Raw genomic sequence first — 144,179 nt, 5'->3', positions numbered from 1 at the left:
CTATTTCTCTGCGCTTCTGGTGAAACTATTTAACAACAAGGGGTGGTGATGGACAGAGTTTCTGAATTAAGCAGAATACTCTCACCCAGTCAAGAGATCAGGGCTAGATCCAGCACCGTTTTTTAGCTCACTGCACCATCCCAGTTCAGAACCTGGCTATATGCAAATTAGTCTGTTCCTGTCCCAGTGCAAGATGGGAACAGGGCAAACCAAACTACCAAGCCAATTCTTACACTGGGAAGGAAACAAGCTTCCGGGGACCGGTTTCTGGCATTTCAGCCGTCGTCGGCCCGGCTTGCTTGAATCCTGATGGTGCAATGAGCAAGGGACTCACATTTGAGTATACCCTTCCACGCTTAGGGTGGACAAAATATTTAACAACAAGGGGTGGTGATGGACAGAGTTTCTGAATTAAGCAGAATACTCTCACCCAGTCAAGAGATCAGGGCTAGATCCAACACCGTTTTTTAGCTCACTGCACCATCCCAGTTCAGAACCTGGCTGTATGCAAATTAGTCTGTTCCTGTCCCAGTGCATGATGGGAACAGGGCAAACCAAACTACCAAGCCAATTCTTACACTGGGAAGGAAACAAGCTTCCGGGGACCGGTTTCTGGCATTTCAGCCGTCGTCGGCCCGGCTTGCTTGAATCCTGATGGTGCAATGAGCAAGGGACTCACATCTGAGTATACCCTTCCACGCTTAGGGTGGACAAAATATTTAACAACAAGGGGTGGTGATGGACAGAGTTTCTGAATTAAGCAGAATACTCTCACCCAGTCAAGAGATCAGGGCTAGATCCAACACCGTTTTTTAGCTCACTGCACCATCCCAGTTCAGAACCTGGCTATATGCAAATTAGTCTGTTCCTGTCCCAGTGCATGATGGGAACAGGGCAAACCAAACTACCAAGCCAATTCTTACACTGGGAAGGAAACAAGCTTCCGGGGACCGGTTTCTGGCATTTCAGCTGTCGTCGGCCCGGCTTGCTTGAATCCTGATGGTGCAATGAGCAAGGGACTCACATCTGAGTATACCCTTCCACGCTTAGGGTGGACAAAATATTTAACAACAAGGGGTGGTGATGGACAGAGTTTCTGAATTAAGCAGAATACTCTCACCCAGTCAAGAGATCAGGGCTAGATCCAACACCGTTTTTTAGCTCACTGCACCATCCCAGTTCAGAACCTGGCCAGGGACAGACTAATTTGCATATAGCCAGGTTCTGAGCTGGGATGGGGCAGTGAGCTAAATAACGGTGATGGATCAAGCCCTGATCTTTGGACTGGGTAAGAGTGGTCTGCTTAATTCAGACACTCTGTTCATCACCACCCCCTTTTCTGAATCGTTTTTGGCCACTATAGGTGTGGCAGGGTATACTCAGACATGAGCCCCTTGCTCACTGCTCCATCAGGATTCAAGCAAGCCGGGCCGACGACGCCTGAAATGGCAGAAACCGGTCCCCGGAAGCTTGTCTCCTTTCTGGTGAAGAATTGGCTTGGTAGTTTGGTCTGCCCTGTTCCCATGATGCATTGGGCCAGGGACAGACTAATTTGCATATAGCCAGGTTCTGAGCTGGGATGGGGCAGTGAGCTAAATAACGGTGATGGATCAAGCCCTGATCTTTGGACTGGGTAAGAGTGGTCTGCTTAATTCAGACACTCTGTTCATCACCACCCCCTTTTCTGGTGAAACTAAGCATGCACGATTGACTGAGTAAAATAGTTATCTATTGTTTCCGCGACTCTGGAGGTATACTCCTTATTCTGGAGGGAGCAAAGTTGTCATGTTTATGCGGTTGTCAGAAACGAATCCCTTCTTGTGTACTCGAGAAAGTTTCTAGTGACCTCTGAGCTAGCTGGCATTCATAATTAAGTCTAACATATTCAATAGAGACCTAGTCGACCTAAGTCCTACGTCTAAACTATCGTTTATGTTATTCCAATGCGCAGAGCCTATTGGGAATATAGGAACTATACTACATGGCCATGCCAACTACCGCCACTGTCCCTAATGACCTACCAAAAAACCTGCTGAAACAAGATATTGTCTTTGGGTTGATCTTTTATTGTCTCTTTTTAAATTCTTAGGTGAGACTGTTGCAGTACAGGATTCCTTGTGAGGAGCAATTCTTTGCCCAGTACATAAACACACATTGGTAAAGCCAATAGGTCTTGTCTTTCAATGGTGTTACCAGATTTGACTGTTGCATATTGGCTAATTGAAAAAGATTTCTTGTTTGCCCAGCATGGCCAAAAACAAAATGACTGTGCAGGGAGATGACATTTATGCAAGCATGCTTCTCAACACATGCTCATGTATGCATCATGATCCGGGATGCCCATTTCTTTCTTTAGTTTATCATGTGAAGATGATGTTGCCAAACAATGAGAGGTAAGTCCAAAAAAGAAAGGAGCAGCCTGGTAGCAAATTGCAGTTGCTGGACCCTACAACCAAAGTAACATTTTTAAAAGAAAAAGAATGTGACAGGGAGAAGTGAAAGAGCAATGGAGGATTATGTGGTGAATGAGAGAGTAAGAGAAAAAACAAAAAAGAAAGATGGGCTGGGAGAAGCAATGGATGGGCTGGGGAAAGGCGGGAGCAGAACATGGATGCATTTAAGTGGGTTTTAGCACATGCGAGACAGCATGGAAGTACACACACTACCATGGAGTGTGGAAAGAAAAATTTAAAAAATAGTTCCCTGAATGTAACAGTGCAATAACTGAAGCATCCAGTCAAAAAGATGGCAAAAAACGTAAGCTCCTGGGGAGGATGTTGTACATTGATTCTTCTTGTAATATGGCTGACAGTAGTCATTAGCCCTTCCTTAGTGTTTTCACCTTCTCAGCCTTCCTGAATACCTGTGAGTGTTCTAACTTGTACCAGTGTGTTCTATCAGTGTCAGTTGATGGTCTGGTCAGCTGGCGAGGATGTGTACTCGGCTGTGTCTTACAATAAATCTACATGTAATCAACTAGAAGTATCCTGTCATCAACTAGAAGTATCCTGTCAAGTTCAAGTTCAAGTTCAAAAGACCTTTATTCGAATTTCATAAAATTCATAAAAGTACTTTGATTAAAAAACAACAATTCATTTGTATTATACATTAGTTCAAAAGATTTCATAGTAATAATAAAAATGATAAAAGTACAATACAATTATACTATTTTGAGGCTAAATTCAGGGATTTTCCATCGTTTTGCGCACTCTTGTTATCAGTCTCAGAAAAGTACTAGTACGGAAAATTAGTTCATCTGAATCCAGCGAAACCAGCATTCTATAGGACTCCTTAAGTGTCAGTGGTCTATATTTCTTAAAATACGGAGTTAAAAACCATTTAATATATCTCACATAAAATTTGCAAAAGAATAGGAAATGCAAATCATCCTGTAAGCTGACACCATCGCACGGGCAAGGTTTATAGTCAGAACTATGACAATAACCCAAGGGAAAAGACAACAAAAATGTTACTGAACCCGCCCTTAAACGAAACAATAGTGATCTCTCCCAGCTGGTCATAGGTAGGGAGAGATAAGGCGGGAGTGGATGCCTACACAATTCATTTCCCAAGTATTTTGCGACAGTTGATTTTGATGATTCTCTTTCCATCCTTTCGGAATTATAAAGTGCATACAGTGCATTTCTGACCTCAACTTTATCCTTGGACTCGATCCTGTTTGGGTCTGAGAATAAATTGCCTCTGTCCACGGCACACAATGTTTTAAAAACTCCCGAGAGCCAAGGAATCGCCATACCATGATCACAATTTAAACAGTGTTTTATAATATTTTGTGTGAGGATGGCTGAATCATTACTCCAGACTCTTATCCAAAACAGTGCTGGTCTTGCTCTAATAAAATCACTAACATACGGGAGATTTAATTCATTGTGGCAGATATAATCAGAGGATGAGATTGGAGCGCCCAGTATTCTCCTGCAAAAACGGCTTTCTTCCCGTTGAATGCATGAGGTACCTCAAAATCCCCGGACCTCCGCTCCGTAAGAGGCAACGGGTAGACACTGTAGTTTAAATTTTTTTTAAATAGCTCTAGTGGCACCTATTTTCTTCGGGCGGGGCAAGCTCAATATGGAATTGGTGGCTTTCGAGAACTTGCTCGTGGCATGGGCCAAATGCCCACTCCACGAGCCGATCGCAGCGAAAACCACTCCTAAATAGGGAAATGTGGGCACAGATTCAAGTTTATCTGTACCTATCTGTATAGTGTTGAGCTTCCTTTTCCCTGGGCCACAAGACATTATGAAAGATTTTTTAAAATGTACCCGCAGATTCAATTCCTCCATAAAATGAACAAAACTCTGGACAAGAAGGCGGAGGGCATTAGGTGTGCGGGCCATAAGCACCGCATCATCTGCGTATAAAAGTGCTGGTAGCGGTTTCCCTAAAATTGTTGGGACATCGCTGGTGACTTTCCTTAGGCTGGTAGATAGACCATTAATATAAATGATAAACAGCAGGGGTGCTACAAAGCACCCGTCTCACCCCCCTACCAATGTCGATTGCTCCAGAGACTTCACCGCCCAACCCAATTCTGACTCGAGCTTTCGAGTCAGTATGGAGATAGGCCAGGAAGCCAACAAGGGCCTCATCTAGCCCATAGTTCAGTAGGATTGTCCAGAGTTTGGATCTATTCACCAGATCGAAAGCGGATGAAAGATCCATAAAAGCAAGGTAGGTGGGGGACGATCGGGCAATACTATACTTATCGATTATTAATTTGAGATTTAAGCATTGCTCCAATGTCCCCACCCCGCTCCGGAATCCCATCTGGCATGGGTCCAGTAAATGTATATCTTCAGTCCATTCAAGTACTCTGTTATAAATTACTCGTCCCAGAATTTTTAAAGTGTTGTCCATGAGGGAGATCGGACGATAGTTAGCCGATTCCGACCTATCTCCCTTTTTAAAGATTGGGACGATAGTACTAGTTGCCCACGTGACGGGCATGGCTGCTGTTGGTAAACTATTAAAGACATTTAGGAGGATTGGAACCCATAAATCTAAATTATATTTAATAATGTCAATAGGCAGATCATCAGGGCCGGACGCCTTGTTTCCAAGGCTCTCGTTTATAGCTATTTTTACTTCGTGGGCCTCAATCTGTAGACCGCGCAATTGCAATTGTCCAGCGATTGGGGTCGACATTTCCTCAGGCGGTACAGCATAAATGTTTGAGAAATGGGTCTCCCAAGCACTGCTGGTTATATTACAGCTAGTCATTGTAAGCTTCTTGCCCATTTCCCTTGTTTTCCTGACCGCGGACCAGAAGGGTCCCCTGCCCCCCAAATTTGCGCTGGTCACTAGTGATTCCCATTGTTCAGATAATAGGGTAGCCTTTCTGTCCGCTATTTTGGTTTTATACTGTTTCCTGGCTATTTGGATGGTCATTTTACATCTAGGTTTAGTGTTGAGTGCCCTTCTTAATTCTTTATTCGCAAGTGAACAGGTTGAATCAAACCACCTAGGTTCTTTGTCTTCCCTAGGTAGTGGGACTGACAGAAGAGTTTTTATAGTTGAGCACAGTTTTTCAAAATCAGCAATTATCCTACGATGATTGCCGTCCATGGATAGGCAGGATTTAATTAGGTATGGGTGTTTAGTTTGCACACTATCCAGAATTGCCCCGCTATCGACCCCCCTCCATTTTAATCTCAGTCCATCGATTGAAGGTGTAATATCCCTTGCACCAATTAGATTCGTATAAACCGGGCTGGGGGCAAGATTCAGAGTTACCACAATTGTATTGTGGTCGCTAAATGATGTCACCACCACAGTTGACTTTACTATACAATCTATTAAGTGGGGCGACATAAAGATATAGTCAATGGTAGAGCTACTGTCCCTTCCTATGAACGTTGGGGCGTTGGGTGCACTGAGACTATAATTTGTTGACATAGCATCGCCAAGAGCAAATTCAGTCAGTATGCTAGATAATTCAATGCCCCTCCGTTCAGCCTGATCTAAGTAAGTCTTATCCTTACTTCCATTAGTCTTTAAAATCTTTGCGTTAAAATCGCCCCCGATTAGGATCCCTGATCCTATATCAATTAGAGGGCTAAATTCCAGATTATGGAGGACCTTTGATAAAGCCTCAAAATTCTTATTCGGTACACAGTAAAAATCATTATTATAAAAATTAATTAAATAAATCCTGGTCCTTGACTTTAGCTTATATTCAAGGATTTGAATATTCGGATTCCCGGTGGACAGGTCTCTAATTGAACCACCAGCCAAAATCCTAATCCCAATGAACAGACCACCCACTGCTCGACCAAAACTAGGTTTGGATGATGTTATACTAAAACAGTGGTAGCCCTCTATGTTCAAGTTCCCAACAGCCCACGTTTCCTGAAACATGACAATATCTATACCCTCAATTATCGTAGCCCATAAGGGGTCTGAGAGTCTAGATTCCAATCCTGCCACATTCCAGCTAAGAATTGATAACCCGGAATTGCTCCGATGTATAGTGGGTTTATTCCCAGCACTCCTCTTTGTATTTACGCCGTATTCAAGTAGCATGGGCGTTTTGTGTTCATATTTGGGCAAAGAGATGGCAGTATGATCATCATGAGCCAGTAAATCCTGAGTATCATTATTAGCTGACATTATTGGTGATTGTTCCTCAATGATGTTATTAGTTACTAGTGGGCCGCTATTATCAAGCACATCATCAGCTAAACTATTCAGAGTTACTCTCTCTGCGGCTGATGGTGTGTGTCCCTTGTTACCATTATCTGTAGCTTCTGTTATTATTACCATCCATTGTAACCAGTCAGTCCTGCTCATCTAAGTTAGAAAAATAATCGAACCGATTATAAGTTGGGATATTGAATAGAGGCCTGATTTCATTTGGTTGCATATATTGATTTGGGGTAAATGCTGAATATGACCTTTCCCTATGGTCATATTGGGGCATTATTGGGAGCTGAGGGTATTGCAAAGGGTATGCTGTCGTTGTGGCCTGGTTTCGCCACGTATCCTGTCATCTATCACCATCCTATTTACAACAGAGGACCAAACAAACAAACAAAGAAGAGGAAGTAAAGACACTGAATAAGAAGTAAGCAAAGGAGAATGATAAGAATCTCAATCAATGGTAAGCAATAGGCAGATACAAGGCCCACTGTAGGTATTTGTGTAATGCAAAATATGGCTTCAAGAAAACAGATAAAAGCTGTTCTGCAGGCAGACCTAACAAAGGGAAATATTACACTTTTCTTTACCTATAGGTGTATTGTATTTTCCAATGTAGAAGCTGTAAAATAGAAATAAAGTTATTTGGGAGGAAGAGGAGATTTGGACTGACAGTTAGGAGGGTAAAACTTTAGAAAGTTCAATGGAAACAATTCAACACAAATGTATACCAACCAAAGTCAAGGTAAGCACCATAAAGCAGTGCTCTGGCTAATCATACAGTCAAAGCAACCAAGGTGTAATGTGCAAGAACACATTGTGTGACTTTGCAACATGTTACTGTATTGAAACTGACATACATTCTGTGTTGATCTTCAAATTCATCATTAAGACATTTGTACTGAAGGGTCGCCTTGATTACAAAAGTGATGAAACTATAGTTTGATATCAACTATTCTGCCTGTGCGCAGTCACGTAATGCTAAATCACTTTCAGCATCAGTTCAACATAGCGTAATTTGCGTATAAATTATAGATGATTTCATCGCTCTGTGGCTCTTTGTAAATACAGCCATATGCTGTTTTTGATTGACCACGCAATGCAACACTGCTAATTTTCAAGCAACTGTACAATTTTTTGTAAATTAACCCTCAAATGTCACAATAGACCTAACAAAGAGGAGTGATTGTAAAATAATAAGACATGAGAAAAGTGGATCTGTCAACAAGAATTATTATGATTTAACGACAGCGGAAAGGCAAACTGTAAGAATATGAAGATTGGTCTGGCATAAGCACTGTGAGTAAACGTGCAATTTTTTTTAGCTCAAGTTTAATATCCACTGACTCCATCCTTATCCTAAAATGAGTTACTGCATACTTTGTTCGCTCATCTGTATTTCATCCTGACTGGCCCTAGGTACTTACTAACTCTATTTAAGCAAAATATGTTCTCTTTTGTTTGGCTTTATTTTCAGTACACATAACTGTAGTTTTTAAATGATTACGTTTATTTATCAACGTGTAATGTTTGTTATAGTTTTCATTAACTAATTCAAATAACCATTGACTACTTTGGTTCTATCAGGTTTTCACTCTCTTAGTCTGCTTTGAAGTACAAACAAGCATTGGCTTTGCCAATAGGTCTGGGTTTAAACAAGTATTGTATGATAATGTGAATCATTACCTGTAAATAGCATGGGACTGGACATGTTTTTCTGTTCAAAATATTTTATTGAGTTTATCATAAAGCAATAGACCAAAAAAGGGCACTGAAGAAGTACATTAAACTTGTAATATTACATTTGATAAAATTACATCTTTACATTGAGGATTGCAGTGTAATAGAAACTAACATTTAAAAATAAAAAGGGGGGGCAATAACTACTGGTACTATAGCCGTATAGCCTGCCATAGGGGGCTATACCGGCTATCAAAGGCCTGCTCCAGCATTAAAGGCCTGAGCCGAAAGTGAGGGCCTTTAACAAGGGAGCGGGACTTTAATAGCCGGTATAGCCCAGCTACGAAGGGCTAGAAAGCTATTGAAACATGCTGCCACTAGAGGGCAGAATGTTCTAACAAATTAAACAAAGGCCTCTCGGAGCCCGAGGGAATTGAAATCCCCCCGCGCTGGGAGAGGCCTTTCTTTAAACAACATTGGAATGTTGCTCTGCTGGCCTTACCAGCCTGTAGACGCATGGCGCACTCCATTGTCTGCAATGGAGTGCTCCACATTCCAATGTTCAAATATGTATTACGGAACGGAGTCATATATTAAAATCTAACAAACTTTATATAATATAAAACAATTAATAGTATAATTCTATATAATTATCAATTGGTTTCCAAAATGAATGGTAAGTGTGTGTATTATGAACAACTCCTAACATAGTCAAATCAGCTCCCTTTCTGGTAAAAATTATTCATGACCACCATGCATGTACTGATAATAAAGAAGTGTCTTTCCAATTGGTAGTAATTGATTTGAGAGCAGCATATATGAAGAAGTTAAAGAGCTTATGATCTAAATCAAACAACTTTGTTGAGAGTAATACCGATTTACAAATCAACAAGTTATATGAAGGTTTATCTAATAAATGAATTTTTTTTTATAATATCCCAAACCTCATTCCAAAAAGTAAAGACAATATTGCATTCAAAAAGCATATGTTTAAGTGAACCTGGAGCCAAATTACAGTGCCAACAAATGGAGAATTTAGCAGTTTTTCCTTAAATTTTTTACAGAGTCCATAAACAATTAAATAATAAGAAAGAATTAGTTTGATTTATGGACACTGGTGACCATCCGGAGATACTTTTCATCGAAATTTTCTTCCATAAGTCTTGAGAAAAAGAAAGATTGTGTTCATTATTCCAAAAAGAAGAGATAAAATGAATGTTAGTCTTATCAAAATTATTCACAGCATGAGATGAAGAAGCAATTGATTGAATATATGTTTCTAAATCAGATACACTTTCCGCTGACCTCTCACTCGCCACCGTCCCGCGCATACGAAGAACAACCACCGGTGGGAAAACCTTCTCCCACCTCGCCGCCAAGACATGGAACACCCTCCCACTGAGCATACGACAGACCCAAGACCTGCTGACCTTCAGGAGGATACTCAAGACCTGGCTGTTCGATCAGTTACGGGCCCCCCACAACGCCTTGAGACCCTCACGGGTATGTAGTGCACTTTACAAATGATTGTTGCAGTTGTTCAAAAGATGAGAAAGAGTTATTATGATAAATATATTTAAAGCAAAAGATACCCGCATTTATCCAAGACTGCCAACATGTTATGTTTCGATTAAGCTTTATAATAGGACTATGCCATAAGGATATATTTAAGGTGTGAGAAATAGGTGTTTGAAATAGATATTAATTTTGTAGATTTCAATATTGCAGATCTTCATAATAAAGAATTAGATGCAGACATTGAAAATAAAGTAAGTAAGTAACAGAAAAGGTTGCATCAAATTTGTTTCAATGTGAAACCATGAGGGAGCATTATTAAAATCTGTGTTGGTGAACCAAAGGACACTTTGTTTTAAAATAAATGCTTTATGATAATCTAAAAAATCTAGCAAACAATAACGACCATTACATTTACCAATTTTCAATTTTTTGTAATTTATACGAGGTGATTTATTATTCCAAATTAATTTGGAGATTAGCGTGTCTAAAGATTTATCAAACTTAAGTGGAGATTGGGTAGGTATCATGGATAATAGATAAAATATTTTTTGGAGCAATAACCATTTTAACAGAATCAACTTTTCCCTACCAAGATGAATGTAAAATAGACCACTTATGATTTTTGTCTTTTATAGTACAATAGAATCACAGTTCAAAGTAACCAATTATTTAATGGTATGCGAGAAAAGGATCCCAAGATATTTAAGTTTTTCTTTTTGCCATATTGTCAGTGGTACAGTGCATATTTAAGGGGAAAAGGTCTGTCTTATTTATGTTTGACATGTAACCTGAAATTTGAGAATACAGCTGAACCACCTTTAATAGGGGTGGAATAGAGGAATCAGGATTACTAATATATAAAGTCTAGCAGATGGGCCAGAATAAAGGGCTAAAATCATACGAATAAAGGAATTGCCAAAATTAAAAGCAGATAATGTACTAAATAGACACTGCACTGCCAATGTACTTTGTCAAACGCTTTTTCAGCATCTAATGCCAGGACACCAGCAGGACGGGGTAAAGATGACACAGCTTCAATTGCATAAGATAATAGCCTAGTATTGTTCACTGAATGTCTATTTGTCATGAAACCACTTTGATAAATGTGAACAATAATGTTAAACACAGCAGTCAATCTGGTAGCAAGAATTCGCATACAGTTTACACTTGTGATTAATTAAGGAAATAGGGCGATATTTTGCTAAAAAAGTGGGATCTTTATTAGGTTTTGGAAGAACCATAATCAAAGCTTCAGTAAAGGATCCTGAAGTAGATCCTGATAAACTAAAGTGAGTAAATCATTTAAGTAAATGAGGCATGAGATAAGGAGACATTTCTTTATAAAATTCAGAAGGTAAATCATCTGGCCCTGGTGATTTACCAGGTTTAAGTGATTTAATAGCAGAATTAAGTTCTTCTAATGAAATCGGTTTGTCCAATTTTTTCCTCACTGATTGGGTAATTTTAGGTAGGTCACAGGATTGCAAAAATTATTAATACTACATGTATCTACAGCTGAGGGATTACTGTATAGATTTGAATAGTAGACTAAAAATTCATTAAGAATTTCTTTGTGCGATAATGCTAGTTTTCCATTTAAGCCATGAATTGCATTAATTTGGATTTTATCATTTTTAATACATAAATAATTTGCCAAAAGTTGCCGAGATCTACTGGCTTTGAAATTAAATTTAGCCTTATTATTCAAAATGTGTATTCCAGCTCTTCTGCTTAACAAAGAGTTTAACTCATATCTGAGTTCCTGTAATTGCTTTTTTTATTTATTATCATTAGATGAAATAAAGAGCGTTCATATTTTGCTATTTGGTTATCAAGTTCTTTAAGTTTAATGTTGAAAGCTTTGTTATTGTGTGCCATAATTGATATTGTTACTCCTCTGATATAAGCCTTAAATACATCCCATCTATTAACAAGTGAAGTAGGTCCTCCTGGATTGAAAGAGAAATAGTCATGTAATGCTGACAAGGGTTTAGATTTATTTTTGTCATTAAGAGCAAGATTCGTATTCATACGCCATTGAGAGTGGGATTGTTGAGTTGTGTTAATTTGTAGAACACCTGAAATAAGTGCGTGGTCAGAAATGTCAATATTTTGAATTGTAGGATCAGAAAATGAATGAAATAATGAACGGGAAATTAAAAAGTAATCAATACGAGAATAAGAATTGTGAGGGTTATAGGTAAAGGTAAACTGCTTCTGTTGTGCGTGATGTAGACGCCTAATGTCCACCAATTTGGTTGATTTAATACTTTAAAAAAAATAAGTCTTGGGGGTAGGGGGCAATATTTGGTTTGAGAATATCTATCCAACAATGGGTCACAGATTAAGTTAAAGTCGCCACCAACAATAAGTGGAGCAGCACCTAATTTAATCAATTTAGAGGTAAAAGAGACCAAAATTTGAGATCATCATTTGTTGGACCATAAACATTAATTATATGAAAAAATATTAGTATCAATTTTAACTTTCAATATAGTATAACAACCTTCTGCATCTGAAAATTTGGATAGTATTTGAATATTTATCTTTTTTGCAAAAAGGATAGCAACACCATTCTTTTTACTAACTGCAGGAGAGGAAATAATAATACAAACCCAACGTTTATTCATATATGATAAAACTGTATCATATATGTGAGTTTCTTGAAGTCAACAAATGTCTGCTTTATATCTGGCTAAATAATCTAAAACTTTAGTTTCCTTAACAGGATGCCTTAAACCTTTGACATTGAACGAAACAACTTTAATTGTATTAATATTATCCATAATTAGTACATAAAGAGTAGGAACAAAGAAAGAAACTAAATGTAGCTTAAAGGAGTAGAGCGTGGCTCCAGATGAAAGAGATAGGAGAAAAAGGAAAGACAAGGACAAACATAAAAAAGGCAACATAGAAACATAAATAATGTTTCAGAATCGCAGATGCACATGTGCAAGATTGACCTGCCTAGACAATACCCCCACAAAAGATATCGACAAATATGCTACAATCAAAGAGCATTTGAATATGTCATTTGTTTCTAGGGAGAGCAGAGAATGTTGATGTAAAAACGTACGAAGATCCTCAGGACGATGAAAAGATATTGAGATACCATACTTCCAAAATCTCATTACAGGAGGATCAAAAAGGCCATGTTTAAAACCACAGCTTCTTAGTTGAGATTTAAGTTTGGGGAATTCTACGCAAATTTGAACTGTCTCCTTGGCGAAGTCTTGATGTATAAAAATGTTATTTTCATTAACCATTAAAGTTGGAATCTCTCATGCTGCTTTCTGGATCATTACCAAATGATGGTGACGCAAGACTTTAAAAATCACCTGACGCGGCTTAACATTACTTGGATTATGATAAGCAGGAATTCTATATGCCTCATCAATTTCAAATTTTTCTGAAAATTTTAACTGTAAAAGACCTGATATCAAGGATTCCAAGTTATGCCTACAGTCATTGCCTTCAACCCCTTCCAACAAATTAAAGATGCGCAAATTATACTGCCTATGACAGTTTTCTAACTCGAGTAATAAGGCATTCATCTGCACAATTATCACGATGAGGGGCTAAACACTGTCAATTTTAACCTTGTTAGCCTGGATTTTTATTGCATTATCAGTGACTTTCATTGAAAGGCCAGCCATATCTTTGTGAATATTTTTAATTTCTAAAACAATGCTATCAGTATTAGAACATACTGTTTGCAACTCTTCCCATAAAGTTGTTAATGAAGGCTCATTAGAATCCACAATTTTGTATTTTAATTATGGAGGAGAAATTGTTTGCTTGCGTTTGTTAGATGTTGCATTTAAATTCTTACACCATCCATATTCAAATTTACAAGACAATAAATAAAAACCGCGTCAAAAGCCCTTTTAAAAGCAAAGAAAATGAAAATAAATAAAATATCACCAGAGTAGGCAACTGTGCAGTAGCTATAACCAGCTGCCGGTGTGGTTAGGCATCAGCCACGTCCTTTCCTGAATAAGTCTTCTCCCCTCCTGACAGGAAGTTGCAGCAGCACCTCACAGGTCAGTTCGATGCAGAGAGACAGCTCGATAGAAAAGCCCATTAAAGATGGAGCCAGAGCCTCAAAAACCACTTTCCCAAATTTGCTGGCTACAAACAGGAAGAAGGGACACTCCAGCACTATGCAGGTAAGCCTAAAAGCGGCAAAAAGCTTGTAGATAATGTGGGCGTTGCAGGAAGACAAACAAGTGGTGGCTATCTTGAAAAGCGCGCTCACACGAGTCTGGAACGGACAAGTTTTTCTATGGAAGCAAACAACTGTAAAATAATTTTGGTGTAGGTTAAAAGGTAAAGTGCCAATTTCACTGTTAAACCAGACCTAACCATCCCTCTAGGTTAATGACTGCCCTCCTCCCATCGGTACTGCTGCCAAAGAAAAACACCATACATTATCTAGTTATCTAAGATACTTAAATAACATTGGAATGCCATGTGTGTGCCCTCGAAAGTTCAAGCTCAGGCAGCTGGAAGAATGAGAAAATGACCACAGTTGTGGGAAGGACAAGCACTTTTTTGTGAAAGCACATAACTTCTGCCCACTCAAAATATGTACTCCTTGCTCCCAAGATGTGAGCGGAGTCAAAGCCCCCCTCTGGTGATGTTCACATAATTATCTGGTGAAAGCTGTGCTGACAAGCCAGACTGTAAAAGAAACGGTAGATGCTCGGAAAGACTCTTTAAAGCTAAATATGATGAACAACACTTCACTGGACTTGCCATTTATAGGATAACTATGACTAGAGACACTTGCCTGGTCAGGTCATTTAAATAAAGTATATTCAACAACTTGTCTGTGGCAGGCCATTCAAAGAAAAATATAATAAGTAGTTCATTTCAGGGCAGAACAGATCAATTTTGCAGTACGTGCCTCCCAAACCTCATTCTTATAGGTTTTAATTGTCACACTTGTAGGATGATGGTTAGTAGTCGTGCTGTTACTATCCTTTGCAGCATGGCTGGGGCAATGCCTGATGCAAGGATGCAGTGGCCTCCGCACGAGAGACCTGCAGCCTTATTCATCAACGGGCCGTTTTGCGAGCCCCTAATAGCGATTCATAGCGAATCGCTATTAAGGACTCGCAAAACGGTATTCATGTAGGAATTGCTAAATAAATAGCGATTCCTACACATTCCTTATTTGCGAGTAGCAAATTGCTAATCGCAAATAAGGAATAACTCCCCATTCATTCCTATGGGCCAAAAGGCCCATAGGAATGAATGGGGAGTATTCCTTATTTGCGATTAGCAATTTGCTACTCGCAAATAAGATAGCGATTTAAAGGGTGCCAGGGGTGTCCAAAGGACACCCTGTAGCACCCCTTAAATGTAAATTGAAACTGGTGTTGCGCACACACATGTCCAAAGGACATGTGTGTGTGCAACATGCAACTTAGAAAAATGCTTTTAAAAGCATTTTTCTAAGTTTTTGCTATTTACCGAGAGGTCTGACCTCTCGGTAAATAGCGGCCCGAAATTGCGAATTAGCAATTTAAAAATGGTTGATGAATTGCATTTAAGGAATGTCAAATAGAGATTCCTTAAATGTAATTCCTCGCAATTTAGCGAATTAGCAATTACCGAATTTTGCATTTGGGATGATGAATCCCAAATGCAATAATTGCGCTCGCAATGGGCCAGATTCTCAGAATCTGGCCCTTTGCGAGCGCAATTCGGCTTGATGAATCAGGCTGCTGGTCACCTGGCACTTACGTTTTTTTTGTACAAAATAAGTACTAATCAAACTCAAATAGAGTGTCTGTAGTGTCTCGTTAAAGAAAAAAGATTTCGTTTACGAGGAACCGTGTGCATCCATCTCCCCAGTAATCTTTCCCAGCGTCGAGACATTAGCACGTGACATCACCAGGTACGGAGAGATTAACCGATATTGCAAAATATTCTTCTGAAGACAGTTTGCACGATTCCTCGCATTTGTTTTGACAACTATACAAAGTGAGAGCGGTAGCAGCAGTTCATAGTATGACCAGAAGATGGCAGCACAGAGTAGAACAGAAAACTGACTTGTGATGGGATTTGGTGCTCTGAATGGAGGAGCCCTTGCGTTTAACAGCGTCAAATGTTTTGAGAATGGTATATTTTTTCTTTCTCCTGAAATATCTAGTGAGAGGCTTTCCCTATGGGCGTCAAATCGCCATCTTCAGTTTCCACACATTTGGGCTTGTGTTATTTGAGGAAAGCCTAGAATTTTGTGTAAAATGGCACACTTCTGAAGTGTACTGGAGAACAATGCCAATGAAGTTTGCATAACGTCACTCCTCCGGGAACATTATCAAGCATTTAACTTGTGCGCCTACTCCCAAGAGGATGGGTGCAGAATAAAGACCGCACTCTCCTCTTGGATGAGGAAGCCTCTGCACATTCCGTCAGTGCAGTTCTGGGCCTCGGCATCCATGGAATGATAAGGCCCAAAACTGGTAAAATACTGACCCCGGTAAATTGGTGGTATTTCTTGACAAACTGAATGCATCCATACAGCTTGATGGTGTACTGGCCATCATATAAATGTAGCCTTGCATAATGGAATCCACCCTTTCCTGGTGTCTCTTTATGTGCAAAATCCACCAAAAAACAAACAAAGTCCCCTCGTATTTACCCTTCGTAGATTTAAAATCTGCATTTGAGCTAGTCAATAGATGGAAACCACGGACTGGATTCAGCTGCAGGGGAATGGACTAGGCATTGTTGCTGGTGATGAAAGGCCTGCACACTCGCTTGTGTTACTTATTATGCACTTGGAGAGTGTAGCAATAGTGGCCCCCTCCCATCAGATGTAAATCAGGAGTGCCTTCTAACCCCAGCTTATGTTTAGTCGTTTCCTCAAAGGCCTTGAAAATTATCTTGACAAAAACAACCCTGATGTACCTAAAATGCGCAATAAAAAGATTTCTATACTCCTTTTCGGAGCTGGAACCCTTATCCTCTCTGGCACAAAATGCTTTGCATAAACTGATGCAAGAATTCGAGAGAGTGAGAGATATGATCACCAACGCTGCTAAAACTAAACTAATTGAAATTAAACCAGTTCTCAGTTTTAGGAGGCTTCACATAGTAAGTGAGCCCCCACTGGAGTAAACAATTTTGACTATCGTTGTCTATGCTTTAATCACGAATTCGTATGGCATAAGCACTAGAAAAGGCAGTAATTACTGTTAAACGATCAACTAATGCAGTACTTCGACTAAAACTAGATTAGGAGCCAATCTCTTAGTCTAATCTTGCAGGTATGCAAAACGCAGTGTCTATATCATGCTGAGATGCTGATCTTTGGGGTTACATCAGAACCAGGAATCTGTAAATAATAAAGAAGGATTTCCCAAGAACTTTACTTAACCTGGAACCTGGCACCCCTTTAATCTCCTAGTTTACGGAGACTGGCACCCAAAGTATTTCCAGTTTCATTGCATTATGTATGCCACTGCAATATTGTGTTACTTCTAAACAGAAATCGCTGGGGGCAATTTACCTAAAACTCGAATCCACCTTTTTTGTTCTCCAGGGTCAGGCTCCCACTCTTCTTTGGGTTGAATACGTTAAAGGCACTATCACAGATTTATGATCTGGTCATCTTTGGAACAACCCTACATTGATTTGCTAAGATTCAACAAAATAAACTCAATTTTACCGTACTGGTTACAAAAGCTAAAACACATGATGGTCGCCGCCAACTTTGCTCCAAAAACTTCTATCTTTCAATAAAACAGTTACCTGGGTTAGAACATTACCTCAACTGCATTGAGCAGGTAGCCCATCAAATAATTTAATACAACTATGTCAGACACCACAAGAGCAAGGCAGAAATTTCTTATTGTGCACCAAATGCATATGCATTTCAAGTGTCCTTCAAAATTTATTATAGAAAGTTGAAATTCTGGACGAACATTAACCCCTCCCATGCTGATGACGAGCTGAGCTCGTCATGAGCCATGGTGCTCATGTGCTGATGATGAGCTGAGCTCGTCATGGCCGTTAGAACGCTCACACGCGGGGAATAATTCCCCTGCTGTGCTGAGCGTTTTAAGGAAACGGGTGTGGCCATGACGAGCTCAGCTCGTCATGAGCACACGAGCACCGTGGTTCATGACGAGCTGAGCTCATCATTAGCACTGGGGTGCTGTGCGCCCCCCCGCCCCCGCCCTCAGCACAGCGGGGAAATAAACCCCGCAGCCAAAGGGTTAAAAATAATTGTGCGCCGAGAGGAAAGGGATATGTAATCTTTTAATGAATCGTTCTCCGAAGGATTAATCATCAATCATGCATCCAGCGCCTGAGAACCGACAGGAGACCAGTACCTGCCTGCTTGCTGATCCGCCAAGGTGCATCAAAAGTCAGCCTGAGTTTTTCCACAGCAGCAAATCCTATTCGGTTGGAACTCTCAAGAAGGGTATCTGAAACTCACGGGGCCCTCATCAGCTACAGTCAGCAGCTTCATTCTACTGCAAGATTTTTGACTACCAAAAAAGTGACAACATTGGAACGTAGTCGTTTTCCCTACAACTTCATTCAGCGGCTCACCAACGACAATGACACTGTCAGCTGCCTTGTCACGCTGAACTTAACTTTCTTGAACACTTTTGCTTGAAATTTCTTCTAAGTTCGAAGGTAAGCCTAATCAATCTCAGATATCCAAACTGCACTCCATCTTAGTCGGCCATAACATTTGCGGTGCCCCTGTCTTGCACGACTAGAAGCCTGTGGTTGGTTCTTTGATCTTTTAGGCATTAGATTTCACAAAAAAGTCATAAGTCTGGTTGTATTTATTTATTTGTTTGAAAGGTTTTATATAGCGCTGGCTAGACCCGGAGGTATCAGAGCGCTTTACATGAGTATCAGACCATGGTTGCAGGTTACATCTATACAATGGTTACACAGTTATTAGAGCATACCTACATAGTTACATGTTCGGTCGAGACAAACAATAAGGGCATATGTGTAAGGAAAAAAGCAGGCAAGGGGAGCGATCCTGTGGAGAGGGGGTAGGAGCAGGGGAAGTAGACAGCGAATGAAGGAGGGAAAGAGGAGGGTGAGAGACACAGCAAGAAAGAAGAAGGGGGGGGTGACGGGGGCACAAACCGGTAGACGAGTAAAAGCTGCGTCCAAAGTCCAATATGCTGTGATCTCAGGGGAAGTGGTATCATTCCCCCAACTCAGATGTGAGAGGCTCCCTTTACACAGCGGATTCTCTCAGAGGGGTCTCTGAGACTCCAAGGCCTACCTACTGGATCCTTCCCCAAAAAGGTTCTACTCATCGGATTTAGTTTGTTCTTGCATTAATTCTTTTTTCACATTGCTCACTATTTTTCGAAATTGGTTTATGATTTTTCTTGTGTTGTGTTGTCACTTTAGTACTGTTTTTCTGCAGCATACATACTTAACACAGTGCTCTAAGTTAAGCCTGACTGCTTTTCTGCCAAGCCACTAGAGCGGTAAGCACAGGTTAATTTAGTGACTTTTGTAGTTCGTCCTGACAAGGATTGTAATAGTTACTTGAGAAGGGTTAACATCTCCATCAACCTAAAACCCAGTGTCTTACGCCCAGGAACCTAATTTACTAGAAAAAGGGCCTCCACTGCCACAGTTAAATGCCAGAAGACAACTGCACAGCCCTCTTCTTTGTTTCCTCAGTCAGCCAGGTTACAATTCTAGTGAGGTGGGAGTTGGCCACAAAACTGACTTGAAGTGACCACAGAGGAGGGATTGCTCATGCCCCTGGCCACATCTCTAGGGTGACCAAGTTCCTAACAGAGGAAGAATGGTTTCACCATCTTAGATTTATACAGAGAGAGGCGCTGTGTTTGTTTTGCAGTTTGGCACTCTGGAAATGCTGAAAAAGTGGCTATGGTAAATCTCTGGAGACCTTTATCCTATTGGCTATGGAAGTTCCTGGGGGCACCTACACCCACCTGAAGGTGCCAGGCATAAATGTGGTACTACAGTACCCTATTCAGAGCAGTAGTGTGGAAGCTCATAATGTGAGTGAACCTGCTGACTGAGACTTGAGACGATTACGAAAGATTGGACATACTTTCTCTTGAACCCAGAACAAAGACGTACATTCCACGGGGCATATTCTCAAGGACTCATCGCAATTTAGCAGCACTTTTCCGCCACAGAAGTGGCGATTGATTTATCGCCCTATTCACAAGCCTGCGCTAACAGACGACATCGTCAGTGTACCTGTGATAGCTGCAGTTAAAAAGGCTGACAGCGACAACTAACGCTAATCATATGCAGAGTAGGTGTTTCCGTGCAAAAACTCACGATAACACCACTTCACGATATTCTCAACGACCAACCAGATCAGCAATGCGGTCCAAAAACAGGGGATAAGGCACATTAGCAGCAGGGACTTAAAACCTGCTTTTGTCTGGTCCTAAGTAGGACAAATACCTGCAGTATAAAGGGAGCCCAGCCCAGAGCCACATCTGAAGACCAACAGATGCCACGGAGCTACTAATCATGCAGCTTGGAGACTCAAGAGGGCCATAACACCCACCGCCACCACCCCAGGACCACCCCCCGGACTGCCACGAGGCAGTGCAGAGCAATGCAGCGGACCTTATGAAAATGCACCAGCCTCAGAGACGTAACTCCAGAGGATGTCATTGCCCTCTACAGGCTCAAAAGGATAACTATCCTCCGCATCCTGACCCACATTGCCCACAGGCTGACAGTACCAACACAGCATACAACCAACATCCTTCCACAGACAAAGCTGCTGGCTGTGCTGCACTTGTTAGCCTCTGATACCTTCCAACCAACAACTGCCAGAGTCAGAGGAGTCTCACAGCCAGCCCTATCAAAGTTTCTCACACCTGTCTTGGATGCCATCATCAGCTTGATACCCCAGCACCTTCACTTCCCCCACACTGCGCAGGAACAGTTGGAGACCAAGCAAGGCTTCTATGCCATAGCTGGCTTCCCGCACGTGTTGGGGGCAATTGACTGCACACATGTCCTACTTGTGCCCCCTGCTGACACTGCACACAATTACCGCAACAGAAAGCACACCCATTCCATCAATGTGCAGGCAATAGTGGACCACCGGGGACTGTTCACCAATGTCGTCGCCAACTTCCCAGGCAGTGTGCCTGATTCCTACATCTTCTGACAGTCCATCATCAATCAGCGCTTTCAGGATAGCACCTAAGGAAATGCACTGCTCGTTGGTAAGTACCAACGGAACACACTACACACCTCAACTCCACATTCATACAACTCACAATTGTGGGAATGCATACGTAACAAAATCACATACAACATGCCAACCAACATGCCCTCCTACCAGACACGGCAACACAAGTAACTGTGGTAACAGGGGCCAGACATGTAGATAAACCATCTACAAAGGCATAGCCCCTCTGCCACACAATTGCAGAATGTGGGGAGAGGTGGGAACCAAGAATGTGCGAAGGATTCAATGGACCCATGAATGAGAATGTACACAATGCCATGTGTGGCGGTGATGTGCTGGACAGTCTTGAGTATGCAGAGCACAGACATGTCCATGTGGACATGTACTGCTTGTGTTTTTAGTGTTGTGGACAGTGGACGCAACCATGATACCTCAGGCAGTGGGCAAGACCTTGGGCATGTAGCTATGTCATCCCCCCCTGTAAGTGTAAGCCTAGTGAGCTGGGCGGGCGTAAGCCAGTCCAGCGTAGGAGTGTGAATAAATAGCCCGGGGTTCTAGGCGTGGTTCACTTCCGGGTCGGCCACCAAAGTAACTACTGCATGTGTCTCTGTTAATGTTAATGGGATTCATAAAAGCGCACGAATACCTAATGGTGTCTTGGCGCTGAGGACAACAATAACCTGCTGTACGCCTAGCCCTGGAACAACCAGGTTTTCAAATTTCTCCTAAAGCCAGTTAGAGACCTGGCGTTCCTAAGCTCAAGTGGAAGAGAATTCCAGAGTTTAGATGTTCCGTAGTGAAAACCACGACCACCCCAATGTGAAGTCCGAATTCTAGGCACTGACAGAAGTCTTGCGCCCATCGACCAAAGAAGTCTAGTTGGTTGGTGCCACACAAAAAGATTCTGAAGAAAAGCCGGACCTGACTGATTTAAGGCCTTGTAGGCAAGACACTGCGCCTTGAATTTAATGCGCTGAGGTACCGGCAGCCAATGCAGATTACGGATTTCATTGGATACAGTTTTATGCCTGGGAAGATTAAGCAATAGACGTGCTGGAGAGTTTTGCACCATCTGGAGCTTCTTTAGACACTGCTTCTGGGCATTCAAATACAGCCCATTGCAGTAGTCCAATTTGGATTGAATAACAGATGTGATTACTGTTTTCCTAGTATCTGCCCGGATGTAAGGAAGTATCTTCCTTATTTTCTTTATAAGAAAATATTTAGCTGATACAATGGCATTCGTCTGTTGACAGAGTGTTAATCTATTTTCAGTCAGTACCCCCAGATTTTTTACTTTGGCCACAGGTTTAGGAGAAGCACCCATCTCTACCGACCACCACAGATTGCTCCAGGTAGGCTGCATGTTGCCAAAAATCAAGACTTCAGTTTTGTCAGAGTTAAGTTTGAGGCAATACGTGCTCATCCATTTGTTGATTGCACTCATGCAGTTTTGGAACTGCTGAAAAGGAGAGATTTGATGTTTATAAGCAGCTACCACAATCTGGGTGTCATCGGCATATGATGTCAAACTAAATCCGAATTCCCGAATCAATGGGGCCAGTTCGGAGACGTAAATGTTGAACAAAGAGGGGCTCAACAAACTGCCCTGAGGAACTCCACATGGTAGAATGTAGGGGGTTGAATTGAAACCATCGAGTGACACCGTTGATCTCCGATCCATTAGGAAGGAAGACAGCAGAGAAAGCGCCATTCCATCCACTCCCAACTTTTTCAGCCGATGTTGTAAGAGAGCATGATCAACCATATCAAAAGCGGCTAATAGATCGAGGAGCACAAGAGCAGCTGTGCCTCCTCCATCCATCACGCTCTGATCTCTTTGGTCGCTTTAATGAGCGCCGTTTCCATGCTATGTTCTTTATGGAAACCAAACTGGGAGTGATCCAGCAAACTGTGCTCCCTGATAAATTGTGACAATTGAGTGTTCATAATTTTGTCTACTATCTTAGCTGGTGTGGGTAATCGGGCAATGGGTTGATAGTTCAATGGATTTGTGGCATCTAATGTCGGCTTTTTTAATAAAGGAAGGATAGACGTCTCCTTCCAGCTGATGGGAAAGATGCCTGAATCAAACATCAGGTTGAAAATCTCCGCAAGCCCGGGACTCACCAGATATACTAATTCTTTAAGAAGAGCTGGTGGACATGGGTCCAGAGGAGATTACGACCTGGATTCAAATATATACTTTCCCACTACTTACGAAGACACGGGGGAAAAATTCAACAAAGTATTTTTGTCAGGGTCTGGATCATGCCCTTGGGGCGAAACGCAAGGCCCTGATCCATCCTTAAATGCTTTGAAAATATCCAGAACTTTTGATTTGAAAGTTGCCGCAATATTGTTACAAAATTTTTGATCACCCTTCTTTCCAGTATTATTGGACAGTGTGAGTTTGTTGATGACCGAAAACAGTTCCTTAGAGGAATTGTTAGCTGACTCAATCTGTTGAGTAAAATAATTTCTCTTTTCTACTGTAAGAAGTTTGTTCTAATTCATTAAGGCTGTCTTGTACGCTTGCTTATCCGAATCATAGTAATTTGTTCACCAACGACGTTCCGTATGGCGACAATTCTGTTTTTCTTCTGTGTCTGCCATATCCTGACCATAGGCCTACACACTCGTGGCCGACCACCTTCAATGGCCAAATTTACACCGGCGACGAGGTGGCTACATCACATGCCACCCGGCGCACATCTCGTCATCGCCTGCAGGGGCGTGTCTGCCAGGGCGGCACCCCATCACCCTGCCACAAGGCCGCCGTCGTGTCTGGTGGTGCCTGCGCAATCCTGTGCACCTGCTGCACCTAAACCCGCTGGTCCCCAGACCCGTCCGGTGCCCAGCGGTGATTGCCCTCCCCTGCGCACCCAGGCCTCAATTGTCACCTGCTGCCACCGGCGTGTCTTCAAGAGGGCCCACCATGTGCCAGTGCAATCTTCAAGCCTGAGGCCCGCGAGCTTGGCAGCCTCCACAGCCGATCGCTGGTTTTCATGCAACAGGCCCCCAGTGCACCCTGCGGCACAGCACCACAGAGTTCTGTGTGTGCTGACTGCTCCCTCTGGCCTACACTGCAGTCCAGCAGGTCTCAGACAAATCCATTCCAGCCCGGCCCTCCAGGCCTATTGCATCATCAGCTCTTCAGGTGCCAGACACAGTGCCTCAGGTGCCACTACCTCTGTGCACCACAAGTCACCGTCCCGTGGGGCTGCCCAACAAGTCCGCCTCCAGAAGCCAACAGCATGTCCTCGGTAACGCCACTGGAGCAATTCACTGTCACGGGACCACCCTCTTCCCAGACAGGCCACTGGAAAGCCTGGGTGGAACGTCTGGAGACGTACTCCAAAGCGCACAACATCCCAGTGCCGCCGCCGCGGCCCATGCGTTGGCGTGTGAGTAGTGTGAAGAAATGGCCCAGGGTTCTGGTCATGGTTCAGTTCTGGGCTCTGGGCGCGGTTCTGTTCTGGGCTCTGGGCGTGGTTCTGTTCTGGGCTCTGGGCGTGGTACAGTTCCGGGCTGGCCACAAAAGTAACTATGGTGTGTGTCTCTTGTAGTGTTGGCGCCACCCGGCCCTTAATTGACAATGTTGCAATGTAGCATGCACCTGGAGGGCGGGCTCGCCTGAATGGATAAATAAAGGAGTGCAAGACCGCTCGGGGTATTGGCTCATACATGCCAAACTGTTGTGTGTGCATCTTCATTGACGCAGCATGAGCCAAAGGTTTAGCCTCAATCCCAGCGCAAGTTCAGCCAGTCCTGAACTCTACATCTATGTCTGCACTATCCTTACCGTAGGCCTACACACACGTGGCCGCCCACCTTCAATGGCCAACATAACAGTGTTGTTGTCAGGCTTGAGGACATGCACACATTCTGTGTGTGCTGCAGTATGCCAAGGAGATCAGGGACATGATCCAGAGTCATTTTGGGTATGCATTGTGCTATACTTAACTGTGCATGTGTGCCATTGTGCCCATCTCCCCCGTACCCCCAGTCCCTGCTCGTTACTGACCCTGTTGCTGTTGGGTCAGGTCATATTGAGCAGTGTCTGGTCCCCCAACTCCTGCCACCGTCTCCCCACTGATGACTATGGACACCATTTCCTCCATCTCATTCAGCTCCAGCTGTGGCGCTGGACTCCCACCTCCAGTCTGCATTGCTACTTTGTTGGTTGTTAGAGAGTTTCAGCTTGGTTTTGCGCTTCACATCATTTCAGCGCTTCTTGGCACTTCACTCCGAATGCATTCACCTTCGCCAAGATGGACTGCCATATTGCATTTTTAGTTGCCAATGAAACAGTTGAGGTGATGACCAGTTGTTGGTGGTGTTATATCACATCCGTACTCAGGATCTTGTTTTCCTGTGGACTGAATCTCAGGTTCCTCTTCTTCTGCTCCTTGCCCTTCTCCTTCCCCGAGGTCCCTGGCCCTGGCTGGTCCTCCGGGGGGTTGGCTTCTATAGTTGCCCCAGCTTCCTCCATGGTGCTTCTCAGTTGTTTGGGTTTTGTGTTTTTGTAAAAAGAAATAATTTTAAATTTTTTTGCAGCTCTTATGGTGATTTTTCCCACCTGAAGTAGGAATAGCAAGCCTGGCGCTGCTTATCGCTGATTTTTTTATCACTGTTGGGCCCATCGCCACTTTTCACATTTGGGTTTCCTTTTTTATCGGCATCCCGGTAATTTTAACGTGGACATTTGACACGTTATCAGGAAACTATTGCCTGTTGCCGGCGTGTTAAGAATACGCCGGTAACATGGCGTTAGTTTCCTGCGATAGACAGCTTTAAGAAAAATTGCGTTAACCTAGGTTTGCGACAAATATCGCCCGTTCATGAGAATATCCCCCAAGTGTCATAAGGCTGACATCCTGTTTAACCTACAGGGACATAGCAAGCTACAAGAGGCCTTTCCTGAAAGTTCCCAGTTAACCATTTCCAACTGGACCTGTCCTAGGCCCTGCTGATGGCCTCTGTTGCTGTGAGTTTTGATCACCAAGTGCTGTTCCTGAGGTCCTGGAACCATTGGCTTGGTCTAGTAAGACTTTTCCTAATACCCGTGAAAACCTGGGAATTAGAAACAATTTGGGTCAAAGCTTTCTGGAGGACTGGAACAAATATCCCAAGTCCATCGACAAAGGTGTATTGCTGCTGAGCTGAAGATTTAGGTTTTTCCCACTGGGAAATTGTCAGCAGCAGTAAATTGTATTCTGCTAGACATCGCAGAGACGGTATCTAGCCTTGTTGAGCCCACTTCAGCGGAAGCCTGCAAACTTGCTGCATCCGAGTAATCCATGATCCAATAAAGAGGCTAGGTGGAATGAAGAAGTCTTAATGGGCAGAGGTGCCAAAAGTATCCAACCAGTGAGGGACATTTCTTGGGTGCGAAAATCAATTTTTTTCCACTCTGAGTTTTCCGAGAGTTAGTCTGATGACTTTCTGACCTTGTGGAGCCTTCAATTGTCACAGCCTGCTGCTTTGCCACCCTGAAGGTGTTGGACTTCCATTTTTGAGAGTAAGTCCCAAGGTAAGATTTCCAACTGGGTCAAATTTGGTCCCTTTATCCGACATGTGCTCTATTGTGGTTGGCCTCAAATTATACTTAGGTCCCTATCTACCTCAACCAGTTGACTTTGGCTAGCTTTTAATGATTATTGCCACTAATTTTATTAAATGTTTTTAAAATTCAGCTCTTCGTTTCTCCTTTATTGGATTTTTGTCATTTTTATGCCATTTTAATTATTTACATTTACTCTTTTTTAAGCTGTTTTTGGATTTTATGTTTGTTGTGTTTTTACTTGATGACTGTTTTAGCACTGTCTAAAAACTTTACACATTGTCTCTAAGTTTAGCTTGCCTGCTCCATGCCATAGCTTCCAGGGTGATGAGCTCAGGTTAATTTATTAATTTTAGTGGTTCACCCTGACAAGCATTGCGTTTGTTGCTTAGGTCGGGAAATCACCCCCTTTAATCACTAACCCAATTTCTTACACCAATTATAAGAAGCACACGAATGAATGTTAGGCTCAGTTGCCACTCTGGTTAATTTAATGAAACATTGTTAATTGAACATCAAAATTGTGTAATGGGTGCATATTTCGAGGTTGTAGCACATGCTTGTAAATGTGTTACTAAGAAAAGGCATTAAAAATGAAGAAATATGACTGTGGGCAAATACCTCTACAAACGTGATGGGTGGACATCATAAAAATGAAAAAACATAAACCAAGACACAGAAATCTGAAGCATGAGGGAATACCATGAAAAGAAAATAATGGAACGATTCTCACAAATTGGCAGAGTCAATACATAACATTTAACACTTTATGAGCATTATATTGTGTGCATCAGCACAGTCAAAACATTCTATTTTGTGAAGTTTCTAAAAAAAGGTCTACATCTTACTCTTTTATAGAAAAAAGTCACTGATGGTTTTAAATCTTTTTATTGTGATAAAATATGAGCAACTCTGTGACAAACATCTTAATGTTATGCTTTTCCAAATATGTGCCAACTGCTGAATATAGTAACATTGGCAGTTGACCTTTTACTAGTAATGTGGATGTGCTTTAATGCAATGAAACTTATAAACATTCTTTAGAAGAAGCTAACTTTCATTTAGCCAAAAATACATTTTGGTCCTTATTCTACACTATGTTTACATAATGCCATAGAATTATTGAAGGCTTAGTTACTGGATTTCTATCATTCACGGGGGAGACATGACCAGTAGCCAAAATAAATTTGTGAAAAACAGAGGTGTGTGCAGTGCTTAATTTACACAATTAGATAAGTGCAAGGGCCTCCGTTAGGAGGCCACCACAGCTTGCACCACCCATTGCCCCTGCCAGCGCCACCAATTACAGATCCAACCACAACTGCTAACTATCTCACCCTAAAGTATGGCAATTCAGGCTATTCCAGGTCCACAAAGCTGTAAGAATTGCTTGAGCTGCAGGTATTAGTAATTTCCAAAGGATATTGAAATAATATACAACTGTTGTGTGTTCATCTCTAATCTAGACAAACATCACCACCATGTGGCATACCGTCACACGTGCCGGTGTTTACAATTACGTGCTGGTGCCAAGCACAGGAAATCTCTGGATCAAATTAAGCATTGGGTATAAGTAATGCCTCCAATCTCAAAATATAAAAATCAGATGTAAATCACAGTTAATAAAAATCCGGACAAAGTTCACAACACTCCAATACGTATTGGAAGGAAATTGTTAAAGTTGTGATCGGGATTCAAGAGAGGGAGTAAAAAAAATACAAAGCTCAAATGCTGAAAGCTGGCTATAATTTTAGGAAGAGTGGGAAATATACCAACTGAAATGATCGGTATATTGAATAGAAATATCTAATATTACAAAGCAAAAGTTATTTATATTCCTTTTTTTTTATAGAATTCTGGCTGTCTTATCTAACCCACACAGAGCTATGGAGTGTTTACCTTAAAATAAGAAGCAGCAAACAAATATTACAAAGCATCTACGGAAATCTTCTGAATCCCCAGCTCAAGATCTTCATTGGTGGAAGGTAGGCCCTATTGGCAAAAGAGAGAATCGGGGCAAAGTTTTGTGAAAGAAATCAAAATTTGACAATGATATATAGTTGTCAATTATATAAACATAGCCTTTAAGAACAAAACAACAACATTTTAATCCTGATTGAAAAAACACAAGGTGGATGTAAAACTAGTACTCCATGTCGAGTGGGCACATTGCTATCTATTTGCCAAGTTTTTGTATTTAAGTGGCTGGGACATTACTGCAGAACAAATGAAGTCATGCTACAGTTGTGTTAAAGTCCTACAATGTTTCAGGAAAAGAATGTGAATACTGTCAACCCAAGGAAAAATGGTGTGCTAACTATTCATTTTTAAAGTTCAAATAATGCGAAAAGACAGTTCTCCATTTCAAGAAAACATTGTGTTAATACCATAAATAACACCTGGAGTAATGCTGTTTTCAATTTGTTGCATTATAACAAATGTTCATGAAATTCTAAATTTAGCACAAGTGTATACAGTACAAGTTTTAAACTGCCCTAAGACATTTTGCCCATCATGAGGAGCACATGAATTAATGTTAGGCTCAGTTGCCTCTCTGGTGAAGTTTTAATTCAACTAAGTTAATGGAACATCACAAACACCAGGAAAGCATATTTCCAGCTTGTAGCACATGCTTGTAAGAGCTTATAAGTGTGTCACTAAGAAAAGCAATGGAAAAGAAAAGAAGTATGACTAGGACAATTATGTGTACAAATGTGATGAGTGGGCAGGAATAAAGAGCGGGATTGATACAAATAAAAAATAGTGACCCAAAACAGACTTATCTGAAGGATGAATGAAAAGAAAAGGACGGAATGGTCCTCACAAATGAGTATACCTCATGCATAATATTTACCGTGTTGTGTGCATCAGGAAAGCCAAGGAAGTCTAGATGGTAAAGAAACGGATCAACGGGCTGCATCTTACCTTTTATAGAACATGGAAAATGGATATATGTAGTCATTTTATTTTATGATTAAAAAAATGAGTGGCTCTCTGAAGAGGATAATCGGAAACTTTTTCAAAGTTTTGCAAACTGCTCAAGATACTAACATTGTCAGGTGATGTTCTATTAGGAATGTGGCCCAACTGTGGAGCAGTGACACATTTAGACATTCCTTAGAATAAATCAATATCATGCTAAAACTTATGACAAGTCAACAAACCGTTTTGTTCCTCATTCTACACTAAGGGCCTGGCTCACAAACTACACTTCGTAATGCATTCTGCAGTATTAGAAAACATACTGGAGGGGGCGTGGCTTGGCTGCCGCGCAAGATGGCCGGCTAGTTGCGGAGCTCCGCCGCACTGGAACGCTTCCCTGCAGTTCTCCTGATGTGACGGGGACTGTTTTCACCACGACGTAGCGGTTTCTACAACCGGAACTATCGGTGAGCACCCGGGTCCTCTCTGTTACCTGGACAGTGCCATTTTTCAACCGCAATTCGCGATGTTTATATCGCGCACTTCACGGCCGCCATTTCGCAGCCTCTGCCTCACTGGCGTACTTCACGCTCTTCTCGCCTGACAAGACTCGGTCTTAGCGAGTTGCTGCATTTTGGCTGCAACGTCTTTGGTGAGCACCACGCTGTTGTTGCTTCTACTCCTGCTATTTTCCTTATCATTTCCACCTCATGAACTGCTGGTTACTCAGGGAGCCCCCATTTTGGATGCGCAGCAGCGAACCTTCGTGCTCTCCCTCACAAATATGATGGAACACACAAGTTTGCACTTACAATGTCTGTTTCTTGTGTAGGGGGCTAGATGTTTACCTACCTGCTGCACGTTATCGACTAAACAATTGTCATTGTGCGCCTCTTCCTGAGTACTGCATGAAGTTCTTCACGGAGTGACTTTCGCAGATCCTGTGATGTGTCTCTACGCCATGCTATGTACTGTCCTGCCACTTTGAGGATATTCCTGTCACTTCTATTAGTGGAACCTGTCGCCCCTGCATTTTCTTCGGTTTCAGAGTGAAAAGCGGCACTCGTCCTCTCTTGACCTTCTGGTTCTCTACAGCAACGTGCTGCTTTCCCAGCTAGACTGTGGTGTGCTTCTTTCAGGCTCCAGTGATACCACTCCCAACGGCTCATTGGTTATAGCTGGACCCTTGGACTTGTACTTACTTCATCCTACCTCTTCTTCACCACAGGGGTCTTACTTGTATACCTTTGCCAGTTCTCTTTTCATCATTTTCATCTCCTATGGTGAACCTGCGCAAACCTAAGTTTGTGTTCCGTCCTTCTAAGACTCCTACTGCACCTTCGTCCTTGGGTGTCTCCTCACCACTTGTCAAAATGGCGACATCCTCCTCTCAACGCTCTTCTTCTGCTCATTCATCATCGTCCAGAACACCACCTTCTGAATCATCCAGTAAAAGACTGAAACAGAATTCTCCTCCACCAGATTCATCTCCTTCACCTTCCATGGCATTAATTCTAGAGGAGATTCGTGCGTTGCGCCCATTCATTGAAGAAACGAGCAGAGACATGCAACATCTGAAGGACAAGTGGGAGGTTATGGACACTCGTATCTCTTCCATAGAGCAACAAATTCCGGAGGTCCACTCCAATTCACGGCGCATAGACTCTCTGGAAAAGACTGTTTTATCTTTACAACGCCACACAGAGGATTTGGAAAACCGAAATAGGAGGAACAACCTTCGTCTTTATGGTCTACAGGAAACTCTTGAGGGTGATGATCCAGTTACTTTCTTCACCTCTTTCCTTCCGAAATTAGTGGATTTACCGCCTTCCACGTCCATCAGTATTCAGAGGGCACATAGACTGGGTCCCCGTTCTTCCACGTCTACGAAACCTCGTGGAGTTATCATCCTCTTTTTGAAGTACACTGACTTGTTATCCATTCTCTCTGCAGCCAGAACCAAACGTCAATTATCCTGGCAGGGTCAACGTATCTTCATCTCTCAAGATGTTTCTAATGTCACTGCTTCTAGGCGTAAAGAATTCCTCGCTCTTCGGCCTTCATTGCGATCTCTTGGTGCCCGATATGGCTTGTTCCATCCTTGTACCTTCAAAGTGACCCATCAAAACAAATCCTGGTCTTTCCAGGATCCTGGAGAACTCCGTAATTTCCTTCTTCTGCATAACAACGATGGAATGGATTCCTCACCCTCAGCTAGTGGCTGATTACAGTGCTTTTAGTTTTTGATCACCTGTGATTGTTCTGCAGTTGTAATGTCTTTCACAGCTCTTTCTCCTCTCATTGTAGTTTCTCGTTCTTGATTCTACTTCCTTTTTGTCTTCTGTGCTCCCTTTCTGTTGTCGACCATGTTTTCAATTGCTCCTCTGTTGTTTAACCCATGTAACTTCCTTGTTCTCCTTGTTTCCTTTTTACAGATGTGTCTCGGATATCCCCTTCACCGTGATCTCCACCTTTGTTCTGTTGTGACGTTCCGGTGCGGTCATGCCTCTGTTCCTGGTCTCCCTGTCTTGTTACGCAGCACCACTTCCCCACCTCCCTTTCTGTATCTTCCCCTTCAGGTATGCTCTCCGCAGACATCCTTTTGGATTTGTTCTGTCTTCTATGCATTCTCTATTTTCTCTCTTCATCTCTTTGCTATACCTCTTCTTCCTATCTTCTGTTATTCCCCCCCTTTTCCCTTTCTCTCATCCTCCCACCTATTTTTCATTCTACTCCTTTAATAGTTGAAATAGTTCTTACCTTTTCTACTTTGCCTTATTACCTGTACAGTATATCTTTGCACCTGTTGTTTTTGAACAGTTTTATGAGTTTTCATATTTAAAGTTGTTTCATGGAATGTGAAAGGATTTAATCATCCTATTAAGCGGCAGAGAGTACTTTCCCACCTCTCCTCTTATAATCCTGATATTGTCCTTATCCAAGAAACCCACCTTTCTGAAGCTGAATCTGTGAAACTTAAACGACTTTGGGTGGGAAATGTTTTCTTTTCACCTGCTTCTCATAAAAAGAATGGTGTTGCTATCCTAGTTCACAAACGTCTCAAATGTAAGGTACTCCTTGAGGAGAGAGATGAAGAGGGTCGTTGGGTTTTGGTTAAATTACTTATCAATGCTATCCCGATCACTTTATTGAATGTTTATGGTCCTACATGCTTTGACTCTTCCTTTTGGCCCTCGATCACAGCAAAATGTATCCAATACAAAGATGATTCCTTTTTATTAGGTGGAGACTGTAACCAGATTGTTGCCCCCTTTTTAGACCGTAAATCCTCTGTTCGTTTCACACCTCATACACCCCACAAGCAGTTCCTTGATACCATCTCTCAAGTTCATCTCATAGACTCCTGGAGACTCACACATCCTGACACCATGGATTTTTCCTTTTTCTCTCCTCCACATGCTTCATTCTCCCGCCTAGATTATATCTTCCTCTCTTCCTCCTTATCTCAAAACCTTCTTTCCTCTTCTATTGAACCTATTGTTATTTCTGATCATGCCCCTATTATTACTGTCTTTGATCTTCTTCCTTCTGCTCCTAAATCCTCTCGCTGGCGCTTTAACTCCGCTCTTCTCACTGACCCTCTTTTTTCTTCCTCCTTTCGTTCTTTCGCCTCAGAATTTTTCCAGATCAACTCTACCCCTGACACCCCTCTGCATCTCCTTTGGGAATCTTTTAAAGCCACGGCCCGCGATTTAATTATCGACTTTGTCTCCAAAAAAAAGAAAGCATTCCTTCAAAAACGCAAGGTCGCCCTAACACACATAAAGTCACTGGAACACCAATTTTATACCTCCTCTTCACATCAGATGTCTCCTGAACTTCTTCGTTCTAAAATTGCCTTTAACAAACTCACTACAGATTCAGCCTCTTCCTATCTTCTCCGAAGTAGTGCTCGTTACTATGGTGGACGTAACAAATCAGGTAAACTCCTTGCTAACTATCTTAAATCACGAAAAGAACGTACTCTTATTGACTCTATTTATTCGCCTTCTAACACTCTTCTACATACTGATAAAGACATTTTGGAGCAATTTCACTCTTTCTACGAATCTTTATATACGCCTGAGCATCCTCCTACTCCGGATCTTCTTCAGTCCTATTTTGATCGTCTGCCTACACCTGATACCTCCCAGCTTGACTTTTCTGCTCTAGATTCTGACCTTAGCCTCTCTGAATTATCCACTGCGTTGCTGTCCCTCACCAAAGGTAAGACCCCCGGCCCCGATGGTTTCCCGGTTGAATTTTATCTGCATTTTTCCGACATTCTTTTACCTCATCTTCTCCTTCTTTTTCAATCCTTTTGTTCCGCCGGCCTGGCTCAAGGTTCCTTCCAAGACGCTACTATATGCCTCATCCCTAAGGATGGTCGGGATCCCAAATTTTGCAAAAACTACCGACCAATCTCTTTAGTCAATGTAGACTATAAATTGTTTGCTAAACTTCTCGCTCTCCGCCTTGATCCCCTTCTGCCACACCTCATAGGGAAAGAGCAATGTGGCTTTGTTAAAGGTCGTCTCACTTCGGACAACTCCAGACTTTTCCTCAATGTCCTTAGTAAAGCTTCCTCCCTATCTATTCCTCTAGCGGCCATTTCAGTTGATGCTGAAAAGGCTTTCGACCGAGTTGATTGGTCCTTTTTGATTGCTTCGTTGAAGTGGCATGGTTTTGGCCCGAAATTCATTTCCTATGTTTCCTTAATCTATTCTATGCCCAAAGCATCTGTTCTAGTCAATGGTCAACTTACTTCCCCCTTTATACTTCAACGCGGTGTCCGCCAGGGTTGTCCTCTTTCCCCTCTTTTGTTCATCCTAGCTCTTGAACCCTTTTTGTCCTCCATTCGTAATAATCCTTCCATTTCTGGATTTCCGTATGGACCTCACCAACTTAAATTATCTGCATATGCTGATGACATACTTTTATTTATTTCTGACCCTACTACCTCCGTCCCTTCCTTACTAGCCGAATTTGAGACCTTCTCTTTGGTCTCTGGATATAAAATAAATTCGGATAAGACGGAGATTCTTCCCTTGAATAAATTCTGCCTCCCACATTTCTTTTCTTCCACTGGTTTCGCTTGGAATAGTAAGCACATAAAATATCTTGGTGTTCTTTTTTCCAATTCCATTTCATCTTCGGTTCGGCTTAATATGAATGCAGTTATATCTAGGATAGACGCCCTACTTTCCTCTTGGAATCCCCTTTTCCTCTCTTGGTGGGGGCGTCTTGACTCCATTAAAATGATGATTGCCCCTATTCTAATGTATTTACTTTCCATGCTCCCGATCCGTATTCCGGCTCTTTATTTTCGCCGTATTGACTCCATCTTGTCCAAGTTCCTCTGGAAACAGAAAAAAGCACGATTATCACTCTCCTCCCTTCGTAAACCCAAACTTAATGGTGGCATTAATTTTCCGGATTTCCGTCTCTACCATAAATCCTTTTCTCTTCGTCAAGCTTCTCGCTGGTTGTCACAAGACATTTCCCTTTTTTCACCTCTTTGGCTCCCTGTTGAACGTGACCTCTTACTCCCATATTCGTTTCAGGAAGCTCTCCACTTTACCGCTAAAGCTCCGTGTCTTATCCCCCCTTTATTTAGACACACTTCCTCCCTTTTACGACCCTTGACTTCAACTGCCCCTATTTCTCGTGAATCCTTTTTGTTATTGCCCATATGGTATAATTCCCTCATTCTTATACGCAACAGACCTATTGCCTGGCCTACTTGGAGATCGAGGGGTATTATCTGGGTCCATCATCTTTTCGATGGTTTATCTCCTCGCTCCTTTCCTCAATTTCAATCCTTCTTCCGTTGCCCTGCCTCCTTTGCAAAGAAATACTTCATTCTAATGGAAACGGTTCTTGACCGATACTATTCTCTGGATTCGGGCGTCCCACCCTAGTCATCCTCCTCTCTACTTACACTTCTATCCAATGTTCCTAAGGCTTCTCTTATCTATAGATATTTCTCTGCTCCTGACCCTGCTCGCCCCAAATCCAAACTGGAACTCTCTTGGGAAAAAGATCTAAATTCCACATGGCCGATTTGTCTTTGGGATAAAGTCTGGGCTAAGTCTCTGAAGACTTCCCGCAATGGCTCTCTTACTCAATCGCTCTTTTTCTTCTATCATAGACTCTACTTTTCTCCACTCTCCCTGTCTCGCTTTCTCTCCTCTTCTACTGCTAATTGCTGGACCTGCAATGCTACCAATGCGGATTCCTTTCATCTTTTCTTTCTCTGTCCTTCCGTTCGTCTTTTCTGGTTACAGGTGTGGACTCGTATTTCTCATGTCTTTCATTTCTCTATCCCTTTCTCGGCCTCTTTAGTATTTCTAGGGAGTCTGTCTGAATCCCTTGACCTCCCTTCACACTCACGAGGTCTCCTAGATCTCATGCTTGCCCTTGCCCTCCAACACATTTCTTCTAATTGGAAGTCTCTGAACAAACTTTCCATAATATGTTGGTGGAACTCGCTTTGTCACTCACATAGGCTCGACGTTGCCTTTGCAACCTCATGCAAACCCTCTCGTAACGTTGATTTATACTGGTTACCTCTCACTCTCCATTTGGATCAAGCTGCCAAGAAGAAACCCTCTACGTTCTCATCTGCCAATTTTAAACCCCCTTGAATATTTGTACTCCTGCTTACAAATCCATTCCTCAATATTTCACTTATGCTGTTTTATTAGCTTTGTGCTTAATTTATTTACTGCCTTTAGACCGTGTATTTGCCGTTCTTGGTGCTTTTACTGTACTGTATTGTGCTTGCTGTTTATCATTATTGCAATTTTGCATTTTTGCCTTATACATTGGTTTTTCTTATTCCCCCCCCTTCCCCTCCCCCCCCCCCTTCCCCCCCTCAACAAAAACTTAAAATGCTTTGTTCCTTACTTGTGGCATTAGCTTTCTTATGATTATCTCCTCATATCTCCTCCTCTTCCTTTATTATGCTGATGTCACCTTGTTATATTGATTATTTATTTTAAATAAAGCTTTCAAACATAAAAAAAAAAAGAAAACATACTGGAACCCGAAATCAAAAGTGTTAGTTTTGCCTACACTTATATGTGCAAAGTTCTCCGCCCTGACTCAGGAGTGCCTGCACATGTAAGTATAAATTTTAGTAGTAAATGTGGGAAGGATATGGGGGAGTGGATGGGAAAAGGGCATACCCACTACTAAAAGGGATTGGGTTAGGCAAGAGTAAGAGGGGTTTAGGGAAGGTCAAGGAGGGAATTTGGGAGGAAAATCACCCACTCTCACAAGAGTAAGTCAACTGCATTAATCTGGAAGTGGAAACATGTAACTTACACTTTTGTAGTGAATTTACACTCATTGAGCCTGATTCACAAAGCTAAACTTGCACTTTTGTGTAAGTTTACTATTTGTTTGCTGTTTACAAACTCTGATTTATTAGTAAGTTTAAGGCTGCAGAGACTCCGCAGTTGGGAAGGAAAATTTCTCACATAAAAAATAGACATGTCCCATGTTTTTGTGTGGAGATTTCTCTACCATGACTGCAGAGTGTCCGCAGCATAAATGTACTATTACATTGAAGTTTGTGAATGCCATAAAATAAGAAACGTAAACAATAGTGTAAGTTTAATTTTGCGAATGTAGCCCAGAGTGTGTGAAAAACAAATGCAGTATGCTTACTACAAAGATTAAACTTACTCAAAAGTGAGAGTTACCTTTGTGTTTCAGGCCACCCATTTACACAATTCCATAGACTTATTTTTGGCTTAATTGCTCGAATTCTAAAGATATCAACCTCTCTGTCATTAGTGGTGGAGGAATAGTCACTAGTCGAAAGAGATTTGTGGAAACCAGAGAAGTGCAAGTAAATATTCTTATGAAATAACTGTTTTGGTTCGTATGAAAAGGGCAACTGAAAGGACACTCAGGCAAAAAATCTCATAAAATAAAAACAGATGGTAATCACATTTCACGAAACACAGGTCCACGTATACAACACTAGAATATGTGTTGGAAGAAAATGGTTACAGTTGTATTGCGGTGTCAGAGAGGGAGTAAAGAGAATACCAAGCTCGAATGCTGAGAGTGATCCATGATTTTAGGAAGAGACAGATTATTCCAACAACAATGATCAGTATTTTCAATAGAAATATCTAACATTGCAGAAAAAAACTTGATTATATTTTTCTTTTATATAACCCAGGCCACCGGATCTAACCTCCTCAGGGTTTTGCCTTACAATAAGCAGTAAAGCAATTTGCAAAGTCACTGCTTACAGTCTCCTGACTCTCCACCTGAAGTTCTTCACTTGTGGAAGGTAGGTTTGTTTTGTAAAAGAGGTAGTTAGAAACAATTGTTTTGTGAATGTACAATTGTCAAACATGTACAGTTAGCCAGTTACACAATTCCATAGAATTATAGTAGGAGTAATTAATGTATTTCTAAATATATTCAGCAAGTGTAAAGACACATATGTGTATCCATTCATGGCTTAGAAGTGTACTCCATAAGAATTTCTGAAGTAATTAAGCATATGGACTGTCTGTCTATCTATCTATCTATCTATCTATCTATCTATCTATCTATCTATCTATCTATCTATCTATCTATCTATCTATCTATCTATCTATCTATCTATCTGTCTGTCTGTCTGTCTGTCTGTCTGTCTGTCTGTCTGTCTGTCTGTCTGTCTGTCTGTCTATCTATCTATCTATCTATCTGTCTGTCTGTCTGTCTGTCTGTCTGTCTATCTGTCTGTCTGTCTGTCTGTCTGTCTGTCTATCTACATACCAAATATATGCAGATGTCAGTGTAATATGTATTGGCTGTCGTTATCAAGTTTGGAAGAACCCATGACTCATGAGAGATGAACAATGATGGGCTACGCAACAGTGATCTCTCTGGTACAGAACCTGGAATGAGAAGAGGGCTTGTTGTCCCGAAATGCTCTCAACCATCTTCATGAAATTGGTCCACATGGCTTCTAGCATTATCATTTCCTATTTTGGCACCATAAAATCATGTATTTTGATGAGGAAGTCTTTAGGGTGACATGTGTGAGAAATACATCAGTAAGCAGGAATGGCATTGTGCAGCTCTATGCATCCACTTTTACTTGACGTAGCCTTAATTGAGGATTTGGTAAGAGTGGCTTGAATGTTGTCCACATCAGTATGCTTGTCGTCTTAAGATGTGTGCCCTGCACTTCATGGGTGATCTCCACATCTCTGGAAATGATTAATTAAACTACATGCCAAGCAGGTGTTCCCTTTTGGTGGGCAGGTTTATCTTTGCGGGAGGCTGCTTCTGCAGTAGTTACATGGTCCCTTCTTTCGTTGGCAAAGATTTTCTAGTAAAGTGAGAGAAAAACCAGCTCACTGATGCTCTGGTTTGGTTTTGTAAGAAATGCCAGCAAAACAATCCTCGATGTGTGGCACACATTCCTCTTGAGATCATCATTTAAAACAGTATCACGCAAGGTTCTACTTTCATCAGTCATGTCAATTTTGCTATCTATCTACTATGAACAATGAGGTGCATAGCTCTACCTCTGACCTTGCTTAGCTAATCATAAAATGAACCTCACATACAAGGCCCTTGCGCCTCATTTACGCTGCCGTTGCATCACTTTTGTGACGCAGCAGCGGCGCAAATCCTGCGCCATGGTGCGGGGTACTTACAACGTGACGCATCTGGGAGATGCGTCACGTTATAAAGCCTTGCGCCATATGTAGGCGTTCCTGCGCAGGGGGGGTGGGGCGTTCCGGCACAGGAACGCCCCCTAAAAGTGGCTGAGTGAAATCTAAAAGCTGTCACTCAGTCACTTTTAGGCCCATGCTGCGTCAAAGGGACTTCATCAGACCCAATTGTATGCTGTGAGCAGCTAACACAGACCTATAGTTATCAGGTTGGCCAGTAACTCGAATTCGGAGGCAAACACTGTGGATCTGGCGAGGTGAAGGCATAATGACTCTTTAGTAATATTAACTGCCTCCTTTCCAGCTCAAACATAGTTCTATACATTCCCCACTCTAAGTTTCCCCCTAAATGTGGAAAAAAGATAGAGAACATAGCACGGCAAAGGGAAGCAGGGCAATACTTTATCTAATAGCATCGTGCTGGGTTTAACCTACTGTTTCTTCGATTGAGAGGAGCAAAAAAATACACTATTTCGTTTTGTCCACGTGGTCCTCCATGTAGACATCAGCAGAAAAGTAGGCCCACCACTTTCTGTTTCTAAGCATGACGAAGACAGAGCATCTTTCTCCTCTTAATACATGTGACTTGAATGCTATGTATGCTGTGTACTCAATAATAAACAAGTGTGCTTAATTTTTTCAAGTTTATAATGTATCTGGGGTGAATAACTCCACCCCACCCCCAATTCCTATCAAAATCCTTGGAGAGAATCATGCTTGCTCGATAATTCATGGAAGTATTGGAGTATTCCTTAGTGCACTTCACAACCTTTAGCTGTGTAGCAAGTAGTGTGTAGCAATTATGTGAAAATTGGGGTGTAAAATATGCTATTGTACCTAATTTTTCCAAAACTGTCAGAGCCCCCTCACCCAGACTCTCCAATTAAATCCTAATATGACATTACCCAATAAATCTACCTACTCTTCTACTAGCAGTGAGATGAGAAAGGAAGGCAATTTATCCTACACTTTTTGGAGATTGGGATTCTGTCCAGACTTCTACCAGAGTCTCTGCTGGAATATGACTGTGCTGCCGGGCTTGGAAAAAAATCCTCCTCATCTGACCTCCGTACTCACTGGAGACTCTGGTATAAGCCACAATCAGATCATCTAGAAGTGCCTTGTAGCTTAATGGTCCGGGAGACAGAGTAGTTTGAAATTACATAGGACATTTTCAGCTTGCTTGATATTGTGTAAGTTGGGAATGTTTTTGCACAAGTTTCACAATCTGTCTGTAACATGGAGTGTGCTTGCTAGAAACAGCCCAGAAGAGTCCCACCGCCACAACATGCGAACACATTGGGAAACCTGTAAGATCAAGGAAAAGGAGAGAGAGGTCTGGAAATAGAGGACTCGGCTTCCTATCGTTGCTGTAATCAACTAAAAAGAGTCCTTCTGTGCTGTTATTGACTATCTTTCCAATCTATGTAAGGAAAACAAAAAGTTTTCTTAAAATATCCCTAACTCAAATATCCACTGGCTCGCTCCCTCACCTGACTATACCCCAGTATGGCTAGAAATTGAGGAGGAAATTCTAGACGGTATCTCCCCTAGCGCGGCCCTCTCATCTAACCTGAACAAGCTGACCCACTCTAAATCAATATTTCATAACACAAAATCTGCTCTCCTGAAGTTTGATAGAATCCTAGAAAACAACATCCGGGGCTCACGATGGGAATCCCTTTGGGACAACCGTAACATTATGTACAAGGGTAAACCCATGCACAACGAGACATGGATCAAAAAAGGCATACTGTTCCCACACCAGCTGTACGCGGGGGCATACCCTATTCCCTTCAGTGACCTACAAATCAAATACGATCTTGCACCAATTGAATTCTATACCTTCCTAAACGTAAAAACGGCTTTGTCCAAAACCAAACTTTCCCCGACACCACCCTCACTCCCACCATACCTTGCCAGACTAAACAGACTAGGACACCAGGTTTCCCTTCTCTATAGACTCAGCCGTCCCCAACAATCTGGCCTTACTGCCCCAATTACACAATTCTGGAACAACCTTTCTTCCAGGCCAATCACAGACTCAGATTGGACCAACGCATGGATATCTTGCACGAGACACAAAATCAGCCCTACACTCTCACAGACAAAATACTGGCTCTTACATAAGGCCTTCTGGACCCCAGCGCGATTATTTGCACACAACCTCACCCCAGATGCCTTTTGCTGGAATTGCAAACGCGCTGAGGGTGACTTGTCACACATCATCCTAGAATGCGACTGCGTGGCGCAATTCTGGGGGAAGATATTCGACTTGATCTCAAAGCTATTCCACATATCACCGGTAAAAGAGCTCCCTTACCTAGTTTTCGGGTTCACCCAGGACCCATCCCTTGATGCAGATGATAGAGCATTACTTGACCTCCTCCTCTCGGCGGCGGTTAAGACAGTCCTCAGCAACTGGAAGGATACCAGCAAGGCCAATTACGCAGGGTGGCTGAATTGGATAATCAGCTTACGTGGAGCAGACAATATTACATTCCTTCAGACACCGTGGCGCCCTCCCACGAGAAAACTATGGTCGACTCTTGATAACTACTTCACGTCACATAAACCACCTTAGATTGTCCCACACACCGTCCACGACCCACCAACATATGCTCCCCGACTGCCTTCATTGCACTATTGACTACCGAAGAAAATTGTCCTTAATGAATGAGTGAAATGCTGTTGAAATACAATGTCTGTTGCTAGATTGTTATTGGGTATGTGATACGTGCTCTACTGTTCTAGGCTAGAAGCCAGCCATGTACTTTTGTACTGACATTTACTGTGATATATTGTAGCGTACAGTAATTCTGATTCGTAAATTTATGACTCATATTATGCTAATGGATTTGCTTTTTATTTGTCTATGCTGAAACAACCAATAAAAAACTTTTGAAATTAAAAAATATCCCTAACTCATTAAGAGTCCCCTTGGTGGCATGCTTCATCATTGGGTTCTTCCCGTCCCGCTGCGGAACGGGGCGTGCTGCGACCAACGGAGATGTGGGAGCACTTGTAGTAAATACTATGAAGAGTTTGATGTTATAAGAGTGGAAGGGTCTAGGTTAAAGTTAAAGATACCTAGCTAGGTAGGAACAAAAGGAAAATGTTATTCGGACCGCCTGTTGGTATGGTTACAAAGGTGGTGTTTTTTAGAGGCAGTTGTTAATTGTCTGTATCTCAAGTTGTACATGTTTCAACCCTCTACCCCAGGGCTTTTCGTCACAACTACAAGAATGATCCCTGTAACCACTACTAGTGTTGGGCAACATAAAAAAGAATGTTTTAGTCTTTGTGATAGATACCAAAGTAAATATGTAATACGATACCCAATTGGTAATCTTATTTTCTTTAGATCTGGAAAGACATGATAGAGTGATTATACTGTATAGAAATAACATGTGTAATATCTAAAACACATCACTAATGGTGGAAAAAACGTGATATATTTTTCTACTATGTTACTTTAAAAGGGCTGTGCCTGTGATACCCATTGTTCTATCCATAGAGAGAAGACTGACAGGACAATACAACATAAAAAATAAAGTTCACTCAGTAGTCCAAATACCCAATGCCAGTAAGAAAATGCGGAACTGGAAAGAAGTAGGGGCAGATTTACAATAACTGGCGCATCCCTGCATATCAGCAGGGATGCGCCAGTTATTGTGCGCCACGGCTCCGCCAGCATGTATGCGCCGCATTTACAATGCGGCAAAAACGTCACAGATGCGTGCGTGAGAAAAAGTATAACATACATGTTATAGCAACAATTCTGTCCCCATGAGCTCTACGGCGGAAGGAACGCTTGTAGTCAAACCCTGGAACAGGTGAAATTGGTGTAATACATTGAGAGACAGTACAGGTCAGTGAAAACATTCCATCCCAACCCACACAGGGTCTCGGCTTTGGCGTACTTGCATTGTCAAAGGTACTCCCTTGCCTATTACAAATGACCTGCCCGCGGCTCCAATGATGTCGATCGGCTGCGGGAAGCCTTTCTATATTTGACCATGAGAGATGTGTCGTGGACGTCCTCTAGTATGGTAAAAATGAGAGCGTATGGGGTTAAAATGGCCACCCTTAATGGAACAACTTCCTGCTTGTTCGTATCGGCTTGTCATGAGGTGCTGTAAAGCCCGAATAAAGGGCCTTGTGATTTATTTGATGAAGCAATAATGTTGTGTATAAATAAATGATTGAAAAAATTATGCAAAATAAAAAATAGAAAATTAAATATTCTGAAAAAAGCTTTTTTTACTAGGGTCTTGAAGTTTCAATAGGGATTCAACGGGGGTTTCAAATGGTAACCCTTGAAATCCATAAAAGTTGTTCGAGATAAAAACAGAGATCTGGGATTAAAAAAGATATTATTCAAAAATGATACTAAAGACATTAACTCTACAAAGTTGTGTTAGTGCTGAAGGTTACTTTTCAACACTCGTTTGTAGAGTGAAGTTCAAAAAAGTTCTCTCAAAAATCTTTAGTAAAAAATAAACACAGACAAGCACACGTATGCATCTAAGTAGTCAGAGAAAGGTTCATAGGTGCTATCTGAAGTTCCTGAATTATCTTAATAATAAAGTAACCAAACAAAATTGAAACCAGGGTATATTTTCATTCAACCCATTGGTGTTGGTCCGTAACCTGAAAACCCAATGCTGTTCTTTTTCATGCAGCAGTACTTCAGTACGGATTTGTTCCAGAATTCTCCAATGATGATCCTGTACTGTGTGTTTCATCTCCATGTAATGTACAGACATTTTTGTGGTGGCATGGTCACATCTCAGATTGCTGCGATGTTCGCATATCCAAGTCTTGATTGTTCGTTTTGTCATATCTACAAAATGGAGGTGACAGAGGCAGGTGATCATGTATATGACACATTTTGAATTGCAATTGGTCAATTGTCTTTGTTCCCAAGTTGTATTGTTATTGAGAGTCAGTTTTCTTGTCGAGGTGGTCAAATGGAATACACTGCAAGATCCATAGGGGTGGTGGCCTAAGAGGGGGAAACAAACCTCTGGGATGTTCCCGGATTTTCTTTACTGTGTGGTCTGGTGTGAACTATCATGTTTCTCAGGCTTTTTCCCGTTTGTGTGAGAACATTGGCTTAGAAAAATTCAGAGTTCCACTGTTCAAGGTGCGCCAGTGTTTGTTAATTATCTTGCTAACTTTGTTGGATGCTATATTGTAGGTAGTGATACCAATAGGTCTTTCTTCACGATGTTTGGGTGGTTTAGGTTCAAGGAGACCTTTTCTGTTGTTATTTGTGGCCCTTTTCATTGCTCATGAGATAATATTAGAAGGGTAGTTTTGTTTCTGTAGTTTTGTGAATAAACCCTTCGCTTGACTCCTGTAGTCCTTTGAGTTCTGAGCAGCAATTCCGTCGTAGTCTGAGGAATTGACCCTAGGGGAGGTTCTCCCTCAGATGTCTCGGATTGAAGCTGCCAAAAACCAGTAGGCAGTTCTTTGCTATCGGTTTTATGTGTGTGGTTGTATTCAGCTTGCCATTGTATGCAATAATATTCAGATCTAGAAACACTAGTTCTTGGTTGGAGAAAGTGTGGGTAAAGTTTAGGAACAGGTTTTGTCTGTTTAGACAGGTCATAAAAAGCTGTGCTGTTTCTGTATCACCTTCCCAGATAATGAGAATATCATCAAAGTACCATTTCCACATGTGTATGTAGGTCATGTATGGATTGGATGGTGTCAAGATCTTATGTTTCTCCAAATGATGGGCATAAAGACCTGCTACACTTGGGGAAAAAGTTCTTCCCATACTTGCCCCATGCTTCTGGAGAAAGAGGGTGTCCTGAAACAGGAAGAAATTCACAGTTAATGCCCATTTGCAGCATTCAATTACGACGTTCCGGGGATTTCGGTATTCCCAGTCCACCTCGAAAAGCACATCTTCAATGATATTTAATGTATCACCGTGGGGAAGACTGGTGTATAGGCTCTCAAAATCCAAACTCATGAGAAGTTCTGTATCTGGGTTGAATGATTTATCTTGTAACAGTCTTAGAACATCTTTTGTGTCTTTTAGATAGGTGTTTGTGTTTTGGAGAATTGGTCTCAAAAAAGCATCTTCGAATTTGGACAGTGGTTCCAAAATGGAGCCAATTCCTGACAGAATGGGTCTTCGAGGTGGGTGAGTTATGTTTTTGTGTATTTTTTGGATGGTGTAGAAGTATGGTATTCTAGAAGATTTATTGACGAGGAAATCCGCCTCTTTTCTGGAAATCCAATTATGGGTGAGTGCTTCTTCAGTCATACTGGTAATGTGAACTCTCACAGCAAGGAAATTCAGGAGGGAGCTGGAGGTGAGACTTCAGCAGGAGGCAAGCATAGTTCAAGCCCATGGAGAATATTCTGTAGATGAAAGTCCTTACAAAGTTCCTTCTCCTTTCCCTTGGCAATGAAGCAACCACTGCTGGCCAACCCAGCAAACAGCACACGGGCAGAGGGGCAGTCCAAACTCCTGCAGCTTCCTTGGTTCTTCTCCTTGGCAGAAAGGTTTCTTTTCCAGAAGTGATCTAATTTCTTGGGATCAGGGTCCCAATATTTATACCCCAAAATCCTTTGTTCTCTGAAGGCAGAGAGGCCTCTGCTTAGTCCAAACCCGTTCATGAGCACTTTGTTTACATGACTCTCTTCTTTCTTTCACTGTGCAGGGCAGAGACATCAGCCGCCCCACAGGAGGTGGAGCCAGCACAGGGGAGGGAAGATACAGCTCTGGAGCACTCTGTTGACATGATTCCTCCTCTCCTTTCACAGTGCAGGGCAGAGACATCAGACAAGCCACAGGAGGTGGAACCAGTATCGTAGAGGGAAGGCCAAGCCCTATTCAGGTCCCAGGTGCTACTCCTCCCTCCCATCTAGATGCAGATCTCTCTATTCACCACCGGGCTGCCCCAGCCTGTCTCCTGGAATCCCCCAGCCCTGTCACTCACAAACCCAAACAAGGAATACACAACACAGCAGAGGCAGGCCTGGATAGTTAGGCAGGAAAAATGCCTTCTTTCTAAAAGTGGCATTTTCGAACACAGAATATTAAAACCAACTTTACTAAAATATGTATTTTAGTATTCATAGTTCAGGTACACTAAATTCGAATTGCTACCATGTTCCCTGAGTCAGTTAGAATTATAAGAATGTAATAATCTAACTGCTCATTCTGGCCTATGAGAACATGTAGCCTTTAATAGTGAAAAACGAAAATGGCTGTAATTCACTATTAGAACATTCTACACACATCAGAGCATGTCCTACCTTATACTTACAATGCACCCTGCCATTGGGCCTACCATAGGGGTGTTTAATCTGAAGCAAAGGGAATGTTTAGGGACTGGCAAGTGGGTACACTTGGCCAAGTCGACATGGCAGTGCTAGACTGCACACAGGCCTTGCAATGGCAGGCCTGAGACACACTTTACAAGCTGCTTCTGGGGGTGTCATAACTAGTGCTGCAAGCCCACCAGCAGCATTTGATTTACAAGCCCTGGGCACACATGGTGCACTGTACTAGGGGCTTACAGATACATCAAATAACCCAATCATGGAATAACCAATTAGTTCATCAATTTAACATAGGGAGCACTTGCACTGTGGCACTGATTAGAAGTGGCACAGTGTCCAAAGCATAAAACCAGCAAAAACATATCAAAACAGAGGAGGCAATCCGTCAAAATGGAAGGAAGACTCACGCCAATGATGCCAGGTCTAACAGGACGAATCCTAGTCCCTTTTCAATGATCTCTACCTGTGAAGGAGAGAGTGTGTGTTCAGTGAATTCCCTAGAGCACTTGTGTTCACCACAGCCATACTATTTCTGTCAACTTTTATGGTCACTCAAACCTTTCAGCGAATATTTCTGATGTGTTGCTTCCCTTTAGTGTTCTCTTGGGACAAAAGACTAAGGGCCAGATCTACCAATTTCTCACGCAGTGCAGTGCAGCAGCTGCAAATGCTGCGCTGCACTGCAGTGCATGGGAAGGAGAGAGCAGAAGAGCACCAAATATACTGAAATATGGCACTCTCCTCCCCTCTCCCTGGAGCTGTAATTAGCTGCTGTACACCACGAAGACACCTTTGCACCATAGTGCAAGGGTGTCGCCGTGAGTCAAGCATAGGTTTTGTACTGGACAGATACCCTTCCAGTACAAAATACTATGCTTCGACTCATTTTAAAAATGTTCCCACTTTGCATGTGTGGTGCATAGTGCAGCCAACATGCGAAGTCTGAAAATAAAGAAGAAACAAAGCATTTCACCTTCATGGCACCTGGTTGAAGAGTGCGCTATTTCCTATCACCATACCCTGTCTACTTTATTTAGTAAATTGGGTTTAGTGTCAAAAACCATGGGTGGTTGCATTGGAAAGCCTCCTTTGCGTTACTTTAAAGTTATTTTCAGCATTAAAGAAGTTTAAACCTGTAAAGAAAATCAGACAAAAAGATTTTGCACCAATATGCATCTCTTATATGAGGCAAACACGGCATAAAATCTTACTGAATTTGCCCCTAGGTGCTAATGCTTTCTTCCAACCCTTTCAACTGATTGAAAACAGTTGAGGAATTATAACTACAAAGGTTCTCCTTATTTTGCTGCCATTGGGCATGTTTATGTTGTATATGTATCAATTTGTAGCCGAATGGCATAACTAGATTAAGAGAATATAATTCTCCAAAGGCTATCATTATCCGTTTTCCTTTATTCTAAATTGTGAAATGGCTGCTAGCTATTTGCAATCAAACTGGTTTGGACCTTTAACTCATGTGTCTGTGTTGTTGTGCAAAGTATTTTAACACTGACTCTCTCTTGAACAATTTGGGTAATTCTGATTGTGGAAAGAGATAGCCCATGCCAGTTCAAGAATCAACCTAGGCTCTTAATGCTAGGGTTTTGAAAGTTGAACATACTTACATCTTGCAACTTCACATAATTTTTTTCAAATGTCACGCCAACTTCACATAGTGAAAACCTGGTGTTTTGGAAAAAAAAATTTGAAGAGACAAAACGGGTGGCCCTGCATGATAGCACTGTAATTCCCCACTGATGGAGGAAAGTTTGATCCTCTCACAATGGGACTTATGGTGCAGCTCCTGATTGATCGCGAAATACCTGCCGCCTTTGAGTCTCAGGGGAGATGCAGCTGGCTAACTTTCCATGAGCAACAGTCAACATCACCTCAGTGGGTGGCTCTGGTGACGCACTGAATAAATTCATGCCAGGCCTCGCTGCAAAGAAAAGTCTGGCGTATTCCTCTAACAGCGCACAAAGTAAATCTGAAGCAGACTGGTAGATGTACATTTTTCCTGTATTGAAGTCTCCCAAACTCTGGAAACTTCATCTGTCTTGGTGAATGCCTTGGTGATGTGGATCATGTGAGGCAGGCAATGTCAGTATGGTCTCTGTGCTGGGTTTGTAACATACAGGACCTCAAACATCAGAGTCCAGACCTTTTATAAACTTCCTCCATATCATCCCGGCCTGAACCATTCTCCCGTTCCTCGTTTAAGTAACCTGGACCCCACCCCTCTCATTGGTATGTCCTAGTGGGAGTCATACTCAAACACTACAAACACTAAGGGTTCCTCTCCCTCTCCTAGTGTGCAGTAAATATTTGCTATTTCATGAAAATTAGGGGGCTGAAGCATCCCCTGTAAACACTAGTTCCAACACCAATGCGTTTACTAGGTCTGCGAGTAGTTGTTAGACTGAAATACCTTGTGTCAACACATGCAGGGCAGTGGCTGAGGGGCAGCACACCCTGAGGTCTGCAGGGACATCTGTAGGTTGTCCAGTATACGGTGAATGCTTGTTAACCTGATGAGGTGATAAGTGCTGGACTAGCAAAAGCCAAAAAAGAATGTTTACTTATGATAGATGCATTTTGATGGTAACAACTCTGCTTCTTCTACTTCTTGGCGAGAAAGACAGGTGGGTGTCTTCTCATCATGGGATTAAGTATTGCAGAACACTCTGAACCAGAGGGGCTCCTGTGCACTGAGTGAAAAGTAGGTTTTTTTTTGTCAATTATCAATTATCAAAGTCATTGAGAGTCATTTCTTTGGAACTGTGGCCCCTACTCCGAGCCATGTCTAGACCAGAGCCCCCTTCAGAGCATATAGCTTAGTCTATGGTCCCCCCAGGATCCAGCTCTGTATGAAGGCAATCCATGATTCAAGCTAAGAATGTGAAACAGACTAGAAGAAAAACATTACTGCAGGTGACCTGGGTGCCCTCCTCACAACAACTGCACCTTGGGGAGAATGCTACAATAAATGTAAGCAGTAGAGTTCCAAGTGGTACTATATTGGGCCAAATGGATTTGATTAAAATTATGCTCACCCCCTGATATTATATGTTATATATTATTTACATGATTTCGGTTCACATTCCTGGGTGTTATTTTAAGAAAATTGATTCTCTCTTAAAAAAAATTCTTTGGAAAGAGAAACCCCCTCATATAGCTTTGTCTTTTTTAAAAAAGGTCTTAGGTTTTCGATTTCAAAACTTAGCATTTGCTTTTCCTTAAAACAGGCTGCCCGTTGGCTCTCTTTGGAGCTCCCCGTATATCCTCCATTGTGGATAAAAATAGAAACATTCCTTATTTCCCCCTTTGATTTTCAATACATTCTTGCTTTTACCACTACTATCTCATTATTACGTTCTCCTATCATCTCTCACACACTTTTGGCTCCTCTCTTACTTTCATTGTGTCCCTCAATTAATTCTTATCAACAGGAACCCGTTTGGCATAATAAATCGCTATGAATTAAGAATCGTTCAATATATTGGAAAAATTGGCGTTCGGAGGGCTTGTGTTGGATATCTCAACTTCTAATTGACGATCAACCCCTATCATTTACTGATCTTCAGATAATATTCTCTTTACCAGCTATCTTTAGGTCGCAATATGATCTTTTGCGTCCCTCCCTCAATAAATATCTTCTTGCATTACCAAGCACTTCCAATCCTCTAGCAAAATGCACTATTCTCTCTCCATTATTAGATACTTCCCCTTCTGCATCCACTATATACAAATTCTTTCAATTGCCCCTGAACAGACTCAGATCAAAAACTGAATTGGCCTGGGAAAAAGATTTGTTACAATGTTGGCCAACTAGTGTATGGAACAAAATATGGTTTAAGCTTCACAAAACCTCACGAGCTGCTAACACCACACAAACCCTCTATTTTCTCTTTCAACAGGTGTTATTTTCTCCAGATACTATAGCATCTTTCTCGACAAGTATGTCTTCTACATGTTGGGCCTATCCCTGCTCTACTGCCGATTTAAAACGCATGTTATTTGACTGCCCCCCTATCCACCAGTTTTGGCAATTTTCTTGGAGTCAAAGTCCCCTTTTCTTCAATCAATATATTCTTAGGCTCTCTGTCACCCCAATGGCTTCCGAAACCATTGAGGTTTAAGTTGATAGATTTATTGTTAGCTGTTGCTTTTCATTTAATAGCCTCAAACTGGGAACAAGCAGATAAAGTTACTTTTAGATCCTGGTGAAACGCTGTATGTTTTCATCATAGATTAGACACCAATTATGTTTCTCTTATATCTTTAGTGATTAAAAGGGTACTCTTGGGCATGGCCTGAGGTGTCAAAATGACGGTCGCACTCTTAGAGTGCTCCGGGACAACTCCGTCATCCGCGTCACATCCTGGGTTCTCTGGCACCCATCCGTCCTCCTCACCTGCCTGCCGTAGCTCCTGGTGTGTGGGGCATCTCCCGGAGCCGTCTGTGAGCCGGGTCGGCCTCCGAGGTGGCCTGCCGGCTGCCACATCTCCAAGGCCACTTGGCTGCAAGATAGCGGCCCTCATCGCATCTCGCTGACTGACCCGATGCTCCAGCCCTGAGGGTGCCGCTTGAGGTCGCGGCTCTTCCCTGGTCCTGCAGCGGAGTCCTGGGCCCCCGGACTTTGCCCGGCCCCCCATTGCCCACCAACCGCGGGGACCTCTCCGTGCTCTATGGATGTCGGGTGGGGGCAACCGGTGTCCTGGGCCTGCGGGATCGGCATCCTTCCCAGCTGTGCTGGCCTGCTGTACGAAGGAGCAGCCATCTGCGGTGGCGCTCCTGAGTGCCCCGCGCCGCCGTGGGAGACTGGGCAGCCAACGACGACATTGCCTTGCCTCAGCTTGGGGACCCACCCGTAACCGGTGAGGAGGGAGATGCCGGCGAGGAGGGGACAGCTGAACAGTGGCTACCAAGCCGGGTAGCAGTGTGTGGGATTGGTGCTCGGCCCTCCCTGGCCCCTCCCCTTCATCCTTCAGGCCCCGTGGGTGTTGGGGCGCTCTCCACTGATTGTGGCAAGGGGGCCCATTGGTTGCACACATCAGGCAGTGGGAGCCTCTTCCACCCATGCGCCTCTCCCTCCGAAGTGGTATCCTGCTAGCATCTGCCACTGTCTGGGCCTTCCTCGCTTCTCAGGCTGGGCGGTCCCTTGCTGCCTGGCAACATGTGAAATCTTCGGGGCGATTCACTCGACTTCACCGGTGAGTAGGGAGTGGACCGGGGGTTTGGCTGCATTATCGAGCAGTGGGCGGGGAGGTTGGTGCTGGGCCTTCCCGAGGAGACCCCCCCCCCTGTCCTCCGGGGCGAACCTGCGTCCCGAGAGACTGCATCTGGACCTACCCGGTGTGGCCCTGGGGAGTTCTGCTTGTGCTGCACCTTGGATGGGTGGGCCCCTTCCTCCTCAGGGACCTGACCCCCAACGGGCCCTCCACCTCACTCTGACCCGGCTCCTGACGTCCTGCCGAGAGGGTGTGCGGGGCCAGACTCTGTGCTGCCGACTGGGACCGGGGCACACCCCAGGCTTCGTCGCCATTGCCTGGGCCTGTGAGGCCTACTCCTGAAGCACCCGGCCTGTCTCCTGGGGCGGAGGTCCCTTCTCCCTCTGTCAGCCGCCTTTTCGGGTGGCGGATTGCTGCTGGGCGGCTCCCCCCCTCTGGTTCGCCGCTGAGGGTGCCTGTGGCCTTCGCGTTCGCTCTTCACCTCACTAGCCTTATCACCAGACTGCTCCGACATGTGTCATCTGAGTGGCCCCAATGCACCCCTTGTCGCTCTCCTGAACTGTGGTGCTCACCCTGATCTAGTGGCTGAACTGTGAAGATTCTCCTACCCACGGTCGGGCCCTTGTTTGGGGTCGGCTTCACCCCTTTCCATCTCCTGTGGTTCCTGTGGCCCTATCTGGCCGACGACGAAGGGGAAGGACAGGACTCCCAAATCTGCGGCCGCCCCTATACAAAGCAAAATTGACCGATTCACCACCCCTGGGCACGAGCCGCCTGGATAGGCCGATAGCGCTCCCTCCATCCCAGGCACAGACCTGGCAACCATCCTGCAGGCCATCAGTACCTCACAGGCATCAGTGGAGGGGAAGATAGGAGAGGTCAAGGTGGATGTGTCTCTCCTCCAGCAAGACCTCCGTACTGCTACGGCCCGAATAACTGAAGCTGAATCTCGAATCTCGACGGTAGAAGATGATATCGGCCAGCTTAAAGATCAAGTGGACAACTTAAGTTCACACACCAAGGAACTCCACCTGCGCGCAGAAGTCGGCGAAAACCGTGCACGCCACAACAACGACCGACTGGTGGGGTTCCCGGAGGGGGCCGAGACGAATCAGGCGCCCGCCTTTGTGGAGACTTGGTTCCCCTCCTGGATGCCGAAAGACTCCCTCTCTGCTTGGTTCATGATAGAGAGGGCACACCGGTACCTTGGTCGAAAACCACCAGTCGGGGCTGCACCTCGTCCTATCATCCTGAGGATTCTCAACTTCAAGGACCGGGATGGTATCCTGAGCGAAGCGTGCTCTCTGGGTCCTCTCCTTTGACTCTCCTCAAGCAGCTTGGACTTGGTTAATGGAGAAGCAACCCCTCAGGCTGCAGCGCAGACCGTCCCCCAGACCGCCGGGCACCCAGCCCTCGCAGCCCCGGTCACTGGGGCGCCAGCGCCAGCGACACACACATTCCCGCAGGAAACGCCGGTCTTAGGTGGAGTCCCAGAGATCCTCAAGCCTAACAGCTCATAGACTCTGAGACTCTTCAAGCCCCTCGGCCTCCCCTCCCCGCCCCAAACTCCGATCTTCCGGCGGCCCGCTCCTGGAACCTCCACTGCCGACTCGGCTCAAGTCCCCAGAGTTAAACACTGATCTCTCTCGTATGCGACCTTCTGATGGGCTGATGGATGGAGGGTGAGGCTGCTTGCACCTGGAAGCATGCTCCGTCCTTCTGGGGGCCTGGAGCTCTGGCAGACTGTTTGCTCTGATTCCTAGTCTTTCTGCCGAGACACTACACATCCGTTCATATGGAGGGGTCCTTCCACGCATCTCAACCCGAGCGTTTTAGTTTGGTTTTCTAGTTTCATTAAGGGGGTCGACAGATGCTTCTGTTCTCGAAGTATAGGATGGGGGGGCGGGCAGGTGAGGGGGTTGGGATTGTTCTTTTCCACAGTTTGTTTTTGTTTTTTGTTGTTTCAGCACTCACACAACATTCTGCCTCAATTCCCTGTGGGTTACATCTGGCCTCTTCCTGGCACCTGGTCTAGCTTGCTAGCGATCAATTCACGACCATGACTCCTGGTAAGGCTTCCTTCTGCCATTGCGACCATCTACAGCCATGACTGATACGCCCGTACCAATGGCCTGCCTTCACATATTGCCCTGGAACGTCAATGGCCTCCTGAACCGCTTCAAACGTTTGGTTGTATTGCGATATACTCAACGCCTTGGGGTAGAGGCTCTCTTCTTCAGGACACGCACTTGCTCGGTAGTCACTGTCCCTTTCTGGCACGCTATGGGTATGATTGGGTATGGCATTCTGGGTTCACCAGGGCTCCAGCGGGGTGGCAATCCTGCTGAAGTGTTCCCTCCCCTTCGTGACTTCAAAGGTCATACACGACCGGAAGGGCACGTCAGTGGCTCTTGGCGGCTCGGTGAATGGCAGCCCTCTGAACTTAGTATCCATATACTCTCCCCCTTCGATAATTGCAGCGACCTTGACTAAATCCGCTGAATTCGGATCCTCACTGCCCTTGGGCTCCACACTAATTGGAGGGGACTATAATGCGGTTTCCTCCCCGTACCTGGATACCTCAGACTCCACGTCCCACAGTAGAACAGCGCAGGCGAAACAATTAACAAACTGGTCCGAGTCACTGGGGCTCGGCGACGCATGGCGTATCTGGCATCCACAGACCAAACAGTTCCCCCACACCTCTGCAGCCCATCACACGCACGTATGCATCGATGCAGTATTTGTCCCCTATACAGACTGTGCCGCGATCCAGGATATCCGTATTCTCTCTAGGGGTATATCTGATCACTCTCCGGTCCTACTTAGCACAGGGCCTCCCTCAATGCGTCAGACGTGGAGACTGAACGCGTGGTTCCTCCAAGATAAGGAGTTCCAAAAGATAGTGGAACAGGAACTCAAGCATTATTTTTGGGTGAACAACGGGTCTGTGTCCTCTCCAGGTGCCTTTTAGGAGGCTAGCAAGGCCACAATTTGAGGTGTCACTAAGGGTCAGCTTAAGCGTCAGCGGCAGGAGCAACTGCAACAGATTTCCTCCAGAGAGGCGCAGGTTCTGCGCCTCGAACAGACCTTGTCCGAGGCTGCGGACACATCTGGGGAGAGACTTCTTGCTTGCCTCCGTGCGGAGATTTGCAAACTTTCCATGGAGGCGGCTAAACTTCTCTGGCGATCATCAGTTGCCAGGGTAGACGGATGGGACGACAAGAACGACTCCCTCCTTCACAGATTGGCCACCTATCCCAAGGTGAACCACATTTTTCCTGAAATAGTAGATCCGGATGGTTCGGTGTACCGCTCCCCCTCGGAGATGCCGCGCGCCTTCGCCTCCTACTACCGCTAACTATACACAGCCAGATCCCTGACACTTTTCCTTACGGGCTTGCTAGAGACTGGGGCACTCGCCTTCCGTGCCTAGACCCTACCGTCCAGGCGGACCTTGACCGCCCTATCACTCGTGAGATCGGTGAGGCAATAACCCTTACCTCCTCCAGCAAAACGCCAGGTCCAGACAGCCTCCCGCAAGAATACTACGCTCTGTATCGCAAGACCCTCATTCCATACCTTGCTGGGTTGTTTGTGGAGGTGGTTGACAAGGGTTCCTTCCTGTCTGAGACAGACATGGCCACCATTATGGTTTTTCCCAAATCCCAGCCACCCTCTCCACAGTGTGCGGACTACCGCCCTATCTCCCTTATTAACACGGAACTAAAACTTTTTGCCACAATCCTTGCCCAACGGCTCCAACCACATATGTCCGTATTGGTTCACCTGGACACCCGGCATTGTCTCAGACGGCTGCACCTGGCCCTGGCCCACCGTCACTTGCTCACCCCATATTTGGCAGTCCTCCTGGTGGACTTCGAGAAAGCCTTTGACTCGGTGGACTGGGGGTTTCTGGACGCCGTTCTTACCACAATGGGCTTCGGTCCACATTTTCCGGGCCTGGCCCGTGTCCTATATGCCCACCCAAGAGCTCCTGTCCTAGTCAATGGGGTCTTGTTGGAGACCTTGCCTGTCTTCCAGGGAACGAGACAGGGGTTCCCTCTCGCCCCATTACTCTTCGCCTTGGTGATGGAGCCCTTGGTGGCGCTGATAAGGTCCGAGAGGCATGTGCAGGATTGGGACTGGCCCAATGCATAGGCCGACAAGATCGCCCTCAATGAGGACGATGTTCTTATTTACCTGGCAGATCTCGCCCGGTCCTTCCTGGTCCCTCTCCACTTATCCAGAGAATGTTATGACTGGCAGTCCAACATACCACTCCGGCGCCAATCTTTTAAATACTTGGGGATATGGGTGACTCTGCTCCCCGACTTGGGCTGGGCCCTCAATGTTACTCCTTTAGTTAAGAAAGCCAAATCAGATCTCCAGAATGACAGACGCTACCTCTGAACCCCATGGGGAGAGGTCGCCCTGTTTAAAATGATGATTCTTCCCAGGTTCCTCTACGTTCTCCAAAACACCCCCCTCTGCTTCGAGGGGGCCTGGTTCCGGGAACTGGACAGTATGGCCTCTAAATTCCTATGGGGGAAGGGTATGGCTCACCTGGCCCTAAACATCTGTAGGATACCATCATTTGACGGGGGTCTGGGGATGACTCACTTATTTCTTTACTACCTGGCCACGCGCTTACTCTAAATACACGATTGGTTTAACGGAGGTTGGTCCGACCCAGCCTACAGGTTTGAACTGACCCCATTGGAGCTGACTGACATCCAATCCATGCTATATGGGACCCCATTCCATCCCGACTACCAGACGTGACGCGCTCTGTATTGCTTGACAGGCAGGCCGCACTGCGGCACAAGCAGTGGTCAAGCAAGTTGACCCAGTGCACCCCCCTCTGTCACTGCACCTGGCTTAAGGAGGTGAGTGGCCTACAGGGCTTTTGCTCCTGGGATCTTTTAGGAATTTCACAGCTGGGTGATGCATGGGTTAGCGGTCATATGCGCTCCTTTGCGGACTTAGGTACTCCCTGCACCACGCCCTCCGTTCACACCTCCTTGAAGGCACGCGGATTCCTGAACACAGCCCGCCTGAGGCTCAGATCATGCTAGGGGACCTGTCGAAGGAGGGAATCTCCCGCATCTACCGCACACTGATCAATAACACCCCGACCACGGTAGACCGACTCCGACATCAATGGGAGCAATGGGTGGGTACTCTGGATGAGGAGGACTGGCGCGATGCCCTTATGGCCCCCAGGACTGTCACTGCTTCTGCCAGACTCCGCTTGGTCCAACTATATTACTTGCATGCAGCCTACCTGACCCCGGCGCGCCTTCATTGGGCTGGATTTTGCCCGACCCCCACATGCACCCGGTGCGCACATGAACCAGCTGACTTCTTCTACATGGTTTGGGCTTGGGCCAAGTTGACGCGGTACTGGGGTGACATTGAAGAGGAACTCATGGAGGTTTTGGGTTGGGAGGTCCCCCATGATCCTCAACACACACTTCTGGGTATTACGGATGGGCTGGATGGGTCCAGGAATGAAAAACTGTTTTTCACTACTGCAATGACCGAAGCTAAAAGGGACATAGCCGATTCTTGGAAATGCCCGGACCCCCCAAGCGTTGGACGCTGGCTGAGCGGGGTTGACTGGTGCGCCATGCAAGAGAAAACACTGTACGAGGCACGTGGTTGTCCCAAGAAATATCGTAGGGTTTGGGGAAGTGGTTGGGGGGATTGGTTTAGATTTACAGGGAATGCCTACTTATACAATTTTGTACCTGACCAGATCCGCATTTTAGGAAAGTCTAGCCTTTGAATGTATTCATGCCTTTTCAATGTATTGCGATGAGTGGCTAAAATTGTATGTGAAAACAATAACATTTGTGTATGAAAAAAAAGGTTCTCCTATGTCTCCCATTAACTACGTATTTATCTTTATCTGCCTCCTCTGCTGTCAAAGTCATTACTGTATCAGAATATGTACGGAAGCCACCTTAATTTCCACCTTAGTCTCTTTTTTTTAGATTTTTAGATTATTAGAAGATATTTGCACCTTTATATTTATATCATGTTATTTAGTGTTTGCTGCGCTCTGTTTGCTGAAGAGTTGGAAGAGGGACTGCAAGTCCCAGGAGGCAAGAGCACCACCCGCACCTGTGCTTGTTTGGAGGAGGACGCCCACGAGCCAAATGCTACTTCTTGGCGCTCCCGCTTCGCGGGAGTCGCAGCGCTCTGTTTGCTGAGGAGTTGGAAGAGGGACTGCAAGTCCCAGGGGGCAAGAGCACCACCCGCACCTGTGCTTGTTTGGAGGAGAACGCGCGCGGGCACGCGCCGGGCCAAGCCCGGGCCAAGGGCAGGCACGTTTAAGCCCGTTGTAGCTCGGAGGAGACCGGACCGGGCCATCCCTCTAACGCCTTGTAGCCAGTACATTGAAGGTTTCCACATACCCTGTAAGTACTTGCTGTATCATTCTATTTTGCCCTGGGAGAATGGCTGGGCGTGATTGTCGGAGTAAGAAACTGATGACGGGGGGCTATGTAGCTGGGACATTAGATACATTTATTAGCAGGGCCATGTCAGTCTTGGAACATGAAATTATTTTGACTGAGCGTCGGCTCTCCCAAGACTTAGCTTTGGCAAAAAGATCGTCGTTGGGGGAACTGGCGAACGCCCGCACACCGGAGCACACACTTCGAAGGACTGCCATCGAAGGGCCTGAGAATAGATCTAGTAACCAGACTCTACAGGAAATGGGAAAACTACCTTCAATTGGTGAGGTACCGCAACTGCCAGTATTAGCGGGTAACTCACCGATAACCCCTGAAATTAACCAAGTTGTATGTGGTTCTGAAGGCCCCAATATTCAGAAGCTACGCGGGCGACATGAAGGGGCGATACCCAAAAGGAAGCGAGGTGGCGTAGCACCGCGTGGTAGAAAACCTAAGCTTCAAAAGCTTAACAATAATAATGACTCTGTTACCCCGGTCCTGGCCCCTAATGCTACAGATAGTGGGCAGTTGATTCCACCAACAATAACCATTTCTGCAGGGGCAAATTATCCCCCTATATGAGCCACAGCAGAGAATTCATTCTTGATGAAATTGGGTGCTCTCTTACAGTCATCACTGCAGCCCCTTGAGGGGAGACTATCACTTATAGAGCAGAGGTTGATAAAAATTGAAGAAACATCAACGGCGAGTATGGTCGACTTAAAGACTATTAAGGCAACTCCCGGACAAGTCTGAGCAAAAAATGGCCAAGGGGGACTTCTGCCAATAATTCCTACATTGCCAACTAACTGTCCCCCTGTACTTGTGACTAGCCCAACTCATATACCTCTCGTCGATCCCTCTGATAATCTCCTGACAACGGTTAGCAATGAGAAAACCATAGTTGTACAACAGTTGGGAGGTGAAGAGAGGAGCACAACAAGTGGACTGTCAACTGTGAAACCCACTGCTGTTGACTTTAAGTCGAACTTGCCACACATTGACTTACCCCCGGAAAGTGCACCATATGTAGTTGTCTTGACTGGGGTTCCTAAATTGGATCCCAATGGATTTGAATCCTATATTGAACTAAAAAATAAATCTATCCATTGGCTGAACAATAATAGACCCAACGTCCAAAGTGCAGACGGTCTTAATTACAGGAGGGCCCAAAGGGAGGAATACCCAAGACCCTGTAACAATTAAGGTAACAGGGTTTAGTGAAACCAGAAGTATACCTATAGTCGATCCCGAGGATGGGAATCAGGTGTTAATCAATGAATTGTTAATCCTTCCTGGTGAAGTTATATTATCCCCTAAAGCTGTACTCCCTTCTAGTTCCTCTATGGTTGACCCAGCTTTGCTGGACTTAGATATATTGGAGAAAGTAGTGCCAGAGGTTAAAGCCGGGAGTGGTTTAGAGGGCTCAAGCGGAGACCTAACAATGCTCTCTTGGAACATTGCCGGCCTCAAGGCTAAAATGGCTTTCCCTACCTGGGGAGACTTAATTGACTCCCACAGGATTTGCCTCTTCCAAGAGACTTGGGCCTTAAGACCCATCCATCGGGTGGGTTTTGTGACATATTTTGAGTCAGCTGTGAAGGGCCTTAGAGGTAGACCCTCGGGGGGTCTGTGTACATGGGTGGGGACTCACTTTGGATGTGTGATAAAAAGAGTTAACACTCATTCCCTAGACATAACCTGTATGCTTTTGACCTTTAAAAATGTAAAAGAACTGGCACTTATTAATATTTACTCGCTGCCAGTTCAGTATGGAGGTACTTCCCCGGCTTTGGATTACTTGGCAAACCTCTTGGATTCACTTAAGGGTGAAGTGGCTTTTCTGATTGGAGGGGATTTTAATTGCCACTACGAACCCCTTAATGGACTCATGAAACCCATAACTACGGATGAAGATGCAATCTGGTCAATTCCACACCCCAACACTTATGAGGTAAAAAGGTGGACCCCATTAGTGCTCCAACTTATGTCCCTCACATTAACCTCTTCCATAAGGGCCTGTAATGGGCGATTCCCGAATGATAATCCTCGGCTCCCAAACTTTGAAAGACCGGTACAGGAATCAGTAATCGATTATTTTTTAATAAGTGTAGAAATATTGTATAAGTGGTAGATTTTAAGGTCGTGCAGCGCATTGAAAGCGACCATAACCCACTGACCATTAAGTTAGACTTTCAAATAAATGACGCAGACCAAGGCTTTTTAATCCCCCCCCTCTAGTGAACTTAGAATAATAAATGGTGGGAGGCGTAATCGCTGGGCTACAATTACACAATCCCCAGATATAATGGCAAGAATGTGCAATAGTATTATTCCCATAATAGAAAAGGCAGCTATTGCCGCTGAAAACATCTCTGATAGTACCTTTGGGGAAGATATGGGAAAAGTCCACCAGCAAATGGTAACATTACTGGGGGATTTTTTCTATTGCACCCGGCCAACTAAATGCAAAACCTGTGAGGCTAAAAACCCGTGGTTTAGCAGGGGTTGCAGGGAAGCTAAGCGAACTCTCATAGCATCCCTTAAGGACGGTGATTCATTATGTATTAACTCTAATAAAAGAGAGGGACCCAAACACCAAAGGGAGTGGGTACCAAAAGACAAATATCAAGAAATAGATGTCCTCTTGGGCACATGAATCTGAGTAAAAATACTCACAACAAATTACAGAACACACTGCACTAGGTATATATGTAGCAATCAAAGAGGGCAATGCAAAAAAGTAAATTACAGTCAATGCGTATCGCAATTTTATTACAAAAGGCAGACATTAAAAATGACCAATATGGTCCATACCAAGAAAACATATATCATAATAAATAAAATAACATACAGTACAATCATAAAAAACACATTAAAGCGGGATGGAGATATAAGGAAGATTTAGGTTCCTATTAGTAAAAAAAGGAGACACAAGAAAACGATGAGCACAGTTCAGCTTTACATCAGAAACTGATATCTCTCAAAATATCATGTGTTTTTCCTTAAGCATCGATGCGTTTCGGTGAGCCACACAGATAACGTCACCTTCTTCAGGAAAATATATTATCATCCCATTAAAATCTTCAATGCGGTATCGTGTTCAAATTCAGGCGTTTCATAGATAGATGTCTCAATACTATCTTGTAGTTACTTTAAAAACATCTCTGTCTGCAAACAGGAGCAAATTTCTTTAAATATACTCTACTCGTAATTAGTCCTTCAGCTACTGCTTATCATTACGGGGAACTCATCTCCCGATGTTGCAATATAAAATCCGCCTGACCACGAAGGGCACTATACACGAACCCTATCTTGTTCAGTCAGATTATTAAAACGTTATGGAGCCGTGTTTGTTGTCGCAGTGGGCCAAAATGAATGCCTCAGCGTGCTGACATATTTAGGTCGAATAATGTATGTTATTTTATTTATTATGATATATGTTTTCTTGGTATGGACCATATTGGTCATTTTTAATGTCTGCCTTTTGTAATAAAATTGCGATACGCATTGACTGTAATTTACTTTTTTGCATTGCCCTCTTTGATTGCTACATATATACCTAGTGAAGTGTGTTCTGTAATTTGTTGTGAGTATTTTTACTCAGATTCATGTGCCCAAGGGGACTTCTATTTCTTGACATTTGTCATTATGTATTAAGGCAGCAAGGGCCGATTTAAAAAAAAATCTTTATATTGCAAAATCGGAATGGGAAACTGACAGATGGCAGGACATTAAGTCTGCCCTCGATGAAAAAAACGAAAGGGCTTTCTGGAATGTGGTTCATACAGGAAAGATAGAGGGTAAGACCACTATAGAACCAAATATCTGTGAGGAAACTTGGCGTAAATATTTTAAAGATCTTTATTCAATATCACCAAACGAACAAAGTGAGTTGCCGGTATGTCTTTTAACAGCTGACCCCACATGGTGTATACCACCGTGTACTGAGGCTGAGGTACAGTTAGCTTTAACCCCTTTGCTGCGGCCGCGATTTTTCCGCTGTGCAGTAAACAAAAGAACAGGACGGGGCCGTGACGAACCCCAGCCGTCATCCGCACACGCCCACCGCGGGGCGTGATGGCTGGGGTTCATCACCAGCATGGGAGGTGTTAAATAATCTCCAACTGAATAAAGCCCCAGGATTAGATAGGATCCCCGGTGACCTGTACAGAAGTGAACAGGCAGTGTGGGTTCCCTACTTGCAATTGGTATTCAACGCAATCCTTCTGGGACTTCAAACCCCCTGTACCTGGGCAGGGGCCGAGATAATCCCTGTTTTTAAAAAAGGCTCTCCATGGATCCGGCTAATTACAGGCCAATCAGCCTCATCGATGTATCCCAAAAAATATATGCAAGGGTACTATTGGAACGATTGCAGGAATGGATTAGCGACCATGATACCTTGACCCCGTTACAAGCAGGCTTTAGGGCCAAAATCTCCACAATAGACCAGTTATTTAGACTCCAGTTAATCCACTGGAAGCATGTTGTTCTGGAAGGAGGGAGTCTATACCTAACCTTCATTGACTTGAAATCAGCATTCAATATGGTGGACCGTAACCAGCTGTGGAGTATTTTGCTGGCCATGGGGGCACCACCATACTTATGCTTTCAGCTTAAACAACTTCACGAAGGTACCTTTGCCAGAGTTAGGTATGGCAGGAACGGACAATTAACGGCCCGGGTTTGTTGTTGGGAAGGGGGTTAGGCAGAGTTGTGTGCTGGCACCGACCCTCTTTTCCCTCTTCCTAAACGGGTTGAATCTACTTGCCACTAAGGATATAGACTCCCCGAAATTGGCCCATACTAGGTTTCCCGCATTGATGTTCGCGGATGATACCCTGTTGCTTTCAAAGTCAGCTATGGGTATGCAGCGTGTTTTAAATAAATTTGCCATGTTTTGTAAAAAAAGGAACCTCGTGGTCAATATTAACAAAACTAAATATATGCTTTTTAATGCAAATTCCATTAATTGTCCTCACCAGATGATGGGGGCTGGTCCCCTGGAAAGGGTGCCTATCCTTGATTATCTGGGTCTCACTTTGACTGAAAAAATGGGATGGGGCCCACAGATGGATAAGGCTAACTTAAAACTGATCCAGGCAGTAGGGGGAATTTTAAAAGTCCAAAAAAGTTGTGTTTTAAAAAACATAAGCCCAGCATTGGACATCTACAGGGTTCAAGCTAGGTCAGCCTTTCTTTATGGGGCGGAATTGTGGGGGCATAAGTCCCATAATGCACTCAGAGTAACTGAAAAAATTTTCTTAGACAAATCCTGACCCTGCCAAAAAACACCCCGATAGTCCCGCTCAGGATGGATTTAAATATCACTTCTGTTGCGGACCTTATCTCGACACGTCCTCTGCTGTACTGGTGGCGGTTGTGGAGTACCCATGAGCTGTGTAGCTACAGGGAGGAACGAAAAGTGATGTTGACTTCTTTAGGGGCGGGTAGTATTCCATGGCTTTCTTATGTAAAGCACTCTTTTAGGGCAATTGGCATGGAAGACCTTTGGACAGATCCTGAAGCATCCTGCCAAGCTATTTCCAAGAAAACCTTGGCATATGCTCTAAAAGAGTATAAACTGCCAAAAATCTTGCAGTCAGCAAATCCATCGAGCCTAACGTACAGGTTTCTGGATTTTAAAAGCCACTACGAGTTTGAGGGGGTCCTTGATTCTATACGTCCTACTTTAGCAAAGAAGCTGTTCCTTCAATTTAGATTTGGAACCCTGCCGTTACATGCAATTACCAATAAATTTGCAGGAGTCCCAAATCGTCTGTGTCCTGGGTGCCACATAGCGGAAGAATCTTTAATACATGTTATGTTCTTCTGCACTGCATATAAATACCCAAGGTCCAAATGGATTATTCAACTTTGTAGGAACTTGGGCATCAGGAATTATTTAGTTTTTTTAGGATTTTAATAACTGATACCAATCCGGTATATGTGGTCACGGTATCAAAATTCTTGTTTGCTATGTGGTTAACCCGTAGGAATCTACTGAAACTGGAACAGTCTAAAAGCAATGAACAGTAATTGATTTTCTGTCATACCTAGCCCCTTGATTATTGATGGAATTTCTTTCTTCTTGAGGGAGACTGGCTGGTATGCTCCTAGGGTTTGAGTGATGTGGGAGGTTAGTTTTAGAGTTTTTAGAGTTTTATGAATTTGTATAGTTAAATTATATTCTTAAAGTGTCTTTTAGCAACTACGTAATCCCATAATGACGATTGTAAATTAATGGTATTACTTACATTTCCTTGCTTATTGCCAGTGTCTATATGAAATTTGGAATCTACCTTGGATCTGTACTAATAATTGTCGATAAATGAATGTGCTTTTATCGCTATATTTATCCACAATAAAGTTTTGAATGATGATGATGATGATTATAATGCTTACAGTATTAAATCATTTATTATTCCTATCTTTTACTCTTAAAATTGTAAACTAATCATATATTGTTCCCTTCCCCCGCCCCTTCCTTTTATTGTTTATATTGTGTATATTTTTCTTTGCTCGCAGCTTGAGAGTTTTTAACCTTCATAAACCTTCATATATTCTTGTTTTCCCTATTATCTTTATGTTTAATAGGATGTGTTATATTAATTGCACCACTGTTCTTTTTCCTGTTGTTCTCAATAAAATAAAAAAAGAGTAACGCTCGGCCTAATAGTGAGTTCACCTGTCTAACAGGAAGAAATACCAGGTTTTCCACCTCTGAATAATAAAACGCAATGAAAATCATCATTCGAGTTCATTACAACTCAGTATCCATATATATGTGTTGGTGGCTTATGTGCACCAGAAAAGACTGTGCATCAACAGCGTACAAGGATGTCAATCAGAAAGGGGGCGACAGTGGGACCTCAAGTTATGAAGGTGCAGCAAAACTCCTCTTCTTATATGCAAAGTGTGAATACCATTACTCATACCGTTAACGAGAGGTCCAACACATCTCACTATACACTCATACATTAGTTATACAAGAGCACAACAACCCGTGAAACAACACCTGTGTGCATACTGAATGAATCATGCCTAGTATAAGAAACTTTGAGAGTTGATAAGAAGGTACCGCCTCATGTTCTAATAGAGTTAAATAATCCTCTTTCTGAAACAATTGGATGGTAAAGAAGGAGTCATAGCCAGTGCTTAATTTATACAAAACATAAGTGCCTGGGTTCTCATCAGAAGGCCACTGCAGCTACCAATAATAGTAACAACACAACTACTAACCATCACACTCCTATAAGTGTGAGAGTTTGGTTTATTCCAGGCCCCCAAAGCTATAGGGATGTCTTGGGCTGCAGGTAATAGTAATTTTTAATGTATTTTGAATTAATAATTAACTGTTGTGGTCATCTCTAAATTAGGCAGACAGTGCCACCAAGCGCTGATGTTGACAACTAAGTGCCGGTGCCGAGCACCGAAAGCAACCGACTCACATTAAATACTGGTCATAGCCCACCACCATCTGCTTCAAGCGAGGCCAATCATGCTCCACCACGAGGAACATGCACAACCATGTTAGAAAAGTGCAGTTAAAACATTATACCAATCCCAGGGCTGAGGCGTATCCTTTAAGAGCCAGTACCAATCCTCTTCACACCAAACATGGCAAAGCTGGTCCCATACAGATCAAACTAGTACCAATATTGATGAAAAATTGCACAAATTGTCATTTCAATTTATTCTAGGACAAATAAGACAGTATTGCAGTAGCTCCTACAAATGGGCCTGAGGTAAAAATCTCTTATAACCCACACCCTTACCATCAACAAGGATGCGGTGGAGCAAATCTCACTTCATACAGCACCACTGAAGTGTGGCAAGACAGAGGGAAGACGTGGCAGAAGCTGCCAGAATAGCTACTCTACTGCCTCAGCAACACTAGACCGCTAACCATCGTCCGCCATCATGGGTAAATAAAATGCCTAATACTAATGAATTGCACACATTTAATCCTTTGCTGCATGTGCACACCCTTAACATCTGCATATAGCCTCTTCCCCATGAAGTTTAGACTTCAGCCACTTGTGTCTACAGGGAAATGATTGTCTTGAGTCCAAACTAAAATAATGACATCATCCTACATGTTCCGATTGTGGAATAGGGATAATACCTTTATACAGCCATCATCAAAATGGCACAAAGATGTAAATCTTACTAATACTGATATACAGTATTTATGCATGAAAATGAACATAACCAGAATGATATACGCTCTGACCCAACATTATTGCGCTCTGTTATATGCATGAATCTATTATATCCAAAACAACAATATGATGTAAAGTGGTATTAATAACAAGAACGTCTAGATTTAATATTGTCTTACTGCTAATTTCCACATGCCATTGATATCATTTAGAACAATCATAGTAGTGTCTAGAATGTCCATCTATTTGCATTCTTTCCAATCCAGAAGGGCCAAGACGTTGCCCTCTTTGCTGTCCAGTGCTATGACCTCCACCACCTGCAAGTAGATTTGATCTTTGGTATGCCTATATTCCTCAAACTTTCGTACCAGAGGGGCTCCTTCTACTTTGCATTTGATCTGGCTTGTTTATTTGGCTCTACGTATTTTCACCATTTGTGTTGTCTGTCCCACATATATCTTCATACAGGAGTATTTAATGACATGTACATTCCAAGTTGTCACAGGCCCATTAAGGGCCCATAGCAGGACACTACGGACCTTATTCACAGAGGTGAAGTTTACAAATGTGTCCTATTCGCCAAGGTAGTTTTCGAGTAGAAAGTTTATGACTGAGGAGTCTCCACACTTGTGGGATAGACTCAGTGCTATCTTTTTACGTGCACAGACTCTGCAGTCCTTAACTTACTACTTGTAAAATACCTTTGTGAATAGGTAAAATTCATAAACTTGCACAACATTTCAAGTTTACCTTTGTGAATCAGGCCTTTAGGGAGTAGAAAAACCCAGCATAGGTTGGACCCTCTATTCTATTGGCAAGGGATGCACAGAGACACAGAGAGGTTCTGTGGAACCTGTCCACTTGCCAGTGGAGGAGAGTAGTTGAGGCCCCCTTGTTAATTGGCAATAGGAGAGCGTTATAATCACGGGTAGTCTGCACTCGCATATATTCTGTGTGACTAATACATTAAAAAGAAGAAAGAGGAGTATGAGAAGAAAAAGTATCCTCACAATTAACTCAAATCACATGTGTGCTTTAAAAATGTAACTGACAAGAATGTGCATTAATACTTAGTTATGGAATAACAAACTAAGGGCCAGATGTAGGTAATAGCGATTTTTACCGAATCGCTATTAAGGACTCGCTAAATGGAATGTAGGTAGGAATCGCTAAAATATTAGCGATTCCTTAACATTCCTTAATAACGAATCGGTAATTGTTATTAAGGAATACCTAGCCATTCATTCCTATGGGCTAGGAGGCCCATAGGAATGAATGGGAAGATATTCACTATTAGTGATTCGGTATTACCAAATCGCTAATAGCGGGTGCCAGGGTGTCAAAGGACACCCTGTTGCACCCATGAAATGTGCATGTGTGCACATGTGGTGCACATACATGCCCTAAGGGCATGGATGTGTGCCACATGGCACATTTAACAAAGCAAAAAAGTGATTTTTTAACGGAAATCGCTACTTACCACCAGCTTGAAGTTGGTGGTAATTAGCGATTCCTTAAGGCTCAAGTGCACTTTTTTTAGTGCTACAAACATTGCATTTAAGGAATCGGGATTTCCGATTCCTTAAATGCAAGAGCAAAATAAGGAATCACTATTTTGCGATTCCTTATTTTGAAAGTAGGTTTCGACTCACCTACATTGCACTCAGCCAAATACCGGTCGGTAACGCAGAATACCGCTCGGTATTTGACCACATACATCTGGCCCTAAATGTGTTTGCTAATTTGCTTTAATGATACTAAAAACATTTATAACTGTTAAGGTGTATATCGAAAGGATGGCTTATTTGCCTATAGAAGAGCGCATGTAATGTGAACTGTGAGTTGTTAATTGAACTTAACTGTAGGCCTGAAATGAATTTCCAATTTATTTTCCAACTAAGTTTAAATTCACATTTTGCTTGCATCGTGGAATGTTGCATATATCTGGTGTTTACACTGCAGATGGACAAGGCTTCATTAGTTGAAACAAAGTTATTATTCTTAGTAGATAGAGAGGCCTAAGAAGAAGAAATACGATAACAAATGGGAGACGAGTACTTGTAGGAGAAGGAGACAGCCCCAAGGACTTACAAAATATCTCACCATGTGAACATAGAGGCAGAAAAAGGAAGCCGAGGTTGCTGGAATAGTGGAAAAATGTAATAGAAATGTGGGAGGAGCCTTAATTCAGTGATTGCTTATGTTGTAACATAGTTAGGAATAGCTGACACTTCTGCTTTAGGACGCCTTGAGGTGCTGACCACCTCTTTGGCTGTTGTGGCTTTATGCTACATGACCCAGGGTGGAGTTAATTCTTTGGAAGGCTGATACCTTTTTTCATCTTTACTGAAACTTGTCTTAGACTAGGACTCTCACTTTAGGGTAGTGTAGGGACAGTTAGGAACTTGTAGGGGTTTCTGGATGGAATTTTGATGCTTTCCAACGTATTTTAATGTCTCCCAATAACCTATGTGACCGTAATCGAACTAGTCCTTTTCTTTTTGTTTTTTTGTTATATTGCGTGAATCTGTTTTGGAAATTTGGCTTCATCCTATTTACTTTGTATTTAGTCAATATTATGCTTAGATCGGTGTATATTAACCTGTTTCAGAGTTTGAAATAAACAAACAGCTGTCGGCCTGAGTTCTTATTTACGTTTGGTTACTCTGGAATTTGGACATTGTGGAAAAAAGTGTTTCTTCTTACTTCTCATGCTGCACAACAAGAACCATTGACCAGGTTGTTGAGGGGGATTTGTTCCAGCTTTCCCACCAGATGAGTGGTATGACAGGAGGGAGGACTAAAGCATCATTAGTGCCTCTACCAGTTTTATTTGTTCCGTTTGAGTGGTTGGGAATAGACATAATTGGTTGATTCCATTCCCTCTCACAGTTAGGCAATACATTTATCTTGGTTGTGGTGGATCATGCCACCAGGTATCCTGAAGCTCTACCGCTGAGGCCCATGGTACACTCGTGGCAGCAAGAGAACTCCTGGGGATCTTTTCCAAAGACTGTCATTTCTGACCAGGCACCATCTACATCTCCTTTTACATTAGAGAGATGTGGGAGCAAACTGGTGTGACAAATCACTTCTCCACATCATAGAACTCACAAATCAATGGTTTAGTGGAGTGGTTTAACAAGACACTTAGGAGCATGATGGGAAGCTGAGGAGGAAGTGAGCTCTTCTCCTGCCATGCCTCTTGTTTGCCTACTGAGACGTTCCACGAAGGGAGTAGGTTCAGTCCTCATGAGCTGCTGTATGGACACCCAATGCGAGGTTCACTCACCTGTCAGAGAAGGGTGGGAAGGAACCTCACAGCCTCCACAGAAGGATGTGGTGGACTATGGGATTGGCCTCCAGAAGTTGATGGCGCAATACATGAGTCAGGCAAAAGAAAACTTTCATGCTAGCCAAGTGCTGATAAAGGAATGGTATGACCATAAAGTGCATTGACTGGGTATCAGGAATGTCAGGTGGTATTGGTGCTAATGCCTTTTTGTCCCATGCCTTTGGAGAATAATTGGTGTTGGCCATACAAGGTAGTTCAAAAGATTTCTGAGGTAAACTACCTAGCAGACAGAGATTCCACAAGGGAACTCAAGAGGGTCTTCCATGTGAACAGGCTGAAGCCTTACCTCAGGGGAGATTACACAGTGAATGGCATGGCTATGGCAAAGGAAGTAGAGGAAAACAGTGAGCCTCTTCTTGACTTGCTGCATAGTGACATTGAGGATGGAATTGGGGAAGGGGTTCAGCTAGCCCCTGAGTTAACGACTGAGTAGCAGAGGGAATGTAGAGAGGAGTTGGGACGGTATGCCAACCTCTTCTTGCTGACTCCAGGGTTTACATCTGTCTGTGTGCATGACATAGACAGGGGTGACAGTCTGCAAGTGAGGGGCAGTATGTACAGAATGTGTGACTGGGTTCTAGGATGCATTAAGGCAGAAGTTGCCAAAATGTTGGACCTGGGGGTCATTGAGAGATCTTGTAGTCCTTGGCTCTACTCCTGTGGGCCCTGTACCAAAATAACTTGCAGTTCTGTTTGGACTACCGAGCCCTCAATGTGGTGACCAAAAATGATGCCCATCCAATTCCAAGAGCGGATGAGCTTGTGGATTGGTTAGGTGCTGCAAAGTACTTGAGCACCATGGAACTGACCAGTGGCTATTAGCACAATGTTTGGCACAAAATCAAAAAGAAGAATGTATTTTCTACATCAGATTGGGTATATCAGTTTAAGGTGATGCCCCTTGGGTTGAAGAATGCTCCTGTCACTTTTCAGTGCCTGGTGAACAATTTTTTCGTAGGACTGGAAGCGTTCTGGTTGGCCTACCTGGCTGATATTGTGATGTTCAGCAATTCAAGGCAGGACAACTTGAGACATAAAGGGTATATGTTGGCTAAGATACAGGAGGCAAAACTGATCATCAACCTAACCAAGTGTCAGGTGGGGCAGTCTTCTGTAGTCTACCTTGGGTATGAGGTGGGGAATGGAAGGGTTCATTCTTTGGATTATAAGGTTCAGCTTGTGATGGAATGGGAGATACCTACTACTCAAACCAAAGTTAGGGCATTTTTGGGGCTCACAGCATATTACATGAACTTAGTGGTGAACTATAGAAGCATAATCATCCCATTGACTGCTTTATCCTCCAAGAAGCAGCACAGGAAGGTACATAGACTGAGGAGTGTCAGAAATCATTTGAGAAACTTAAGACACTATGCACTGCACCTGTACTGAAAGCACTTGACTACAGTCAGCCTTTCATTGTACAGATTGATGCCTCTGACAAAGAAGTTGGAGCGGCGTTAGCTCAACTGGATGACAAAGATAGAGAGTATCCAGTAGCCTCTATTAGTAGGAGATTACTACCTAGAGAGAAGAACTGGGTGATTATCGGGAAGGAGTACTGAAGTGATCACAGTACACAGGTTAGTGTAGGAGCAGCACAAGCTTTATTGACTGTATGTCTCCACAGCTTCCAGGAACTGGCTAATGTCCCAGAGATTCAAACCATAATGTTCTATTGCCATGACAATGACATCATAAGTAGCTGTGGCCACAAGCACGAATATAGAACTAAAGAAGAGACTACTACAACATCTCCTATCTCTCAATATTGTCACAGAAAGACTAAGAAAAGAGGGAAGCAATAATGAAAGCAAGAAATACAGATTGAAACGTACCAGAAAATAAAAGCAGAGAATGAAAAAATGGACACCAGGAAATGTACAAGATAACAAAGGAAACAAAGAAGAACATACGTTATAAAGGAACAATTTGTCTACAGAAACAAACTACAAATGTAAACAATCTGGCGGGACACTGGTCCTGACAGTTCTACGCGGAGGAACATATTTCAAAGAAGTTTCAACTCTGGGATAACTCAACTCCTTTTCTTTGTTTTCCACACCAAGTTGAGACTGAGCATTTCTTTCCGAATTGAGACCCAACTGCAACACAACTTTTACAGTGATTTTATAAACTCTAGATAGATTCCACAAATTCTTCCTATTGATTCTTATGGCAAACCGTAAAGAGGCATCCACCCTAACAGGTGGACCAAATTTTGACAAACCTTTAGGGACATTGTGAGGAGATTTAATCCTCACCCAATCCCCTACTTTAATCTTAGATTTAAAACACTCTGAATCATTGATCATTATAAGACTCACCACACTTATTTAAACCTGGACAGAGTTGCATGTTCTTTACATCTTTAGTTTCACAAATTTTAGATAACATACCCCATTTTTTCATCCATGCCGGACACATGTGAAAAGAGGCCTGCGTACCTCTAAGTAGATCGAAAGGAATAGAACCGGTGACAGTGCTTGGAGTTGTGGGATGTGCCCACATCATACTCTGCACAGCCTCTTTGATATCATTATTGGCTGACACAGCCCACTGAATACACTCGACCAGAATGGGGTTATTGCGTTCAATAAAACCATTGGCCTGTGGGTGATATAATGCCACACGCCGGTGTGAGATCAAAGATTGAGTCAAAAAATCAGACATTTCCTTTGATGTAAATTGCACACCATTGTCGGACACAATTTCTTTGGGAAAACCTTCTCTTCCAAATAGACTTTGTAAAAATGTAATTACTTCTTGTGAATTGGGATCCATCATAAAATTAACTTCCCACCACTTGCTAAAATAGTCTGCCACAACCAATGCTAATTTGTACTTGCTAGAAAAGATATTGAAGGGTCCCACGAAGTCAATGGCTAACTTCAACCATGGACCCTCAGGTGCTTCAACACACTGTAAGGGAGGCAAAATGACCTTAATGAGACTTTATCACTAGAGCAACATGTGACACACCCTTCCACAACATCATTTATCTGGCAGGCCATGGAAGGCCACCAATACACCGCACATATTCTCTTCTTCATGTTAGTTTGTCCTAGATGCCGTTCGTGACCATAACCAATGATCCTACTTTAAGTGACTCTGGAGGGACAAATTTATCTCCTTGCATAATCATTCCATCACCCTCTACTGTAAGCTCCTCAGCAATCTTGGCAAAAGGATGAAGATCAGCATCAAGATGTTTCTCTTTTTTTTGGCCAACCTGAGACAATGAACTCTTTCACTTTTTTTAGCAAAACATCAGATTTCATTCCACACAACCAATCTTGTTCAGAGAAACAACCCACGTAACAAGCATCCACCACAGCAATCAAACATTCATCATTAAAGTCATCATTACACTCACCCTTCTTTGAGGGCATAGGAGATCTAGAAAGATAATCGGCTCTTGTGTTTTTCCCACCTGGTATGTGAGCAACCTGAAAATTGTACTGAAACAACTTTGAACTTAATCTAGCAATCCTGGGAGTGTGATCTGTCACAATTCTACCCTCAAGAATGGGAATAAGGGGCTTATGATCAGTAAGAAGCCTAAACGTTTTCCCCCACAAAAAACACTTGAATGGCTCAACAGCCCAACAACATGCAAGCAACTCTCAATAACCGAGTAGTTTTTTTCACCTGGTCGCAGGGCTCGAGAAGCGAATCCCACGGACTACTCCGTCCCCTGCTTGACTTGAGAGACCATTCCCCCAAGACCATCTATGCTGGCATCCACAGATACTGTGCATTCAACAGAAGAATCAAAAGGAGTGAGGATCTGACAAGAACCCAACTCTTTCTTGATCTGTACAAACTCCTCTAGCAATCATCACTCCACATAAAAACTGTCCTCCTTTTAAGCAGATCTCTCATGTGAGCGGTCTTTGCAGCAAAATTAGGAATATATTTAGTGTAAAACTCACACAAACCTAAAAAGGAAGAAACCCGCTTTTTCGAGATGGGACACGGGGCATCAGATATAGCTTCAATGAGACTCTTTCTTGGTACTATACCATCACCTGAAATACAGTGACCCAAATATTCTATGGACTCAACACCAAAAACACACTTGAGTTTGTTAGCCACTATACCTCTAGATTCCAAACTCTCCAAAACGTTATCAACATTCCTGTCATGTTCATCCTTGCTCTTTGCAGTCACCAATATGTCATCTTGAAAAACTACCGTATTTGAAACACCCTCCAACACTTTTTCCATAATGCGCTGGAAAACTGAAGCCGCTGAGGCTAACCCAAAAGACATTCTTCAGAACTGAAAAGTCTCAACTGGTGATACGAAGGCAGTCAAATGTTTAGAAACAGGATCAAGTTCGACCTGATGATATGCCGAAGCTAAATCTATCTTAGAAAAATACTTCGCACCTGCAAATTTTGAAAGAATATCATCAATCCTTGGCAAAGGGTGTGAGTCGATCCAAATCTCTATGTTGAGACTGCGCAAGTCAATACATACCCTGAGATTACCATTTTTTTTTCTTGCTACCACCAACGGACTTAACCAACGAGATGATTCCATGGGTTCAATGACCCCATTTTCCCACTTTTTTTTTTTGTTCAGCATAAAGATCATGCTTTATGCTAAAAGGCACACTACGTAGTTTGTGTTTAACTGGTGACGCTCCATTCCTAACTTTAATGAGATGTTTAAAGCCAGTAATACATCCTAAATTCTCACTAAAAACATTCAGAAATTTCTTAGACCATTGAACCAAACCCTCCTCTACAGGTTGGTCACTTACTATAGAAACCTGTTCTGAAGTACCGGGCCTGAGAGTCATTCCGAATAACCCTTAGTGATACTAACCAAGAATGTTGAGTCCCTTTTTGGCTACATAAACCTTTCCCTGAATGCATCTTTCATTAAAAACCAAAGTAGTTTTAAAAAAATCCTGTTAATTCAATGCGTCTCCCTTCGTAAGAGACTGGGCTTCTATCCGGGGGATTAAGTGCTCTGTTTCCCCAAGTATTCTCAAACAGTTCCTTCGTAATCATGGTCATCCTTGCCCCTAAATCAAACAATAATTGCAAACATCTTCCATCCACCAAAATATCTATTATGGGATCAACACATTCCTCTGACTCATCCTTTACCACCACTACAAAATCCGTAAGAGAACTAACTACTTCACACACAGGATCATGCTTCGATTCTTCAGAGTACACAACATTGACACTCCCACGAAAACCACACATTTTCGCAAAATGTCCTTGTTTCCCACACTTACTACAAGCTGCGTTTTTTGCTGGGCATATCCTCGAGTCAGGAAAATGTGTTGGGAAACCACACTTATTGCATGAGTTTTTTGAGTAAAAGCCTTTTCTCCCTGTTTTACTTAGGACAAATGTATTACCCTTTTGTTCATTGTTGGATTTGTATTTTTCTCCTTGTGCTTTCTCCTCAAGATCTTTTCATTCCTTAACCACCCCCACAGGGTTCTTCTCAGAACTGAGTTCCTTTTTAGACTTACGCGACAATTCTGGATGTATGACGTTACTCCGCATACCGTTACAACTACCTACCATTACAACGCGACCATTACAACGCATACCATTACAACGCATAGCGCTTTGGGGTGCTGGATAGTGGTAAGTATAATTTACTATTCTAACTCCAGTCCCCGTGGACCCTAGGGAAGGTGTTGGATAGTAAATTATACCATTCCCTATCCTATAGCGCCCCCCAGCGCAATGCGTTGTAATGGTATGCGTTATAAAAGTCGCGTTGTAATGGTAGTGCGGAGTAACGAATGCGTTGTAACAGGTGCATACCGACAATTCTATACTTTTTACAATGCTAATCGTTTCATCTAAAGAAGGATTCTTTAAAGTGAGAAATTTATCTTGGACTTTACTATCCCAACAATGCACCACTAGTTGATTTTGAATGAGTTGTGAACAAAAATGCTCGAACTCACACTCTGATGCTAAAATGCGTAGAGCGGCAACATAAGATACTATACTTTCATCACTCTCCTGTTTTCTCGTAAAAAACTTGTGTCTAGAAACCACAAGACTGCTTTCCACGTCAAACTGTTTTTCCAACATTCTCACAACCTGATCATAGGCATTCAACTCTTCCTCCCCTGCAACTGCAGCGATGGGGGGTAAATGTTCTAAGACAGCTTGGCCTTCAAAACCCAAGTTGTGTTCCAAAATGGAACGCTTCCTTTCAGCACTGAACCTCGAACCCCCTATTGCCCCTATATATTTTTCGAAAGCTTCCATTTGACAGGTGGAAGCTGTAAAAATGTGGGATGGGCTTGCACATCTTCCATGGTGGTTACAATAAAAACACAATAATTTCTATGAAAACCTGAAACAGAAAAGTTAGTTATCAGAATAATAAGAATCAAAGATTACAGTGACAATGTTTATAAAAAATAAAAAAAACTACTAGAATAGTTTAGGACCACCAATCACACTTTGTGAAGAAAATGTCAGCCATAAAAAATATGATGTACCCAGATCTGTGCTGCAGTACATAAAGATGACGCTGGAGAATTCAGGAACACAGCAAACAGTTACACAGTCACAGAATCAAAGGTAAACCATTCCTGGATGAGGATTAAAGCGGCGGCAAATAAAGCATTAACATAATAAACCTACGTTGCGCTGTTCAAATCATGCAGTAGAAGTCTGAAATGCGATGATGCTAGAAAGCACAAAGTACATTGAAGAACAAAAATAAAGAAATAAATGAAGACGCTGCCATGCACAAGATCGTAATCAAATATGTTGATCCTGACGTGCTGCTGGGGTACTCACAATAAACGTAGATGAAAACCAACAAACCCTCTTCTTACATGAGGATGAGTACACGTTGGCGCGTATGAATTGTAGACTGATCACGGAGCACTTTTGAAGTTGAACAACAAAAAATGAAGCTGGTTACACACAGAATAACTGACCCACTTCCTGCTTCAGTGCGGTGACAGGCACATGCGCAGGACACTACTCGGAAACTCTATAACTAGGCAGCAAACGACGCCAACTTCTGTAACTAGGTAGCAAACAACGCGACTTCATATTTTGGTGCTCTGACACGCTGACACGCAAATACGTAGAATACTCCTCCCAGATTCTGTGACACGATATCCTTCAGCGCTGACTCCCGCTGAAAGTACCACTGCGTCATCAGTTGAGGAGAAACTCAGCTGAAGAGGGATATCTCTTCCCAGAAGAATCCAACTGTCCGTGCACGGAGGAACCACAGCGTACTGTTAACGCGGGATTACTGGTTACTAGTTACCTTACCAGATCCCAAACCAAGTCGACTGGATCGTTGGTACCTGTCATTGAGTAAAAGGTAATCTAACAATAGGTCAATCAATTAAGAACTTACACCACTCTAAATGACCACTGACCAAGATTAAGTTTCAAAGATTTAATATAAAGTCAAAGATAACTGAAGATACAAACTTCTCAAGATGAGATTCAAAAGGTAAACTGGTATCACTATGAACATGAATTCTTTGAATAGTCTAAGTCTACAAAACAGAATAATGAGTACAAGTTCAAAAATCATGAGCGTTGCCAAAATGGATACAAGTTGCAACCTCAAAGTCATTACAGAAAAGAAAGTTCAGGTTAGTCTGTCCCTACACTACACTAAGTGACATCCCTACTTAACAAGATCTTTACCCCTCTAGGTGTCAGCCGTGGTGACTTCCTAAGAAGATCACGCACTTCTCTTTGTCTCTTCTCTGATAATGGGTCTCTCCTGATCAGTCTATCTGCCTACCCATCCGCTTCCTTAGGCTCCCAAAATCATCTGCTCTACTCTCCTCCCGGGTCGCTTTCCCTAATACCAAATCACATTTCCGATAGGAACGCCCCTTGGGACGCCCCTCACGTGGTACACCTTTGCGCGGTAAACTCCATGATGGTACTCTTCAAGACCCTCGTTAAAGTTGACCTTGGTTCCCAGGCTTCTTCTTCAGTGCGCCAATACCCCCTGAAATTCCTGAAGACTCCTACAGGCCTGCGCCAAGCGCCACTGAACAAGGCTCTATTCATTTCGACTGATTAGGACCCCTCGCACCTGCATACAGGCCGTCCTACAGTGGGCCTCAAATTCCAGGCTCCACCATATCTATAGGTCGTAAAGCAAATGCAAAGCTCTGTACTTGGCACCTCTCGGCATCTCCTCTAATGAGCACATTGCACATCAAAGGAACAACATTATCAGTTCGGGCCTACTTGATTTACATGAAGCGGGTCCCTGCATTCTGGAAACCTTTAACTTGATTTAAACAGCATTCTTAACTAACATATATTTCTTAAAGCAACACATCTGTAAAGCATATATTTCAATACTAAATTCGATAATACATTTTGGAAGAACCACGTTAACCCCACCTCACATTATTTTAGCAGCACGTTTAGATTTTCTGTGAATTGCCATGAGGCCTACACAATATACTGGATTGCAAGTTTCCACTTAACTCTTACATGATTCCTTTAACATGAGAACATGAGGTTTTCATATTCATTCCAACATTTCTACATTAATCTCACACGGTTATGATTATTGTTACTCTACTTAAACATTCTATACATTTCACTACTGAATATAAGACACTCTGGTGCAAAGCATATGTTAACTAATTACGTGCTTGTAAATATGGTGCACTTATAAAAAAAATTCTGATTTGTGCTCTCTCAGTCCCCCCTTTGATGACCTTCAGGGGTCATCAGTACGATCGTGTCTCCAAAAGTTAAAACACTACACAATCATGTAGACAGGAGTTCCAACATGGGCATCAACTACAGGTAACATGTCACTTGGTTCCCTTAAATTAACTTATTCCCAAATGCGCCGGGCAGCTGTGGTGAAAGAAGAGTAAGCGCTCACCTAATACAAGATGCCCAAAGCTTAGAAGTGATAACGTATGTCCAGAAGACAGGAATCCAAGACACTCATCTCTAGCCTGGTCCAAATTTGACAGGAATGCAGACTTCAGAGAGAGTAGATATTGAACACCTGCGCTTTACTTGAATCTTGACAAGCAGGAATCTTGACACACAGGAGACCTTTAAAGCACATGTGGGTGGAGACAGGGACAGTCCTCGTTGCCAATTTGAAGTGATTACACTACACAGGTAAGTGTAGGAGCAGCACAAGCTTTATTGACTGTATGTCTCAACAGCTTCCAGGAACTGACAAATGTCCCAGAAATGTAAACAATAATGTTCTATTGCCAAGACAATGACATCATAAGTAGCTGTGGCCACAAGCACGAACATAGAACTAAAGAAGAGACTTCTACAAGTACTTTGCCATAGTGTGAGTCTTGCGTTAATTTCACCCTTATTTGTTTGCCACTAAGTTTGTGGTACAAGCAGGTCATAATCCACTGAAATCCCTATGATGGAAGACAATACAAAGTTGTTGAAATGTTCTATTTCTTTGCAAGGTTTAGACTTTGTGGGGGGTCATTGAGCTGGATTGAGCCAAAAAACAGAAACTAAACAGTAAATTGCAGGCGACTGAATTGGATTAGACCTGAGCATTAGTCCTGAGCACTTGCCACTTTAGAGGAGCCAGTCTCCTGCTGCTCTTCCGGGTGGGCCTGGGGCTAGACAATAGAGGCCACCATCTAAGGCAGTCAGCGCTCTAGTTGTTCCTCGGGAATGTAAACAAATAGGCACCCTGCGCAGACGCGCACAGAGGGCACGCCGCTGGCACGCCGAAGGCGGGCCTGTCTGCTCCCGTCCACGTCCCGGGAGCGGCTAGCACCAGCCAAGCTGCCCATTTTCCTGGGGCTGCGCATGGCCCAAGTCTCTCCTTAGCCAAGCCGAGCTGTGTGTGCATCGCCACAAAGGTGGTAAGTGTGCTGGCGGGTGGGCTATTGAAGACAAGTCCCATATGACTTGTGAAAATGGTGATTTCAGTCTTTATACAAAAGGGGTCAATTTTACTCAATCGGGCTCCCAAACACCTAGTACCGCTAGCGGACCCACCATTCAGGCTGCACTGATTAATGCCTGCTCACTGGTCAAGCATGCCCAGGAAATGTATTATCTTCTTTCGGATGAACAATTTAATTTATTTTTCATAACAGAAACATGGCTTAATGAGTTCTCAAATCCTGCCATTGAACTCGCCATTTCAAGGGGGTACAAGATTTCCAGGGCTGATCAGAAAGTGGTTAGAGTTGGAGGAACAGCAGTGATGTTCAGAGACAAATGGACCTTTCGCTTGGGCGAGATTACCGGAATTCAACTTCACTTCACGCTGCGTAGCACTGTGGTTTATAGGCCCCCAGGAGCTTTCTTGAAGGCCCTTGATGAAATTATTGTCCCTCGAGCACTACAATTTTCTAACTATATACTTCTTGTGGATTTTAACATTCATATGGATTGTGTAGAGGCGAGTGCTACTATGGAGTTATGTCACTCTCTGACCCTCGCCCAACCTACTCAATGAGTTAACTCCCCCACGCATCAGGGAGGGCATACCTTAGATCTGGTTTGCTGTAATTTTCCCATTAGCGTAAATGAGCCCCTCCAAGTAACTTGGTCCGATAACTTTTTTTTTTTCAGAACAAAATTTTATTGGTTTTCAGAAACAGACAGAATACAGGAAATAATGCACCGCTCCCGAAAAGGAATCAGAGATGCAGCGCGTTCATCAGATAATCACATTCAGATAAATTCTGTCCACATTCCCCCCCCAACTCACCCTCCGCTGCCCCACCCGGTACCCTCCCACAACCCCGCACGGTGTAAACAGTGTCTATCAAGAGAAGTGTAGCCAGTAAAAGAGTTGCGTGTGAGCCCCTTCATCCAGAGACAGGTAGAACTCGTGCACTGTCAGTGTCTCGAGGCACCGGGGGGTCCAGCAGTAGGCCCCGGTAGTCCGCCCACTTTTTCCAGATCCTAAAATGCTTCGTAGGACACCCCCTGGCCTCAAATATTGGGCGTTCCAGCCCCATATTATAGTCCAAGCCTCGTTTCCATACTTCTAGCAACGGGGCTCGAGGCGCCTTCCAGTCCCGGGCAATGTCTCGTTTGGCCACTACGAGGCCCAAGAGGAGCAAGTGGCGTTTATACACATTCCCCCCCACCTGTTCCAACACATGCAGGAGGCCCAGATTCGGTGTGCGGGGACGTTCCCAGCCTAACACCTCCTCCAGACAATCCCACACTCCGGACCAGAATCTCTGCAGTCGCACACACTCCCATACCGTATGAATAAAGGAACCCGTCTCACTTCCACATCTCAGGCACGCCGGGGAGGCAATCAGCCCCACCCTCCACAATCGTTCCCTTGTATAATACGCCCTATGAAGATATTTAAATTGAATAAAGCGCAGACGCATTGCGATTGCTGCCCCTCTAGGGGCTTCAAGGGTTTCTCTCCAGTCTTCCTCCTCCAAACTGCCCAACTCTTCCTCCCACACCCGGCGCAGCTTGGTCCGATAACTTTTTGATCAAATTTTCATAGACCAATAAGATGCCTCATGTCCCAAGTAGGCTGGCACAAGGGAGGCCCTCACATAGAATGGATCCTTCGGCCCTAAGCCTAACTCTGTCAGACTCTCGTCCTCCTTCATCCAATAATTTGAATGGAGCAGTAGAGAATTTCAAGAGCTGGATTTCACAAGCAGTGGAACATCTAGCCCAGCCCGGCGTCTCAAAGCGGGTAAGAATCTCTTCCTCCAGGCCTTAGTTTTCAAATGAGCTGAAAGAGCAAAAAAGATATTGTAAAAAACTGGAACGCAATTGGAGAGTGGCCTATTGTCCCTTGCCAAAATAGCACTGAAAAAGGCCCAGAAAATATATTATGCTTCCATAAGTTTAGCTAAAAGTCGGCATTATGAGGAGCACATAGCCCAGTCCAGAAATAACGTTAAGGAGATTTTCTCCATTGTTCAAAGTTTTCTGACCCCTTGCGCTGAGGATATTTCCCTACCTTCTTCAGTCATTTGGTATGAGAAACTTTCGAGTTTCTTCATTGATAACATTTAGCTGATAGATGCTACTTTGGGTCACCCAATTCTGATCAGAAACAGCTACTCCCTCAGAATATTCCTAGTTCTAGCCAAGATGGCCCTAGCCCGTCCTTCTACATGTCTGATTTCTCTACTGTTGCCCATCAAGACACATTGATTATTTTGAAATCATTGAAATCGGGCTCCCCCGCCGATCCCTGCCAGGCTCGGATGTTGGCTGCTGTGGCAGAAGTGGTTAATTCCCTTATTAATATGTCCCTACAATCCTCCACGGTTCCTCCTAAGTGGAAGCAAGCTAAACTTCTCTAGACCCTGCCAACCCTGCCAATTACCGCCCCATCTCCCTTCTTCCGGGCTGTGGCTAAGGTGTGCGAAAAGGCGGCTTTTAAGCAGCTGGCCAATTTTGTAGAAACCTCTGGATCATTACATCCTGCTCAATCAGGGTTTAGAGCTCCTTATAGCTCGGAGACAGCGTTTGTGGAAATATCGGAAGCTATCAGAGAATGTTTGGATGGGGGCGGGAGAGCGGCTCTGATTTTATTAGACCTCTCTGCCACCTTCGATACTGTGCCACATTCTCTTCGCTTAACATTGGAGTTGTCAGCTTAGCGCGGAACTGGATTAAGTCATTTTTGAAAGACAGATCGCAGCAAGTGTGCCTACCCCCTTTTTCATCTGCCCCAAAAAAGGTGACTACTGAAGTACCCAAGGGAATCTACCCTGAGCCCCCTTTTTATTAACTTATATGTCACCCCTTGATCTATCTCGTTGAGGAGCTGGGAAGTAAGATCATCGCCTGCGCAGATGATACCCAGCCCCTCTTCACTTGGAAGGGGCACTGATACATCCCCCACTCAAGACAAAAACTGCCTAAAAGCCGTATTCAAATGGCCAGCAGCAGCCCAGTTAAAGTGTAACGAGGTTAAATCTGAGATCCTCTTATACGGATCCTTCCTTCCACAGTTCAGGGAAGCTCTCTGGCCGCCAGATTACCCTCTACCCAGCTCTACGGGACAGGCAGTCAAGAACTTGGGAGTCTGGTTCGAGGAGAACCTTTGGTTCTCTATGCAAATAAAGAAACTGGCAGGTCAGTGCTTTGGCACATTGAAATCCCTTACGAAGTCCCTACCTTTACTTCCTAGGAAGTTTTGAGGAAAGAACACAGGTACTGGGTACCTGATTAGCAGGAACCCATGGCACACGTAGTCAAGAAGTATCAAACATCAGGCAAAAAGTGGGGGGCAACCATGCAGAAAAATGCATTTTTCTATAAATACTAGCAACCAAACTGATGTAGGCCAAGGAGGAGTTAAGCACACAAAAGCGGAACTTTAAATGAGTGAGCCTGAAGGCCTTTCTTCATAAGACATGTTAAGAATTGAAAACAACAGGGCACCCAATGCCAACTCAGCACCCTACACCCGCCCCCGTGCCGCTGTGGGTGCAGCTTGTGTGCTAACTCGTATACCCCTTTGCCCTGAGCTTAACCCTAGGAGCTGACCCAGTGGCTTGCACGAGAGCAGCCACCATCCGACGGCCACCTCGCCCCATTGGCTAACATGGGGCCTCAAGGCTCAGCACTCTGCCCCACCCTAGTGCCACTGAGGGTGCTTTTGAGTGCAGCTTGACCCTGGGGGAACCCTTGTTCCAACCCCAGAAACTCAACTCTCAAAACCAAATGCTTACCTGCAAACCAATAACCACATTTTCTTTCATAGGTTTTCATTGACTGTTTTTCCTTTGAAAAAGTTCTACGTATTGAGTTGTGTTTGTATGAAAACCCAAGCAATTGTGTTTCAATGCAAACGTGTTTTACTTACCTTTGTCTAGGAAATGTCCCAGTGTGATATCTACACTAGAATACAATTTGCTCTCCTCACACTTTTTTTGTTACTTGATATTACAAGTACATCAATCAGGACTATTTCTGATTATGTGGGTTTATTTAGTTTCACCCTTTACTTATGAATTCCAAATACAAAAAGATTCATCATTACATGTATGAGAAACACGAAACATATAAACATTTAGACAAATATGTGAACGATAAATGACAAAAAAACTTATCCAATTTAAATTGTGAGACAATACATTGCACATTATTTAGACATTGCAACATTTGTTCAAAAATACTTAAATCATGAACAAAATATTAATATCAAGAAAAAACTATTTTTTCGTAAATTCATTGAAGGACAAAGAGTCTGAAATAAGGCTAATGGGATACAAATCAGTGAATCCGCATCGCAATTAGTCCAGTTTGTTTTTTTAGCCTTCTTGTAAGCCGACGCGTTTCGATCCCGTTAGTTCATTGAATGGGGTCTCATCAGGGCCTTGTCACTTCTAATGTCTGTGTGTTGTGTGCAAAGAGAGAAAAGGAAAGAAAGAACAACGTCTTAGTTGTGTTGTTCTGACCCATTTCGCTTCACTTACACTCTACCTTTTCGCAAAAACATACCTGTAGCTTTGCTTTGGGCCGGGTTCAACGGCCTTCTGTCTGTCTGACTGTCTTTGGGGAATCTGTGAAAATAGTTGTGTCTGTTAAGAGAGATTGCAGGATTGGGGGGTGATCTACCCTAACGAATGGGGTGTGCCACTGATTCATACCTGTTAATGGCACCGCGCTCGTGAAGAGTTTTCTTCATGTGCTCCTTTCGGATTGTTTGTCGTCTATTTCTGTGCTTGGAGGCTCCCTATTTGTGGAAATGCGGAATTACTTAAGAGTGCATATTTTACACGTGCTTTTTTGCCATGTGTGGAGAGATTTCGGAAGGACACTCTACCTTTCAGGGAAGCGTCCCTCGGCGAGCGTGAATCTGCTCACAGATGGTTGTTCGTCCGTTTTTCTTCAATCTGATGAACAAACGGGATTTTAGTCCTTCTGTGTGCCCTTGCAGTATGCGCGGTGCATAACACATTTTCGCCCGCTTTTTGCCTACCTTTAGTCATGAATCGAGGAGCGCGCTGTTTGGGGCTTCTGTCAGTCTCCGGAGCTCGGCTATTCTGATACTTCCGCGTTCCAGGCAGGAATCATTAGTGTCAACCACCCGACTGCCAGCGTCATTAAGAGCAGTCAGCTGATCGCTCTGGGGCTTGTGGAACTTGTAGTTTAGGATGATGGATGTGTCAGCATTCCAGGGTAGAGACTCATTATCACACTGACTCACACGGAGCACTATTTGCGCATCTGGATTTTAAGGGAATTAAAGCCTAGAAACTTCTGACAATGTGTTAAGCCCACTTTGGGTGCTATTGAATTTCAAAATTAAGTATGCCTCTTTCGTTAGAAGCACATTTTCAGTGTCTGGGGGACATTTCATCTGATTAATGCTGTATAATACAGTCCATTTAAAATCAGTTTCTCGATGATTTTTCTCTGTAAAATGCTGCACCATGGGCGCGTTTGCTACCTTGTTTTTTAGTCTGGATCTGTGCTGCGTGATGCGAGTGTTTACTTGTTGGTTAGTTTTCCCAATATAAATTTTGTCGCACGGACAAACAATAGCATACACAACATTCCTTGTCCGGCAATTGGAAAATCCCACATTTTTCCATTTGATGTTTTTGTGGATAAATTCAACCCCTTCCATTGTGGTGTCGCAAGACACGCAGTTGCCACACTTATGGTGTCCCAGTATGGGTTTGAGGCCCCATTGAGAGAGAAAATCACTTTTTGTTATTGGGATCCGCACATCAGCACGTACTAGTTGTTGACCAATGCTTTGGTTCTTTTTATAGGCGAATATTGGCCTCGGGAAGGGACATTCTAGTTCCTCTAGGAGATGCCAATTTTTCAGAATCATTTGCCTGACTTTATGGGTATCGGGACCATAGGTGGTCACACAGACCATCTTATCAAGCTCCGGTTTTTGCTTGTCCTGTGATAGCAGGCACTCGCGGGGAGTGTACCTAGCTCGTTTGAGCGAATGCTTTAATAATTTTCTGGGATAACCTCTGTTGGTCATTTCGCCACAGAATGTCTTGGCATGTTGCTCATATTCCGCAATTTCTGAGCAGTTTCTCCTTATCCTGAGCAGCTGCCCGTAGGGGAGGTTCGCTCTAAGGTTTCTGGGGTGGTCGCTGCTGTGGTGTAGGATTGTGTTTTTATCAGTTTTTTTCTTATAGAGGGACATTTTAAGGTGACCCTCATCATTGGTGATTTCTACATCGAGAAACGTCATTTTGCTGGTACTTTGGTCAATAGAGAATTTTATATCCTGGTGTCTGTTGTTAAGCCATTGGTGGAATGCCATCAACTCAGTGTGGCTCCCCTGCCACAGGAGCCACACGTCGTCGATGTATCGCAGCCACTGTTTGATGTGTGGTTTAAATGGATTATTATTATCCACAAATTTATGCTCATATTCTGCCATATACAGCACTGCCAACTCCGGCGCATAGGGACATCCCATGGCCGTGCCCTTGATTTGGATGAAGAACTGATCATTGAATCGGAAGTAGTTTTTCTTTAATGTCAGTTCAGCCAGTTGTAAAATGAAAGATGTGGGGACCCTGTGGGGTCTCTCTCTGGTGTCTAAGTACATTTCCATGACTTCTAACGCCTCGTCCTGTGGTATTTGCGTGTATAATGACGTGACGTCCATGGTCACCATGATCTCAGTTTTGTTATCAAATTCTGTTCCCTCAACTTTGACTAAGAAGTCGGTGGTATCCCTGAGGTACGATTTTACATGACTCACAAACGGCTTCAAGAAGAAATCTACATATTTGGAGATCGGTTCCAGGCATGAATCGCACCCGGAGACAATCGGTCGGCCCGGTGGATCATTGAGTCTCTTATGGATCTTGGGCAAAAAGTACAAGATCGGTATTCGTGGACATTTCTTTACAAGGAATTCAGCCTCCTTGGGTCCCAAGAACCCGCTGTCGATCCCTGTTTGTACTAGTTCTTTTATGGATCCTTGTATTTGTTTAGTTGGATCTTCATGGAGTAGTCTGTACCACACCTGGTTGTTTACTTGTGTGGACCCCTCTTTCAGATATTCGTCGCGGGGCCAGATCACTACTGCCCCGCCCTTATCGGCTGGTTTAATAACCACAGTTGGGTCCTCCCTAAGAGCCCTCAATGCCACTTGTTGTCCTTTACTTATGTTCCGGGGGACATACTTTTGATTCTTTTCAAGTTTATTTAGGGAAGATAACAAAACTTGTTCAAATACATGAATCTGTTTTGGTATATTGTGGTTCGGGCAAAAGGTGGATTTGTTCCGGAGTCCCGTTGTTTCCATTTCAATACTTGGGGGTTGGTTAGCAAAGAATGCTTTTAGTCGGATCTTGCGACAAAAAGCAATGATCTCCATTTTTGTTTTTGCAAAGTCTGTGTGTTTTCTGGGGACAAACTTGAGCCCTAGATTCAACACGGATTCTTCGTCCTGTGTTAGAACTTTTTGGGACAAATTAACGACAGAAGAGGGAGGTCCTATGACTTGTAGGATTGTTTGCGTGTTCGCATTTCCCACGGTATTTTTTGCCTTTGTTTGGGCTGTTGGCCCTTTTCTAAAAAAGCAACTTGTTTTTTGTTGTTGCCTCTGGAATCCGAGCCCGAAGAGTCTGATGAAGATGTCTCTGAAAATGTTTTGAATCTGTTGCGAGAGCGACCCTGGTAATTGTATAGTGCTCCGCGTGAGTCTGCTTGTGAGTAGTAGTCGTCCCTCAAGAATGGGTATGCTTTTTCTAGGGTAAATGACTTTGAATCTCGGTCGTACTGGGCAGTTTTATTGTTGATGGTGATGTCTTTGAACTGCAGGATTTCCTTCTCTATTTTCTCTATTAAGTTCTTCGCGTCGGGGATCACCTCACTTTCTGCAATACTTTTAGTTAGTTTCTCAATTTCATCAAGTTCCTGTCGACACAGTCTTTGTGCGGTCTCAATGGTGTGAACCATTAGGTCCCGGCTACATTTTGTGTTTATCTTGCTGAAGCCTAATTTATATTCTGCGTCCTCCGTGAAAATTACTGGGACGTTTTTCACCTGGAGTCCCCAAGGGATGGTGCCACCCCTCAGGTGCTGCAGGAGAAAGTGTCCATGGAGTTCGGTTCTAATGTGTTTTTTGCTCAGTCTAGTGAGTTTGTCTGATTCGTTTTGTTGCTGGGCAGAGGTACTTAAAGTGACACTTCCGAATGGGGAGGAAGCTATTAAGTTTTTAATATGGGTCTCAGAAAAGGATAACGTGTCTTTCTCAGACATCGACCTAACTCCTTAAACCTTGGCAGTGTGATATCTAAGCATATCACCCTGAGTTGAAAAAGTAATTTCAAAAGTAATTACAACATAATATCAACTGCCTTTAAATGTTTTACAAACCTGTAACAAAGTCAATTTCATCCAGCTTGCATATTCTTATCAACCTGTTTTGAAAAGTACAACTTTACTTATCTGTACCAATTGCTGCTTGGTTCTAAAAATAAAATACAACTAAAGAAATATTTTTTATACAAACAATTGGTCTGAGTTCAGTCTTTGAGTGTGTGACATCATTTCTTGCCTGAGTGTGTACAATAAAGGCTTAACACTACCCTCTGATAAAGCCTTACTGCTCACCCATAGTACCACAAATAAAGAGTACGGTGTTATCTACTTTTACCTCTGTAAGCCTTTGGGGATTCCCTGGACTCTGTGCACACTACACCTTACTTTGGTATAGTGTACACAGAGCCAGCGTCCTACAGTAGTGTTCAACACTTGAGTGGTGTACCTGTACTGAGTGTCTGTGTGCCAAGGAAAGGTACAGTACAGGGATAGCGCTATACTATTTGGTGCATGCCTGTTAAATGTATGTGCTAGCTGTTTACGTGGAAGATGTAGTGCAGTGCAGTGTGTGCATGTTAAATGGATGTGCTGAGTGTAGGTGTGCCTGTGTTACAATAAATGACGTATAAGTGCAGTGTAGTGCATGTAGGTTAAGTGTGTGTGCTGGGTGTATGTGTGCCTCGGAGTGGTACAGTACATTGTGGATTCAGTGCTGTGCAGCATGTGTATGCTGTGTACATGCACTGGGTGTATGTGTACCTGTGAATGAAAAAGTGCATGGAGCTCGATTTTAAGAGCGACAGTCCCACATAGTGAAATATGTAGAGAGGACGTAGCAGAATCCCAGATTAGTCCTTTGGTTACATTCCTGTAAGCTGGGTGGTACACACTGAAGAGGGGAGAACCAGGCCTCCCCCAGTACACTTCAAAGGGTGCTTTTTGATTCAGAGAGATATCACAATGAAGGGTCTTCCCACATTTCAGAAAGAAGATGGGGATGATAGGAGAACCATAAAGAGTAGGGCTTAAGCCTTATGTTAACCTTGTGATTCACATATCACTGTGGCTCACATCCAGGAGTGAACTCTTGTCACTTTCGTGGCCTCTGTTGTGGGGCTGTCAGCTTTAGAGTCCCTCCTGATGTGACAGGCCACTTTTAAGATGGCAGAGCGGTGGGCACTTAAAAAAAGCCTACCCCCAACTGGTGAATCTCAGTGTTTTTTTTTGTTTAAGACAGTATGCTTTACATTACTTTTTCACCTACCTATAACGTCCCTTTAACCTTTGAATTTACAATGAATTTCTAAGGTTCATATTGTTACATATTCTTACAATTACTAACTAGAACCAGTGGCGATGCAAGCTCAGGTTGTACCCGGTGCGCAATATTTCTTGTCACCCCTGGCTTGGCAAAATGGGCAAAATATGTGTTTAAAACATATATTTTTGCTAGTTTGTCAACCCCCTCAGTGATGACACCTGGGGCGACCCGCAAACACTGCACACCCCTTCCTACGTCACTGGCTAGAAAATAACTTTAACCTTTAGTTTTTTTTTCAATGAATGTTTATGCTTTTCAATGTAAAGTAAGATGTTGAACGCTGTGCGCAGCATTTGGTTGAGCACAGGGCCTGGGCTGTAGCCTCGCACTGCACTCAACCCCTCACTGGGTCCCAACCGCCTTTGGTTGTGTGTGGCTTGACATTGAGAACAGGGCCTGGTTTCTGGCCAGGTCCTGCACCCAACCTCTCGTGAGCCCCTACCCACCGCAGAGCACAGGAAAAGGCCCTGCACCCAACTCCTGCAGACTGACTATGTGATGTTACAATATAAAGGGTGTTATTTCAAGTAAGACAGACTTACTGAGTTTATCAAAGAGACAGAATACCAAAATATAAAAAGTGGGCCTAACTTGCTACATCAAGGGGTAAGCAAATCAACTTATATAAAGCAGACCAATTGTCTTTGTCAAAAAATCACCAATAATTACGATCAAATGTATATTTCATTAATTCACACATTGCAATGTTTAATAAAAGTGATTATCATAAAAAGCTAATAAAGTTTCATTAAAAAAACCAGCATGTCTTCAACTCTTTCTTTTTCAGCCCACAAAATGGAGTCATAAAACAAACCCAAGATGGCCCAGCACTTCAGCTGAAGAGCATTAAGCTCCCGCTAGGAGTGCTTTGAAAATATGTGGTAAGGTCTCAGGGGGACATGAACTTCAATGACCCAGGAGACTGACTGCTTTTTTTTAGTGTTGCTTGGGGGGCTGCTGCACTTTCTGTATCTGAGATCACATCGCTGCCCCTGCTCCTCTCATTCTATTTCTTGCCCTCAGTGTTTTCTATCTGCATACTCATTCCCCCACCTGCTGCCCTCTGTGGTCAGCTTGTTTCCCTGCCTCCCATTCTGTCTGCCCTCAACTCTCCATTTGCATGCCCTCTGTGGTCAGCTTGTTGTCCCTATCCTCAACCTGCCTTCCCTCTGTTCTCCATATGTGTGCACCTAGCCTCTTCCGCCTCCCCTTTGAGGTCAGATTGCTATCTCTGCCCCTACCTTCCCTCTCGTCCATGTGCATGTCCGTGCCTCTTCCTCCTGCCAACCATGGTCCTTTGCGCTTGGTCTCTGTGCTTAGCTTGCTGCCCCTACCCTGTTTTCCCATGTTATTGATGTCAGTGTGCTTTCCCCTACCCCCTCCTTTTTGCCCTTCATGTTCCATTGAGATGCCACTGCCCCTCCTCCCTACTCTGTGTGGTGCATTGTGTTGCCACTGCCTTATCGTCTTCCCAGCATTTGGGTTCATTTTTTTCTCTCGTGGCCATCTGTCTCCAAAACAAACAGTAATTTTTATGACCAAATGAACATCCTCATTTTATTAATTTCTAAAGGAAATGCTTTAAGATTTACAGCTTTGAATCAATCAAAATGGCTTCCAGTCAAATTGACGGGGGAAACTCCCCTCTGGCACAATGGGCGACTGCCGGCGTTGACATCCCTGAAGGGTTTTAGTGGCTGGGACGCAATAGGTATATCGGCCCTGGGTCATGTAATGAAAGGCACGGTTCTTAAGACGTTCCAAGCCCTGCAAGAGGAATATGATATGCCCCCAACACAGTTTTTTCGATATCTACAACTCCGACACGCCCTGTCTCCCTCCCTGGTCGGTCTCGACTCACTGCCCGAATTCAGCCCGCTGGAGGCCAAGGTCTTCATGGGTGAGTTGGGCACGAAGAAAATCTCCAGCATATACCAAACGTTAATTACGCATTGCTCCTCTTCTCTAGACACTCTGCGATCTGTTTGGGAGGGGGACATAGGAGACCTGGAGGAAGAGGACTGGAGGGAAGCCCTGGAAGCCCCGAGGGGGGCAGCGATAGCGGTTCGCCTGCGCTTTATCCAGTTCAAATACTTGCACAGGGCCTATTATACTAGAGAGAGGTTATGGAGGGCGGGCCTGATAGCCTCCCCTGATTGCTTGCGGTGTGGCAGTGCGATTGGAACCTTCGTACATACGGTGTGGGAGTGTGTTAAACTGGCGAGGTTCTGGTCTGGTGTCTGGGACTGTCTGTCTGAAGTGTTGGGGTGGGACCTTCCCCGCACACCGCAATTGGGCCTTTTGCATGTTATGGAACAAGTGGGGGGTAACATTTATAAGCGACACTTACTGCTTTTAGGCCTTACAGTGGCCAAACGTGATATCGCCCGAGCCTGGAAGGACACAAGATCTCCCCTGTTAGGGGTATGGAAAAGGGGATTAGACTTCTGTATGGGGCTGGAGCGTCCGGTGTTTGTAGCCAGGGGTTGCCCCCAAAAGCATTTTAAAATCTGGAAGAGATGGGCGGAATATAGAGGGTTGTGGCTAGAACCGCCGACAAGTCAGGATAGTGATGATGGACACCCGCTTGTGGATCTGGGGTGAACGGACTCACGCACAAACTTTGCTACTGCATTGAATTAACTATTGGACCACGCTGACACTGTGAGGGGTTAGGGGTGGGATCAGGGCGGGAGACTCTTAGGATGGGGGTTTGAGGGGAAAGGGAGTTTAGGGATGGGTGGACCTATTGAATACTGCTTGCATAGCTTGATGTTGATGATTACTGTTTGCACACTATTTCTCTGGTGTTCAGGGAGTGGTGCCGTTTTTTTTGCTATGCTTCAACACCCGAAATAAAACTAATAAAATTTGTTTTGAAAAAAAAAAATGGCTTCCAGTGGCTACACTTTTTTGTCATAAGTAAGAATGTTAGTGCTCTAGCGTCAGAGCATTCTGGGATGCTGCAGCAGAACACCGGATATTCAACTGACAGGCTGTAGCTGCTATTTTTAAAAAAACAATTTTTTTACAGAGTTTTATATTGCGAGAACTTGACCCGAATCGGGTATCAGAGCACTTTACATAGCATTACATGAGGACACATTCATTTTTGTTAGGCACAGGGAGATTAAGTGATTTGCCCAGAATCACAGGATGTTCAGCATCATTGCCGAGACTCGAAGCCAGTTCCCCAGATTCGAGGTCCACCGCCCTAGCCGTTAAGCCAACTCCTGGTAGTACATTTTACTGAGTACCGAAAATATTCTCTCATTTTACATTCTGTAGCACTTTTCATAACCTATTTCTAAAGAAATCATGACGAAAACAGTTTTCTCTCAAACATGGTTCATCAAATCCCATCAGAGGATCAGCTTTTTTCATGGGTAAAGACATCATACGTTTTAAAATTAGTATAGTACCACCAACAAATGATTTATATTGAGATTAAAATCTGTTATCACACTTTAAATATATATATATTTTCCCACCGAATGCCACTGCATCCTGCCAAACAACTTGCTTGGGGGTGCATTCTTTCATGGTAGTGACCACTGTGTAACAAGAACACCAAATCGGAGCACTCACAGTATCTGATAATTCTTTCAATTGCGGCAGCTGGGTTTCAGCAAAATAGCCTTTTTCAATGCTAGTCATTTGTTTTTTGCATAGACCACAATTTAAACGCTTTAGACAGACTTACTTGGACCAGTATGCCACAAGACAGCTGACTCATCTGAATAGTTACAGGGGCATACTTCAGCCCAGAGTTGACAAACAATAGACTTATAAAAGGACGTATCACTGCCCTTCAGTTGCACATTGCGTTTACCTCTACTTTTTTAATCACGTCACTTACAGGCATACAACTTATTTTGACGACAACCTTGCACAGATTAGGAATGGAGGATATCTATTTGGAGAATCGACTCATAAATAGTGACGAGTTCATGCTCATATCCTATGCTCTCTCTGACTAGCACTTTAATGCTTGAGAAGTCTAGCCCACATGAACTGCTGAAATAGTTTCTCCCTGTGGCTCTCCATGGCGTTTGAAAGACATCAACAGATTTCAAACAGGACTTATTTCTTGGCTACTCTTTTTCGTTATAAAGACAACACGACATTGGTGGATTCTCTATGAACATTTGAGAATCTCCCCCCTTAAGTAGCTAAACCTTGAAGAAGTAACGAAACACGTGTCGGCTGTCATGTTTCTATTTCACCGTGCAATTCTGTTCTTCTAGGAACAAGAACTGGACCTTGAAAACATACCTGTATAAATATGAAATGTTTTTGAAAACATCTTTTTCTTGTATGAATATATGTACATAATGTATTGACTAACTGTCACAGTTTATTCAATTTCAGAGAACCTTGCATCAACACCCAAGGTAGTGGGGTGTTTCTGTTACCAGGATTGCCACCTAAACTAATTCTTTTTCATACTTGGAATTTGCCAACACGCTGCCCATCTTTACACTTCTTTGTTCTTCTGATGTGCGACTGTCTGTGCCACCACTACTCCATGTCTATTTTATACAATTTAAACACTCATGTCCAACTTCCTACTGGAGAATTTACTTTCAGGTGATTAGGAAATGGACTAGTTGCACTTTCACTCTCGCGTAATAATGTCCGCCATCTTGGTATGTCATCGTACTCCATTCTCTTAGTGAGGGTAGCTGCACACCTGTAAAGACATTATAGTAGTCTGTCACTTTAGTGGAAACAAGCGTGCAGTTGCCATGATTTTATAAATATTCACTCATGAATTGTGGAAAATGTGTCAGTTCCTCACCCTGCATTGCTCCGACTTCTCACAGGTAAGTAACCGTATGAACAGGTTTGGTAACCAAGAACCTTACATTTGGTTAGGACAACCTTGTGTCAACAGGGGCTTAATCCATGAGAGTCTGCGGCGGTATGCCGAACAACTTATGGGCGGGTGCATCCTTTCATGGTAGTGACCACCATGTAAAACACAAGAACACTAAAGCAGAGCACTTACGGTGTCTGACAGTTCTGTTAATTGCAACAGATGTATTTCAGCAAAATAGCCTTTTTTAAAGCCAGTCATTTTTTCTTTTGCATAGACCACAATTTAAACACTCATGTCCAGCTTCCCATTGGACAATTTGCTTTCAGGTGACTAGGAAATGGACAATTCCTCTTTTACTCTCTCGTAATAATGTCCGCCATCTTGGTATGTCACCATACTCCATTCTCTCAGTGAGGGTTGCTGCACTCCTGTAAAGCGGTATAAAGACATTATAGTAAAGTCTGTCACTTTAGTAGAAACACGCGTGCAGTTGCAATCATTTTATATATGTTCACTCATGAATTGTGGAAAATGTGTCACTTGCTCACCCTGCCCTGGTCCAACTTCTCACAGGTAAGTATAATATATATATATTTCAATGAGGACCATGGCCCATATTATTTAATAGTTGCCACAAATAATTAGTCATTGTTGTGGCCAGTAAATCAAGTAGGGGGTCCTTTGGAATCCGCCCACATGCCCTTTGGGGTTTGGATGTGCTCACCCTGTCCCCTTACATATTTTTAAATTCATTTTCAGGACAGAGGGAGTACTTTTCTGATTGCTGTTCTAACTATCACAACATATTGCTCAGGTTGTGACTAAGGGTGGGCGAAATGTTTCATTTCTCCTGAGGAAGCATGCAGTTCCAGCTAAATTCTGCAAATCACTGCATGGCAGAATTATTTCCCACGAGGCTCCAAAAATGCCAGCGTGAGCGAGATTTGTTGACCTCTAGCACCATTTTCTAACATGGTCGGTAGTGGGAAGGCCCAGTAGATTTTCTACTCGAGCAGCAGCAAATTCAATTCGAGTGATTGCATGCTCTTGCACACTGCACGGTGCTATTTGTGCTGATTTTTCAGTACTGCTTGCGCTAATAGTACTAAATTGCAGCGCAGTATGCATATTTTCTGCCTGTTAACAGAACTCTACGGTATCTCGCAGATTTTTATGTAACTTTCGGGGAATTCCATGCAATGAAACTCCATGAGTAACGCCCAACCCTAGTTGTGACCAACCAATCGATTGACTAGCTCCCTTTAAATTGGCCATTCAGACCATGCCTGGGTATCAACTGCCAAATATCTATTAAATGTGAACCTTAATTTCTCAAAAACTACAGAACAGATTTACACCAATTCACAAAAAGCATGCTTTTTGGGTAAAGATCTACCCTTCTGCTAAATTTGGTGTAATTCCATTCAGCCATTTTGACTATACCACTGCTAAAACTTCCCTATGGAAATTGCTTGGGGAAATTGCATTTTGAGACCACCTTTTTCTCATCCCCCCAGGAAGATGCTGAGGTGGATGATTTTTGTTTGTATAAAGTTTCTTGAAGATTTGCTAAACCACAATAAAGTTATTAGCAAACAAAATATGTTTTATGGAACTGTGGTCCTACCTTTAACTACCCAGTGGCAACTCTGGAAAAAACAACCTGTATGGAAATAACTCTTTTTTCTGTCATTTAATGCAATGCATTTTGAGATCACTTGTACTTCATCAAATAACTGTCTATGATTTACTTGTGAATAACTGCTATACCAATTTGCAATACTATGCTTACTAAAGTTCTTTGAAGCCCATACGTTTAGATTTAGCCAAAAAAGTCAACTTGGGTGATGTCGCCTATCTTCATCTGAGCAGCAATACTTATTTATCAAATTTCTGTGGCCATGGTCTGCTGCTTTTAAGGTGCACCAGCACTAACTGATGGCATTCACCTCGGTCCAACAGCTTAATAATTAAATATTACTATGATGTGTGCTTATGTTTAACTTTTGGCTCCATGATATTCTGTTAGCAACACATAGTCAGTGATTTGAATTTAAATCAAGCCCTTATTATTGTAAACAATCCATGGTCTTAATTGCGGGCAAGATGCGTCATGGTTATTGTAGGCATATTGGCTATGTCCATATACAAATAAGTTTTTATTCTTTATGTTATGTGTGGCTCTTATAGAGAACCTTTATTGTTTATTTCAGTTTCTGAAAGTCATAACTCCTTGCTATAAAATCACAGCAGTAGATAACAAAATTGCTAATTCACTTTACTTATGCAATTGAGGTTTACATTAGGTGATGGTTTTGAAAAAGTTTGAAAAAATCCATGGTCTTAATGATGCTCAAGATGCATCATGGTTATTCTAGGCATATTGGCTGTGTCCATATACAAATGAGTATTGATTTGTTTTGTTATGCATGGTTCTCAAAGAGAGCTTCTTCATTTATTTCAGTTTCTGAAAAGTCATAACTCCTTTCTATGACATCCGAACAGTTGATAACAAAACTATTGTTGTAAAGGCCTTCCAGGCCAGGTGACAGAGCTCTCTGAGAGCCTGTCAGTGCCGCTCTGCTTTTCTACATTGACTGAAAGCAGAAAGCTCGGCTGCAAGAGGGGGAAGTAAGGCAGGAAAGGGGGTTGGCTTTGGTTAAGGAAAGCAGGTAAGATATTTATTTTTCAGATTTGCGTCAGGGGGGAGAGGGCATGTTATGTTATGTTATAGTTCTCCCATTATCCGCTGGCCCTGAACTGTAGTTACAGGCAGGGGAAGGTGATTTTGGGGGCCATACATACCATATAATTATAGATGGGTAAAAAGTGAATAATGAGGATGTTTTTCACCTCGGGGTTCTGAGTGACATCATAGACAACTCAAGCTTAGCTCTTGTTGTCTATTTGATGTCACTCACACCTCCTCAGTGAAAAACACCCCCATAATTCACTGTTACCCATCTATTTTTTCATTACTGCTGGCTTACAGTAATAAATACATGGTTTGTAGTATTTTACTGTGCATGTTAAACAATATGAGTAATGTTGAGCATTATGTCAAGTCACTGAGTGTATATGTTTTGTGAGGTGGTGGTGCATGATATTAGTGTGACAAAGGCTGGAATATTAAAATGCTGAGACGTGATTGTCTGGATTAAACATTTTGAATGGAATCCTAGAGTGACTGCCCGTTTCTTCAAAGAGAATGAATGTGACTTGATACACACACACATATGTACAGAAATATTTTTATTTTTATTTTTTTTGTTGCTCCCCAACCCCATACTACACATAGCCACCTCCTTGGGCACAACTCCAAGCTGTGCATGGTGGAAGGCTGTGCCCGCCAGTGGTTTGGCCACCCACAGGGTTGAGTATGGCTACAAGCTTTTACTTTGTTAAAATAAACTAGAAATTCACTGAAAAAACAAAGGTTAAAGTGATTTTATAGTTGGGTATATTAATAAAAACTTACTTTACATAAAACAAACACCTCATCAATTCACCAAAAACACCAAACGTTGAAGTGATGTTATAGTTAGGTGGGAAGATCAATTAAAATGTAACATTTTGAACTAAAAAACAGAGAAAATCACTAGTTATAGTTTATAGTGCAAACTAGAACTTGTGCCACCTCTGAAGCCAGTCCTACTGTTGTTGAAGGGGGCCTATATTTTCCTTGTGCATCACTGTAGTGAAAAAATAGAGTACATGATATACAATCACAGCACGCTGATCCAAATAAATGATAACATAGTTCTACACTCTTACTACATAAGGAAATGATTTAGGCATGCAGTGTTATGGCCTCATTTCATGCTCATAGCCACTGCTCCATCATTTGCTGGAATACTGAAATATTGTTAGTGATGACAGATAATCATGGCCAGACAGCAATCAGTAGCTTTTCAATTTTCTCTACAGAAGAGAATCCTTAGATGCAAGGCAAGTGTGTAATTTCCCTTCAAAGCATATGCCCTTAACAAAAAATACGAGTGCTTCATTTAATTTTCACGACTCCCAAGCATTAGAATATAAATCATCTACTTCATGTGGAGCAGTAGTATATTGGAGCAAATCAGAAAGACATGCCTTTAGTCCTCAGTAGACTGAGAAACACTTACATTCTAATCAGTCTTCGATGGCCATTCCAAAATACTTTTCAGAGGTCCAGAGATCTTGTGTTATGCTGGCCTTGTTCATCTTCAAGGTTTGGTGTGGCAGCCGGGTATAATCTTTATGATAAGCAGCAGTAGCTGCCTTTCTGACCAATGTATGTTCTATCTTTATAGCCCTAACAAAGCACATTAAACCATCAGGGGATGTCAGATCCTATTACCAGGGGAGAGTGGCAAAAAATGTCTTGGGCTGCAAAAATGTATTGCATCAACACTGCATTTACCATGATTGTTATTCATAGCCATATGCACCCGAATGTTGGTATGTTCTAGCTGAAGGCTTCTTTGGAGGTATCATAAAATATGTTTCAGCCACTATCTCTGCCCCCCCTGCTGGACTCACTACCAGACGTCCCCAAAGTTAATAATGTTTGCACTCCAATTCTCCAGTATGCTGATGACGTGGTGCTAATTGCCCGCACAGGCTTCGCCCTTCAAAAGTTACTATATACTTATGTATCCTATATGTTAAAACTGGGGCTAAAAACCAATGAGGCCAAGTCATTTATTTTAATTACTGGCCGTAAAAATAAGAAGGTCCCAAAATTCTATATATCAGGACAGAAAATAGCCCATACTGATAATTTGTCCAACCTTGGTGTAATGTTTGATAGGCAATTATAATGGTTAAATATGCTTGCTACTAGCGGCTTGTCACTTGAGAGAAGCATTAATGCCCTACCCTCATTTATTAAAATAGTGGGAGTAAAACCCATTGGCATGGCAAAAAAAGTTTACGCAGCAAAATCAGTTTCAGTAGCAACCTCCGGGGCAGGCATTTGGGGCTACATTAACCCCTGTACCCTACAAATTATAAAGGAAACATTTTGGAAAAAACTTGTGGGCCTCCCCGTAAGATGCACCAGTCTCATTACTCATGCAGAATTGGATGTCCCTTATGTGACAGACACAATTGCTTAAGCCCTGATCATGTTGTGGCATTCCATATGGAGAAGGAAATCTATCCATATCACGTAAAAGTTAATTGAAGACTGCCTATCCCTGGAAAATGCCCACAAGATCCAGTGGATTTTCTATTATAGATCTACTTTTTCATCTTTAGGATTAGAACGTCTATCCTCTATCCCTAGTGACTGTGTGAATTTTCCGAAAAGAGAGATAAAATCCTGTTTCCTCAAATTAAGGGCTGAAGCACGATTGAAAGCAAACTGTACAAAAGTATTGGTCAAAGTATATTTAGAAAGCTCAATTTTACAGGAAGGGCCAACATTTTATATTTTTACTGTGACAAATTCATGTCACATATTTGTTCTAATTAGATTTCGTTTGAATTTTATTCCATGTATGTTGGCCCGTCCAGCTGGAATTTGCTCCATAAATGAATTGCCATTCTGTCCTTGCGATAGTGTTTCTGCACAATCAAATCTACATGAGATTACTTGGACCCTCCTGAGGCGCAGCCGGGAGTAGTAGGAGACAGAATTATTTCACTGTTTTTAACTTAAACAATTGTATTTTTGCCACTTGAATTTTAACTCACTCACCCCTCCTGGGACATATCCTCTGTGTGCAGGCACCCTTCCACGCTGATAACAAGTGCTGGTAAGGGCAAAATCGCCGCCTTTCCCACCTAATAATCTCCTCCCGCCCTGATTGGGACACGCCCACTCGAGGCCACGCCCCCTACCCCAAGCTATAAAAAACGAGCTGAATCACAAGCAAGTTAGATAACTTGGACCCTCCTGAGGCGCAGCCGGGAGTAGTAGGAGACAGAATTATTTCACTGTTTTTAACTTAAACAATTGTAATTTTGCAACTTGAACTTTTAACTCACTCACCCCTCCTGGGACATATCCTCTGTGTGCAGGCACCCTTCCACGCTGATAACAAGTGCTGGTAAGGGCGAAATCGCCGCCTTTCCCGCCTAATAATCTCCTCCCGCCCTGATTGGGACACGCCCACTCGAGGCCACGCCCCCTACCCCAAGCTATAAAAAACGAGCTGAATCACAAGCAAGTTAGATAACTTGGACCCTCCTGAGGCGCAGCCGGGAGTAGTAGGAGACAGAATTATTTCACTGTTTTTAACTTAAACAATTGTATTTTTGCCACTTGAATTTTAACTCACTCACCCCTCCTGGGACATATCCTCTGTGTGCAGGCACCCTTCCACGCTGATAACAAGTGCTGGTAAGGGCGAAATCGCCGCCTTTCCCGCCTAATAATCTCCTCCCGCCCTGATTGGGACACGCCCACTCGAGGCCACGCCCCCTACCCCAAGCTATAAAAAACGAGCTGAATCACAAGCAAGTTAGATAACTTGGACCCTCCTGAGGCGCAGCCGGGAGTAGTAGGAGACAGAATTATTTCACTGTTTTTAACTTAAACAATTGTATTTTTGCCACTTGAATTTTAACTCACTCACCCCTCCTGGGACATATCCTCTGTGTGTAGGCACCCTTCCACGCTGATAACAAGTGCTGGTAAGGGCGAAATCGCCGCCTTTCCCACCTAATAATCTCCTCCCGCCCTGATTGGGACACACCCACTCGAGGCCACGCCTCCACCTATCCCCTCCCAACAAAAATGTGCATGTTCCGGAAGCGCAGCAGACGAGCGCAGCGGGCGCGACGATTGCGCGCCGAAGGCGCGCATAAGGCAAGCTCGTCTGTGCTCGTCCGTGCCGAGACCGGGCCTAGGGCCACCCCCCCTATATCCCAGGCTACAAAATGCAAGCATTACAGCACGGAAACTCTCTTGGGATTAAGACCCCATGGCAGGGATTGCCATCAGTCCCAGTTCCACGCAGAAAACATCCCATTTACCTGTCCCTCCTGTCAATCAACCCTCAAACCTAAGCCGTCCCCAGACCAATCACACGAGTACCGCATGTTCTTGCTCAATTGCAGGTCCCTGCCCAAACACAGGGCAGAGTTTGCGCCACTGCTGGAAGAACGTTTGCCAGACATTGTTTTCCTGACGGAAACATGGCTGGCCACAGACTCGGACCCGCGGTAATCACAGCCCTCCCTCCTGGCTTACAAATCATTCGACAGGACCGACCTGAGGGCAGAGGAGGAGGTTTAGCTATTATCTATAAAGACCAATTCCTCTGTCGAGTAATCCCGGAAACCATCCCGGACTGCGAGAGCTTAGCCTTTAGCCTCGAACTCTCCCCTAACAACTGCTTCACAGGTACTCTAATTTACCGCCCCCCAGGCCCTCCCAAGCAATTAAACAATTTTCTCGCTTCAATTGTGGCGGAACGCGTTAGCACTCCCTCGAACTTCACTCTGCTAGGGGATCTTAACTACCACTTTCACTCCACAACCGATCACATAGCCACTATGCTGGTAGATGGCCTAGCAGCGCTGCAGTTAACCCAAAACGTCAGGTCCCCCACTCACGTCAAAGGCCATTTGCTGGACCCTGTGTTCAGCAATTGTGCAGATCTTACATCTAGCCCACCAATCCCCCTTCCATGGAGTGACCATTTACTAGTCCCCTTCACCTGGACCACATTCAAACCCCCAACCATCAAACCCACAGTACGAATAGCCAGAGCCTGGTCCCGCCTCCCAGTCGATAAATGGACGACCAAACTCGCTAGCAGCCTTCCTCTCCATAACAAGGTTCCCTGCCTAGCCAACCAGACATTTGAAGACTGGATCACCCAATCCCTTGACAACACTCTCCCCAAAAGAAAAACCACTCTGAAACGTTCCCACAAATCTGCACCCTGGTACTCAGAGGCCCTTAGGGCAAAGAAACGCCTATGCAGGAAAGCTGAAAGGAAATGGCATTTGGACTTCTCTCCAATGGAAAAAACCCAATACCGAACGCTACTTAAAGAGTACAAAGAAGAAATCAAAGTTACTCAGGCGGCATATTTTGCTAACAAAATCATTCTAGCCAAATCAAAACCAAGGGAGATTTTCCAAATAGTAAAAAATCTCACCAAGCTACCACCCAGTTTGCCTGAAACCACATCCTCAGAGCACTGCAACAAGGTGGCAGCCTTCTTCCATCAAAAGGTTGACAAAATCTACGCCTCCTTCCCCCCCTTGGCCGCACCCGTCACAGCCTCGACTAACACAGTCTTGGCACACCTTTCCCCACAGACTCCCTCCACACTAGATCACTCCCCCCCCCCTAGATCTGGTATCTCTGGAAACTGTAGCCCGGAAAGTCAAATCTGGCTCCCCCAATGACCCAGCGCCACCTGACATTATAATGTCGGCATCTCAGGTCACCCTGCCCATCATTATGGACCTCTTGAATGCCTCCATCTCCTCTGGCACGGTCCCGCCTGGATGGAAACGGGCCATGGTTAAAGCGCTGCTGAAGAAACCCAGTTTGGACCCACTAGACTTCAGCAACTATCGGCCAATCTCCCTACTTCCCTGGCTGAGCAAGGTTTTGGAGAAATACATCAACAGCCATCTGGTCACCTTCCTAGAAACCAACCAACTACTAGATCCCACCCAGACAGGCTTCCGACCCAAGCACGGAACCGAGACCGCCCTCCTCATGGTCACTGAGGAATCCAGAAAAATCTTGGACCAAGGAGGATCAGTGGCAGTGATCCTCCTTGACCTTAGCGCGGCCTTTGACACGGTCAGCCATGACATCTTGCTGAACCGTCTAGCTAATGTTGGTGTCAAGCATAAGGCTTGGCTATGGTTTGAGTCCTTCCTGAAAGACAGATCGTTTCAGGTATTCGACGGAGAATCAGTGTCCACCAGCAGACCTTTAAGGTGCGGGGTCCCACAAGGCTCCTCTTTAAGCCCGGCGCTATTCAACATTTATATGAGGCCACTGGCTGAGGTTGTTCGTCCGTATGGAGTTAAGATCATCTCCTATGCGGACGACACCCAGCTGGTGGTCTCACTGGCGCAGGAGGCCAACATTCCCATAAGCGGAGGACTCTATAAGTGCCTTGAGGAGGTGAAGAGCTGGATGTCTGCCTCATCACTCAAGCTAAATGGGGACAAGACGGAGCTGATGCTTCTAGGTTCCGCGAACCCAAGCTCCTTCAATTCCCTGTGGCCACCCTGTTTGGGTACCCCTCCAACACCCAAGGACAACATCAGGAGTCTTGGGGTGTGGCTCGACAAAACCCTGTCATTCGACACACAAGCTACCAAACTTTCGGCCACCTGCTTTGGCCTGCTTAAAATGCTAAAAAAAATTCTTCATCTTTTACCCATGGAGGCTAAACAGGTGGCCATCCAGGGTCTGATCCAGTCCCGCCTGGACTTCAATAACGTCCTGTATCTCGCGGCACCAGACTACACACTGCGGAGACTTCAAACAGTGCAGAACTGTGCAGCCCGGACACTGCTCCAGCTCCCATGCCGACAATCCATCAGAGCTGGTCTGACCAGTCTACACTGGTTGCCAGTCCGCCAAATAATCCACTTCAAAGCCTTGTGTATCGCCCACCAGGCCTTCTGGGACACAGGCCCCATTATCACCCGCGACCTAATCTCTCACTACCATCCAAGTAGAAACCTACGGTCAACCCAGACCTTCATTGCCACCACACCCAGAATAAAAAGAGCTAGATCAGGTGGTAGGACCTTCGCCCATAACGCCTCCAAGCTGTGGAACGCCCTTCCCCTTCATCTGAGAGCTAACTCCAATCTTACCTCATTCCGGAAACAGCTCAAGACTCTTCTTTTCAACTCCCCACAGTAATTCCTGGTACTATCCCTGCCTCTGCCTAATCATCTGTTGGTCCCTTAGCGCTTGGACGCCCCCGGGCATCAATCGCGCTCTATAAATCCACTTACAATTACAATTACAATTACAATTCTTTTTTTACAAATTTTATGCAAAACCAGTAAAAGATTTATTTTGTCCCTGATGCGTAAATATGATTTTAAAGAATGTCGTGTTGCAATGTATTTTCTACAATCGTTGCCTAATCCTATGGTCTATTTTTCTGTGGCGTCCTATTTAATCCAATCACGAAGAACTAGGAAATTGCACTATACCCGAGAATGAATTCTAAACTGTTTCCATCAGGTGGCTTTTACTAACTGTTCCCTAATGGTGTTTGTTATGATGTTTTTATCTTTTTTTTAATCTTTTTATGCATATGTGTATTATGTATAGATGTTTTTTACTGTACTTTTATGATCTTATATTGTAAGTATCGAATAAAATAAATTGACTGACTGACTTACATGGTTTAGCCCAGTTTCTCTTTTTCCTTTTCTTGCTTCTGCCCTTTCCTTTCCTTGCACTAATACTACTGTTTACTCTGCTGCTCTGCTCTCATGTATGTAACTTCTTCCCCATTTCTGAACTTGTATCTGCCTCCCAGGACCTCTTGGCCCACATGCTTCTCTGTCACTCATGTATGGGGTCTCCCAGCTCCTTCCATACCCTAAACACACACTCCTCTCTGCTCCACTGCTGTCGCCTATGAGGCGTCTTCCTCATTTCCTCTCAGATATCCGTCTCAGCACCATCCGTTTCCTCTCCAGACACTCTTGTCTGCTCTACTGTATTCGTCTGTGTTTGCATCTCCACTCTTTTCATTTGCGCCCAGATTCAAATTCTGGTTGGATTTCATCACCAGAACATTTCCGGTTGAGTCCAGCAACGCAAGTCCAACAGTACATATATATGAGTTTGGTTTATCAGTTTGTATTCAGTACTTCAAACCAATTTTGTTGTCCACAATAACCCCTGCAGTCAGATCACTCCCAAAAAGATACGATAAAACAATCACCTGACGACTTCGCCGAAAAGTGCGCAATTTATTCAAATCACTAAATGTACTGCTCACAGGTGGCCACCACTCAAACCAAGCCAAATTCTTGATTCCACAAAACTATTAATCACACAACCCAATCAACGAACAAAGTTAACATCCCAAAACGTCCTCAATGTGTTGAGTCATAAATCATTTGCTTGGTCAAGTAAAGTCTGCAGTCTTTAGGAGCTGGTGGTTTTTCATCTCCCATTGAGGTAACCCTCTCTGTGTTTAGGCTTAACTCGCGACCTTTGGTGTGATCATAGCCCTGCCATCTATCGGGCATGGGCTGCAAATGCCATGCTTTTGTTTAAACCTCATTAGCTGGCTTGCCCTGCTGTAAGGCATCCCAAGGCAAGCCTAAGCTGTCCCCCACTCCTCCCTGACCGGTGTGGCATTAGGCTGATCACATTAGCATAGTATTTTCAAATAGCTTGTTGGCCTCGTGGCCCTTGTGTTGGTAAGCAGGTCCCTTCCCCCCAGCTGATCTAGATCGTTGCCTCCTCGGTGTATGATCAATTTATCCTGTGGGGCATCCTAGCACCTTGTTTCATTAGTGTGGGCAACATCTGCTCCCATCTCATCCCGGGCAAGCCTTTCCATTTGATGGCAGTGTTGCGCGTCCCAGTTGCCTAGTACTCTGCACTTGTAACCACTACGCCTGGAGCCTCCTCACATAAGAGTGCCCAACCAGCCAAACTGTCTTCCGGCGGCCACGTACCAAGGCAAACGTAACATTATGACAATGCCTTTCAGACCATCTGGCCGTGGCCCTTTCGAGAGATGTGGTTGCATGTAGGTTTGGTAGGCCCTAGAGTGCCAGCGCCCTGTTGCAATCATCCTGTTCCCTTGCACCCCGTGATGAGCTGCTTCTGTTGCTGCGCGTATCCTGAAACAGTGTGTGCCAAACTTTTCCGCGGCATCCTGCCTTTGGTTAGAGCGTCACTGCCACAAATTGAAATTTGCTCAGTAGACTGCCATCCTGATGCCTAAAAACCGGGCCACTTCCTGTTAGATGCAGGGCCAGGTATTATTGCAAGATGCAGACCGGGCAGTTGGACGCATCTACTAAACAAGACAGCTGCACTCATATTCCCTTCCCTGCTTGGTCTGTCTTGGATCTCCTCAGTAATATGGCCAGGTGTTTCTCACTCAGTCTCAGGGCCTCTAAATTCAAGCATGCATCACCTGACCTCACCTTTGAAGGGGCCACTAGCTTGCTTACTCTAAAGACCCCAAAGAACGCCAGTAAGAATGCAGCCTGGAACAATGTTGCCTCAAAAGGACTATTAGCCATGTCTTCAATTGCAATTAGTAGTTTGCCCAGCCACGTGAAATCCATTGATAACCTTGTGTCCCACCTAGTGCCCGCCAGATGCTTCCAACCTTTCAAGGCCACCTTTTTGTAGTGTAAACCTGTGGGATCCCTACCTGACACCAGTTTAGTGAAAGGTGCATTCATCTTTTTGGCCTTTAAGGCCCACTTCACTAAGTGTTTGGCCACCTACTTGCTATCCTGCTTTCATCATATGACTGTAGCCCTGTTATTTACTCCACTGTTTGTGTATATCTCTTGTATCTTTTGGCAGATTCCGAAGCCAATACATGCATGGTCAGGAATGATAGGTCCGGCCACCCAGCTGCCACAGCTTATCGCGAAAAGGGGTAATCTTCTTTTCCTCCCCTAAAGCTAAGGTCCTGAACCTGGCCATCTGGAAGTAAGAGAGAGCAACCCCTTGCGAGTTGTGTACCACTTGGACGTGGGTTGCCCTGATCTCGAGGTTGTGCTGCAGCTGCCGCCTGACCATGGTTTGCATCAGCCTCCCCACCTGGGGCACCTGGCTGCTTAGCTGTTGATGGTATGAAGGACCCCTTTATTGTCTGACCAGTGTTATCGTCTTGTCGCACAGCTGGTCGTGCCATAGAGTTAATGCCACTACAGTGAAGAAGAGTTCTTAGAATGTTATATTTCTGGTGATTCCCATGTCCAACCATTTGTGAGGCCCCTCCTTGGTGCACCATGCGTTGTCTATTATAGCCCCGAAGCCCTGGTTACCCGAGGCATCTGTGAAAAGTGCTAGCTGCTCTGCAGCTACCCAGTGTTTGCACCCTGTCAGTGCACCGTTAAAATCATACAGGAATGTCTTCCACATTGCTAGATCCTGTTTCATGCCTGCCCCTAAGCTAACATGGTAAAGCTTCTTTCTGAGGCCTGTGGTGAGTTGGCTGAGTTACCTGGAGAATGCCCGCCCTGCTAGGATTACCTTTGCTGTACAATTAAGTTTACCTACCACTTACTGAATTTCTTGCAGATCTTCTCTGTCCTCCCTCATCAAAGCTCATGTGTCTTTTTTGAATGCTAACACCTTGTCCTCTGGGATCCATGAGGTTCCAGAGACCAAGTCCAACTCTATGCCCAGGAAAACCAGCTTCATGGACTTGCCGGCATGTCTGTTGCCAGAGGTATCCCTAATATCTTGGTCAACTGTGTGAAGGCTTGCAGTGCACTACTGCTGTCTCCTGTCCCTGTCTTACCCACAAAAAGAAAGTCATCAAAACAGTGTAGTTTTCTCACATTGGGGTGCTGCCTGTGCAGCTCCCATTCCAGAAGGTACTGAAGCGTTAAAAGTAGGCATGAATATTGAACCTTGCATGGGTGTTGCCTTGTCAAAATATGGTTGGCCCTCGAACTGGAAATCCAGCAGGTGGAAGCTCTCTGGGTGAACTGGGAACAGCCTGAATGCTGATTCGAATGTCTGCCTTTGACATCTCCAAGTCCTTGCCAAATGCTCTTACCAGATAAATTACTTTGCCTAGAGTTGCGTACCCCACTGCGCACTGGTCTGGGTCAATCCCATCCTTCACTGACATACCCTAAGGAAAGGACAGATGGCATATAAGCCTGTATTGCCCTGGCTCCTTCTTGGGCACCACCCCCAGTGGGGATATGACTAGTTCCAGGGGAAAAGGGTACTGTAGGGGTCCTTCCACCAAGCCACGCCTTACTTCTTTTTCATTCTTTTGATGCACCACTGCCGGGTGGTGATCCGTTTGCCTCAATACTACATTCCTCCTGTTTATATTCGGGGCCCCCCTCTGCCCAATCGGCCAGTTTAATGACCCCCCATTACTTTGGGAATTTGTGCCTTACTTTTAATGTTGGTGCCCTCACACTAGGTTGCACGGCGTCTGCTATCTTACGGGCTCCCCCACCAATCAAGCCAGGGGCCTGCCATCTTTCAAGCCCCCTAAACAGTGCAACAGTGTTTTGCCACCTGATCCTCAGCAGGGTTAATGCTCCGGCCCCTCGATGCCCTCTTTGCGGGAGGGCCTCCACCATTTCTGTAGATTCAAAGCAGTCTACGGCCAAAGGGGTCTAAATTCTTTCTTATTGTCAGATTTTTTTCTTTCCTCCTCGTGTTTCTGTCAGATAATATCCTAAACTCAGGGTTAGTTTAATACCATATGTATAAGTCTACGGTGGGGACTGGGTGACTTGTGTTAATACATCCTTCATTAAAAGTCTTAATCTTTGGTAATGCAGAGCTGCCCTCTTCTCATCGGGCCAGCCCGTCTCTGCCACCACACATTTAAATTGTGTTGGATTGGATGCTTGATCTTTACAGCTTTGTTTGAGGTCCAGCAACTCACGGTTGGCATATTTAGTTTTAGCCCTTTGAATGAAAACCTTTTCAAATTCTGCTTTATACCTATACCAGCTATACAACATCTGCTCATCTTCATTGATGAGAGGTACTGTCCAGGAAGCTGTGTCATCGCCTAAAAAGGATATCGGAAAGGTTACTCTTGACTGTGCATCTGGAAAAACCTGAGGTCTCACGATAAGTTGTAATTTCACCTTGATTAAAAATATATCCACCGTAGCTGGGTCCCCAGGGAATCTTTCAGGCACCGCAAGTGAAAGTGCTGTTGAAGTGATAACTGGTGGCATGCGGACTTGTGGCAATTTTCTTTCCCCGACCAAAATGTAACGAATGTACTGCCGCAACTAATTAAACAGTGCTGTAGATGGAGGTGGAAAAATGCTAGTGGGCCGAGTGGGTTACGAGGGTCACACCTCATAAAAAAGTAAATTACCTTGTGAGGCAAACAGCAGCGACAAGAGTGTGTTGGTGTTTGCTCTGCAGTGAATAGTCAGTAAATCATGGTACATGGTCTGTACTAAAAACTTTTGCCCATATTTCTATACGTGGATTTCAAGGAGTGAATGCCTGACATTTGGTGAACCCATCCTAGATTGCATATGATTTACTCTGCTAAACAGAACCAGAGTGTCTGCCCTAGGGATAGATATTTCTAGTTTTAACTCAACCATAGTTTTTACATAAATCATATAGTGAGGCCAGGCTAGCAGATACTGTTCAGGAAGATGTTTTAATTTGGAGTCCTGTTATTCTGATAGATCAGAGAATCCTCAGGAAGAGTACCACCCAGAGTCCAACCTTCAGGCACTACGGACTCAGATTAGTCCTTCCGCAGAGTATTGGACTGTCCAGATGAAGGGAAGGGGTATTAGGAAGGGTACGGGGGTTGTTGGATGGGAACCTGAAACATTTGGAAAGCACAAAAAATCTTTTTCTTCCTGAAATACAATGGGTAATTCTTGTAGATTATATTGTAACAAAACATCTAGGAATTGCTCAAATTAATAGAAGAACAAATGTTACTTGTGTGAAGCCTTCTAGCGTCTTTCAATAGCACTATCTTTTTATAATCTTTGGGAAACCTTTAACCATTCAGTCTTGGTCCCTTACTCTGGCAACTCAGGTCAACAAACTTCCCGGTTTCACAATGATAATATACAGAGTTGTACTCACTCTGTTATCTTCACTTTTTACTCAATTTCTTTCTCTCTCTTTCTTCTCCAAAGCGTATGGCATACAGATCAAGTTCTCCTTCCTTTTTATCATTTCTCTAAAAACTTCATGTTATATAAACATTCCTGCTTTCACTGAGGGTACAATGAGAAACCTGAAGGAAACAACAGAGGCCCAGAAATCCTCCCATACTGGTTGAGGTGGGACTATATTCACAGCAAATTTAAATATTGCCTCTAAAATTTGACCGGCTTAATTAACTCTGAAATTGAGGATGGGGAGATTAGCGATGATACAACGGACATTGCTGGCTACACTCGAAGGTAGAAAAAAAACTTATAAAAATGTGTCCTCAGAATGTAACCTTCTGACGGATTTCTGTGATGATCATATAACAGTATTGTAAGATTGTGTAAACTAACTGTTTACAGAGGTAATGATCAAATTAGCAACACTTGAAACTTCCTTAAATTATCTTACTTGGTCTGTAAAGTTGACTAATCCCCTGATACAAGATGTTTTGCATATCTGTTGTTCATGCTTTCTACTGATTTGTTGGTATCAACTAGGAGATGAAATTGTGAGCATGATGTTCCATGCTGTAATTCAAACCTAACGTCACAGAAACAAACTAGAAAGGTACACAGAAGGATCTCTTCAAGAAGTCAAACAGATCCAGAGCAATTCAACCCATCGAAAGAGTCCCGGTTTGAAGAACCGGGTTTTTAGAACGCAGCGGCGCCAGGGGAAACGCCCGATGTCTTCGAGTTCTCCTGTCTTGGCATACAGAGACACGGGATACTTCTTGGTGACGTCAAAGATCAAAATTTATTGGTTGCTTGCAATCAGGAACAGAGGTCTATGAAGTTCTGTTCGATTCTGTTCGATTCTGTATTGCAAGACATGGTCTTTTATGCCAAAAATCATGCTTCAGGCAAACATTCCTTATTCACAGTTGACCAATCCAATTCCTGGCTAGCATCAATTATTTACAAACTATCCAATCACAGATGTCATTGCAAAAGGTATCACATAACGATAAGCCCACTTTTCATTTGTCCAGCCCACCATCAATTACACGGGAAAGCCCAACTTTCTTGCTCGAACAAGCCGGACGGACCCATAATAAAAGACCTCAACCCAAACCATAAACAGGCCATAAAAGAAGGAACAGAAACAGATGAGAAGCAAGATAGAAGGGTGTGTGCGTGTACCATAAACTCAGCAATGTCCTGCTCTTTGATCTCTATCTTGACCAGCTGCCGAACAAGGAACTGGCCTAACAAGTTTAGCTTCGGGCAATGGAGTCAGCTTGCTCAGGTCACACAGAAGTCAGCTAAAGGTGTACGTGTCCCAAGGATTCATTCGGTCGTAGTCATCGGCCTATGTGAGGGCAACCACAAAATGGCTGCCATACACAAAATGGAACCCGAGGGTTCAGAACAAAATCCCTTATTTCATAGTGAATCCATCACTCGAACATGACGAAAACACTCGTACATATCATACTCGTCATTTGCGGTACGCTGTTACCAAAATCGTCACAATAAGACGACTTTCATGGAACGGGTTCAGAATCACGGAACCTCAGACCCTCCTTTTGCCCTTACATAGGCAATCACCTAAATTCACGGCAGTCTGAATCCAGGTCTATATTCATCAGATCATCAAGATGTTGCTGTAGCATCATCCTATTACTTAGTACGTCTCTTGATACAGGTCTCCTTGCACACGAGGTAGCACAAAGGCCACATATAGCCGGAGCACACTGTACACAAAGACAGAACAGGAAAAGAATGGCTAAGACTATCCCAATGATCATCAGAATCTTCCATCCCCAGGTGGATAACAATCCCCAAAACCATCCCATTAACGACCAATCTCCTTCGTCCACGTGTATAGACTCGGAGATCTTGTGCAGCTTGGAAATGGCCTGGTACACTGTCGGAGCATTGTCTGGAATGAAAACGCAGCAGCTCGATTGAATCAGTTTACATACCCCCTCCTCTATCTGCAAGTATGACATCTAACGCAACTCTGTTCTGGAGAGTCATAAGACGATCTGATTGGAACTCAGCAGTCAAGTTACTAAGGGCACAAGCAGTTTCAACTACGGTGGACTCAACCACTCTCGTCAATTGCCGTATGTTCCTGCTGTTAACCATAGGTCCCCAAAACGGCAGAAAACCCTTGAAGAAATCTCCTAATTCTTGTCCTGCAGTATCTTCCTTACTGAAGACCCCTTTAACAACTCTCGTCTTGTGGTAATCTGCCACAGCTGTATAAGTAGGAGGCAACAGGAACGAGACAAAACATGTGTCCGAGAAATCAGGGGGCAACCATGTGTACTCTCTATCGTAACAGACAAAATAGGTACCCTTAGCTGCTAGTAACGATGGGGAAGTCTGGGACGAAAAAACATACGTCTCAGTGCAGATACTCTTCCCTAACTGAGCTCTCGGATTCTTGCCATTACCTTGCAGAACAAAGATGACCCTGATGGGGTACGATCCAAATCGGAGAGGATCTCTTCGCTCGCTGGTTCTCACTCAGACTAACTCCATATCCAGTCACGTTCCATCCAATATATGCTAGTGTCTCCTCTCTCGGGATCGTCTCATAGGAACTAACTCCTCTAATCATGTCGACTATACCCTTAACCAGAGCACTGCTCTTTGGATTGTCCTTCACGGAACGTAGGGGGTAGACTTCTCGAGCATAGATGAACATCGTTCTGTATGCTCACACAGACCCATTATAGCTGAATGGCAGGACCAGGTAAGGAATACCTTTATCAGTAGTATGAGGCATAAGACCACACACCCAACAGTTAGTCGTGTTCACTACTAGCTGGTGTTGGTACAGAATCTGAACAAAAGAGTTGTTAACAAATTCCAATCTTCTAACGGATTCATGTTCAGGCAGAGGATGAAAAGAATGCGAAGAAACAGTAGACGAAGGTATGGGTTGTTTAGTGGGTACAAACGTCACTTGAAAAGGGAATATAATATATCCCATCAAAAACATCATCAAGCTAAGTAACATAAAAAGACATAATATTAGGAAACACTTTCTACTCATAATTCGACACATTTTGCTCTTAAAACTCATTTCTTCAACAGGTCTCTCCATCTCGAAAAACTCCATCATCTAACCGTGCTGTTCGCGGCGGTTGGTTCTTCCGTGCTAAGGAATGCGTCTGTCAGTCCAGGGAACGCCCTAGGACCAACCAGAACCTCGACCTTGTGTCTTCGGCTTGCACTCCCAAGTCTTTACACCGTGACCTTACAGCGGAACCCGGATGGCGGTTCGAAAAACAAAAATCGGTCAAAGCAGTTTCTCAGATGGGAGAGCTGAATTTCAATTTTTTTTTTTTTACTTTATTAGTCCCATGACTCTTGGTCGCAAATTATAACGGCCTTTATCGGGAAATGTCTGATCACGAAACAAAAGTTCAGGCTCAGTAGTGTCCAGTCGAACTGACGGTGGCACAGCTTCTTGCAGAAGATCGTCGCTTTCACGCTCAGAACTCGTCCCAATTAAACGTGCATCGCTAAAGGGCAGAAAACGAGGCACAGTGTCAGTTTCTGAATCAGGGATACCCTCCTGGACCCACCGGTCGTACGGCAGAGGCAAAGGAGCCCTCTTACAATGTACGCCGTGGATCCAGTTTTTCTTTCCTTGCACTCGCACTGCAGATCGCGTAGACAATAGCACCAAGTAGGGACCAGTCCAACGGGGCTGATCGTTCTTTGTCCGCTGGAAATTTTTCACCAGGACCCAGGTGCCAGGATTGATGGCGTGTCCTGAATCTTCAGAAGCCTGAGGCAATGTATCATGAACCTGTTGGTGTAAGACACGCAATTTAGCAGTTAAATCATACAGATAGTCAAGCAACACAGGGTGTTCAATCTCGCTGAATTTCATCGGCCTCGGCACTCCCCATATGTTTGCCGGGCAACCAAAAACAATCTTGTATGGACTAAGTCCCACTCGAGAATGTACAGTCATCCAAGTTGTCAAAAGTGCTAATGGTAAAGCATCAGGCCATTTAAGACAAGAGCTCGCCTGTATCTTGGCAAGATTTAATTTAAAAGTGCCATTATAGCACACCACTAGACCAGCCGATTGGGGGTGATTTCGAATTCCTAAACCATCACACACTCTCTTCATCACTTGACCCACAAATTCACTCCCATTGTCACTCCAGACCATTCTCGGCAAACCATACCTAGGGAAAAACTCCTTAACAAGAACTTTAGCTGTGGAAAAGGCAGTATTATCTTTTAGGGGATATGCTTCTACCCATCTCGAAAAGGCACAAACAACCACGAGTACGTATTTCAGGTTGTTGCATCTCTCCATATGGATAAAATCTAATTGCAAAACCTCAAATGGATACGTCGGAGGCGCAAAATGACCAGCTGGAGTTGGAGTTCCCTTACCAGGATTGTACATCAGACAAACCATACAATTCTTGACCACATTCTCTGCACACTTAGGAATTCCAGCATTTTGCCATACTGGAGCCAACAACTTACAAATCCCTTTCGCACTGATATGAGCCATTCCATGCGCCATCGTAACCACTGCAGGCACGTACGCATCGGGTAACAACCATCGCTGATGCTCTGACAACTCAACCCAACAACCATTCGCATCCAATTTACCCGTACTCTCTCTCCATACGCTCAACTCTTTCTCTGTAGCTTCAGCTTGAATAGACTTCACACTTTCTATCGTATCTTCACACATACTTCCATCTGGAACCCATCTCGCCGGACCTGCAACATGCATTCGACTCATCACATCCCTCGCCACATCTTTCGCAACTTCATCCGCAAACGCATTACCGCGACCAACGTCATCGGTAACCTTCTTATGTGCACTGCATTTCACAATCGCAACTTGCAACGGCAAGGTAAGTGACTCAAGAAGCTCATTCACCAACTGACCATTCTGAATCTTCGTTCCATGAGACGTGAGGAACCCACGTTCCTTCCACAAGCGTCCAAAACTATGAGCCACACCAAACGCATACTGGCTGTCGGTATATATAGTCACTCTCTTCCCTCTCGACAACACACACGCTCTCGTAAGTGCAATCAACTCTGCTGCTTGAGCTGAATTATGTGGGATACGTGGAGCTTCGACAATCGTATGCAAAGTCGTAACAGCATATGCCGCAGTCGTATCACCATTCGGAAGTTTGAAGCACGAACCATCCACCCATAAGGTACCATCACACTTCACAAGAGGAGTGTCCCTGAGGTCTATTCTCCCTTTCGTTTCCTCTTCTGTCCTAAGAAAACAATCATGCTGTTCAGAAACATCTGTCTCTACTGAAATCGGCAACAACGTAGCTAGATTCAACGTATTGCATCTCTTTATGTGCACATGACTCGCTAAGAGTGTCAGCTCATAACCTGACAATCGAGCACTAGTTAAGTGCTGTGTCTTGGTCCTGTTTAACAAGGTATCCACTGCATGTGGAACCATCACAATCAACGTATTATCCATCACCAAGCCAGCAGACTGTCAAATGGAAACAGCTGCTGCCGCTGTGGCTCTCAAACAACTCGGCAATGCTCTAGCTACCGGAACCAAAGTCAACGAGAAATACGCACATGGACGTTGCTTATCGCCGAACTGCTGTGTCAAAACTGACAATGCGCATCCTTCTCTCTCGTGGACATAGAGTGTAAAAGGCTTACTGTAGTCGGGGGTACCCAACACGGGAGCCGAACACAATGCATTGCGCAATTCAGAAAAACCCTTCTGGCATTCATCAGTCCAAGCAATAGGATTCGGTGTATCCTTAACAGTAAGAGCTATCAGAGGTTTCGCAAGAAGCGAAAAATTTGGAATCCACTGTCTACAATACGACGTAATACCCAGGAAAGCACGCACTTCTCTCTGTGTAGTTGGCACACTCATTCTCGCAATCGCTTGAATTCGTTCTGGGGTCAATCTTCTTCCCTCCTTCGATAAGAGATGACCTAAGTAGGTCACTTCTTGTCGACAATACTGCAACTTTGAAGGTGACACTTTATGATGCAAGTCAGACAAATATCGTAGCAAAGAAAGAGTAGCTTCTTTACAAGTTCCTTCATCATCAGCAGCCACTAACAAATCGTCAACATACTGAATAAGAGCAGTACCAGCAGGCATCGCAAGAGTGTCAAGCTGGATTTTCAAAGCCTGGCTATGAATGGAAGGACTTTCACAATAGCCTTGGGGAGCGCGTTTAAACCGGAAGCTTCGGCCTCCTAAAGAGAAGCCAAAAATATCTACTCTCCTCAGCAATTGAAATACTGAAGAAAGCATTTTTCAAGTCTATGACTGAAAACCAGGCAGCTGAAGCCGGAATCATAGTCAGTAAGGCAGTATTGGCTGGGACAACTGGGAACTGTGGCACGACAATTTTGTTAACTTCTCTAAGATCGATTACAAACCTGTAAACAGGTGGCTGAGAAGAGTCAGTGCGTTTCAAGACAGGCAAAACCGGACTGTTACACACATTACCTCTCGTTTCTTCAATCACATCTTTCTCAATTAAATCATAAATTATTGCTAAAAGCGCTCTTTCACCATCGCTAGAAATCCTGTATTGGGGAATACGTGGCATTCTAACGTTCGCTTTCAGCGTCACAACATATGGCAGTATCTACAAAAGAACCACATCATTAGGACCAGTAGCCCAAAGAGTATCAGGAAGAGAAGACAATTCTGCCGGAAATCGATCCTTCGACAAATACATCGGAGAGATCACTCTCTTACCCAATGTAAGTTGTACTCCCGAGGGAGAACACTGTATTGTCGCATACAATCTTTTCAACAGATCCAATCCCAGCAAATTCTCACCACAACCCGTCGTCAAAATAAGGGGTGTTTCAAATTCACAAGGTCCAACAGAAAGAGACAAAGGACCAGAAATCGGGTTTCTAACTGGGGCGCCAGAAAAACCTACAGAAACATTCGTTAAGCCAGACAAAGGTGCGCCAGGGAGTTTAGAGTGCATAATAGAACTCTTCACAGCACCAGTGTCCAACAGAAAAGGCTCTGACACACCTGATGTAATCACTTCAACATAAGGTCCACTCTGATCTAGTGGAACTGAAACAACTCCCTCTCTTTGTCCATGGCTGTCCTAGCAATCAGTACCATCCATATTCTCACCTTCGACGTAGTAGTCGTCGGCATAGTACTGAGTCGTCCTACCAGACGCATTATTCTGCTGATCAAAACAATTCATCGAATTTTGTGGAGGAAAGGAACGCGCATTTTGGGGGAACACACCACGTCCCCTACCTCTAGAAGCTTGCTGAACACCCCGACCTCTCACACCAGAAACACCATTCGCGCGTTGTAACAAAACCGGGCAACTATTTTTAAAATGACCCTCTTCTTTACAATATGCACACTGATTAGGGCCTACAGGAAAACGCGGTTGAGAAGGCTCGAACCTTTGCAAGTTTCCCTGAAACTGCTGGGGTTGCTGATAATCACGTTGGTTATTATGAGGCGGATACACTTGCTGCAAAAGAACCTTCGTCTTCAAATCTTTAGTCTTCTTGTCTGCTCTATCCTTCTCATCCTTATCTCTATTTTCATAGTACTGTGCAGTAGCCAATATCTGTGCCGACGAGGAAACAGCCCAAGAACTCTCTGAATCCTTTAACTTAGTACACAACTCGGGAAGCAAATTATGCACAAACTTATCAACAAACAACTGTTGACCACCTTCAGTACTCATATCTTGACCACTATGGTCAATGAACGTCTCTTCAAACCTAGTGAAGAAATCGGACACACTTTCATCTTTCTTCTGCTTACACGCAGACAATTTGTCCCAATTTACTCGCATAGCAGGCATTAAAGTCTTCATGTAAGCAATGATCGTACCAGGAAGTTCTGCAACTAAAGGCTCAGGTTTAGCACCACCAACTTGTTGACCATCCGCAGCACCAATATTAACCCATGTATCACCTAACTCCTGCGCATGATCCGTATGACGAATCAATCCCCATAAAGGTTGTGGGACCACATTTCCAAACAACATGTCTATATCGGCTAGATTCATAACACATGAGTCTTCAGTCTGTGATAATTCCTTATAATACCCTGCAGGATTTTTACAGGGGTCAGGTAAAGTCTGCTTAAGAGCCAAAACTTCAACTCGCTTCCACGGAACATGTACCCAAACACGCTGAAAATTAGCCGGCGCAGCTACAATACCAGCATTAGCATCGGCCTGAACGGCCTCTTTCCACACCGGAGGAACCTCTCTCATCGGATGTTGTCGCACTTTCCTTCTAACAGAAGGATCAGGCTCAAACAACGACTGAGAAGGAGACTCGCTCCTAAACGAAAGCAGTGTCGCTACCGCCCTTTCAACGTCGAGACCCACAATCGTACCTTTCGCAAACTCGGACTGTACAAGGAACAACTCTGACGGAGTCTGTCCCAGATCACCATCTTCCCATTCTTCACGAAGGAAAGTATACATCCTGTCAAAAACATATCTCTGCTTCGGTGCTTCCCATTGACGGAAGACCTCCATAACAGACTCTAAATCATATCTTAAAGGATCAGTAACCCATTTACGCGCTAAATGATCCAATACTGTCCGTTCTTCGAGACCAGGTATTTGGCTACGCAACTGTTTACGCTCTGAAACAGGTGTCGTACTCGATTACCCAAAGAAAGGAGACAAAAGACTAGTAACAGTATCCGTCATTCTCTGTCGAACAGAAGGAGAAGTTGACAGGACAGGAGACAAAGCAGACTGAGAGGAAGCTAATGTAGGAGCAGTAGCAGAGGAGGCAGCAAGCACAGGAGAAAAAGTCGTATGAATTGGAGACGGAGCAAGTAGCAAAGTCGGCGGCCCTTGAGAAGGCTGCACCAGAGGAATAGGAGCCAACTGAAAAGGAGCTGGCGGCTGTGCAATAACAGGAGGCAAAGCAACCGGAGGTTGCGGAGGTGCTGTAGCACTCCGCGCATAAGGGGGTGGCGAAGTCAACAAATGTGACATCAAAGGATCTTTCACAAGGTCCTTCGTCGCGTCTTGCTGAAGAGGCGGCGAAGCTGGATAACATTTATCAATCGCCATTTTATGTTGCCTGTGCAACTGCTCACTCGCTTGTTCTTCATCGTTATCTTTAAACTGTATAGCAGCTTGCATTATCGAGATGCCCTTTTCTCTTTTATTTCTCTTCGCTAATTTAATTTCTTTCTGTTTGGCTTCCTTTCGCCATAGGCGGAAAGAGTCAAACATCGGCGGCCGGGCTTTCTTCTTAAAAAGTTTAACCTCTAGATTGTCTAAAATTTCCGTGTCATAACTACCATATTGGGGCCACTTTAGGACACCATCCTTTCTAGTGTAGCGAATCCACACTTCATTATACGTGATGGGGCCAACGCCATGTTTCACATAGAGCTCATAGGTTGGAGTTCCAATCGGAGGGACCGGAAACGAGTCCACCAATCGGTAATCCCTATTACAACCACAAAAAAATATCTTTCCAAGTCTGCTAAGACCAGGCATCTTCGCTCACTAGTCTAGCTTCAAACTTCAAGGGAGTATCGAATACGATAGTCTCGTGAATACACAAGTCCCTCGGCTTTGGAGCTTGCAAGTTCCAAATCCAAATCCCAAGGGATACCCAAAAACTAAGGGCTCGGAGACGCTCCACTCATACTTAACTGAGGTATCGATGACATCGCCAGAAAACCCGTCTATCGTCTCGCTCTACAAATCATCAAAGGCTCCAAGACAGGGCGACAGTCAGGGCAGCAGTCCTTCGTAGCCGTCGGAAAGCGGGGAACCTCGCAGCAAAGACTTTCAGACCACGACGACATACAGGGGTCGATGAAGTGGTAGGCCTTCCTCCAGAATTTTCACACGAAGCTCCTCACGATCTTCAGGCTTGGACCGGTACCGCTGAAGTCGCCCCACGTTGGGCGCCAACTGAATAACCGGGTTTTTAGAACCCAGCGACGCCAGGGGAAACGCCCGATGTCTTCGAGTTCTCCTGTCTTGGCATACAGAGACACGGGATACTTCTTGGTGACGTCAAAGATCAAAATGTATTGGTTGCAACCAGGAACAGAGGTCTATGAAGTTCTGTTCGATTCTGTTCGATTCTGTATTGCAAGACATGGTCTTTTATGCCAAAAATCATGCTTCAGGCAAACATTCCTTATTCACAGTTGACCAATCCAATTCCTGGCTAGCATCAATTATTTACAAACTATCCAATCACAGATGTCATTGCAAAAAGTATCACATAACGATAAGCCCACTTTTCATTTGTCCAGCCCACCATCAATTACACGGGAAAGCCCAACTTTCTTGCTCGAACAGGCCGGACGGACCCATAATAAAAGACCTCAACCCAAACCATAAACAGGCCATAAAAGAAGGAACATAAACAGATGAGAAGCAAGATAGAAGAGTGTGTGCATGTACCATAAACTCAGCAATGTCCTGCTCTTTGATCTCTATCTTGACCAGCTGCCGAACAAGGAACTGGCCTAACAAGTTTAGCTTCGGGCAATGGAGTCAGCTTGCTCAGGTCACACAGAAGTCAGCTAAAGGTGTACGTGTCCCAAGGATTCATTCGGTCGTAGTCATCGGCCTATGTGAGGGCAACCACAAAATGGCTGCCATACACAAAATGGAACCCGAGGGTTCAGAACAAAATCCCTTATTTCATAGTGAACATGACGAAAACACTCGTACATATCATACTCGTCATTTGCGGTCCGCTGTTACCAAATCGTCACAATAAGACGACTTTCATGGAATGGGTTCAGAATCACGGAACCTCAGATTACACGTAAATCCTTGCCGGGGCCATGCTAAATAAAGCTCCAGATGCTAAACAGTTAAATGATATCCGTCTTCTGCTTTTACCAACAGAAGCAACACTATATGTTCTAGTCCTAAAGGAGGTTCCTCCCCTGTCCTCCAACTAAACTAAATTTCTTAATTCATTGAGCAATAAATCTCTTTCTGGGCATTCAAATAGAGCAGGAAATGCTCAACATTTAGCAGATCAAATCTTGATGATAAGAAGATTCCCAATGATAGACAACTAGAAAAATCCTGGGAAGGAGATAACACTGTGATTCATTTTGAGAACCCTGAATTTCTTTGATACATTTTTGAGTCTTAAATCATTTTTGTTTTTCCTAGTAGTAGAATAACAGGAGTGCTTCTAGGCTTTTTCTTTACAAGCCAGAGACTTTGGGGTTGAGAAGAGTTTATTAACAAATGAATCAAGGTTCTTTTGATCTAAAATATAGTGTTCCCACTCAAAATCGATACATGTATTTATCAACACTAGATGAACAGGATTGACTGCGATGCAGTACTCTAGTTAGGCCACCTAGACTCCGTGTCTAAATTATTTCCCTTCAAACATCAAATACACAAGCCTCAGTTTGAAAGAGTGTGAGTTTTCCCTCTCAAATTGTCCAAACACGAACAAATCAAGGATTTCAAAGTTTAAAGGCTCCAATTCTACGCAGGTTATTGGAGCACATGGTTTAATAGCGAAAGGAAATATATGCTATGCAATTTGGAATGTAGCGGGTATCAGGTATAAATTTAAATTATAGAATGAATGAATGAGCTATCCACATGTAACATTATCCGTCGACAAGTGACGCGGACAATGGATGAACGTTTAGTAGATTGCTATAAAACATATACTACTCCAGCTACCCTAGCAGGCAGGGTCAGCAATTCTAATTGTTTACAGTTAAGTTTAGAATCAACACAGGAGTGAATTTTTATAATAATGTATTTAATTCATACTGGTGGACTCAATTAAATCAGTGACAGCAAAGATAGAAACTCATATTTATTCTAATGAAACAGAATAATATTTTATTTGAGCTAAGGATTTTAATGCTAATTTTTATCCGAAATCTATTAAGGAAGTTTGTGGTGTTGAAGATAAGTTGGGAGAGGGCCAGTTAACCCTTGTGCACAGTATGGAGAAGTTTTGAACACTCTCCTCATTTGGTTTAATCCAGGTGTGGCCAGCACAGAAGAGTTTATTGGGTTGCAATTGCTTATTTATATATATATATATATATATATATTCACTGAAAAAACCATAGGTTATAGACCATATATAGTTAGGAATTAGCATTTAGAAAACCTTATTTTACTCACACAAAACCATTGAAATTCCATATATAGTTAGTTGCACTAACTATATATCGCGCACCCGCAATCCACTGCTGATGATGTCACATATTACATCATTCATGACATGGTCAGTGACATCACTGATGACATCACTGATGACATCTCAAATGACATCACTGATGACATCACTGATGACGTCTCATTTGGCATCATTCTTGTGCTAATACGATAAACTTCTTCAGACTCTAATATAACCTTAGATACACTCAGTGTATACAGACACTCACACACTGCCACTCATCCATGGAGTTACTCACACACCCAGTCAGTCATGCAAAGAAACAATCTCACCTCCATTTCTTCAACTATACAGTTATACACACCTTACTTATTGAAACATATACTAACACATATTTACTCTCTTATACAATCCCTGATACAAGTTCACAATGATCGATACAACCACTCACTCAGTGGCTCTCATGCACAGTTATTTATATATGCCAACTCTCACATGTACTGTGTTTGACATATGTACTTACTATGACATGTAGCATTGAGATATCCATTCACTCATCAATACACTCATGCACACAGTCAACTGCCCATGTAGCTGTTTCCACATGCACTCTTGAACTCATACACCTAGTGAATAAACTGCTCACACATCTATGCACAGAGTCACACACCTTCCAGCCACCCCCACACAAACTCAATCTCCCATAGAAATACTTGGGCAACCAATTAATAACACATATAGCCTCTCGTATAGCTAATGATCAACACATGCAGCAGTTTACATCACAACAGACATAATGATGCACAAATTAAGACAGTTTAGTCACTAACCCGTGCATTCAGTAAGACGCATTTAATCACTCACTCATACAGTCAATCACGCACCTACTAAAACCTTCATTCAGACACTTATACATCCACTCATTCTTCAATATGTAAAACATATTTAAACTTTACAGAAACACATAATCACTGGATGTTGTCATCAGTGATGTCATCAGTGATGTCACTGACCATGTCATGAATGATGTAATATGTGACATCATCAGCAGTGGATTGCGGGTGCGCGATATATAGTTAGTGCAACTAACTATATATGGAATTTCAATGGTTTTGTGTGAGTAAAATAAGGTTTTCTAAATGCTAATTCCTAACTATATATGGTCTATAACCTATGGTTTTTTCAGTGAATTTTCAAGGTTTTGTAAATGCTAATTCCTAACTATATATGGTCTATAACCTATGGTTTTTTCTGTGAATTTCATTGTTTTTTTAACAGCTAATATCTGTAGCTGTAAAATGTATTCTTCTTTAAATCCAAAAATATATTTTATATGTTTATGAATAATTTTTTTTTAAAATATTTTTTTTTCTTCGTTCCCGCTTCGCGAATCGGGAAGCTTCCCGTTAGCTGACCTTGATGCCGCGAAATAGACCGCGAGCCGGTAAACGTTTCTTTACCGCAAGTGCCGCGTTAGAAAACAACATCGTGACGCCTCCCGTCCGCATGACGTTCCACGTTGTCGCGTGATACGTCATATGACGTGCTACGTTAGCGAACTGGTACGCGAAGCGAGTGCCAAAGCGCAGGTTTCTGGAAGCAAACCGGGAGGCCCTGCAAAGCGCTTAACGTAAACACAGCAAGTCATGTGACTTGGTAATAACACTTTTCATTGGTTCATTTCACTTTTGGTTTCCTAATGATGTAAGACTAGGTCATATAATCTAAAATGAACACTTTTGATTGGTTGAGAACTCTTGTTTTTCCCAAATGATGAAAATCCCTCCTTCTTTCCTCACTCTGACTTTCATCATTGTGAGAGAAAGACCCTTTGTGATCACTGAGCAATGGCTTCTTTAGTAGCTTCAGCTGGTGCTTCCCCACCACCTCCACCACATCCAAGGAAGAGTGGACCACCTGCTCAAGTTGTAATTCAACAAGAAGAAGAAGAAGAGGAACAGGAGGACGAGCACGAAGAGAGGCAGTTTTTGCCTGAGCAGCCCAAGACGTCTCACCGGAAAGAAAACTTCATTTGGCAATTTTTTAAAATTCCCAAAGGTCAGAAAAAAGTAAATGCAAGATACGTTACTTGCCTTATATGTCAAGATAGACTGTCCAGAGGGACCGACAAAAAATACAGTTTCGGAAACTACACAATGCATCGCCATATGACTAGGTGGCATCCTAACAACTACAGTGCTGCACAGTTTCGGAACGACCTAGATAATCTCCCTATTATGGCCAGAAGATCTGTTGTACCGGAAGTAACGGGACCAGAGGGCAGGGAGATGGTGCCAAATATACAAATGAGATTTGGTGAAGTAAAACACACCTGCGTATTTTGCGATGGATTCATTTCCTACGGAGAAAGAAGCATCACTCTGATCAACAGAGCTATTGACTATCATATGCAAGTTTGTCCGAAACGCCCAAAATAATAAATACTTCTTTTTTTTGTTTTGTTGCTCCTGTTGAGCCCTTTACAATGAATCGTTTTCATTGCCCCCTCCAAGAAAAACCCAAAAAAATATAAAACTGTTCCGAAAAATTCAAAAACATTAAAAAAATGTTCAGAAAAATAAAAAAAAAAGTTCTTTTCAGAACTACCTCCCCGTTATTAAAAAATTGGTACAATATTTGGAACTGTGCCAACCTCTATTTCTCTTAGTTCGCTTCCTAGTTCGCTCGCTGGTACGCGAACTGGAAGCGAACCAAAAACAGTAAGTATAAGGGAAGGAAACACACACTTATGTTAAAAGAAAGACAGCTATAGGGGAGTAAACTAGAGATACTATTACCCATAATCCACTACTGATGATGTCACATATTACATCATTCATGACATGCTCAGTGACATCATCAGCAGAGGATTGCGGGTTTTTTGGCAACATGCCTTATCCACGGTTTAATAACGCTGCCTTTTGCTTTATATAAGTTTTCAAATTGTATGAAATATATACCAATAGGTCTTTATGAACCTTTAGGTAGTGCTTTTGTTCATGAGGTCTGGTCGCTTCCATACACATACAGATGTTTCAAAGATGATCAAGAAGTTTATCTGAATGGAGAGGAATGCACTGAGACGCCAGATCATTCACTAATGTGTAGGCACATACAGTTACACGATTCATGCAACAAACACCGACCAAATATGGCTTGCGTGTTGCAAGGCACGCCAGTTCCTGCTATCATCCCCACGTTCAAGTTGTTGGAAAATGGTAGTTATTTGATGCTCAATAATGAAGATTGTTCTGAGTTAATTAAAAGTATTCCTTTTATCGTAACAGTAAGTGAACGGGTTATTTGCTGCAGAAATGTTCTATTTCCTCCCACACATGAACATAGGGAGTTTTCAATCTGGCCACAAATACCAACCTTGGGACACGTTTCAACGGCATGACAAGAATAAGAGCTCTTTTGTCTCAGAGAGAGGTGGCCTTGAGTTCGGCCCGTGAAACTTTCGTACTTCACATAGCGAACACCCGTACACAGGTTTGCCTTTCAATTTCAGCAACATGTTTCCGACTATCTTTAACGCATCCTCCACAAAATCCCTGGCACACTTTTTTAAAGTTGTTACCAGTGGTCTCGTGACTTCATTTGAGAAAATCTTTGGAGTCATCCCTGCTCCCTTTCATTCCATTTTCTCCACTCTGGTTCGTGGATTGCATTTTTACTTGCATTACCAGCGGACGCTCTTGTGCTTTTTTACATTTTTAAATATGGATGTCCCTCCTATGCAACCTCCGACCCTGCAGCTGCTGACACTGTTCCGCAATCGCATGCTAGAATATTATGGCACAATGCCGTTGGCGATATTAAGCACGGCATATGGATTATCTTTTCGGTTCTCCTACTTCACCTGTGTCCAGCCTGTATTTCACTGCCTGACCTGTGATTTCGACTGGGCCATTGATTTGTGTCTCTGCGGACCGGTTTCTCCTGACGTCGACTTTAATCAGCTGATGACTCCTATCATTACTCACGAGTTGATTTGTCCTGGCGAAAGGATTATGGCTGTGGCATTGATGCATGGACTACTTGGTCCCTGGAATTTACTGGCGGCAGCACAGTCTTTCTTGGAACACAGCTTTCTTGAAAACCCACCGAGCTGTCCTCTGATGGTGATAGAGGATCCGGTGCTGGGAGAGCACGTATGTTCTTTTCCGCTTTTAAATTGGATGGCTGAACTGTTTTCGGATGAAGACGGTGACTTCCTGTTGGAGGCTGTTGCAGCTTATTTTGCATACACAGTTATGTCATAGACCTTTTTCATGTTTCATATGCTGAGTACTAGAATTTCATTGACAATTCATTGACTTAATTGTCAAGTTTTTATTATTTACCTTGCCTATTGGCTTAAGACTCGATAAAGTACTTGGCTGTTTTATTTTTCTTTAGCATTGAATTTTCCTAGTTTTTAATGCTTTACCTTGCGGACCGTCCACATATAAACTTGCAATCTGCTCTCATGAGATGGCACTTCTATTATCTTATTCAGTTCGTTTCCGGATCATGAGGAGGTGTCATCTAGGTCCTGGATATCTTTACACCGTGTTAAGTTAGCATGGGCTCATTACCGGTTTAAACGCCATTTTTCCTTTTTTGCAACTTCTGCACACGACATTTAGTTGTTGCTTTAGCTTTCCACCTAGTAGTTCATCGTGGTTTACATGAGAATAATATGTTATTGGTCTACTATCTGCTTTACTTGTTAAACTATATCTGTACAGCGAGTGCTAAAGTTTCAAGAACAACACGATACAGAATTGTTATGAGGTCTGATCTCCACGACTTCATACTCATAACATAAGTGCAACTTCTGCCAATTCTGGGCATGAGGCGGGTTTTATATTGCTTTGCCGAACACACATACACAACAGTTGATGCGGTTCACATGAAGAGAGAGCTGGTGTATGCTGATGTGATTCCTTCAAATCTAAGACACTAAAGTATGGGCACGCCCTAAACCAACACAAAGAGACCGTCTTAGCAAATAATATAATATGTGTATTAGGGAGGGTGAGATATAAGCAGCCGCGGGCCGTGGAGGGAGTTACGGTGAGGCAGGGAGGCGGGGAGGGGGAGAAGCAGGGTGGAGCCCTCTCTACCCTGCCCCTCCCCCTCCCCGCCTCCCTGCCCCACCGTAACTCCCTCCACGGCCCGCGGCTGCTTATAAGTGTTGCTAACTCTTATTCATTTACAGCATGTTAACATACTGTCACCATTCGCTTTTTATGTACTAGTAACTATGCTGGTAATTTTGCTACTGATAATATGTGTACTTGTATTCTCCACCCTGCTTCTCCCCCTCCCCGCCTCCCTGCCTCACCGTAACTCCCTCCACGGCCCGCGGCTGCTTATAAGTGTTGCTAACTCTTATTCATTTACAGCATGTTAACATACTATCACCATTCACTTTTTATGTACTAGTAACTATGCTGGTAATTTTGCTACTGATAATATGTGTACTTTTATTATCTAAGGTACTACGCCTGAGAAGACGGCATTAGTAAATAAACATTTCAAATACACATGTGTTCTTCTTAACTCCATGTTCTGGTTTCTAAGAAATATATAACGACCGACTGTTCATGAGTTCCACGTATCCTGAGGTACTATAAGTTCATATTCTGGATTGTCTAAACATTGAGAGTTTGTTATATCCAATGTGACACTGTACCTAGCTTGCTAAATAGTTTTTGATTACTAACGTGAGTTTTGGGACACCCTAATTCGCCGAGGTTCCAATCCTCTGTCCACAGTTCTGTGTGAGAACAGAAACCCTGCGACAGGGGCACCCCCGACCCTTGCTGGACCTTCATCACACTTGCGATACAACTCCAGCAATGCGCCACCTTTACGGCACAGATACATCACGCATCTGTGCTGTTTTTGCCCCGTGATGCGCCGCATTGTAAATGCAGCACACCATAGGTGACGGAACAGCGGCACAGAATGACTAACACATCCCTGGTGATGCGCCAGTCATCATAAATCTATCCCTATGCTTCTTATCTTGTTAGAGATGAACCGCCATATGTATCATCAAAGTTATTTGCATTTCCTAAATAGCGAACTTTAAGGAATAAATAGCGATTCTTTACCATTCCTAGTTTGCGATGAGCTATTTGCTAATTAGCCGAATGTAGCCCAATGAAGCCCAATGTAGCCCAATGTAGCCCAAAGATGGCCGCCAGACACACAAAAAAACAAATGTAGCCCAAATATCAGCCAGATGTAGCCCAACTATAGCCCAGTGACAGAATGACCAATCAGCTTCGCAAACCTCCGTTACGCGAAGCGGAGCGCTGTTACAGATATATATCTTTTTTTGAACGTTAATTTCTCAAAATCCACTGGAGCACATATATTGAGACCTAGCAAAGGCACATCGGGCTACCAGTCCCTAATATTTTGCCAAGTTTCGTGCAAATCCATTCAGCCGTTCAATTATTATTTTTATTATTTTTTTTTGCCCCGCGGGGCCCTTTTAAAACCTCCACATCAAACCTAGGGGGTCAGCGAGGATCTACTATGCCCCCTTATAGTTATTTCCCCCTTTGTTTTGACCTCCTCTTGTCTCTCGATCCTACCGAGAGACAAGATGGCGGCCGCTACGGACTGTTTGGAATGTTGACAGACGCCGGAGAACCAATCAGCTTCGCTTCACAAAGCTCCGTTGCGCGAAAAGTCCGCGAACCAGAGCGCTAACCGGTCCGCTGTTACAGATATATATCTTTTTTAAAACGTTAATTTCTCAAAATCCACTGGAGCACATATATTGAGACCTACAAAAGGCACATCGGGCTACCAGTCCCTACAATTTTGCCAAGTTTCGTGCAAATCCATTCAGCCGTTCGGGCTAAAAGTGAGGCCAACCGCCCTATGGAAAACTCAATGTTAAAAACACGTTTTGGGACCCCCCTTTTTTCTCGGCCCCCACTGGATCGAACCCCCCCCAAATTTTCAAGGGCTGCTCAGAAACAAAATGTGCCATTTTCCTGAAAATTTCAGCCAATTCCGTCCACAAACGCCAAAGTTATTAGACATAGAATTTTCAAAAAACCCATAGAGAAAAAATCCTAACTATATATACCTACTGGCGACCGCCAGTAGGTAATATATATATATATATATATATATATATATATATATATATATATATATATATATATATATATATATATATATATATATATATATATATATATATATAGTTATATATATGTGGGGCACATATAATATGGTGTTTCCGGGGTCCCGCGCATGGGCGGGAATATTCTAATGCTTATGACTTTGATGAGGATCCCCTGGAAGAGAATTCCCTAATAAAGTGGTCTGGTGTGCAACCTACAAGAATACTGGCATATTTAATTGGCTCAAACTTGGCTGACTATTTGGTATGTCTGCAAAAGTGCCCATCTACAATGGATGTAATTGCATCTTTTGGAAAAATCTGTTGGACAACGGATTCCTTACTCACAAAAAATAAATATGAAAGGATCATTTATAGCTACTCAAATCAAAAAGTATTTATTCTGTAACTATATAAGTTAACCATAAAAGCACAAAACACAGATTGATAACATGAAAATCCACAGAAGAAAAATATATGAATCGTGTATTGATCAGCAACATCGTGACACGGGCATTTACTTAAAACTCTCGACCAATCGTTTAGTAAGGGAAAACTTAAAGATCTAGGAAGAATGTCTAAAGCGTGTTAGCAAGAACCTCTCATAATCATCAATTACTACTACAATGTATATTTGTATGAGTGGTGCTGCCAAGACCATGTAATGAGCTTGAACCATTGGTTTCTTTAGTTCTGTTGTGGTTCTAATTTCGCCCAAATAAGACATGCAGCTATCTTTAAGCTCTTTTGTATACACGGCACACAGGGCCAGCCCTAGGCATGTGCAAAGTGTGCACCTGCACAGGGCCGCCAAACCCCAGGGGCCGCCACGACGAGGATCGGATCGGAAGGATCTGATACATCGTGGCACTGGCGGCCCCCTGGCAGGATTTGGCGGCCTCTGGCTCCGAGGGGCCCCTCCGCGGCCGTGGAGCAGCTAGAAAGGCCGAAAGTGTAAAGGGGGTTCATTTTTGCGCAAAACCTAGGGACACACACAGGCACTAGTATGAGGAGAGACAAAGTGCCATGAAGTTCGGAACTGGGGAGGGGAGGCACGGCATGGGGAGGAGCTGCGTGTTACAACTTGGCCATGGCGCCGGAAGGGGGGAGTGGGGACGTAACGTAAGGTCACGTCCTGCTGCCAGGGTTTTGAGGGAACCAACTGGGAGGTAGAGGCTGGCTGTAGAGCTCACTGGTTTGCAGGCAGCAGTGCCACCGGAATCATGGTGCTCGATTGGCTGGCAGCACTACAGATCGGATTGCACCTTCTGCCGGGCCGCCAGTTGCAGTGAGGCAAAAATATCTATGGCTGCCCCCTGCCAGCCAGTAAATAATTATTTCCGAGGCGCTGGAGGGCCGGTCGAGGGAGAGTGCTGGAGCCTGTGTGTCTGACTGTGACGAGAGCGGGAGGTACAGGCAGAGTGAGGCTGCTTCTCATCGCAGCTGTACAGGTCTCCGCAGTAATACTGGGCCCTATTTTCTGTCATGTATACAGATGAGCATTAAAAAAATTGAGTAAAGTCGAGACAACACCCTCAGAGAAGCAAAGAGCAGGACCACTAATGTCAGTCATGCACATTTGCAGCGCAACAATTAAAAGCGCGCAATAAGTCGTGACCAGTAAAAATAAGACTGGAGCAGGTGCCTTGCTCTGTGGAAGGAAGGTAGGCCCAAGAGAAGCGGCTAGTACAGAGTGTTGCTGGGATTTTTGGAGCAGCAACTTAGACTGCACAAGGTAAGGCTGAGTGAGAGCAGATGCGTAGCTGTTTGCCAAAAATGTTTTCATTTTTCTTGACGGATATGGCCTCTATCGAGAACACATGACTCAAAATTAATGTTTTCATATCAAAACAAACAGTGCAGCCTGGTGCGAGAGGGGGAGAGGGATAATGACAGAGAGGAGAGGGCTGGAGATTGAGCGCATGAGAGAGGAGAGGGATACAAAGAGACAGAAAGGGCAGAGGGATAAAAGGCTAGAGAGGATAGAGAGGAGAGGGATAAACGGATAGAGAGGAGAGGGATAGAGAGAGAGCGTGCGGGAGGGGAGAGAGGGATAAAAAGAGACGGAGAGGGATAGGGAGCGAGCGCATGAGAGAGAGAGGAGAAGAATAAAAAGAGCCAGAGAGGAGAGGGATAAAAGGAGACAGGAGAGGGATAAAAGGATAGAGAGAGAGAGCGTGCAAGAGGGGGAGGGGTAAAGACAGAGAGGAGAGGGTAGAGAGCAAGCGTGTGAGAGAGGAGAGGGATAAAAAGAGACAGAGAGGGGAGAGGGATAAAAGGATAGAGAGGAGAGAGAGAGAGCGTGCGAGAGGGGGAGAGGGATACAAAGAGACAGAGAGGGGAGGGATAAAAGGTTAGAGAGGAGAGGGATAGAGAGAGAGTGCGTGCGAGAGGGGGAGAGGGATAATAACAGAGGAGAGGGATAGAGAGCGAGCGCTTGAGAGAGAGGAGAGGGATAAAAAGAGACAGAGGGGAGAGGGATAAAAAGAGACAGAGGGGAGAGGGATAAAAAGAGACAGGAGAGGGATAAAAGGATAGATAGGAGAGGGATAGAGAGAGCGAAAGCGTCGTGGTCACACACAGAGGAAAGCTTGCATTGTGAGATATAGTTGCCGTAGTAGTTTATTCAAAAGACTGACGTGTTTCGATTGGAACGCTCTTTGTGGTGTTATTTCTGATATTTACATGTGTTGATCGTCTTCATTGCTTAATTTTACCCGCAAGAAAGTGTCCCTCATAGTCATTGAAATGTCACTCATAATTACACTGAAATTATGAAAATGTCACGCATGGCAATCTGAAACCTTGGCAGCTATGAGGACGAGATGGGTGAGTCTTCCCCCGCCTCATCTCCACTCACAGGGCTACCAGCAGCATGTGTGCTGACCTCCTTGTACCGGATGTATGACGTTACAACGCATACTTTTACCACACATGCCTTTACAACGCGGTTTTTACATCGCAATCCATTACAACGCATAGCGCTTTGGGGTGCTGGATAGTGAAAAGTTTAATTTACAATTCCAACTCCAGTCCCCGTGGACACTAGGGAAGGTGTTGGATAGTAAATTAAACTTATTCCCTATCCTACAGCGCCCCCCAGCGCAATGCGTTGTAATGGTTTGCGTTGTAATGACCGCGTTGTAATGGTAGTGCGTTGTAAAAGTTTTGTTGTAAAGGTTGTTCACCCATTGTACCCCCTGTAGTTGTAGATATGATTATTTTTTTAATGAACATGCCTATGTGTTTAACAATAACCCCCTCCCATTGCAGGCTCAGGCCTCCTGCATTTTCAAGCATGTGCTACTGTGGAGCTTCTCCTATTAGGGGTCGGATTTCAAAAGGTCGTGCTGCTGTGGATGGGTGTTTTTTGGAGGGGGCACATGCCAGCCATGTGTTTAAAGAGCTTGGAAAGACCTCGTCTTGGCAATAAATAGGGTTGTAAATAAAAAAGTATTTATTCATTTGTAATGTGACTTTTCTGTCTTTATTCCCTTTAATTATCAGTCTTGGATCTCATCATTCAGGCAGCCCTAGAATGCAATTAAAGTGCATTCTATTTGTATTTGCTGATCGAAGTATGCACAGATAAGTGCTGAAAATACAGCTTTAAGTGGCTGCTTATTTTGTTGGTGGGACAAAGTGGTAGGTGGTGGGCCGGGCCACTGGGGCGGGCCCTCATTGTGCTTTGCAGGGGGGCCCCCTCAAGTTTGGTTACGCCACTGAGGATAGAGTGATCTGCGGCAGCGCGCAGACTCAACCTAACCTGCTGCTTGACTTCCCCGCGTGCGTAACTAACTTGTGGGACTGGTGGCGTATGACTCTCTCTGCACAGCCCAGCCCTTTGGTGGTCGTCGACGTCGGAGTCGGACAAAAGCTGAGCGGCCCCTGAGCTCAGACTGAGAATAAAGTGAAGAAGTGTGAACGCACCTGCCGGGTAAGGGCAGAATAGATCCATTCTCTCAGATGATTGATAATGATATTTCTGCACACTGTTTGTGGCACTGACTGACTATCGCAACGCGTCATGGCAAGCAAGCGAGTCATTTGAAGATAGGTAGCTGGGCGTGAGTGTAGCTGTTAATGCTTGAGGTCGGAGGGGCGAATTTACTGTAGTCGGGAGTTTTGCCGCATCGAGGTAGGCCGCCCGCTGTCTGTCTTCCAGTGACATCGCCGCCGGCCACTGATTTCCTTTAGGCCCCTCTCCGCCTGTGCCTGCAGGGCCTATAATAAAGGTGGAGTCGGGGGCTGTACTATTTTGCATTAAATTAAGCGGCAGTATATGGCTCCCAGCCAGTGAGCGGAAGGCCTAATCATTGCCGAGTATTACATTTCGGAATCACTGACACTTTCTCCGAGGGGGGCCCGCCGCATTCAATTTGCCGGTGCCGCATCCATCGACTCGCAGGTCGCTGTCTGTCTTCCAGTCAGTGGCAGCGGGCGCGGCCTCCCATGTAAACTGGTGGTGATTAATTTCTTTAGGCCCCCTGCTCCGCCTGTGCCAATAAAGGTGGAGAGAAAAGGTATTTCTGCACTATTAAGCAGCAGACAGTTGAAATATGGCTCCAAGTCCCAGCGACTCCTGGGCCCCTAGAGCTCGGGGGGCAGGGGAGCGACCGGGCCAACCCGAGCGCTTTCAGTTTCACACCGCCAGGCGCGGGCCCCGGTGGAGCGCGGAGAGCACCTATGGTTACTCCAGGGGAAGGAACTCGCTGCTATCTCTCTCTCTAGCAGTCCTGCTGTCCGTTACTGGGACTCACCCAGCTCTGCCAGAGCACCTCACTCCTCAGCTGGGGCATCCCGTAGACACATGTGAGCAAATTTCGACAAAAGTTAAACGCTTGTTGTGTCACGAGGTGGCTATGCAGTGTCTGCAACGGACGTGGCCATCCGCCAAGCGTAAGACACCATATTCGATATGGCATCGATATTACTGATTCCGGGCAAAGAGCCACCGATTATTTCTCTGTGGGGGGTTGTGGGGGTCCAGTGCCCCTGCCATGGCCCTGGCACTGCAGCTGTCTTTGCGCCCAGTCCCTCATGTCGTGTGTCACAATGCCCTCCTCCTCCTAAATTGTATCGTTCTGAGACGAATTCGGAAGGGTAGGAGCAGCCGCAGGTACTGGTCATCTAATGACTTTTCTGGACGTATTATTAAAACACCTTCCTGAGCTCCGCCCCGTTGGGACCCCCTCTTCCGGGGCCACCACCTACGCTCCCTGCACAGGGCCACCATGAGCCTAGAGCCGGCCCTGCGGTACACATGGTGTCTGGATTATTATAATATTTAGGATGGCCTAGTTTAAGCAGGAACATTTTAACGTGTGCTAACCACCTTATGTTATTCGCTCCATCTATTGCCAATGCGTCTTTCAGAATGAGGCGATTAAAATCTGTTTCCTCTGAAGTCCAGACTCTATGCCAGAGGAGGACTGGCTGAATCTTAATAACGTCCTCCAGGTATGGCATACCTAGTTCTTGGTTGCATATATATGTAGATGTACTGTCTGGTACTGCCAAGAGGGACCTGAAAAACTTATTTTCTGCAGACTGCAGTGAGTTTACCCCTTTGTACCCCCAGATTCCAGCTCCATAGGTAACAATTGCCACGCATTTTGCCCTATAAATCTGTAACAATTCTGCAGGCGGGTGTCTTCCTAATTTTCTGCTAAAATTTAGTAAGGCCATCAGAGATTTAATAAAAAATCAATTGTCTTGCTTTTATTGCTTGACACCATGTGCCAGTTTGGTCGAATAAAATCCCTAAATAAGAGAAAGAGTAAGAGAAAGATTTAGTGTGCTCTATTGCCTTGAATAAATAAAAAGCGTCTTGGGCTTCCTTCTTGATCCTGCTCCACAGTTCATTACAAATGTTTTCGAGCAGTTCACAGTAAGTCCCAAGTTAGACATAAAATTTATAAAAAGATTTACAACCTTTTGGAGACCAATCGGTGTGCGGGCCATCAGGACCGTATCGTCCGCATACATGAGTACCGGGATAGGGTGTGTCATTGCAGTTGGTAAATCCTTGCACTCCCGGACCAGAACAGCTTCTAGTTCATTTATATATAATGTAAAAAGGAACAGGGCGAGGATGCACCCTTGTCTGACTTCTCTCATTATTTTAAAGTGCTTAGTGCATTCGCCCCCCCCCCCCTCCCATAACGGACCTTGGCCCTTGCTCCTGAGTATAGTTGCTTAAAAAATCTGATTATTAAAACATCAACTCCCAACCCCTCTAAAACCAACCACAGCTTTCCATGAACCACGCAGTCAAAAGCTGCTGTTAAATCAATAAAAGTCAGGTATAGCCACTCCCGTTTTGCCCTGGTGTATTTGTCTAATAAAATGTGTAAATTCAAACCCTGTTCGATTGTACCCAAACCTTTGCGAAATCCATATTGTATATCGCTTAGTACGTTTTGATCATGTGCCCGTACCTTTAACCTGTCCAACAAGACTCGCCCCACAATCTTAACTGTAGAGTCCAATAATGAGATTGGATGGTAACAGGCTGTGTTTGACCTGTCGTCCTTTTTAGAAATGGGGACAATTATTGAATCAAACCAGGTCAACACAAAACCTTGTGAGCAACATGCATTAAAAACCTGTGTCAAGAGTGGGCTCTATAGAGATAAGTTTGATTTAAAAAGGTCAACCGGAATGCCGTCCGGCCCTGCCGCCTTCCCCCCCAAACTTTGAGTAATGGCTGTGTTGACTTCTCTTATGGTGAAATTTAAAGATAAACCTGTATGCCTTACAAGGTTCTCTATTTCGCCCCCAGTTGGTGACGATCCCTGTTCATCTGTCTGTGAGGTATTATATAACTTAGCAAAGTGTAGTATTCCTGCGTGTTCGGGGATGGCAATGTCTACGGTAGCTTTGTCACCTTCGGCTAAGGACGGCACGTTAACCGCCTTCCAAAAAGAAGAGGAATTGCGATTAACTCTGAAAAGGATGGTTTGATATATGTAGACAGGCATAAGATAATCTTAGGAGTGCACTAAAAAGTTTTCTAAACTACCCCGTATGATATGAGAGGCCAGAATAATTTATAAAAAGGCAATTCTAGAGAGGAAAGCTAAGAAGCACAGTACAATCTTGTTAAAGCCAGAGCCACTAAAGATAATAGCTTAATTTGGCTAACTATAAATTCTTCTTTCTTTATAATACCTCTGTACCCACTCTCAGTGCTGTGGTAACAGTAGCACAGCACAGGATAGATGGTTTCATCCAGCTGGACAGGAAGTGACATATTGGATTTCGTATCATCCAACTGCAAAGGAAGTGACATCATTAGATTTCCCATTATCCATCTGCACAGGAAGTGCCTTCACTGGTTTCCTGCCCACAGTAGCCTGTGCTCCTCCCTTCTCCCAGGACCCATTTATTAGCGGCTGCAGCACACACAACACTGAATGAGCATTCACATGTACCTCCTGCAAGTTCTCATGCGCTCTCCCACACCCTACTTCCACACCAACAGCACCTGGCACCCTACTCGCGCATACTCAGACAAACCACTGTCATGTTAACACATACCAAACATCACAAAAATATCACGCCACACTTGTATGCATGCTCCTCAACACCCACTCGCTCACCAAACACACCACAGAGCTATGGGATCTACTGAATGACCACGCTCCAGACCAGCTCTTTCTCACAGAAACATAGGCACTAGACATATCTACAGCCAACCCCACTGGCTACAAGATGGACAGGCAAGACCATCAGCACAAGCCTGTAGGAGGAGTCGCCATCAAATTTACCATCAGCTGCACCATCTACACCCCCACCCGATACATGGAACACCACACATTTAACATACGCATCACACCCAACTTATTGGGTGGAATCCTCGTATACACACCACCAGGACCCCGCACCAGTTTTGCATTCAACAATTCAAACTTCATCGCACCCCTCCTTGGAAACCTTAGGTTTACCTAGAAGGCCTCACCATCCCAAACTCTATGGCCTTTCTAAAAAACCTTTGAAACCTAGGCTCACCCAGCACGTTCCGAACCTACCCACACCACTGGACATCTATTAGACCTGATTTTCTCCATAATCAGGAACATCACAGTTGACAAGTCAGCAATTATGACCTTGACTGACCATACCCTCGTCAGTTTCAGCATAACCCATGATGTTCCACCACAAGCCTATCACCACCTAGAACTCCCCCCTGCAGCTTGAAAAGCATCTCAGGAGGAGTGGGCTTCCACCCTCTCTAAGCACCAGCCTGAGCATAGCAGCAACTTGTCAAAAGCATTCAAGAACCCCAACAGCTGGATCGCCACATGTGCTAAAACCCTGGCTTCCCTCAAGTGCAACTAAATGGCAAGGGCCCAACCACAGGCCAGATGGTACACAGAGAAACTCAGGCTGACGAAGTGGCACTGCATAAAACTAGAATGCAAACAGGGGAAAACTCAATACACCACAGATAAGGACATCTTTCAATCATTCCTAAAACGCTAATACCAGCAGATACTGAACAGAAAAAGCACTGCTCTTGCAGATTGCATCAACGCTAGCACTAATAGCAACAAGGAAATCTTTATTATCATGAAAGATTCACTGAGCTTAGTGCTGCATCCGGAACCATCAACCCCTCACAAGACCTTTGCTACAAGCTCTTGGAATTCTTCTCTAACAAATTAACTTCCATATACATCAACTTTGACTGTCAACCAGATACAGTCACCATTGCAACTCAACATCCCATTATGGCCAATGAACGAACCCTGACCTTTTGGCCTGACATCACCACTGTAAAAATTACTGCTACCATGTGAACCTTGCTACCATCTGACCCTTGCCCCCAACACACCTTCACCAAAGGACTCCTATCGATCAGTGAATCACTAACACCCATCCTCAATGCCTCATTTGGATCAGCCACATTCCCATACACCTGGAAATATGCCACCATCATGCACCTGCTCACGAATCATCTGCTGACCCAGCCACTCTTTCCAACTACTGACCCATCTCCCACCTACCATACCAGGCAAAGCTCTTAGAGAAACTAGTTGACCAACACCTCATCGACTACATCGGCAACCACAAGCTCTTCAATGCCACTCAGTCTGGATTCAGGTCCAACCACAGTACAAAAACAGCACTTATCACCGCCACAGCTGAATTCCACTAGAGGCTTGACAGAGGAGGCACAGCAGTCCTCATTCTCCTGTAACTCTCTGCAGCATTTGACACAGTCTCACAGCCTATTCTCATTAGGTGCCTACACAAGACTGGCATGCAAGGATCCGCTCTCCACTGGATCTGATTCTTCTTAACGGATAGAACACAAGCTGTCAGCCTGGCACCTTACACCTTCCACTTTACTCCTCGGAAGCCCGCAAAATTACTGCGGAGCGCCTCTTTGTTCATTGCTCAGCCTCACTCTCTTCAACGTATATATATGATCTCTCTGGCCAAAGCCACCCAAGCACACAACATCAACATAATCTCCTATGCCTTGAGAGGCAGCTCATACTCTCCCTCTCGGAAAAGACCATGAACACAGAAACAAGTTCACCGCCTGCATGACTGAAGTCGCTAACTAGAGGAAATTCAACTGTCTCAAGCTCGGGACCGAAAAGACAGAAGTAGTAATCTTCGAAAGAACACCTCACATGGGACTTCAACTGGTGTTCGGCTGAACTTGGACCCCCACTACACCCTGAACCCATGCCAGGAACCTTGGAATAATCATCAACAGAAAACTGCACCTGGCCACAGAAGTCACCACCATTACTCCATCCTGCTTCCACACCTTGAAGATGCTTAAGAAGTTCTTCAAATGTCTCCCCAGGAACACTAAAAAAACTGTCACTCATGACCTAGTCACCAGTAAGTTTGACTATTGGAACACCCTCTACACCGGGCTCACTAAGGAACTCACTAGAAGACTACAAAACATCCAGAACTTAGCAGTCAGATTTATCTTCAGCATCCACACGGAACACACATCACACCACATCTCGGGGAACTTCACCAGCTCTCGATACACAAATGCACTCAAATGAAACTCCTCACACACACATTCCGAACAGGGGCCCCCAAAATACATTTGGCCCAAGGCCCCCAAAAACCTTAAGACGTCCCTGAGGAGAGCACATATGGTGACGTATGGAAGGAGCGTTGAGGCTCCCCCAAGTGGTGGTGCCACATTAGTTAAGAGAATTGCCTTTTTTACATATACAGAGAGCGTTCCAGCTGTCAACTTTCGATTTCGTGGTTTCTGCAGAGAGATACCCACTGAATCCCAGACTCATCCGCCCAGGTCAGGACGGGGCAGGAAATGCCGTTTTAAGTGTCAGCCAACAATCATGTTTATTTAGAACTTGGTTTTTAAACATCTCCCATATTAAAACAAATACAATATTTATGCATAAGAAGATAACAATAGCAAATTGTAAAAATAGTTAGAACAAACCATTACCTCTCTATTGCACAGATCCCGAACAATTTAATCTTTTATCATCCCTCAACAAAGCCCCTTTAAGACTTACTGCTCAGCTAATAAGCATCTGTGTACTTCATGCCATTAGAAATGTAGCTGCTTTTGTCCGATGTAATATTCCATCATGAGTATTGGTATCAGTAATGATGTTCATGCTATGTTAAAAACTAAAGACAGCCTAGTAAAATATGTCTGATATTACATTTCATCTTCAAACCACAAGTGCAAATATGTTTATTGGCTAAAATACCTCTATTAGCCATAGAGCAAGACCAGGGTTCTCACTGCACCTTCAAAAGTGCATGCCTTGTGGCTTCAATTGGTATGCATCTAAATGAGGGAATACGTCACTATTCGCCAAGACTGTCTCAAAGGTTGAGTGAATATCCTGCCTTTCAAATATCTCATATCGTTTTCTCTGGCTGCATTTTAAATTACTGCCCGGAGGTCACCTTTGGAAATTCTTGCTAGGCGATGATCGTTTGACGTTATTTAAGTCCTCTTGCATATTTCAGTGACCATTGTTCTAACAGTGTGAGGCATTTTAACTCACTATGCATAATCTAATTTGGACCTAATGTAGAGATTTGTATGGCGGTGCCGTGCCTTTATATGCCTTCAAAAATCTGATCACCTCAGCAAGGGCTTGACAACTCCATTCCATTAGACCAGATTCCAACCTCATGGCTTGGATCATAATGGAGGGAGATAAGGACAAAGGTTGTTTAAGCATCTACTCTCTTCAAGATCCCAATTGAGTTTCCCACTGAAAGAAAGCACCTCAACCCCCATATTGAAATTGAGGGCGAATTATTGCTGGATACGCTGTTAAAACCGGTCTTAGGGAGGGCCCTCCAAACTTTTTGGTACATTTCTTGAGCCTCTGCCCGTAGTGAATCACTGTGGTTTTTCAACTGCAATTTCTTTCCGAACCACGCCCCCAGATATGTTTACCTACTAATGACCACTACTTCCATATTACCGAGGTGCCATTTGAATTTAAAATTTTCTTTTCCAAATGGCAACACTTTAGTCTTAGCCCAATTTATTATCATTTTTTACTTTCACCAGTATTTGGAGAACATGTCTAGTTTCCATTGGAGGTCTATTTCTGTCATATCCATGATAACCAAGTTCTCTCCAAGTAGGAGAATGTAATGTGAGTGCCATTCACTTTTAGGCTAAAACAATTTGGTGTTCCTAAGAGTTTGGGTAAATCTGTTAAACATATTGAGAAAAAGAATGTGGCCAGGACACATCATTGCCTCGGACCATTCTTAATTTTTATTTTACTTGCAAGTGCCCCATGACTATCTAACTGTGCAGAGACGGACATTCACTAATCAGTAGTTTAAATTACCTCTCATCTACAAGTATTTTTGGAATGTGAGCCACAAGAAGAAACAGTGGTCAAGAGTCGGATTCCCCTCCTTTAAGTCCCGTTGCTTATACTTTTAGGTTCTGTCCACTCTTTCAGCATGACCAAAATTAATTCCAAGAATATTTTTCCACCCAGGGATAATAGATTTATTTGCATTTAATTTTTGGGGGTTGATACCTCACGTTTCTTTTGGATTGATTTAATAGCTGTGCCCCTCCAGCTGTCACTGCATGTTCCCATCTTTGAATTTCTTTGCGATACCAAGAAGAAAAACCTGGACCACCAGTACACTTCTGTTTTAACTACAATTGCGGGTAAATTGTCATGGCCAGCTGTTTCTGCCAATTTTACCAAAGTTATAGTCTTTTTTATAGCCCCTAGGAAGAACTGGTTCATTATCTACTCTTCAATCCTAAAAGTGTGTGGGTGTTCTGTATCCATAAACCCATTTGTGTATATTTTCCCCAAGTATGTTACCCATGCTTATTCCAACACCTAGCACCTCAACTTTCGCGGATCCTTTCCTATCCCAAATTGAAGCAGGTCCCACATCATTTTAATATTTCTGGAGTAAATTACTTCAAGCATAGTCTTGCAACATTTATCTTGCCGTATCAGTTTTTTATTTGTTATTAAACCTTTATACTTGCTTCTTGTTCCCAAAGTTGGGCTTTGGTTAAACTATTCTGCAAGGACTTTCTATTTCTCTCCCATTTCCTTATCTGTCTTTTTATACTTCTGCATCCTTCATCAAACATACATTTCTCTTTCACTTGTTAAAGGTTTTTCCTTCATTTCTGCGATTGCTAGTTTTTAAGTCAGATTATTTAAGCATGAAACCACCTGATTAATTATTCGATCATAGCATCTGTTATGTTTAAAAAAATGTATAAAGCGCACGTATACCAGATTGGTTTCATGGTGCTACATAAAGAGGTGCCAAGGCCCAGGGGATTTACTTGTAAGCTTGTCTGAACAGCCAGGTTTTAAAGAGTTTCCTAAAGCTCATGAGGTCAGTACAGGAGTGGATTTTGACAGGGAGAGAATTCCAATATCGAGGAGCTAGGATGGCGAACCTGGTGCCGCCCATACGCTTCAGTTTAAAAGAGGGAGTAGACAGAAGGTGCTTGTGCGAGGAGCGCAGGTTGCGCATAGGTGTATGCTTTTGGATAAGGCGGTCCATAAATGTGGGGCTCCTTCCGTTGAGTGACTTCAAGATAAGGCAGCATACCTTGAAGGCGCAACGCAGTGAGATAGGGAGCCAGTGCAGCTTCATCATGAGGGGGGTAACATGTTGTTGCCTAGGTTGCTGAAAAATTCAGTCTCGCTGCCTGGTTCTTTAAAATTTGCAGTTGTTTGGCTAGGTGCAGTGTGATGCCAAAATAGAGGGAATTGGCATAATCTATTTGGGGCATCACCATGGCAAGGACCACCTGGATCAGATCTTTCTTATTTTCCTCAGTTGGAAGAAGCAAGTTAATATCACTAATCCTATTTGGGACCTCATTGTGAGATCACAACTTATTGTTACTCCAAGACTTTTGGCTGAGGTAGAAGGCGAAGGGGGCAGGCCCCATTCTATTGGCCAAAAGTGGGGGCTCCAAGGATTCTGAATGCCACCAGTTAGAACTAGCTCAGTTTTATCTGGATTAAGTTTTGAGTGATTACTGTTCATCCACTCACTGATGGACAGCATGATGGTCTGAAAGTTGTGAACCGAATTGAGGGAGTTGCTGATGGGGAAGATTAGTTGAAAGTCATCAGCGTGATTAAAGGTGCAGACTTTCCTTTCTTTCAAGGCAAGGATTAAAGGGAGAAGATAGAGATTGACCACAAGGGGGGGAGTGATGAGCTCTGCGGAACTCCGCAGGAAGTCCTCATCTCTGGAGCAGAGAACTGAGCAATACGGACCGACTAAAAGTGGTTTTCCAAGAAAGAGCTGACCCCTGAATCCCGTTGTCTCTGAAAGGGTCAACCAGTATGTCATGGTCGACCGTGTCGAAAGCTGCAGCAATATCAAGCAGCACCAGGGCTTGCGAGAGACCCCTGTCGTCTCTGTTTGGAGAGTATCCAGTACCGACAGTATGACGGCCTCAGTGGAGTGTGCTGGGCGAAATCCTGCGTGATGGGGACACAAAGTACTCAGATTGTTACAGGAAAACGGACAGACATCTAGTCGTATAGGCTTTCAAAACTTTAGCCAGGTATGGGAGTAAGGATATAGGGTGATAGTTTGTCGGGATTTGGGGGTCAGCTCCTAATTTCTTCAGAAGGGGGACAACGATTGCCTCCTAGAAGATAGCGGGAATGCAGCTCTGGGACAGTGACTTGTTCAAAAGGCAGAGAGCTGGCCCGGGAAGGGCAGTGAATACTGCTTTCAAAATGCTAGGAGGGCAGCAGTCCCTAGGTGAACCTGATTTTATTTTTGGAAAAAGATCAAAGAACGTCTGGTTGTGTATTATCGGAAATTGACTAAAAAGGCAGGGATTTCTAGGTGCGTGGGGCTGGCCTCAGGTTGGAACTTTTCGGGATGCTAGCCTTAATTTTCGTGATCTTTTCAATGAAGAAGGTATTCAAGGAATTACAGAAGGTTTGAGAGGGGGTGGGTTTTATTGTAATTTTGTCAGAGTTGGACAGCTCATTAACAATGGAGAAAATGTATTTGGACTTAATGGTGGTGGTTAAAATGTTAGAGGAAAAATAGAAAGCTTTAGTGGCCAAAATAGTTTTTTTGTAATTGTTCATCACCTCTAAGAAGGTCTGTTTGTCCTCTGATCGGTAGTTGCAGCTCCATCTCCTTTCAAATTTCCAGAGAGCTAGTTTCTAAGCTTTAAGATCAACGGAGAACCATCTCTGAGCTTCATGACGTTGGGCAAAATGTAATTTCTTAGGGGTGCATGTTTGTTGCTCGCAGCTGATAGCCAGGATGTTAGGCTGTCATCACTAAGGTTGATGGATAGTTGATTGGGCGAGACAGTATTGACCATCTACCAAATTTAACCGGTAGCTCATCTCCATGTGTTGCATTACAACTTTGCTGACATTTTTTCACAAAGTTAATTCTATGTACTCTGTATTGTAAGACACTCGAATAGTCCAAC

Source organism: Lissotriton helveticus, chromosome 5_1 (genome assembly GCF_964261635.1).
Source record: "Lissotriton helveticus chromosome 5_1, aLisHel1.1, whole genome shotgun sequence".
NCBI lineage: Eukaryota > Metazoa > Chordata > Amphibia > Caudata > Salamandridae > Lissotriton > Lissotriton helveticus.
This window is presented reverse-complemented; position numbering follows the sequence as displayed.